This window comes from Rhinoderma darwinii, chromosome 6 (assembly GCF_050947455.1).
Source record: "Rhinoderma darwinii isolate aRhiDar2 chromosome 6, aRhiDar2.hap1, whole genome shotgun sequence".
Classification (NCBI taxonomy): domain Eukaryota; kingdom Metazoa; phylum Chordata; class Amphibia; order Anura; family Rhinodermatidae; genus Rhinoderma; species Rhinoderma darwinii.
In genome coordinates this window covers 41220919-41365097 of record NC_134692.1, presented here as the reverse complement: position 1 = coordinate 41365097, position 144179 = coordinate 41220919, and the positions used below count along the sequence as shown (strand labels likewise).

The window sequence follows — 144179 nt, the reverse complement described above, 5'->3', positions numbered from 1 at the left end:
ACAAGCCCTTCATTTCAATGTACTCTACTGTATCCATATACCATGCAAACAAAAACATTTGTACTGTCTGTAATATATTTCCTCTTGCTCTGAGTGTTTCTCAAAAAAATCTTTATTAAATAAAAAAAATTTTTAAATAAATGTTTACTGCAATGCATGCACTCTATAACGTCACAGGTGTTATTGTGGTTTCTATGTGTTGTCATATTTGTATACACTTCCGCTAATATACTGTATATTAGATGCTGTGAGAGGGAGCGACTTGTTGCTCCTTCTTCGGTGACTCAGAATTGCCATCAAACCTGTTCCGTCTCTCCTCCCCCATCTCCTATTCCATTAGTATTATAAAAGTAGCAAGTTTCCTATTGAAGCAGACAGAACCTCTGGATTCCTGTGAGTGGTATGTATATACATTGCTCTTATACAAACAGGGTGTGAGCAGCAGACTCCTTATCAGTAACTTTCCATGTTTATAGAGCGAGAAAGAAGACCAAATTTTTACTTTCTGAAAATGTAATGTGGTATGTTCAAGTCTGCAGAAAATCTTGCTACGTTATATTGTGTATCTTTCCTATTTTAAAAAATTGATATTACATTATTTTTTTCAAATCTTCAAGCTATATAGTATACATACTAAAGATGGCTATACCCTAGACATTTTTTTTCGTCCCCTTTCTGAATGACACGTCAGTCACTGTTGGTCTGTGAATGTTGTCCTTCTGTAGGACAACGCCTTAAGTTTAATGATAAAGTGTGAGATCACTCTCTGTCTTGCTCTGTGACCTGGGACTGGGCTACGTTTGATAATGACATGATGCGATAGATCTGAATATGCCCTATTGCGCACATCTGTCATTTGGAATAACGACTTTCCAAGTATGCCAACGTCTGCACCCGACACGATCCCAACATTTTAACACAGCAGATCAACACTTCCACAGATATCTGCCTATGGTTGGCGTCTGTCTCTCCGACAGTGGGCAGAAAGTGGTTTCAATTCAGTTGTTTGAAATCTCTAGTGATTTAGAGATAAATATATACACACACATATATATACAGTATAAAGATGGATAGAAATACACTTTATTTATTTTACTAATGGGAGGTGTAGTGGTTTGTGAATAGTTTGATTTTGTCCTTAAATATCGGAGTTTCAAAATGACTTCCAGAATTTTCTGTGATATCACCAGCGCTCACATGACGCATTTCTTTGTACATGTTATGTACCTTGGCAGCTTGTAATCTCTGCTAGATATGAAACTCTGCCCATGTGAATGATGTAAAATAGAAAGGATACGGGCAATGCTGAAACGTAATTGCAGACAGAAATTGTATTGACTAATGTGCATAGTTTGTTGAGCTAGTGAGAGATGGAATAATTGTCAACCAAATATTCATTTATCAGATCAGCGACATGGCGCCCATAGCCTCCTATGGGCTCATACTGTACCTCATTGTCCCTCTGCTTTTATTCAGAGGCACAGAGGTTTTTCCTGTGGTGGCATGCTTTATTAAGGAAAAACTATGCCTCTAGGAAATGCTGCATAGAGTTTTTTTACACGTTTTTTGAGGCAGAAACCGCGTTGGAAAACACGTTAAAAAACGGACGAAAATGGCTTGTGAAAAACCGTCTCGCGGGAAAAAGAAGCGACATGCCCTATCTTTGGGCGTTAACATCTCTGACCTCTCATTGACAACAATGAGAGGCAGAGTAAGCGTATTTTGCAGCGTTTTTTGCCCACGGCGCTCAATGGCCGCGGGCGAAAGACAGTGCGAAAATTTTCATGGCGTGCAAGCAGAGCAAAATCTGCCTCAAAATTCCAAACTGAATTTTGAGGCAGATTTTCCACCTGCAAAAAACTCTGTGTGAACCCAGCCTTGCACCCTCATCCAAATTGGTATTTTAACTGAGCAGGGGAAACAAAAAGATTGAATAGGAAAATCCATTTGGAAACAGCACTGTTTTGCCAAGGGTCTACCAAACCTCATAGATTATTGTCTGATCCTGCAAAAATTGTCAAGATCTGTCAACAAAAATCTGATGTATGTGTCTTGGTGCGCTTGTCTTATTTTCACTCTAGTAGTCTATGACACCCTTATTGTTGACATGGTATGTAAAGCCCATCCCTGTACTCCGTCTATTGACGTTACAGCGGTGGGGGTTTTATTACACTTCACGCTAAAGGAATGACGCAGGGATACATGGTGCTATGGGTGGGTTTGTGCACAAATATACTGCATTCCAAAAGTGCGGATTACATAGAGAATAAACCTGTTTGGGCAGTTATCGTCAAACTCAAGAAGACAAAGAACCCTCCAAGGTAAATACTCTGCTGGTTTATTCAGAATATGGGCAGGTCAATGGTACATGAAATAGTCAGCAATAAAATCAGCGTGCAACGTCCAGCACAAATGTGTTGCCGAATTTCTTTCCCCAGAAACCTCAGATTTCCCCAGTTACCGTCAACATATTTTCTTCATTTCTGAATATTTGGCCAATGTCAACAAACAGTCTCCATCATAATGCAAGTCCAATCACTATAAACTATATAACTTAATAGTTCTTATAAGGCAGTCCTGGAGTCCTTGTTTACTTGATATCTGATGTAGATGTAATACGTGGCATACGCTGTATATTCATTTTTTTTGCCCTTACAGAAGACACACCCATAGGCAGAGGGTTAACTTGAAGCTCTTTGGTCCAATTTGGAAATCTGTAACCGGATGCATCATTTAAATTACAAGCCTTCCTATATAGGGCAAAGGCCCCTTTCAGGGTCCCATACGGGCTGGCGTGTGACCTGCAACCTCTGCCCCCATATGTTGGAAAATCACGTGAGGTTGTCTCACCAGTAATAATCTCGTCTTGTACAATATTTGTACGTATTTAGGATTAATATTTCGGTTATGGGCTGTAAAACCGTATGAAGTTGTTATGTAAATATGGCATCCTGTCGTGTAGCCCTAATTGTAACTTTGGACAGCTGTCCAACATCCGATGCAATAGTTTTATTCATATATTTTCTTTTCATTTTAAGTAAAAGAAATCTGAGCTGCTAAGTAGATTGCTAGTTTCCCTTAAATTAACGTCACATTTAAGGTTGATATATAGCGTAAAGTATATGTTTATAGGTGTCACACCCTTGACTGTACTCTATTTATTATGTAACAAAAGTCTAATTATACTACTGCGACAGGCCGCGTGATTGTGATTTGCAGAACAGTGTAAAGCCATCTCCACATAATTCCCAGTTTCTGACTATTTATAGAAAAAAAAATCCTAAAGCCAACATTCCGTTTTGCCGTCTGAATTATCAGCATTTTATTCGTAGCTTTTTAGAATACTATTGTTAAAAAGGTGGTGTGCTAAGGTAATATAGCCCAAATATAGCCCAAAAAAATGATGTATTTTCTCCCATTGCCAGCCATAAATACAGGTCAAATATGGACAAGAATAAGGCTGTGTATTTTTTCTATAGACTGTTCAATATAGATAACAATAAATCGTGCTGCCTGAATAGTTTCATTGACACTAGCTCCATATGCTGAACCTTATAAGTAACGTGTGTATGGAAGTATTACCTACTCTGTGGTTGTACAGAACCGAACTTACATCATCATAGGGTTCTTTGGTGATCTAAATTTGGTTTAGTAAAACCATGGGCCGGTCCAGATATTATGAGTGTATGACTGTTTAAAACTGGCCTAATATGAACATGACATATGGCTGTGGTGTACCTCCCTCTACACGACCATATGCGCCAATGGGACTGATGGGACAACCTATTTTTGAAGAATCGGGGTCGGTCTATCAGCAGCTTCCCTCATTCCTGTGCTTCTGTGGCAACAGTAACAGGAGAAGAGCTGCCGACTGACATAGCTCTCGTCCTGAAACACTGCCATCAAATCCTTTTCAGAAAGACTGTGGAAGTGACAAAAGGCACCCAAACCATATTTGTCCCAGTGCCTAGATGTCAAATTGATAGGGCATTCATATAAAGAATTAATTGATCATTTAAGAGGCCACTAAAGGTATGGTCACACACTGTGGATGGCTAAGATTGTGCCAGACATCTGTATGATATCTGGCATCAAAAATGGGGGGGGACCCCACGTCATTTAAAAAAAAAAATTGAACAAATGTCGTGCGGTCCCCCCGTTTTCATAACCAGCCAGATACAACACAGCAGCAGTAGCCTAGCATTAGCAGGGTGGCAAGGGCCACTGTTTTTGGCCTTTCCCAGCCTAATAGTACCAGCCTGCGGCCGGCCCAGTACCTCACCATCACTACAGATGATCGGGTACTGGATTGTACCCGGATCTTCCCGATAACCCTGGTGGCGTTGGGTACCGGGATAATAATGGGGGTCAGTGTTAGCCTTTTCACCGGCTAATATTAAGCCCCGCCTTAGTAATGGACTTTGTCAATCAGCCAGCGGCCATTACTAAGGAGGTAGTAATAAAGTTTAAAAAAATACAAGGACATTGTCAAAATTTTTTATTTAAATAAAAAACCCACACACAATCCTCGTTAACCATTTTATTGAGAATAAAAAAGCCGTAATCGAAGTAGTCCTTGAATCTGACGTCGTCCAACAACCGAACCTGTAAAAAAACACAAATACACCCAAAAAATTAGTAATACATAAAAAAGCAAAGCAATTATTATACTTACCTTTCCTGGGTCCAGCGCTGGAGCCACAATGTCAGCGAGCTGAGCCCTATACCTAATCCCATCATGTGTGATGCTGTCTGCTGAGCCAATGCATCTAATCTTATCCACAGCTATAGGGTCGTAGTGATCTAGATATGCTGCCATATATATATATATATATATATATATATATATATATATACACACATATATATATACATACATACATACATGAACACACATTTTTTTGGTTGGGTGAACATATGTTAGTACAGGAATACTTACTGCTGGGGCCCTGTATTTAAGTCTAGCATGTGTGATACTGTCTGCTGGGCCATGTGTCTAAGCCTATCATGTATGAATGTATGATACTGTCTGCTGGGCCATGTATCTAAGCCTATCCTGTGTGATACTGTCGGCTGGGGCCATGTATCTAAATCTATCATGTTTGGTACTGTTTGCTGAGACAAGGCGAGTATGTGGGACTACCTACAGGAGACTACATGGCACTGTCTACAAGAGGGATGTATGGCAGGGGGACTGTGTGTGTAACCATACAGGGGGGTTGTGATTCTATATACAGGGGGCATTGTGTGGGGAACTCTCCACAGGTGTCTTTGATTAGAGCCCCGAGATATAACTTTGCTTGGGGCCCCAGAAATGCCAAATTTGCCCCTGAGGTTTAGTACAAGGATTACTTACAGTGGGGGCCCTGTATCTAATGTTAGATTCACAAGAGCGTGACAGATTTACATGGGGTAAAAAACGTGAGGAAATCTGGTAGTGTGCGTTGCATTTTTGCATCAGTGTGCTTTGCGTGTGGCATGTGTTTTTCACGCACTTGCAAGCACTTTTTTTTTTCAGTGTAATTGATGCGTGAAACACAGACAGCACATGGATGTCGTCATGAAAACGCACCAATATAGCACATGCAGTGAGTTTCACGCAACAGACACTCACGCAAGTATGAATAGCCCCATTAATATCAATAGGGCCGTATGCTGTGCGTTGTTTCAATGCACAGCACACAGACGAGATACACAGACGAGATTCATGCTTGTCTGAATGAGCCCTAAGCCTATCATGTGTGATACTATCTGCTGGGGCCATGTAACTCGGCCTATCATGTATGATACAGTCTGCTGAGACAATGCATCCAATTCTATCCAGCGGGGGGGGGGGGGCTAAATATATGTCCCGGAGCTTGTACCCCTGATCTTTTAAGACCCTAGCAGCAGCCCTGGTTCCCCTCTCTTGTTAATTTACACAAGGTCGTCTAAGGGGCATTCTGCATGGTTTGCTAGGTTATAAAGAGGGCCAGTATAGATATCTTGGGGTCTTACAAGATTAATAAAAGTGTAACAGTTGCGCTCTACCAGTTCCAGGAGAGGAAAAAGTGTATAGCCAATTGTATAGCCAATTGCCCCCTCATGGCCTCCAGCATTAGATGACTGTCTGAAATACGATTCCACAGTCTATAATACGACTCCACACCATTGAGATCCTTTGTCCTTTACAATAACTATATTAGCTAAAGAAAGAAACAAACTGGCTTCGTTCAGATCTGCGTCCAACTTGGATTCTCTCATGCAGTCTGGACGTTGTTGCACTATGTTAGGCTTCGTTCACATCTGCATCAGAGCTCCGTTCTGACGTTCCATCAGAGCTTCCCATCAGAACGGAACCTTGACTGAAACAAACGGAAACCACCGTCGTTTTGACAGAATCAATAGTATAGTCGACGGAACCGTTACACAACGGAGAGAAACGGAAACCATTTGCACCAGATCCGTCACCATTGAAATCAATGGTGATGGAAACGGAAACCTATGGTTTCCGTTTGTTTAAGTCAGGGCTCTGAACACTCAACCTGCTTCTCCTCAATTGCAGCAACAGAGGCTTTAGACCCCTGCCATACATTTACAATGGTGCTGTTCGAAAACGTCCATCACTTTTAGCTTATCATGACTACTAGCCAAGCTTCTGGATGGCCCTGGTTTGAGATCCAGAGCAAATCTTGTTTCTCTGTCTGCAACTTATCAGGGCCAAGGGGAGAGTATTTGGGTCTGTTCAGTTTTTTCATTGTTGCTTGTGATTTTCTTGTGAATGCATGTGTCTGATCAAACGCCTGGTTACACCCTGAATCACCTTGACTACTTGCACTCTTTGAACTGGACTTCGGCTTTGTCTTTGGATTTACCCTCTGCTCACTGATTTGGATATTCTGCTCACAGCTGGTTTCGAACTATGCAACTCCTAGTATTCTCCTATTTTTGCGATTTGGACTTTTAGTCTCTCCTGGTTTGAACTCTGCTTGTTGATCACCCCTCTGGATTTCTGGTTATACATTCTGGTATTGCCTGCAAGTACATCTCCTGTCCAACACCTTATTCTGTAAAAGCAACCTGGGTTCTATGCTGCCAAATCCAACCTGCGGTGGGCTCTGGTGAAGACCATAGAGTAGCCTTTGACTCTGCTGACAAGAGTGGTGACGGACGTGAGGTAGCTGATTTACTTGTACGCTTGATCCAGACAGTCTCCAACTGCCTTTGGGGAATTGCTCACATAGCAATTCCATAAACTTTATCTGGGGAATTGCTCAATTAGTCATGCCTTGACAGGTGCAGGCTTAAAGCCCAGCATGGCACACCAAAATAATTACTGCATATGGTCGCTAATTGTTTAAGCTCTGTTTTGTTTTAGTATTATTTTTTTTAATCTATATTTTTTTCTAAAGTTGCCCCATATTGTAGAAACAAATACACTTGTTATACGAAAAGTAAATACATGGATTTAAAATAAGGCTCTGTATTATGACTCTGTACTTTAAGATTCATGCATGTGAAAAATGTGCGCGAATCTGGTCCGTGTGTGTTGCGTTATGCATCAGTGTGCTTTGCGAGTGGCATGCGTTATTCACACACTCGCAAAGCACATCTTTTTTATTTTATTTTCAATCGAATTGATGCACAAATCACTTACCGCACAAGAATGTTCATCCGTGTGCGGTGCGTGGTTTTCACGCACCCATTGAATTTAATGGGCACGTAGGTGCATGAAAACGCACCAATACAGGACATGCAGTGAGTTTCACGCAGCAGACTCTCGCTGCGTGAAAACTCACACATGTGTAAACGGCCCCATTGAAAGCCATAGGCCCGTGTGCTGCGCGTTGCTTGCGCACAGACGAGATTCACAGACGAGATTCACGCTCGTCTAAATGAGCCCTAAGTCTATCATGTGTGATACTGTCTGCTGGGGGTGTAGCTATAGGAGCCTTAGTCTTATAGATATGCTAGCTCCGATATGTATGTAAAAATGAATTTATTTCTCGGGGGGGGGGTTAAATATATGTCTCGGAGCTTGCCATGCGCAGCACATGGAAGTTATTCACGTTCGTGTGAATGGGCCCTTAAATGGGGCATGCTGCATGTTCCAAAATATTCACTGCATATAGAAATCCCTATGTAAGGATAGCATCACACCTGAATGGGACACTCAGAAATCTATGTACATGCTGTGTAAACAACTCCATTCAGATGTATGGAACAGACATTTCTGACATTTCTGCAACAAATCTGCCGTATGTACACCCTATAAATGCAGTCTGAATAGATCCATAATTAGCATTAGCTCTGTATTTGGGACCTTTTTAGTCTTAAATTTAATATGGATACTGAGTACAGTCATGTGAATTATGCCATATGGTATTTATTTTGTGTATCTTCGCAAGTAGGATGTATCTTTTACCACAATATAAACATATTAGTAATGGAATAGAAATAGTCTCCTGACCAATTTAACTAATAGACAAAAATAGAGATAGAGACCTCCAGCTCACCTTATATGTATATATGACTCAGGTCATCCTGCACGGATCCTCGTGTCGGCACACGATAAATGGACAACAATGAAAGGAAGGAGGGTTGGATCCAGCGTGGATTGTAGAATAAAATGGAACGAAGTTCCAAGTTTAATGGACGAAAAGTATTTGATTAAAAATCAGGACTTAGGTAGAGAGTGTGAAATCCTGGTAGTGTGAGGAAAAAATATCGCATGACTAAGGACGCGTGCAGCGTCTGAAACGCGTAGGCTTTTTCACCGATATTTTTTCCTCACACTACCAGGATTTCACACTCTCTACCTAAGTCCTGATTTTTAATCAAATACTTTTCGTCCATTAAACTTGGAACTTCGTTCCATTTTATTCTACAATCCACGCTGGATCCAACCCTCCTTCCTTTCAATTTAACTAATGTTGAAGAATACTTTAACCTAACAAATGTATTATAATGTGACAATACAACTGGAAAGTATTAACAGTTTTCACTGCAATTCTATTAGAGATTAACTTATTTTTAATTAACTTATCACATTTATTTCTTACTAGATACAACACAATGTGGAACCCAAACCAAGGTAATTAATGCAATCTTAGAAATCTTAAACCTGTTAGTAATATCAGTGCATTTATTTTAATAATTGGTAATCAAATTCAGCCATGAAACTCAATTAGGCTTATATATACTGTATGTCCAGATCTACCCTATCTCATACACATTATTTATCTTTTACTGGAATAAGGTTCATATGTTTCGATGGCATTCTTAAAATTAAAATTCTGTATTTCAGGGACACCCTATGGGCAGCCTGGATACCCGACATCCGGTTATCCTCCTCAACAAGGACCTTATCCAGGCCAATGCCCACCAGGCACTAACCCATACCCAGGACATCCTGCGCCTACTTACCCAGGGTATCCCGGGCCTACTTACCCACCTCCCCCAGGTGGGTACCCTGGTGGGTGCGTCCCTCCTCCAGGACACCATGGACCCCATGGCCATCAAGGACATGGTGCACCTGGCTGCCCTCCCCAACCACATGGAGGACATCATAAGAAACACAAAAAGCATGGGAAGGAACATGGACATGGTCACGGTCATGGACATGGGCACGGACACGGCAAGGTAATGATCATCATGTTTTAGATGTTCATATAAAAGCAGAGGGGCACATTTAACAAATGAATTTATTAGGAAAATGGCATAACATGCATTACAAATATCAAGCATACTTATGAGTGGGGCTAATAAACTCACTATAGCTGCGCCATATTTATTATCAACTTGTGCCATAATTGAGTGCAAAATACTGCTGTACATGTAGAACTGCTATAATGTAATGTATGGAAAAGCAGTGTGTCTAGAATGTTGCACCAAATGTATCATGTAGCGCACACTATTTTGGTAAATATTGCATAATTTGCACCAAATTAAAAGACCTCTCCTCCCTTTATAAAGTAGTGTTAATATGAATAAATATACCCCATAGTTTAACTGCAGGTTTATCGACCTTTCCAAGAGCTCCTATTATGCATTCATACTTTACTCATGATAGTATCTCTCGTATATAAAGTAGAGCGGATTCTGGTGGTTTGTATATAGTTACAGTATATATATTACAAAGAATCGAATGTGGTGTTTAATAAGGCACCCATAGTCTATGGGGTTTATACTGTACCTCCGTATGTCTCCATTCAGCACTGTATTATAGAAAAATTCTTTGTTATATTCCATCGTTCTCCTCATGCAATAACATATTAAGCATTAGCAAACACCCCCTTTTTTCCTATTACAGCATGGATCTTCTAGCAGTTCTGACTCAGACTGAATGGCTTCAGTATGAAGATTTTGAATCTGATCCATCAAATTCCCTACCAATATGTTACATACAACATGATGATAACAACTGGAGAAGAAAAATATAATGGAATTCACCAACACTCATCTCAAAACCATGTCATATTTCCTATATATCTAGAGTAAATATATGATCTTCCTATAGAAGTGTTTCTTCACACAACCTTTTATTATATCGATAAAGCTCACTATTTTTACATGCAACCAATGTAATTACTTGACGTGTATTTGGGGAATAAAGCCTATCATCTTTATTTGGCCTAGTATTCCATTGAATAAAGTAATTCTTTACAGGATGCTATTTATAGTTTTACTATGACTATGACTTTTTTCAGCCAGTGCCACAGGAAAGTTTTGGGGAGCCCATGAACCATCAAGTGGGTTATCCTGCAACTAGAAATTGCAGCAACACGCAACAGTAATACGTATCCACACAATATCTCCATAATATCTTGCCACCATACTGCAACACATGGAGTTCCTACAGATTTGTAGTAAGGAGCTGCATGGCCACCCTGTGCCTCTATTCAAGTTCCAGCCATGCCATGTGCTTGTGGCCTTAGGCAAATGGTGGGTTCCTTTGCAAGGTTTCCCCTTTTGGTATGTGATGTTATTCCTCATACACACCCATGGATCGCTTCACAGAAATTATCTATGTGTCCTGAAGTTAAAACATTTTTGTGCCTATCATTTCTCACCTGAATGCATCATTACAGTACTAGATTGAGCTTGGAAACGGAAAATTTCTAAGGGCGTATTGTGAGCAGCACTGTGCCAATAGGGAGTGGGAGATATGATTTGCTTTCATATGTTTTACATTTAAAACACTCTGGAGCTGCAGTGCTCCAGACTAAATAAAATACCTAGAAACAATTGGCTCCTGAACTGAAAAATGTAGAAAACAAATAACATTTTGAGTGGCAAATGTAAAACTTAAATAATATATATTATAATAGAAAAGATCTACTTTGTGCAGAACCTAGTTCAGTACATAAATCCAGCACCAGAACCAAGATCATAACTTTAATAGAGTACCAGAATCAAACTAATAACATAAATCCAGCATCAGAACCAATCTCAGTACATATATACAGCACCAGAACAAAGCTCAATACATATATACAGCACCAGAACATAGCCAAGTATATAAAAACAGCACCAGAACCAAGACCAGTACATAAATACAACACCAGAACCAAGCTCAGTGCATAATAACAGCACCAGAACAAAGCTCAGTTCATAAATACAATACCAGTACCAAGCTCAGTACATAGATACAGCACCAGAATCAAACTTAGCACATATATACAGCACCAGAACCAAGCTCAGTACATATATACAGCTCCAGAACCAAGCTCAGTACATAAAGACAACACCGGGGTAATGACTGGTTTGAGGTATGAGGACACACTGGGCCACTCAGTCATAACAGAGCAGTTGCTGATCAACAAAGTCTATAGCAATTAGCGAGGTGAAAAGTACCTGGATAGTTAGAGGTGGGTTTGCGCCAGACAATCAGAGGAAGCAGGCTAGTGCAGGACAATGGAACTTGGCTAGAACACCGGATAGGTGTAGTGAAGTCGTCACGAGCACTGGACTTCGCTAGGACACCGGACAGGAATCGTGCAGTCGTCTCGGACACTGGACTTGGCTAGTACACTGGACAGGAGTAGTGCAGTGGTCACGAACACTCGACTTGGCTAGGTCACCGGACAGGAGTACTGCAGTCGTCACGGACACTGGACTTGGCTAGGACACTGGACAGGAGTAATGCAGTCATCACGGACACTGGACTTGGCTAGGACACTGGATAGGAGTAGTGCAGTTGTCTCGGACACTTGACTTGGCACGAGAACAGGGTTCAGGACACGGGAGGCAGCTAGGAACCATTTGCAAGACAAACACTGGGAAGACACAACATTGCTCAGGCACTGGGGCAGAGGGCAGGTCAAACTATATAGCCCAGGGTGTACAGGGATAGGCTGGGGAAAGTTTTAGTGGTGTACGCTGGCCCTTTAAGAGACCACCAGAGTGCACACCCTATGGGAGCTAGGAGCAGGAAGCAGAAAGCGCCAGCGTCGCCGGGGAGGAGGGAGACGCGGCAGTGAGTATAGCTAAGCTGACGGCCACCGGGGAGGGGAGAAGCCGGTGTTCAACGGCCGTTGACACTACAACCAGAACCAAGCTCAGTGTATATATACAGCACCAGAACAAAGCTCAGTACATATATACAGTACCAAAACCAAACTAATAACATAAATTCAGCAATAGAACCAAGCTCAGTACATACATAAAGCACCAGAACCATACTCCCGTTCCTGCTACCTGTATCCTGTATCAAATGCTACCTTGTTCCTGTGCCTTAAAAGAGTTGGAGTTGTGTTGTGTTTCACGACGCCTGGTGTCTGCTGCCAAGGTCCCATCTGAGCCTAGCCATCGCTACTGTCTGTACTAGCACAGGTACCCATGCTCGGACTATAGACTTTAGTTTGTACACTGCTTGGCCAGCTGCTATCCCGCTATGGCAGTACGGCCCAATGGGTCCACATACCCATAGATCGTGATACTCAGCACATAAATATAACATCAGAACCAAGCTGAGTACATATAAACAGCACCATAGCAAAGCTCAGTACATATATACAGTACAAAAACTAAACTAATAACATAAGTTCAGCACCAGAACCAAGCTCAGTACGTAAAGTATCATACAGTACCAGAACGAAGCTCACTACTTATATACCGTACTAGAACCAAGCTCAGTACATATATGCATCCCCAAAATCAAGCTTAGTATATATACAGCCCCAGAACAAAGCTCAGTACATAAATATATCCCCAGAATCAAGCCCAGTACATATATACAGTAACAGAACCAAGCTTAGTACATATATACAGTACCAGAACAAAGCACAGTACATAAATACAGCACCAGAACAAAGCTAAATACATAAATACAGCAAAAGGACCAAGCACAGTACATAAATACAGCACCAGAACAAAGCTCAATACATAAATACAGCATCAGGACCACGCTCAGTACATAAAATACAGGAACAGGATCAAGCTCAGTACATAAATACAGCACCAGAACAAACCTCAGTACATATATAGAGTATCATACAGTACCAGAACAAAGCTCAGTAAATATATACATCCCCAGAATCAAGCTCAGTACATATATACAGTACCAGAACCAAGATCAGTACATATATACAACACCAGAACTAAACTAATAACATAAATTCAGCACCAGAACCAAGCTCAGTACATATATAGAATATCATACAGTACCAAAACAAAGCTCAGTACATATATACCATAATAAAGCTCAGTACATATATACAGCACCAGAACAAAGCTCAATACATATATACAGCACCAGAACAAAGCTCAGTACATATATACAGCACCAGAATCAAGTTACGTACATAAATACAGCAAAAGAACCAAGCTCAGTACATATATATAGCACCAGAACAAAGCATAATACATATGTACAGCACCAGCATAAAAACAGCTCAATATCATTAGCAATGTGTAAAAAAAAGTCCAGAAAAAAACCTTGTACCCTATTGGTCGCTGCAAATTTCATGTCTATATTCCAACTCATAAAATGTTATAGCCTTTAAAATAACACGTTCTAGAAAATAAAATTCTGGTTCTGAAAACCTAGGCTGTATCCACACGTTGTGGTCAATTTGCGTTTTTATTGTCGTTATTTTCTGAAAAGTCTTTAAGCCGGGTTCCCAAGTAACATAAATGCCGCAGAATTTCCACAACGGAATTCTGTGCAAATATCCCGCAGCTTATACAGTAGCAGCAAAGTGGATGAGATTTAGAAAATCGCATGCCCACGCTGTGGAAAATAAATGCAGCGTAAACGTTAATAAATTGACCTGCGGTGCAGAATTTAATTCCGCAGCATGTCAATTTATGCTGCATTCTTGTTGATTTTCTGTTGCGGGTTTTTCCCATTGAATTCAATGGGGTTGCAAAACCCGCAACAGAAAGCCAAGTGTTGTAACTTTTGCGGCAAATTCGCAGCAACTATGGAAAGTAAAAAAAAAATCATACTTAGCCAGAAAGCCCTCCTTCTTCCTGCAGTCTGGCCTCCTGGGATGACGTTTCATCCCATGTGACCGTTGCAGCCAATCACAGGCTGCAGTCTCACATGGCCTGCAACGTCATCGTAGGAGGCCGGACTACGTGCAGAGAAGATCAAGGGTGGTGCGGAATGTACTGCGGGTTCCAGGCCGGATACACTGCGCAGTTTTTATGCAGCGTATCCGACCCGTGGGAACCCGGTCTAATACCCAGGGTGGAGTTTGGGAGTGTCTGTCTCATCCAATTTCTTCATACTCTTTTAGGGTCTGTTTATACGCAGCGATGAAATCATAACTTTTTGCTGCAATTTTCGCAGCACAAACCACTATATGACTGTGATGTGTGAATAGATCCTAAGATCCCAGACCCAAATTCCATAAATAAAACTCAGTGACAAAAAGTGCCTTAGTGATATACATCTGCCATCTACCAATTTACCTCTTGTCTGCTCGCACACCATTATATAATTTTAAGTATAACCACTTACAGAATAATACAGTAGCAGCACAGTAGCAGCACAGTGGATGTGATCGAACACATCTCATCCACACACTGCGTAAATACTTAGCGGAAAAAATGCTCCGAAATTAACATGTGCAGAATTTTATTCCGCAGAATGTCAATTGGATTTGCGCAAACGCTGCTTATTTGTTGAATTCAATGGGGAGGTAAAACCAGGAACAAATAGAAGTTGTTGCGTTTTTTTAGCCAGGTTCGCAGCGATTCCACCGCAAAAACCGCAACTCAGAAAAAAAAGAAATCTTATATTTACCCAGAAGTCTGTGTTTTTTCCTCCAGGCCGGCCTCCTGGGATGACATTTCATCCCATGTGACAGCTGCAGCCAATCACAGGCTGCAGCGTTCTCCTGGGATGAAACATCATCCCAGGAGGCCGGTCTGCTAGCAGGCCGGCTAAATGCTGCAGTTTTCCGCAGCGGACATTCTGGGTGAAAAACTGTACCACAATTTGGTGCGGTTTTTCACCCGCAATTCCCTGCGGCCACCGTGGCAGATACGCGGTGTAACTAAGTTTTTTTTTCCCCAAGAGTGAGAGTGAACGTATTTCCTCTGTTGTGGTATGTGTATATGGTGCTGAAATTAAATATATACAAGCTCTACTGCTTTAGGCTACCTTCACATGCCAGTATTCTCGTCAGTATTTTGAATAAGAATGTGTAAGCCAAACCCAGAAGTGGGTCCAACACACCGAAGCGTTCCAAAACTTTCGATTAAACTTTTTGATGTTTTAGGGTGCGTTCACATATAACAGTTGTATCAGCATCAGTTTTTTTTGCCTCTCAAGTGATTACAACTGATGCAAAAACCGATGCAAAAATGTATCAGTTGCCATCAGGCTTTTTCACAATTTTTACCACAAAACCTTTAGTTGTCATCAGTTGTCGTTAGTTGTCATCAGTTTTTAACATCAGTTTTTACCGCAATGGTCCACCAAAAAGTTAGTCTAGGCTCTGAAAATGTGCCAATTTTATTAGAGTGGTGCATAGTTTGTGATGGATTGGATACATGATAGATTAGATACTTGTTGTGTACCATGTCAGGGCTCTCCTTCTCTGCTACGGCTTCGACTACACTGAAGTCTGACACACACATTGTAATATCACATGTCATATTCAGTGCAGCTCCAAGGCCGGCACCAAGAGAGAGAGAGCCCAGAAGGCAGCTGCTGTCCACTGACCTCAGATCACATCCTCGAAGCAGCTTGGTGAGCCTGCAAAGATGCCACACACTAGCCCTAACTTCAGGGAGTAGCTAGTTTTTGGCTCCTTTACAGCTACCCAGTCCCAGCCCGCATCTCATAACCAGCCCATACCACGCAGGGATTGCTGTGGTCTCTATTCATACAACAGGGTTCGGGTGTCGGTCGTTAAAAACGGCCGTCTAGGTCCATTTTTGTAGATAATGCTAGTGTGCTCTGTATATAGTGCCACCCCCTGTAGATAATGATACAGTGCCCTCTGTATATAGTGCCACACCCCACCTGTAGATAATGCCGCAGGGCCCTCCTTAGATAGTGCCACCCCCTCTATATAGTGCCACACCCCCCTGTAGATAATGCCAGTGTCCTCTGTATATAGTGCCACACCCCCTGTAGATAATGCCGCAGTGCCCTCTGTATATAGTGCCACCCCCTGTAGATAATGCCACAGCATCCTCTGTATATAGTGCCTCCCACCGTAGATAATGCCAGAGTGCCCTCTGTAGATAATGTCACAGCCCCCCTGTAGATAGTGCCACAAAGCGCCCATTGTAGATAGCACCACACAGCGCCCCTGTAGATTGCGCCACACAGCGCCCCCCCTGTAGATGGCGCTACCCCCACTGTATATAGTGCTACCCCCTTCCCCTGCAGACAATGCCGCAGTGTCCTCTGTATACAATGCCACAGTACCCACTGTAGATGTCACACAGCCCCCTGTAGATAGCGCCACACAGCGCCTACCGTAGATGGCGCCGCACAGTGCACCCTGTAGATAGCGCCACCCCCACTGTATATAGCACTACCCCCCTTCCCCTGTAGATAGCACCACTGAAGCTCCCTCTAGCAGAGGAGTCCCCAGACAGAGCATTTCAGATGCTGTGTCCAGGGATTCCCTCCAGGAGGAGCCCCTGTTGCCACAGTCCATATATGGACAGTGACGTCAGGGGTTACTCCCGGATCGGAATCCCCGGCCACAGCATTGCCGACGGTGTAGTTGGGGATTCCCTCAAGGAGGACCACCTGACACCACTGTCCATATATGGACAGTGACGTCAGTGGCTACTCCTTGAACGGAATCCCCGTTGCCGACTCTGGCCGGGGATTCCGCTCCAGGAGACAGTAACCTCAGGGGTTTCCTCTATGAGCAGAATCCCCTGCCAGATCATCGACAATGGTGATTCCGCTCAATCATTAGCCACTGACGTCACTGTCCATATATGGACAGTGACGACAAGGGCTTCCCCGAGCACAGCGCTTAAAGTAGCGCTGTGCCCGGGGAGTCCTCGGCGAGTGGAGAAGCTCCCTCTGCTCCTTCGCAATGAAGTAATTCTGAAGCAGGGACCTTCCCACCGTGTGCTTCTATAGGGTTGATGCGGCAGCACCCGCCGTTCATCCGGTCACAGTTAAAATAGATAGGACACGGCGCCGGACCTCCCAGGGAGCCGGACCCAAAAACGCTGCAGGTAACGTTTTTGGATCTGGCTACTGCACAGGTCCCGCGCCGTACGGAACCACAACTGATGTCCCCTGAGCCAGGACAGATCCCATAGAAAGCCATGGGATTCGTTCTAGCATCAGTTTCCCTCTGGCTGTTCTGCAACACGCCGGAGGGAAACTGACAGGAGCAATGGACATATGTGAACGGCCCCTAAGTTCCACTCCTGGTTTTTGCTCACAAATACTGAACCAAAATACTGCCCTTTGAATGTGGTCTATAGATATGGAATTTTTAGTCCCATAAGAGGACCCAATACTATTTTCAAAATGAAGCTCATTCTCTCACCACTCTCCCCAATTATTGTGTAATCTCTTATTAGAGCCGTACATACTAATAAAAGCCTCCTTGATGTTAAATCTTTGAAATTTATATTTTTTACACATAATGTCAACATGTGTTTTTAGCTTGTTACTGTAGGCATGGTTAGTATATAGCTAACAGTAAATACAGGTTGCTTATTATGCTCTAGTGTAATAAATAGGAATCTTTCTGGTCATCTTCATAGATTGCAAAAAGTTGGCACTTTGTGGAATTACTGTATGTGTACACAATTTCTAGCCAAGAACAAACAATGTAATACATGTAATGGAAATGTGCTGTATGCTTCTTATCACCACCCTTAATAGTTCCCTCCCTGCTTTCTTATTTTCCTTTAAATATCAGTACAGTTGATCAAGTGAACTCAAAGAAACTCCAGCTATAGCCAGAACAGGTGAGTACATACAAACTCTGCATGACTATGACAAATAGTTTCTAATCTTACTCTTCCACGCAGTGAAGGTTTAAAACCAAGCGAACTTGTGATCCGAGCATTACTGTATTATCCTATGGATATGTCATAAATGTCCCTTGTGGGAAAACCCCTTTAACTTCATATTGCTATATGAATATTTTTATTCGATCATTTATCATCGTAAGGTCAGCCTATGCTTTAAAGGAGATCTTTAATTATGTAATTTAGTTTCTTTTAGAAAAGCTCAAATAAACTAGAGAAATTGAACATATGTATTAAAGGGTGCCACGCCATGCTTTTGAACTTCCATACCCCTTTAGCCTGCTGTAAAATGTCATAACCCAGTGTTGTTCATAATCATCAGATGTTGGACGACTACTATATATTATTGTAAAACCTTAGCTCAGTACCGTCTGTTGTATACATAAATAATTATTAATTTAAAAAAACCACTACATAATTAATAGTATTTTACTCTATTTTTAAGACTGCACAATGTGGAATCCAAGTCAAGGTCAGTGATTTTTATACATTATTATTATTATTATTACATTTATTATTGCTACTTTTTTTTTCCATTATTTTGTAAGATTGTGTCAGTAGCAGTTAATAGCTGCCCATAAACAGATAATGTCGAGGATTTGTCGACAGCCTAATGTGTATAAGGGCTTTCCAAAATTTTAACCTGCCCAATCCCTTGTTCTGCCAGGAGATAAAAAAGTGTAAGGGTATGTGCACACACAAAATCAAAAACGTCTGAAAATAAAGAGCTGTTTTTAAGGGAAAACAGCTCCTGATTTTCAGAAGTTTTTTAAGCAACTTGCGTTTTTACGGCCGTTTTTGGAGCAGTTTTTCTATAGAATCAATGAAAAACGGCTAAACAAAAATGGCTGAAGAATTGACATGCACTTCATTTTCGTGGGAGTTCTTTTACGCAGCCGTTTTTTAAAACGGCCATGTAAAAAAATGCCCCGTTGGAACAGAACGCTGTATTTCCCATTGAAATCAATGGGCAGATGTTTGGAGGCGTTCTGCTTCCGATTTTTCGGCCGTTTTTCATCCGTTTATGGCCCGAAAATCGGTCGAAAATAAGCCATGTGAACAAACCCTTAGAGATGACTGGCAGCAGCTTGTTTTCCTCTCCCTAAGGCCTTATTCACACGAACGTTGATTACGGAAATCAGATAGAAACAAAAGAAACAGGTGCCTACATGTTTTTAATAGTAATTTTGTTTGGCAGAAAATATGCCATGTAATAAGTAATTGTAGATTAAAACTATTTTCTTACACCACCAATTACCAAAATTGTAATGACCATAAGATGGCAAGAAAATAATCAGTAGTCTCTTTCTGGAGTCACAAGTTGTCACTGACGTTTTAGCTCTGCATGACTGTATACATACCGTAACCCATTTTATGATATGTGGACATTTGCTTGCTTATTACACTGCAGTTCTTATGTATTGTTACAGGAATGGCCAATGGACAGCCATCATCTGCACCTCCACCATATGATCTGGTCCTATCTACATCGTCCCATGGTCAGCCTCCATCTGTTCCTCCACCATACAGTGAGTCAGCACCTGGATTATCACCATATGGTCCGAACCATTCTGCACCTACACCATATATTCACATGCCAGATGCCCTTCCAGGCCAAGGGTACAATGTAACAGTGGAGTCCAATTCTGGGTCTTATTCCTCAAGAGCAAATTCCTATCCTTCAGCAAATGAGTGCCAAACCACGCAGGCAAATCTAGAATCGCGTGAAAGTCGAGATTCGCGTAGGCATCATGGACTTGCTGGACTTCTGCATAAGCAACATCCACCTCATGGACACCACAAACGTCATGAACATCATCATGATCCTCACAGACACCATGAACATCATCATGATCCTCAAAGACACCATGGGCTCATAGGGCTAATTAGACACCATAAGCATCATGAAGCACCTGACAAGTGACATAATAAATGGAATTAAAAAAAATGTTGACTATAAAAATGTGTGTGATCAAACCTACAAAATTCTGATAAACAATTCATCTTTCGGCCCTGTTCACACGGAGTATTTTGCCAGCTGAAAAATCTGCCGGCAGAACACTTGCCGCGTTTTTTGCAGCGTTTTTGCCCGTGGCCATTGAGCGGCGTGTGCAAAAACCACCGCAAAAAACGCAACTTTGCCTCGCATTGATGTCAAAGGGAGGTCAGAGATGGAAACGCTCGAAAAAACGGGCATGTTGCTTATCTTTGCTACGAGCGTGTCTTACCGCTCGCGGAAAAAAAACGCCTCTCCCTCCCATTGAAATTAATGGGAGGCGATTTCTGCATCATAAACAGCGCCAAAATACTCTGTGTGAACTAGACCTTATAGTACAATATTATGACGTGCCACATTCAGCAAGCCGGTAGAAAAGTTGATATATTCAGAGATCTAATACTTTACAATTATGTTGAAAAATGATGTTGAATATTTCTGTAGTACTTGCTTGGATATAGAATGTGGTATAGATTTGTATAAATTTCAAAATAATTCTGCAGTGGTATCTAAATAGAGTGTAAATATGGCATGATGCAAAATATATTGTTACAGTTTGGCTAAAGGGCAAGATTTACTTTAGACCAATTTGGTTGTATAAACATCAAGAATGCGTTTTTTATTATATAATTCGGTATGTAATGTTCAAATAAACTGTTATATTAAAAAATAATTATTTGTTATAGTATGTTTGTCCGCAAAGATAGTACATAAATGCCAGAAGGTGTCTTAAACCCTTCCTGGCATCCGCTGTATATGTACAGCAGATTTCGGAAGGGGAAGTATTGACCGGGTTCGGGAGCTAAGCCTGTTCCATATGCAGCGGGCGTCAACTGTTTATTACAGCTGACACCCTGATCTAACAGCCGAGTTCAGAGATAATTCTGATCCTGGTCGTTTAACCACTAAGGCCTAATTCACACGACCGTGTTCGGTCCGTGATATACGGTCCTCATGTCGGCAGTATTTCCCGGACCGAACACAGTGCAGGGAGGAACTCTACTACCATCATAGTTATGTACGATGCCAGAAGTCCATGCCTCGCTGCGGAAAAACTGGCCCGTACTGTAAATCATGTTTTCAGCACGGGACAGTAGTTCCGCAGGGAGTCAGGGACACCTAGCGTCATACATAACTATGGTGCTAGGAGCCCGGCTCTCTGCAGTGTGTTCAGTCCGGGAAATGCTGCCGACATGCGGACCGTACAGTATATCATGGACCGAACATGGTAGTGTGAATTAGCACTTAGATGGTAAGACAGAGGTCTGGGTCCACTTCTGTCACCCCTTCCCCCCTGTGATCTCAGAGCTTAATAAGGAGACCATTAAAAACACAATACACTGCAATAAATAAGCATCGCAGTGAATTGTACAAGCAATCAAACCATCGCATGTTTACGTCTCCTAGTGGTGCTGAAATTTTTTTACAAATAAGTTTAAGAAAGTTTTCAACAAATTGTTTTTGCTTGGTAGAAGTAGTAAAAAATAGAAAACTATATAAATTTGTTATCACCGTAATTGGATTGACCCCCAGAATAAAGTTACAGCAACATGTTATTTTCACCGCATGATAATCGAAAAACCCAAAAAACAATGAAGGGATTGCTGTTTCCACCACACAAAATAATATGTAAAATCTTTGAGTACATTATATGGTACAACAAATGGTGCTACTAGAAAAATACAACTCGTTAAGCAGAAAAAAAAAAAAACTAGCCCTCATACGGCTATGTTGATTAAATGTTTTTTAAGAGTTATAGATCTCAGAAGACGGGGAGGAAAAACGAAATAAAAATAAAATAAAAATGGGTGCGATGGAAAGGGGTTAATGGGATTATTACTGTGGACAACCCACTTTTATTAACGAGTTTCCTTGCGATTAGTTGATTGCAGGGACGGGTGGGTCCCATTATATATGATCAGCTGTTATTGAGGAGCCACAAAGTGTCTTATGATTTTAATATAAGCACGGAATAAAAAAATTACATGGCACCTATTGAAATTGGCACCAGTCTTTTGTGTGAGAGTGTTCCATACCTCCCCAGGTTCCTGTGTAGTAACTGCCCAGGTTCGATAGTAACTCTAGCAGAACTTAAGGGGGTTCTCCACCTTGGACAGTCCTTACTTGTTATAAATGTTCCTTGACAATAAGCTGATCACAAAGTGTCCCCCTGCTGAGACCTCCAGCGATCAGCTGTAATCTGTGGGGAAACGTGGCACTAAGTGTTAAATTCCCCACAGTGCCACCACAGGAGAAATTAAGCATTACACAGTGCCCTTTCATATCAATGGGTTGTCTGTGTAATGCAGGACAGGACAGGTCCCCCAGAGCAAGAGACACTTTTTGTAACCGCTCTTTTCTCTGGCCAAGAGATAAAGATTCCGAACAGGGGACCCCCTCTATTAAGTCAGGGTTTTCTAAGCTGGACAACCCCTTTAATCCTAATTGAATATTAGACAACATGAGCCATAGTTATTATGTTGTATCATAGTTTCATAGTTTGCAAGACTAAAAAAAGACACATGTCCATCCAGTTTAGGCTGTTATTGTTCAATGTTGAAAAGCCCCATGAGTCAAAAGCTAATTTTCCTCATCTTAGGAAAAAATTCCTTCCCGACTCCAATATGGCAATCAGAATACATCCCTCAACAACCTATCTGCAGTAATCTAGCAACCACAACTTGTAATATGATTACACTCAAGAAAGGCTTCAAGGCCTATTTTGGACTCTTTAAGTGAACTCACCTAGTTTTACTGCTCTTACAGTAAAGAATTTCCTTCTATATTCGTGTAGAAACATTCTTTCCACTAGACGAAGAGGATGTCCCCTTTTTATAGTTACAGTCCTGGGTATAAATGGATCATGAAAGAGTCTCTGTTTTGATCTTTGATATATTTATTCATAGTTATTAGGTCACCCCTCAGTTGTCTTTTTTTCTGAACGAAATAACCCTATTTTTGATAATCGTTCTGGGAACTGTAGTCCACCCATTCCATGTATTACTTTAGTTGCCTGCCTTTGAACCTGCTCTAACTCTACTATGTCTTTCTTTCTTGTGCACTGATGCCCAAAACTATACACAATATTCCATAAGAGGTCTTACTAGAGATCAATAAAGTGGTAGAACTATGTTCTTGTCATGTGCATCAATGTCCCTTTTGATGCACCCCATGATCTTATTTGCATTGGCAGCAGCTGCCTGACACTGGTTTGCTACAGTTAAGTTTACTGTCAACTAAAATTCTTTTCTTTTCCATGTAAATTTTACCCAGTATTTTCCAATTTATTTTGTAATGGTGACATGTATTTCCCCTTTCCAAGTGTATAACCTTACATTAATCATTGTTAAACCACATTTGCCACTTCTCTGACAAAGTCTTCAACTTCTCCACATCCATTTGTAATAGAATACTGTCCTTCTCTGTGGTAATTATTTTACACAGTTTAGTATCATCTGCAAAAAATTTAAATGCGGTGCAATGCTTCTACAGGTCATTAATAAATATAATAAACAGCATAGGGCCCAATATTGACCATTGTGGTACCCCACTAGTCATGGTGACCCATTCTGAGTATGTACTGTTAATAACCACCCTCTGTTTTCTATCACATAGCCAGTTACATACCCACTAACACACATTTTACCCCAGTCCCAGCATTCTCATTTTATGTACCAACCTTTTATGTGGAACAGTATCAAATGCTTTGGAAAAATCAAGATATACAGTATGACGACCAATGACTCCCGCAGATCCATTCTAGAGCTCACCAGCTCATAGTAGCTGATCAGATTAGTTTGACAGGACTGATCCTTCATGAATCCATGCTGATATGAACTTATACTTTTATTCTCATTGAGATACTCCAGGACAGCATCTCTTACACCTCTTGTACACGACCGAGATTGGGCCGTGAAAAACAGTCCGAGTGTTGGCTGCATTTCCCGGCTCGACTGCGGTACAGGTGAATGGGACTCCTGGCATCATAGACATTTATGATGATAGGAGTCCCTACCTCCCCATAGAACTGCTGTTCCATACTGTATCATTTAGTTCAGCAATGACTCTTATCATCATAAATGTCTATGATGCCAGGAGTCCCGTTCACCTGTACTGTGGTCGAGCCGGGAAATGCGGCCCGAACTCGGTCGTGTGCAACTGAACTTAGAAAACCTTCAAACATTTTACCCACAATAAAGGTAAAACTTACAGGCCTATAGGCCTTCTGTGGTCACTTTTTTTACCCTTTTTTTTTAATACTGACACAATATTTGCTATGCACCAGTCCTGTAAAACAGACCCTGTCATTATAGAATCCTTAACCCCTTGACGCATTATCACAAGATAAGCGTCTTAGGGAAGTATGGAGCGCGCTCACAGGCTGAGTGCGCTCCATACGCTGCGGGCTTCAGCGATGTTCCTGGCCGTTTAACCCCTCAAATGCTGCGGTCAGTCGCGTCCGCAGCATCTGAAGCATTGAAAAGAAGGGGGCGGACCCCTCCGACAGCTCATCGGCGCCCCCACACCGCGATGCCATTGGTTGTTATGGCATCCCAGGGGACTAATGAAGGCCCCCAGGTCTGCATGGCTTAACAGAAGCCAGTGAAAATTACGATATACTGCAAAACATTAGTATTGCAGTATATTGTACCAGCGATCGTTAGGCGGACTAATAAAATGTGTAAAAAAAAACTTGAATAAAGTTATTAGTAGTGAAAAAAAATATATATATTAAAAGTTAAAAAAATAACCTTTTCTCATTTTTCCTCTAAAACAATGTAAAAAATAAAAAAATAAAAAATTGGTATCCCTGCATCCGGAAAAGTCTGAACTATTACAATATACCATTATTTAACTCGCACGGTGAGCATTGTAAAATATACAAATTTAAAGCCCCAAGTTTGCAAAAATTGCAGACACAGCCGTGTTCTCGAGAGATCACGCTGTGACGTCACTCACTTCCTGCCCCAGGTCCTGCATCGTGTCGGACGAGCGAGGACACATCGGCACCAGAGGCTACAGTTGATTCTGCAGGTAAGTAGCTACATCGACTTACCTGCAAACGCTGATGCTGCTGCAGAATCATCTGTAGCCTCTGGTGCCGATGTGTCCTCGCTCGTCTGACACGATGCAGGACCTGTGAGTGACGTCACAGCGTGATCTCTGGAGAACACGCTGTGTGTCTGCACTGCCAGAAGCTGGGCGTTCTGAAGAGAAGTGGATGATACTTCTATACACAACGCCCAGCTAGTAAAAGAAGTAAAAACGCCCCGATGTACGCACATAATACACGCCCAGTTGTACTTTTACTTTAAACACGCCCAGTTGGACTTTAGAAAGCCTCATTTACATAAATATAAAAATGGTCATAACTTGGCCAAAAATGCTCGTTTTTAAAAAAAACACAAAAACGTTTGTTAGGGATCTGCCAGGTACTTCATCTAGGTATACTCCTGGGATTAATCAATCCACACCTGAGGCCAGACCTGTTCGACTGACACCATCTCCCACCAACCAGGGTGGCAGGCTCAGGAGTGGGAGAGCCTATCGCGGCCTGGTCTGTCGGAGTTAGCTCCGCCCCCTGTCCTTTATTACCTGCCCTGTGCTCTCCCTCAGTGCTTGTAATTCTTTTGGATTCCTGGCCCCACTGCTGCTTGCTCCAGCCTGCTTCTGCCGTGCTTCTGCCTTGCTGCAGTTCTGCTTGACCTGCTTTGCTTTGCCCCTGGCTTGCTTCTGTCTCCTTGCCCGCTTGGGTGTACTCACTTCGTCCTGGTCCTGACTGTCCGTTCGCCGCTCCGTTTCCTCGTGGCGTTCCGTGGCTACTGCCCCTTCCCTTGCATGTTCCCTGTTTGTTTTCCTGTGCACTTAGACAGCGTAGGGACCGCCGCCCAGTTGTACCTCGTCGCCTAGGGCGGGTCGTTGCAAGTAGGCAGGGACAGGGCGGTGGGTAGATTAGGGCTCACTTTCCCTTCACCTCCTTCCGGCCATTACATAATTACAAGCCCTTACCTAGTCTACCATTTCTCCTACGCTGACGCTATCATGGACCCCCTTGAGACCCTGGCCCAGCAGATGCAGGGCCTCTCCCTACAGGTCCAGGCCCTGGCCCAAAGGGTCAATCAGGGTGACGCTGCTTTAGTAGTACCCCTCACCTCACCTCTAGAACCCGACCTCAAGTTACCTGACCGGTTCTCAGGGGACCGTAAGACGTTTCTCTCCTTCCGGGAGAGTTGCAGACTGTATTTCCGCCTAAAGCCCCACTCCTCAGGTTCCGAGAACCAGCGGGTGGGTATCATCATATCCCGACTCCAGGAAGGGCCCCAAGAGTGGGCCTTCTCCTTGGCTCCTGACGCCCCTGAACTTTCCTCTGTTGATCGTTTTTTCTTTGCCCTCGGACTCATTTACGACGAGACTGACAGGACTGCCTTAGCCGAGAGTCAGCTGGTGACCTTACGTCAGGGTAGGAGACCGGTTGAGGAATACTGTTCTGATTTTAGGAAGTGGTGCGTAGCTTCTCAGTGGAACGATCCGGCCCTAAGGTGCCAGTTTAGGTTAGGATTATCTGACGCCCTGAAGGATCTGCTGGTTAGCTACCCCTCGTCTGACTCCCTTGACCAGGTTATGGCCCTAGCAGTACGACTTGACCGACGTCTCAGGGAACGTCAGCTAGAACGCTTCAGTGTGCTCCCCTCTGACTTTTCTGCGATCCCCCCCGAGGTCCCGTCTCCTCGCCCCTCCACGGAGGACTCAGAGGTACCTATGCAACTCGGGGCCTCCATGTCCCCTCGACAACATAGGGAGTTTCGCAGAATGAATGGTCTCTGCTTCTACTGTGGGGAAGACAAGCATCTACTGAACACCTGTCCCAGGCGCAAGAATAAGAAGCCGGAAAACTTCCGCGCCTAAGTGATCATCGGGGAGGTCAATTGGGCGCACAGGTATTTCCCGTTAATGTGAAACGCAATAAAATTTTGCTTCCCTTTCAGGTCTCGTTTGCTGGCCGGGCTGCCACGGGCAGTGCTTTCGTGGATTCAGGGTCATCTGCTAATATCATGTCTGCGGAATTTGCTATGTCTCTAAAGATGCCTTGTATTGATTTACCTTATCCTATCCCTGTAGTAGGAATCGACTCAACTCCCCTTGCTAATGGTTATTTTACTCAGCATACTCCTGTTTTTGAACTCCTTGTTGGCTCCATGCATTTGGAGCAGTGCTCTGTACTGGTGATGCAGGGATTGTCGTCTGATCTGGTTTTAGGCCTTCCCTGGTTGCAGTTGCATAATCCCACGTTTGATTGGAATACTGGGGATCTCACCAAATGGGGTAATGAATGTCTTATGTCATGTCTTTCTGTTAACTCTATTTCTCCCCGGGAGGAGGTAAACACGCTTCCTGAGTTTGTTCAGGACTTCGCCGATGTGTTTTCTAAGGAGGCCTCTGAGGTGTTGCCCCCCCATAGAGATTACGATTGCGCTATCGATTTGGTGCCTGGTGCCAAGCTTCCTAAGGGTAGGATATTTAATCTTTCATGTCCTGAACGTGAAGCCATGAGGGTGTATATCCAAGAATGCCTGGCCAAGGGTTTCATTCGCCCCTCGACTTCTCCTGTAGGTGCTGGCTTCTTCTTCGTGGGGAAGAAGGATGGTGGTCTTAGGCCGTGCATTGATTATCGTAACCTGAATAAGGTCACCGTAAGGAACCAGTACCCACTTCCTTTGATTCCGGATCTTTTTAATCAGGTTCAGGGAGCCCAATGGTTTTCTAAGTTCGATCTACGGGGGGCATATAACCTTATCCGCATCAAATAGGGGGATGAGTGGAAAACTGCGTTCAACACACCCGAGGGTCATTTCGAATACCTGGTCATGCCCTTTGGGTTGTGTAATGCCCCTGCTGTCTTCCAGAATTTTATTAATGAAATCCTGAGAGAGTACCTGGGTAATTTTCTTGTTGTGTACCTTGATGACATACTGGTGTTTTCCAAGGACTGGTCCTCCCACGTGGAGCATGTCAGGAAGGTGCTCCAGGTCCTTCGGGAGAATAATCTGTTTGCTAAGACTGAAAAATGTGTCTTTGGGGTACAGGAGATACCATTTTTAGGGCAAATCCTCACTCCTCATGAATTCCGCATGGACCCTGCCAAGGTTCAGGCTGTGGCGGAATGGGTCCAACCTGCCTCCCTTAAGGCGTTACAGTGTTTTTTAGGGTTCGCCAACTATTACAGGAGATTTATTGCCAACTTCTCGGTCGTCGCTAAGCCTCTTACGGACCTTACCCGCAAGGGTGCTGATGTCCTCCATTGGCCCCCTGAGGCCGTCCAGGCCTTTGAGACCCTCAAGAAGTGCTTTATCTCGGCCCCCGTGCTGATTCAGCCCAACCAAGAGGAGCCATTTATTGTGGAGGTTGACGCTTCCGAGGTGGGAGTGGGGGCCGTCTTGTCCCAGGGTACCAGCTCCCTCACCCATCTCCGCCCCTGTGCTTACTTCTCTAGGAAGTTTTCGCCCACGGAAAGTAACTATGATATTGGCAACCGCGAACTTCTAGCCATTAAATGGGCTTTTGAGGAGTGGCGGCACTTCCTGGAGGGGGCCAGACACCAGGTAACGGTCCTTACGGATCACAAGAATCTGGTTTTCCTAGAATCGGCCCGGAGGCTTAATCCTAGACAAGCTCGGTGGGCACTATTCTTTACCAGATTTAATTTCTTGGTTACCTATAGGGCTGGGTCCAAGAATATTAAGGCTGATGCTCTGTCACGTAGTTTCATGGCCAATCCTCCTTCTGAGAAGGATCCTGCTTGTATTTTACCCCCTGGTATAATCGTCTCTGCCACGGATTCTGATTTAGCTTCTGATATCGCGGCTGATCAGGGTGCAGCTCCCGGGAACGTCCCTGGGGACAAACTGTTTGTTCCCCTGCAATACCGGCTGAGGGTACTCAGGGAAAACCATGACTCCGCTCTATCTGGTCATCCTGGCATCTTGGGCACCAAACACCTCATTACCAGAAACTATTGGTGGCCTGGGTTGCCTAAAGACGTTAGGGCTTACGTCGCCGCTTGTGAGGTTTGCGCTAGGTCCAAAACCCCTAGGTCCCGACCTGCGGGCCTACTACGTTCCTTGCCCATTCCCCAGAGACCTTGGACCCATATCTCCATGGATTTTATCACCGATTTGCCTCCATCTCAGGGCAAGTCGGTGGTGTGGGTGGTAGTCGACCGCTTCAGCAAGATGTGCCACTTTGTGCCCCTTAAGAAGCTACCTAACGCCAAGACGTTAGCTTCTTTGTTTGTGAAACACATCCTGCATCTCCATGGGGCCCCAGTCAATATCGTTTCTGACAGAGGGGTACAATTTGTTTCCTTATTTTGGAGAGCTTTTTGTAAAAAGTTGGAGATTGATCTGTCCTTCTCCTCCGCCTTCCATCCCGAAACTAATGGCCAAACGGAAAGGACCAACCAATCCATGGAACAATATTTAAGGTGTTTCATCTCTGACTGTCAATTCGATTGGGTCTCATTCCTTCCCCTTGCTGAATTTTCCTTGAATAACCGGGTCAGTAACTCGTCAGGGGTCTCCCCGTTTTTCTGTAATTTCGGGTTTAACCCAAGATTCTCCTCCGTCTCCCCTGGTTGTTCCAATAATCCTGAGGTAGAGGATGTTCATCGGGAACTGTGCACTGTCTGGGCCCAGGTTCAGAAGAACCTAGAGGCGTCCCAGAGCGCACAAAAGATTCAGGCGGATAGTAGACGTTCTGCTAACCCCCGGTTTGTCGTCGGGGATTTGGTCTGGTTGTCGTCCAGGAACTTGCGCCTTAAGGTCCCGTCCAGGAAGTTTGCTCCCCGATTTATTGGACCTTATAAGATCATTGAAGTCCTCAACCCTGTATCCTTCCGTCTGGAGCTCCCCCCATCATTTCGCATACATGACGTCTTCCATGCCTCCCTCCTTTAACGCTGCTCCCCGTCCTGGTCCCCCTCGAGGATACCTCCTGTTCCCGTTCTCACCCCTGAGGGGGTGGAATTCGAGGTGGCCAAGATTATGGACAGTAGGATGGTCCAGGGCTCCCTCCAGTACCTGGTCCATTGGAGAGGATACGGGCCAGAGGAGAGGACTTGGGTACCTGCCCGTGATGTTCACGCTGGGGTATTGATCAGGAGGTTCCACCTTCTCTTCCCCACTAAACCGGGTCCCCTTAGTAAGGGTCCGGTGGCCCCTCATAAAAGGGGGAGTACTGTTAGGGATCTGCCAGGTACTTCATCTAGGTATACTCCTGGGATTAATCAATCCACACCTGAGGCCAGACCTGTTCGACTGACACCATCTCCCACCAACCAGGGTGGCAGGCTCAGGAGTGGGAGAGCCTATCGCGGCCTGGTCTGTCGGAGTTAGCTCCGCCCCCTGTCCTTTATTACCTGCCCTGTTCTCTCCCTCAGTGCTTGTAATTCTTTTGGATTCCTGGCCCCACTGCTGCTTGCTCCAGCCTGCTTCTGCCGTGCTTCTGCCTTGCTGCAGTTCTGCTTGACCTGCTTTGCTTTGCCCCTGGCTTGCTTCTGTCTCCTTGCCCGCTTGGGTGTACTCACTTCGTCCGGGTCCTGACTGTCCGTTCGCCGCTCCGTTTCCTCGTGGCGTTCCGTGGCTACTGCCCCTTCCCTTGCATGTTCCCTGTTTGTTTTCCTGTGCACTTAGACAGCGTAGGGACCGCCGCCCAGTTGTACCTCGTCGCCTAGGGCGGGTCGTTGCAAGTAGGCAGGGACAGGGCGGTGTGTAGATTAGGGCTCACTTTCCCTTCACCTCCTTCCGGCCATTACAACGTTACTGTAATCTACATTGCAGCGCCGATCTGCTGCAATAGGAGATAGGGGTTGCAAAATCTGGTGACAGAGCCTCTTTAAAGCCGGTAAAACATAAAACAAAAAACAATGTAGGAATCACATTTATTTCCAATTTCATCCTACAAATAATTTTTTTCAGTTTCCCAGTACATTATATGGTATTCTAAATGGTACCATTAGAAACTAGAACTCCTCCCGCAAAAAATAAGCCCTCACACCACTTTATTGCCGAAAAAAATTAAAAAGTGGAACTTGAGAAGTGAAAACCAAAAACTAAAAAATGACAACATTTGCTTATATGATGCTACAAGACAGACAACCGTCTGATGAAGACGTCAATTCAAGGTTAAAACATGTAGACAGCTGGTCTGAGAAAAGCAGCCAAATCGTTACATGATAACAAAGAAATAATCATCAAGATGTCAGATAAAGGCGGCAATGTCACGGTTCTGAATAAACATGACTACAAATCCTCTATTCTGACCATGTTATCAGATGAAACAACCTATAAGAATCTAGACAAAAATCCAGTGGATAACATCAAAACTAATATGAAAAAACTACTTACCGATGGCCTACAACAAGGTTTCATCACTCAAAAACAGCTGGATTTTATATACATTGATCAACCTATCACCCCAATTATTCACGCACTTCCAAAAACACACAAAGAAATTTTTCCTCCTCCGATGAGACCCATCGTCTCAGGCATTGGATCCATATTGGAGAGACTATCAGAATGGCTGGACACATTGCTGCAACCTTTAGTACAAAGAACACCTGGCTTTCTAAGTGACACCAAACATGTCCTAAATTCACTACGCAATCTACGGTGGCAAGAAAATTACACATGGCTCACCTGTGACGTAGTCTCACTGTATACCTCAATCCCCCACCAAATAGCCTACACTGCCTTGGAAGAACACTTACATACACACAGTAGTTATGATAAAAAATTCCAAATTTATATACTGGAAGTTCTGGTGTTTCTAATGACTAACAACTACTTCTTATTTGATAAAAAATATTATCTTCAACTAAGGGGTGTATCCATGGGGGCTAAGTTTTCCCCCTCAGTGGCGAATTTGGTCATGTCGTGGTGGGAGCAGTCCCACATTTTTTCCACCAATAACATATATGGCCACTGCATTGAATGGTACGGTAGATACATTGATGACATTTTACTTATATGGAAAGGAGATATCAACATCATCCCAATGTTTGTTGAGAGTCTAAACCACAATGAATGCAACCTTAAATTTACTCACAACTATAACATCACTGAGATTATCTTTCTAGATTTAAAATTAAGTGGCAAAGTGGGTCAGATCATATCTACCGAAACACATCGCAAACCAACAGCATCAAACAACATACTCCATGCCAAAAGTAACCACTCCAAACAAACCATTCGAGCCATACCGGTAGGGGAGATGCACCGAGCAAAGCGTAATTGCAGTTCACACAATCGTTTCATATTTGAAGAAGAGCAGATAAAATCAAGACTTTCCAAAAGAGGTTATCCACAGTGGACATTAAATAGAGCAAGTGATATTATGTCCAAAAAACCCAGAACACAACTTCTTGAGTACCAAAAGAAAACCATCACCAAGCAAAACACCAAAGGTCAGCCTACATTAATCCTGCAACAGAGCAATCAATTCTCTCAAATCAAAAACCTAGTGAATCGATACTTACCAATTCTCATGGAGGATGACAGTTTGCGTGCCATCTTGGCAGGGGGAATTAGGATAGTAGCCCGCAAAGCACCGTCCCTAGGCAGCGTCCTATCTCCGTCCTATTTCAGTTCACACGACAAAACAAATACCACATGGTTAGAAACCAAAGGCTTCTACAGGTGCGGCCAACACCCCTGCAAAGTTTGCTCTTACGCACACCCCACCAAGAATTTCAGTAACTCTACACAAACAGACACTTTCATCATTCAAAACTACATAAATTGTAACACGGAATCTGTTGTCTATATTATTGAGTGTACAGAGTGCCTTTTAAAATATGTGGGCTGCACTAATCGAAAATTAAAAACCAGAATATTGGAACATCTGAGTTATGTCAGAAATCCAAACATTGTGAACATCTCCAACGCGTCAAAACACTTTATACACAAACATAACAGGACAACCAAAACCTTCTGTTGTTATGCTATCGAGAAAATCCATATGCCGAAAAGAGGGGGCGACATAAAAAATAAAACTCACCTAAGAAAAGCCTTTTGGATCTATAGGCTAAAAACAAGATTTCCAGATGGTCTAAATTTGAAAAAGGAACTTATGTTCCAATATTAAGTCGATAAGTGAGGGCATCAACATGTCATTACCCCACTTTATATAGTTCCAATATACTATCACATGATCCAATGCAACAATATTGATATCTTGTCCCCACAAGAATTTCTCCATATAGTCATGTTTTTAAACGATCACTCCTTGTGGTGCATGCATAACATATGCTGATTGACATGCATCACTCTTTCACAATTGTATTTTATCTCTATTTCACCTTCCTTACCTGTGCACTTATGATCCGATTATCCTAACTAGTGTAATTTGAACTACAAACGCGCAAGATGTCCCAATCCAGCCACTTCTTGTTATTTCAATGTTACAACAATTATGATCCGAACGGTAACTAGCCATGCCCACAATCATAGATACATCAACACTGACATTTCCTAGTAAGCAATATCTAAATATAAGTTCTATTAACCATAGAAGAATTAAAACGCTTACCCATGATATGTAGTAGAAATAGGACGACATCTGCCCGTTCAGATTGCACATCGCTGATTCGTCCAACATGTTTGCGTTCCACATGGTCATGTGATCTGAAACGCACATGTGACCACGCATCACAATCTACCCTACAAGCGTCCTAATTAATTCAGTACTATACTCCACAAGACAAAACTTATAACATAGTTTAACTAAGTAATATTAAATTGCTTCACATGGCATGTTGCCTAATAAGAGATGAGATCTTACGAGATATCAAAGCGGGCGTTTCACACACCGGCATCATCTCACTTCCGGGTTGCGTTCCATGTGACGCCAAGACGTGAAACGCAATCAGGACTCAGCTGTTATCCCGGACATGGTATAAATTGGCCAGAGCGCCACTTTTCAAAATACACTACAGCCAAGACTAAGGACGTTGCATCGTCCGAAACGCGTAGGCCTATAGGATCATTCCTTCCTTCTACTCACACACCGGGACCATACCACATATGGACCTTTTAATACTACTCAATTAAACTTGGAAAATTTTTTTCTATTTTACCTCTACCAAAGCGCTGGATCTAACCTCTTCTGCTACTTGTGTTAAAACATGTAGCATCATATGACTAAGGAAGTTTAATTTCTTCTCTTTTTTCTTCTTGTTTTTCTCTACAAATTTTCTTAGCATAGCATAAGGAAGCTACTTTACTTTCTCCAGCAGGGTGCAGTATTGCTCAGCTAGTTTTGTGATATGTCTATGCAAATAAATACACATACCATTAGTGTTGCCTGATTTATTACAAAAATAGTTTAGCAACCTGATTTATTTGTTTTTTAATCTACAGGACCTGAACATGAGAAATGCACTGACTGATTTTGAGAGATTAAGTGATTTAGATTGTGTAGTTGTGTTTATTGTATTACAACTGAATAGTAGTTTATTTGGACATCCACACAGTATCATATGTCAATGGTATTGTAAACCTTTTATTAACTCCCTTCCCACCCCGCATTTATACGCCATGGGTGAGAGGCCCTTAAAGTGAGCCACCATACATGTACGACACTCACATAGCGCTAGCTGTAACATACAATTGACACCCTGCTGTGGTGGCCAAAATTGGAGCTAGCTTCAATCCCGGCTATTCAAACATACCTCCCAACTTTCAATGATCGCAGGGGCGTAGCTAGGGGGGGGGGGGGGGGCAGGCGGGGCATGTGCCCCGGCGCAACTTAGAGGGGGGCGCCAGCGCCACCTCCTCCTGCACTGTAATTGTACCTGTGTCTATAGAAGCATGAATGGCCGACAAAGATATCCTGCCCAGCCAATCAGCACCTTTCATAGACGCTTCGTTCAACCCCCAGGAGACCTGCGCAGAAGAGAGCAGGTCTCCATTGCTGCCGGCCGGCGTGGGAACGGGATTAAGGTGAGTTGGAATAGTTTTTTGTTTTTTTTATTGTAATAGAAAAGTGTGTGGCTGTATCTACAGGGGGGGGCTTTATCTACAAGGGGGACTTTATCTACACGGGGGGAGGGGGGGCTTTATCTACAAGGGGGACTTTATCTATGGGGGGAACTTTATCTACGGGGGGACACTTTATCTACGGGTGGGGGGGCTTTATCTACACGGGGGGGGGGGGGCTTTATCTACAAGGGGGACTTTATGGGGGGACTTTACCTACGCGGGGGCTTTATCTACATGGGGGGCTTTATCTACGGGGGGTGTCTATCTACAGGGGGGCTATATACAGGTTTGGGCAATCTATGGAGCACTATATACAGGGGTGGGCTATATCTACAGGGGGCTATATACAGGGGTGGGCTATCTGTGGAGCACTATATACAGGGGTGGACTATATGTGGAGCACTATATAGAGGGGTGGGCTATATCTACAGGGGGGCTATATACAGGGGTGGGCTTTCTGTGGAGCACTATATAGGGAGCTTTTTGTGGGATACTATATACAGGGGTGGGCTATATCTACAGGGGGGCTATAAAGAAGGGGTGGGCGATCTACGCGGGGGCTTTATCTACATGGGGGGCTTTATCTACGGGGAGTGTCTATCTACAGGGGGGCTATATACAGGTTTGGGCAATCTATGGAGCAGTATATACAGGGGTGGGCTATATCTACAGGGGGGCTATAAACAGGAGTGGACTATATGTGGAGCACTATATACATGGGTGGACTATATATGGAGCACTATATAGAGGGGTGGGCTATATCTACAGGGGGGGCTATATACAGGGTTGGGCAATCTATGGAGCACTATATACAGGGGTGGGCTATATCTACAGGGGGCTATATACAGGGGTGACCTATATGTGGAGCACTATATACAGGGGTGGACTATATCTACAGGGGGCAATATACAGGTGTGGGCTATCTGTTGAGCACTATATACAGGGGTGGACTATATGTGGAGCACTATATACAGGGGTGGGCTATATCTACAGGGGGGCTATATACAGGGTTGGGCGATCTATGGAGCACTATATACAGGAGTGGGCTATATCTACAGGGTGCTATATACAGGGGTGGACTATGTGGAGCACTATATACAGGGGTGGACTATATGTGGAGCACTATATACAGGGGTGGACTATATCTACAGGGGTGGACTATATGTGGAGCACTATATAGAGGGGTGGGCTATCTGTGGAGCACTATATACAGGGGTGGGCTATATCTACAGGGGGGCTATATACAGGGGTGGGCTATCTGTGGAGCACTATATACAGGGGTGGGCTATATCTACAGGGGGGCTATATACAGGGGTGGGCTATCTGTGGAGCACTGTATACAGGGGTGGGCTATATCTACAGGGGGCTATATACAGGGCTGGGCTATACGTGGAACACTATATACAGGGCTGGGCTATATCTACAGGGGGCTATATACAGGGATGGGCTATCTGTAGAGCACTATAGGGGGAGCTATTTGTGGGACACTATATACCTCTTTAGTGCCCCCTCACAGTAATAATGCCCCTAATGCCATCTACACAGTATCATGCCCCCTCAGTGCACCCACACAGTATAATACCACCAAAGTACCCCTCACACAGTATCATGTCCCCATAGTGCCCACACACTGTATCATGCCCCCGAAGTGCATCCTCACAGTGTCATGTCCTGTAGTGCCACCCACAGTATCATGCCCTCATAGTACCCCCACACAGTATCATGACTCCCTAGTGCCCCCACACGGGATCAAGCCCCCAGTAGTGCCCCCACACAGCATCATGCCCCAGTAGTGCCCCCACACAGTATAATGCCCCCATAGTGCCCCACACACAGAGCATAATGCCCCATAGTGCTCCCACACAGTATCATGCCCCCATAGTGCCCCCCACACAGTATCATGCTCCCACAGTGCCCCCACACTGTATCATTCCTCCATACTGCCCCCACACAATATTGCCAGTTGCACACGACCGATGTGCCACTCGTTTTCAACGGCATCCGAGTGGCACTCGCTCGTTTTCACATACCCATTCACTTTAGCGGGTGAATCAGGTCCATGAAAACTGACCCGATTCTCCGATCCGAGTAAAGATAAGACATGTCCTATCTTTCCTTGGATCACTAACAAGACCCGGCCAATGAACACTGTCGTGTGCATGAGGCATAAGTCTGATTGGTAAGGTTACATCCACTGGGGCTCCACGGATCACAAAAATTGGTGTCAGGGAAGCAGTTTATTGAGAAAAAAAACCTAAATATTGAAACAAATTTATAGTCAACAGGGGTGCCTTGTCCTTGGTTCTAAGCAGAGAAGTGGCTGCGGTCTCCTGTACACGTGTGCTTAGTCAATTCTCTACTGGAAACTGGAGACTGGGCACTATGGTTGCCACCTTTTCCAATCAAAAGAATTTTAGAAGTTCATAATTGCAAGTTTCGTATCCAACCACAAGAGGTTTTAATGCCAAGGATGTTTATTTAAATTGCAGTGCTTTGTAGCTGCACGTAGCCAGAATGTAGAGCACATCAGGTTTTTATAAACACAGTCTAGTGTAAACACTGCCACCAGTCAGTCCACAGTCTAGTGTAAACACTGCCACCAGTCAGTCCACAGTCTAGTGTACACACTGCCACCAGTCAGTCCACAGTCTAGTGTAAACACTTCCACCAGTCAGTCCACGTCTAGTGTAAACACTTCCACCAGTCAGTCCACGTCTAGTGTAAACACTGCCACTAGTCAGTCCACAGTCTAGTGTAAACACTGCCACCAGTCAGTCCACAGTCTAGTGTAATCACTGTAACCAGTCCATCCACAGTCTAGTGTAAACACTGCCACCAGTCAGTCCACAGTCTAGTGTAAACACTACCATCAGTCAGTCCACAGTCTAGTGTAAACACTGCCACCAGTCAGTCCACAGTCTAGTGTAAACACTTCCACCAGTCAGTCCACGTCTAGTGTAAACACTACCACCAGTCAGTCCACAGTCTATTGTAAACACTGCCACCATTCAGTCCACAGTCTAGTGTAAACACTGCCACCAGTCAGTCCACAGTTTAGTGTAAATGCTACAGCCGGTCAGTCCCCAGTTTAGTATAAATGCTCTGGCTGGTCAGTTCAAAGTCTAGTGTAAATGCTGCGGTCACAATGTGGTCGAAACTGGTTTTTGAAACTGAGAGCAGCTCAAAGCAGTTTGGTGGTTTATGGCCACGTGGTATTGCAACTAATACCCGCAATACTGTGCGGCCATTAACTACCAAACTGCTTTTAGCTGCTTTCAATTTTAAAGTTTTGTTCGCTGCATCTGAAAACAGCGTTAGGGTATATTCAGGAGGTGTATTAAGAGATGGAGTAGTTATGTTGTGGATTATTGCAGCAACCAGTGGCGGATTAAGTGTACCCTGGGCCCTGGGCTGTTGACACAACTTGGGCCCCCTCCTTCCCCCCTCAACGGCATCCGAGTGGCACTCGCTCGTTTTCACATACCCATTCACTTTAGCGGGTGAATCAGGTCCATGAAAACTGACCCGATTCTCCGATCCGAGTAAAGATAAGACATGTCCCATCTTTCCTTGGATCACTAACAAGACCCGGCCAATGAACACTGTTGTGTGCATGAGGCATAAGTCTGATTGGTAAGGTTACATCCACTGGGGCTCCACGGATCACAAAAATTGGTGTCAGGGAAGCAGTTTATTGAGAAAAAAAACCTAAATATTGAAACAAATTTATAGTCAACAGGGGTGCCTTGTCCTTGGTTCTAAGCAGAGAAGTGGCTGCGGTCTCCTGTACACGTGTGCTTAGTCAATTCTCTACTGGAAACTGGAGACTGGGCACTATGGTTGCCACCTTTTCCAATCAAAAGAATTTTAGAAGTTCATAATTGCAAGTTTCGTATCCAACCACAAGAGGTTTTAAGGCCAAGGATGTTTATTTACATTGCAGTGCTTTGTAGCTGCACGTAGCCAGAATGTAGAGCACATCAGGTTTTTATAAACACAGTCTAGTGTAAACACTGCCACCAGTCAGTCCACAGTCTAGTGTAAACACTGCCACCAGTCAGTCCACAGTCTAGTGTACACACTGCCACCAGTCAGTCCACAGTCTAGTGTAAACACTTCCACCAGTCAGTCCACGTCTAGTGTAAACACTTCCACCAGTCAGTCCACGTCTAGTGTAAACACTGCCACTAGTCAGTCCACAGTCTAGTGTAAACACTGCCACCAGTCAGTCCACAGTCTAGTGTAATCACTGTAACCAGTCCATCCACAGTCTAGTGTAAACACTGCCACCAGTCAGTCCACAGTCTAGTGTAAACACTGCCACCAGTCAGTCCACAGTCTAGTGTAAACACTTCCACCAGTCAGTCCACGTCTAGTGTAAACACTACCACCAGTCAGTCCACAGTCTATTGTAAACACTGCCACCATTCAGTCCACAGTCTAGTGTAAACACTGCCACCAGTCAGTCCACAGTTTAGTGTAAATGCTACAGCCGGTCAGTCCCCAGTTTAGTATAAATGCTCTGGCTGGTCAGTTCAAAGTCTAGTGTAAATGCTGCGGTCACAATGTGGTCGAAACTGGTTTTTGAAACTGAGAGCAGCTCAAAGCAGTTTGGTGGTTTATGGCCACGTGGTATTGCAACTAATACCCGCAATACTGTGCGGCCATTAACTACCAAACTGCTTTTAGCTGCTTTCAATTTTAAAGTTTTGTTCGCTGCATCTGAAAACAGCGTTAGGGTATATTCAGGAGGTGTATTAAGAGATGGAGTGGTTATGTTGTGGATTATTGCAGCAACCAGTGGCGGATTAAGTGTACCCTGGGCCCTGGGCTGTTGACACAACTTGGGCCCCCTCCTTCCCCCCTCACAGGCAATCCAACCCCCCCCCCAACCTGCTGACACTGTACCAGTCAGTGCCACTGACCTGACGGATACAGGTTTTTGCACTAGATACAGCTGCTCTGTATTCAGGATATAAAGCAGCTGTATCTCAAAAAGTAAAAATCATTTTTAATAAAAAGTATTTAGAAAGTTGCACCAGACACTGATACACTGTTTTATTAAAGAAAAAGTAATACATAATAACAATAATAATTAAAAAAAATGAACACCTCTCTTTAAAGTGTAACTAAACTTTTACAATTTTTTTGACATGTCATACTGATATGACAAGAATTACTGAGAATTTTTAATTGGATGGGGGTCCGAGCACTGAGAACCCCACCGATCGCTAAAGTGAAGCGGCAGAAGCGCATGATTGAATGCTGCGCCACTGATCGGCATTCCTAGGAGTGGTGTACTTCCGTACACCGCTTGCTCGGCTTTCCGAGAAAAGCAGATCAGAAAGGAAGCGGCACAGCAGTCATCTGAGCGCTTCTGCTACTTTGTTTTAGCGATCCATGGGGGTCTCAGTGCTCGGACCCCACCGATCAAAACTTCTGACATTTCACTATGACCTGTCAGAAGTTTTTTTTAGAACTTTAGTTTCACTTTAAAGGGGTTTTCCCGTGAGGGAAATTTATGACATATCCTGTGTATCCTGTCAGATAGATGTGAGTGCCACCTCTGGGACCCGAACCTATCTCTAGAACCGGGTCCCCTAAACCCTGTTCTACCTCTTTCTGCTATCGCTGCCTCCTGGCCACTTCCTGACTTCATGGACTTTCCGTAACTTTTATTCAGTTCTTTGGGACTTACGGAAACAGCGTAGCTCAGCAAGCTACGCTGTTTCCGTAACTCACGACCATGTAATCAGGATGGGGCCGGGAGGCAGCGAGAGCAGAAACAGGTAGTAAGGGGATTAGGTGGCCACGTTCTAGAGATAGGTGCGGATCCCAGAAGTGGGGCCTACATCTAGCTGACATTTATGACAAATTATGTGGTCCTGTGGATATGTCATAAATTTCTCTCATGGGAAAACTGAGGGCTGTATGGGGGGATTATATTGCAAGGGGAGGTGAGGTTGTCTGACTGCTGGGTGCTCTATAGGGAGGTCTGAGTGCCTGATTCTGACATCTCTGTGGGGGGGGGGGGTAGCCCCCCCCCATAGAGCCCGTCGCTCAGACCCCCCTATACAGCCCCCAGAAGTTAGTCGCTCAGACCCCCCAGCAGTCAGACAATTTAACTTACCCTTGTAATATATTCGTAACTAGTGAGGGCTTTATGGGAAGGGATTATACTAAATGGGGGGGGGGGGGGGGCGGTCTAACCATCTAAGTGACTCCAGAGGACTCCATGAAGGGGGGAATAACCCCCCATCCCATCCCTCATAGAGCCCTCAGTATTTCAGTATTTATTATACAGCAGGGGGGGTTGAGCGTGTAACTGACTGCTGAGTGTCTATGGGGGGAAATTATTGTCCCCCCATAGATTCCTCTGCAGTGAGTTACACGCTCAACCCCCCTGCTGTATAATAAATACTGAAATACTGAGGGCGCTATGGGGGGATTATTCCCCCCTTCATAGAGTCGTCTGCAGTGACTTAGATGGAAATCTCACACCCCCCCTTGCTGTATAATCTATCCCCCTTTAGCCTCTGCCGATTGTTGCTTGTGGCAGGCTGGCAGGAGACGAACATGAAGACTTACCTTCTTCCTCGTCGCTCGACCACCGCCCTTCTTGTCCGTTCCTCACTGGCAGCGTCAAAGAGGGGCGTGTTCTACCATGACTAGCAGATGCACGTCTGCTAGTCCTATCCAGCTATTGCTATCCATCCCCCTCCTCCTCATCAGCACTGCGCTGGCGGCTCCATTCTGTTGCAGTCCGCCCACTTGCCCCTCCCTCTCTCCCTCCCTCCCTCTCAACGGCCATTAGCGGCGTTACCATGCCGTGAGTCTTTAAGTGATTTTTAAAACGATGTGCGGTTCGGGCTGCCATGGGCCCCCTCGGAGCCTTGGGCCCCGGGCGGCCGCCCGAACCGCCCATATGATAATCCGCCACTGGCAGCAACTACCGCAAAATCATGGCAAAACACCTCGGCTCTGTGAAATCGCAGGATTTTGATGCGATTTTGTGGTAATTGTGGCAACAAAAGCAATGACTGCTAAATCTGAAATAACCCTTAATAGCAGCGTTTACAGGATTGCCCCCTGTCTCCATATTGCATAAACAACTCTGAAGGCATGGTAAAACTAAAACAGCTGCCTGCCTGCAAGACAGACAGTTTAACTCACAGAGATGTCAGCACTACCTACTAGTCGGTCTTTTTCTTTCCTGGCTGCCCGCTCCTTACTGACTGACTCCCGTCTCCCACCAGTGGAATGGAAGGAGGAGTTAAGTCCAGTTGACCCGCTCCTGCCAAAATGAGGGGAGGATGACATTTAAAAAGTTGTGTGAAAGTACAGTAACTTTTTAACCTTAGCTACTTTACTCCCATATCTAAGTATAATATCTAACAGGTAGTAAGGAGCAGAAATGTTCGGTTTGCACAATATTTTTGGATGTGGTCATGAAATTAAATGGCATTATAAGGTATTGCAAAAATTTCTAGGCTCCATGCTCATAAAAAAAACAACTTACGGAGATTAAGGGTGAGTTCACACAGAGTTTTTTCTACACTTTTTTTTCTTACGCGGAAACCGAGCCAAAAAACGGCCGAAAATGCTTCCCATTGATTTCAATAGGAGGCAGAGGTGTTTTTTTTCCCGGGAAAAGGAAGGGACATGCCCTATCTTCAGGCGTTTACGCCTCTGACCTCCCATTGACATCAATGGGAGGCAGAGAAAGCGTATTTCACAGCGTTTTTGGCCATCGGCGCTCATTGGCCTCGGGCAAAAAACGACGTGCAGGCAGAGCAAAATCTGCCTCAAAATTCCAAACGGAATTTTGAAACAGATTTTCTGCCTGCAAAAAACTCTGTGTGAACCCAGCCTTAGAGGTTGGTCGCAAGCAGAATAGTAGCAAATAAAATACTATTAGTATAAAAAACAATGCTCCATCTATTCAGCCCTGGACTGATAGTGGGGGTCCTAGACCTCTAGGAACTCCCCCAATCATGAGAATGGAGGGGCCGCAACACTGATTTAGCGCTGTGTCTCCTTCACGGTTTTCCCTGCACAGCGGAGCCCCGGCTACCTGCTATGCAGGAGAAACTTAGAAGGGAAAGCAGCCCTTCATTCTCAGGATCAGTGGGAGTCTTAGAGGTTGGACCCCCACCGATTAAAGAGTGATGGCATATCCTAGCGATATCCCGTCACTTTATAAAATGGGAATAACCCATTAATTGTGTGTTCCAGGGGCACTGCTTGGGTCTTAAAAGACATGGGGCACAAAACTATAAGAGACTTGGATACACCTGCTCAGCAGTAAACTGACCCTGGATTAGGGATGCACGATGCATCGAAACGTCGATACTGTTTCGATACGGTTCGATACCGTTGTTTCATGTATTTCGATACTGAGCTGGACGGCCACCCAGCTCAGTATAGTAACACATGAATGTATGAGAGCGGGGCTGCGGCTGTCATTGCCGCGCTCCTGAGTCCTGACAACAAGTGCGCGCCATCAGGTTGATGCGATGCGGCCAGCGGTGCACTATTGAGCTGCGGCACTGAAGACAGAACATGGCGGACACACTGCAAAACACCCCCATGTTCTGTCCTCAGTGCCTGAACCGCCGCTCATTACTGCAGCGCCGGCCGCATCACCTCATGCTGACCGCGAGCGCACTTCCTGTCAGGAACGGGGCAATGGCTGTATTAAACAGCCGCAGCCCCGCTCTATAACGCCGGAGATCAGTGAAACCTCTCATCTCCGCCGCTATTCCCCTGAATTCTGCGATCAAAGCTGACTGCAGCATTCATACGAAAATGAGAAGGGGCAATGCCCCTGGATCGCGTCACAGTGAACTCCTGTGACGCGATTGAGGGACATACCATATATGGGCAGACAGCCCAGGGTCCATTGAAGGACCCCAGGGCTGTCTTACTATATTTCCTGAAGTTAGGGCATAGTGAGGTATGTCCTAACAACTGCCTGTGTACTATCCGTACACAGTCTAATGTTTCTGGCATTTAGATATATACCAGTACATTAAAGTTTAAAAATAAAGTAAAAACAAAGTAATATTAAATAAAAAGAAAAATACACACACACTATTTTTACAATAAACATTAAAATAAGTCTCAATACATAAAATATACACATAATCTGTGTTTTGCGTGGCCGTAATAACCTGCACAACAATTTTTTGCGTCATTTAGGATGTGTACGCTGTAAAAAAATAAAATAAAAACGGCTTTCTTTCACTTATTGTGAGGCACGAGGTGTGATGAATTTAACTTCCATGTGCCTCACATTAATAGTAATTAACCCCATCATGTACCCCACACATTAACCCATTATGAATGAGAAACATGATGGGATTAATTACTATTAATATGAGGCACATTCAAAATTCAATAACACGTCGCGCCTCACATCAGAAAATGTAAGAATTTTTTTTTATTACTATTTGCAAAGTATCGTTTTGGTATCGAAATCGCAATACTAAACGAAGTATTGGTATCGGAGTCCAAATTCTGGTATCGTGACATCCCTACCCTGGATAATACTTTATAATGAAAATCAGTTCTGTGAGCATGGAACCTGTATCCAAAAAAGAGATTTGCGCTTAAATTATTTGCCCTTTCATAAAAACGAATTTATGTATGATAGTATACCTCTGAATAATACAGCCATACAGTTATTATGTTATATGACTAAACAAGGTCCAAATAATACCTCCACACCATAACCACACTTTGCCATCACATAATTAAAAACCACTATACAAAGACCAATACTACCATCAAGCATTGACCACATATTGATACATCGCAGTTCTACACAGGCACTTTGCAGACCATATAAGTGAATACAGTATGGTAAAATCCATTGACTTACAGGTGACGTCTTCACTGATTGGAGTAATTTACTTTTCCTTTTCTTCTCCATCCAACCCAGACGAGTTCTCCCAACCATAACACATCTCTGCAGAGTTTGCTGCCCAGACATCTTTGGCTCATCGATTTCCAGTACCCTCCCCATCCATTTCTCACTCTCTGCACAAACTTTTTATCCTGCCATCCCCTTTAACAGTAACATCCTGCTGCTTTCCCCATTACTCAGCCTGCTGCTGCTACAGGTGTTAGCATTTCTGTACCTGCTGTGTTGTAAAGTGCCCCCCTCCAGGAATATTAGTGTCATAAATATAACCCCAAAAATAGTTGTGCCGAACAGATGGTGCCCCAGATGGTAATAATTCCCCACACAGTAATGTGCCTGTATTTGTGCCCTATACAGTACAGTAATAGTGCCCCTTCACAGTAATAATGTTCCCTTACTACCTCTACACAGTAATAGTGTCCCGTTACTGATCTTATACTGTTATAATGCCCCCTTACTGCCCATACATGGTAATAATGCCCCATTAGTGCCCACTACTTAGTTAAAGTGCCCCATTCTTAGTAAAAGTGCCCCCTTTTGGTAAACTTGTTTTATTGAACAAAAAGTTACAGTATACAAAGGGCATTATACAAAGTACAATATAGAGACAAGCATGCCCACATGTGCATACAAAATGTCAATAAACAGTACATATATAAAGTACCAGTATGCGTCATGTGGTTTATTGCTGTAGTTAAGGAGTGAGAAGAGTATTGTGTTAAAGGTGATGAACACTATACACCTATATTTTTGTAAATTTAGAAGGACATCCTCTATTTTTATAGACAATATTCCCATAAGTAATTCTGGAGTTAACCAAGGCTTTCCATTGGGTAAGCGCTAGGGGTCTATCCCCTATTTATCTAAGAGCAATAGCCTTGTGGGCCAAAAATAGACTCTCACAGAGAAAAATTGTAATGTGATGGGAATATTGGTCCTCATCCATTAATCCAAAGAAACAGAAAGAGGGATGAGTTTATATGGGAGATTCAATTAAATCTATTAAAAAGGTAATAAACTCTTCCCAGAAAGACCTTATAAAAAAAGTTGCAGATTATCAAAATAGACATAAACTAAAGTAAACACATTATGCGATGTCCAAAAGTGGGAATCGTTAAAGGACATAAAATGTGAAAACATATTATTTTCTTATAAAGGATAGTCATTAACAACATAGCGAAAATTAGCCATTTCTTTGACTGATGTTTAGACCTGTATTGACAGTCTGTGGATAGGTAATAGCACACAATGAAATAGGTGAGACTTCTCTAAGACTGGCCGTAGCACAGTGATATTTAAATAGAAGGCTAAGTTTAAAAGTGCCCCCTTAGTGTCCCTTCATAGTAAAAGTCCCCTTTAGTGCCGCCACACAGTAATAGTGCCCCCTGATTAAGCCCCAACACAATAAGAGTGCCCTTTTAGTGCCACTGTCCTTTTAGTGCTATGTCTCCCCACATAGAAAACTATCTGTTAACAATACTCCTATGATTATAACTCATTCTCTTCCTATATCTGATTTTGACTCTCTTACCTTGTAGACTCCTTCGCTGTAATTCATTTTAATGTTTGTATACTGGTGCTGAATTGCGCATCTTCCTTTCTCTTTTTTTGGGAGGGAATGTTAACACTGGTCAAAATGATGGGACTCAATTTGTTTACAAATTATGGCAAAAACACTTGTTATCTAAGGTCTGAAATTGCATTTAATTTAGTATTATACAGTATTTGATGTAAATTGTGATTTTTGGGACATTAACCCTCTTTTACTTGGCCATTTATGCCAGTTAGCAAAGTTTTGGGTAATGTTACGGATGCAACACACACCACTAAAAAGAATCTTAAAGGGTTTTTTGAGATTAGAAAAAAGGGTCTGCTCTTTTACCACAAACACTGCCACTATTGCCCATGGACTGTGTTTGGTATTGCAGCTCAGCCTCATTCATTTGAAAGCGATTGAGATGCAATACCAGACAGACCTTGGACAATCGTGGTGCTGTTTCTGGAAAAATAGCGGACTTTTTTCTCTCTCATTTCAGACAACCCCTTTAAACTGAAATATCTGATCCTCACTGCCTTATATCATCTAGAGATGACAGCAGATGTAAGTGACAACAAATGCTTCAACATGTGATCAATACAGGTCATCAGTCTATGAAAGATAACAAGTTTTGCCAGTTTTTGCCTGTTGTTTACTTACTTCCTCTTTCAGCTATAACAAGGTTCTTTGTTGTGTGCGAAGAGGATAGGAACTGTATATTTAATATGACAACGCCTCTCCTTATTTTATATGGCTATTAAGATGCACATTTCAAGGGAGTTCCATAAGCAAAATATTATGTTGCTATGGTAGAATTTAAAACTGCCAAGTCATAGACACAAAGGCACATACTACTGTACGTTTACATCACAATATAGAAAATAAAAAATAAGCAGACAATAAATATACAGAAACAATATAGACCTACAACTTGCATTACATTGAAATCCAATATACAATTTGATGCATGGGAATGTTACAGATATTAAGACAGGCACAGGGTGAAAACATAAAGACATAACCCATGATCGTAATAACTATATGTCCTTGATAAAAATTATTTATATTACAAAATGGTATTTTCTGCTCTTATCAGTTACTCTCTATTGTAACAGTGACTACATTAAAGCGGATCTGTCACCATACTATGCCTGCAGCACATTATGGGGACAATTCTGCTGTACTATTAGCCCCAACTGCACAAAAAAATATTGTGCCTTTTGGCTTTTAGGACCTAATGAAGAATACAGTGTACTCATAGTTATGAATCCGCTACATTCATGAGAGTAGCGCTCCTTCTCCTCTCCGCACCCGCTCCCGCAGATATACGGCAGCCGTCACTGGGCTTGTCAGGGGGATGTATCCTTACACATTCTGACACGGTCCAAGCTTCACTTCAGAGGGATTCTACATTTTTATTAATTTGTACCCATATTATGGATCATGCAAATTTATGTATGCTAGAAAGCTACAAATTACTTGCATGGAAGTCTAGAGTCTGAGGCTGTACTGTGCTGTGTTTATTGTCAAGTCCATATCTTCATAACTGCATATTAGGATGCATTGTAAACAGGCAATTCAACCATAGAAGGACCAGCCAGATAAATGGCTGTATAATAGATTTGTAGGTCTTTTAGGGTATGTTCACACGCAGTGTTTAAACGCCTCTAAATATGCCTTGAAAAAATGGTAGCTAAACATCAATGTCGTTTAGTTCAGACGGGGCGTTCTTTTACGCCGCTGTTTTAAAAAATGTCGCGTATAAAGATGTTCCCCCGTAAAAAGAAGGAGCATGTCACTTCTTGAGCCGTTTTTGGAGCTGTTTTTTATTGTGTCAATGGAAAAACAGCTCCAAATAACACCTCAAAAAATGTTTTCGGCTTGAAAAAAGCTCCGTCATTTTCAGCCATTTTTTATTTTGCGTGTTGACGTCCCCTCACAATTATTTTGCCATCGTGTTTGAAATTCAGTTTATGTGCCACAAGGTGCCAGCACGAAGTAGCATTTCTTTTAGCTTATAGTAAGATAGTACCTAATCATTTTTAATATATGTCAACAACATTGCAAAGCCATATATTTGTGGGAGTGTGCCATAAAACTTACATATAAAAGCCATCAGAGATGCTGGTTAAGGCTTCTTTTATTGATGTTGTCAGTAGACATTTTTTAATCTATTTAGTAATTACAGTACAGTCGCTTAATTTATAAATTGCAATAAAGTTTATCCATATTTCATTTTCGGAGAGCCATCGATTATCTAAATAATTGTAGCTGGTGAAGAAACTAAAAACAGTAGTCACTCAAAGTATCATGAGCAGCCAGAATTCCGAGTAGTAGCAGCTTGTAGTCATCCACTGACAATGTAATGTATCTAGGACAGACTAAGGGTATGTTCACACGGGTTATTTTTGCCTCCAAACATCTGCCCATAGGTTGCAATGGGAAAAACTGCGATTTGTTACGACGGGCCGTTTTTTTACGCAGCCATTTCGAAAAAGAAGTTCATGTCACTTCTTGAGCTGTTTTTCATAGACTCCATAGAAAAACAGCTCCAAAAACGGCCGTAAAAAATGCAGCGAAAAACGTGAGTTGCTCAAAAAACGTCTGAATATCAGGAGCTGTTTCCCTTTGAAAACAGCTCTGTATTTTCAGACGTTCTTGACTCAGCGTGTGAACATACCCTTAGGCCGGGTTCACACTGAGTTTTTTTGCAGGCGGAAAATCTGCCTCAAAATTCCGTTTGGAAGTTTGAGGCAGATTTTCCTCTGCTTGCACGCCGATTTTCGCTGCGTTTTTCGCCTGCGGCCATTGAGCGCCGCGGGCATAAAACGCAGCGAAATACGCTTTCTCTGCCTCCCATTGATGTCAATGGGAGGTCAGAGGTGCAATCGCGCGAAGATAGGGCATGTCCCTCCTTTCTCCCGCGAATTTTTTTTACCGCACGAAGGAGAAAACCTCCCCCGCCTCCCATTGAAATCAATGGGAGGCATTTTCGGCCATTTTTTGGCGAGTTTTGCGGAGCGGTTTGCGCATCAAAAAACTTGTAAAAAAACTCAGTGTGAACATACCCTAACAGTCCCACAATGACGTCAAACAATCATCAGCCATGTTGGGTTTCAACATGCCCAAGTATGCATGTTTATGGGAAGCCCTAAGGCTAGGTTCACACGAGCACATTAACGTCCGTAATGGACGGACGTATTTCGGCCGGAAGTCCCGGACCGAACTCAGTGCAGGGAGCCAGGCTCCTAGCATCATAGTTATGTACGATGCTAGGAGTCCCTGCCTCTCCGTTGAACTACTGTCCCGTACTTAAAACATGATTACAGTACGGGACAGTTATCCTGCAGAGAGGCAGGGACTCCTAGCATCGTACATAACTATGATGCTAGGAGCCCGGCTCCCTGCACTGAGTTCGGTCCGGGATTAGCGGCCGAAATACGTCCGTCCATTACGGACGTTAATGTGCCCGTGTGAACCCAGCCTAATGATCGAGCAATTTTTTTAGTTTTTCCATCATCGCATTCAAAGAGCTATAACTTTTTTATTTTTTGTCGACATAGCTGTAAGAGGGCTACTTTTTTTCGGGGATGAGTTGCATTTTGTAATGGCACCATTTTGGGGAACAATTAATTTCTGGATTAACTTTTATTAACCTTTTTTTTAGAGGGAATGGAAAAATACAGCAATTCCGGCATTGTTTTATGCGTTTTAAATTTACGCCGTTCACCAAGTGATGTAAGTAAAATGCTACATTTTTTCTATGTGTCGATACAATTACGGTAACACCAAATATGTGTAGGTCTTTTATGTTTTACTACAAAATTATAAAAACACTTTTGAACTAAAATTTTTGCATCATCGCATTTCAAGACACAACTTTTGCATTTTTCCATCGCTGTAGATATATGAGGGCTTGTTTTTTTGCGGGACAAGGTGTCGTTTTCATTAGTACTATTTTGGGTACTGGGACTTATTGATTAACTGTTATTATTATTTTTGGGGGGGCAATGGAAAAAATTCTGCCATTGTTTTTTTAATTTGTCTTTTTTACGGCGTTCACCTTGCGGCTTAAATGACATGTTAACTCTATTGTTTGAGTCATTACTAATGCGCAAAACCATTATGTGTGTATTTTTTATTATTTTTTTACACTCTTACTAATAAAAAATATTTTTTTTACTGTTCACATTTTTTTTTCAATATTTTTATTTTACATAATTTTGTTTTTATTGTCTTACTAGGGCATTTTACTATGCAATCTTTTGATCGCTTATACTGTATAATGCATTGGTATACTTACTAATATGGTGCTGTTGTTTAGAGAGGGGCAAATTTTCCCCCTAAGGGCATGCCCACACGTGGCGGATTTCCTCCGCAACTGTCCGCATCAATGCCGCACAGAATCTGCGTTGCAGATTCTGCGGCGGATCTGCCCAAAATGTGCAGTAATTTGATGCCGACTAGCTGCTGCGGACTGCGGTAAAAGTGCTTCCCTTCTCTCTATGGCTGGGTTCACACGTGGCGGAATTTCACTTAAATTCGGCTGCGGACACTCCGCAGCGTTAATCCGCAGCGGAGCCGTTTGTCCATTGACTTACACTTTAATTTAGCAGTGTTCGTTTAGACGAGGCGTAAAATTCCGCTGCAGAGCATAGGCTGCGGAGCGGAATTTGGTGTCCGCAGCATGCTCTGTCTGTTGCGGAGCAGTGGCGGACTCATGGCGGAATTTCTCCATTGACTTCAATGGAGATTCTAATTTCCGCAATGAAGTCCGCAGCTGTCATGCACATGTTATGTGTGCTGCGGATCCGTCTTGCTTTTTTAACTTGACATTTCTTCATTCTGGCTGGACCTATGTATTTCTAGGTCTACAGCCAGACTGAGGAAGTCAATGGGGCTCCCGTAATGACGGGAGCGTTGCTAGGAGACGTCTGTAAATAGTCACTGTCCAGGGTGCTGAAAGAGTTAAGCGATCGGCAGTAACTGTTTCTGCAGCCGGGACAGTGACTACCGATCCCAATAGACATGTATCTGTAAAAAAAAATGAAGTTCATACTTACCGAGAACTCCCTGCTTCTGTCTCCAGTCCGGCCTCCCAGGATGACGTTTCAGTCTAAGTGACGGCTGCAGTCAATCACAGGCTAATAACAGGCTGCAGCGGTCACATGGACTGCCGCGTCATCCAGGGAGATCGGGCTGGATGCCGAAGGAGGGACGCGTCACCAAGACAACGGGCGGTAAGTATGAATTTCTTTGACTTTCACAAGGGAAAGTGCTGTCCCTTCTCTCTATCCTGCACTGATAGGGAGAAGGGAAGTACTTTTACCGCAGTCCGCAGCAGCTAGTCCGCATCAATTTACTGCACATTTTGTGCAGATCCGCAGCAGAATCTGCAACGCACATTCTGTGCGGCATTGATGCGGACAGTTGCGGAGGAAATCCGCCACGTGTGGTCATGCCCTATCAGTGCAGGATAGAGAGAAGGGACAGCACTTTCCCTAGTGAAAGTAAAAGAATTTCATACTTACCGGCCATTGTCTTGGTGACGCGTCCCTCTTTCGGCATCCAGCACGACCTCCCTGGATGACGCGGCAGTCCATGTGACCGCTGCAGCCTGTGATTGGCTGCAGCCGTCACTTAGACTGAAACGTCATCCTGGGAAGCCGGACTGGAGACAGAAGCAGGGAGTTCTCGGTAAGTATGAACTTCTATTTTTTTTACAGGTTGCTGTATATTGGGATCGGTAGTCACTGTCCAGGGTGCAGAAACAGTTACTGCCGATCGCTTAACTCTTTCAGCACCCTGGACAGTGACTATTTACTGACGTCTCCTAGCAAAGCTCCCGTAATTACGGGAGCCCCATTGACTTCCTCAGTCTGGCTGTAGACCTAGAAATACATAGGTCATGTCAAAAAAGCAAGACGCATCCGCAGCACACATAACATGTGCATGACAGCTGCGGACTTCATTGCGGAAATTAGAATCTCCATTGAAGTCAATGGAGAAATTCCGCCATGAGTCCGCAACCAGTCTGCCACAACTCCGCAACATCCATTGCATGCTGTGGACACCAAATTCCGCACCGCAGCCTATGCTCCGCAGCGGAATTTTCAGCCTCGTCTAAACGAACCCTACTAAATAGAAGTGGAAGTCAATGGAGAAACGGCTCCGCTGCGGATTAACGTTGCGGAGTGTCCGCAGCGGGATTCAAGAGCAATTCCGCCACGTGTGGCCTTGCCCTTAATCTGCCCCAGTTGCAGCAAATAAATGTTATTCTTTATATAATGTAAGTTATACAGTTTTCCTACATCCTTCCTGTATTAATTACAATTGAAATAATATTCAAGATCTTTACTTGTTGTCACTCAATAGAAACCTTCATCATTTACTTCCAGTGGATAAAAATCTGTCCTGATCATGTGATACACGTAACGTATTTCTCTACTCTGGATTTGATTTCACCCTTTGCAAAATTGCAAAACCCAAATTCATAATCCACTCGTAAAAAACCCATAATGCATATGATATTTAAAAACAACCAAATATATCTGGTATTTTACAGTGCCGCTCCATTGTCATACAGGCAGAATATGTATTGCAGTATATGAAAAATACACATTTATTACACTTACTTAGAGCTTTACTTTGCTTGATTTTCTCATATATAAATGTTTTATTTATATTATTAGATATATTTTTTTTACTTATAGTTACATTTGACATAGGCATAGATAGGGTTTGTTAGGATGAGCACAGGGATCCTAGTTCTATACTGTGAAATACCCACCTCTCTCACCCACGCCCTTGTCTGGCACTTTTTCATTGTACTTTTGTGTATGTTTTGTCACTTTACTTGTTTGTTCCCCTATTAAAAGGTAACTTTTTACATTTAAAAATAAAGGTCAGGTTTTAGTTCATTGATATATTACATCTGAAAACTGTATAACATTTTATTATTATTGCACTATGGCCATGGAATCGTGACAACAACGTTTATCTTTCTTCTAGTAAAATGTCGTCATTTGCAGGGAGTGTTTTGTCTCATGATGTGGAAAGGAGGGGGCTGTTGACTATACAGCAGAAATCTCTGTAAGGCTGCATTTAAAATTATGTACTTTATCCCTGTTCCCTCCCTGTACCCCTTATTTTCCTATAAATGAAACAGTTCTCTTCAAACACTCATACGATCCGGACTATTCTTAGTTAAACTTCTGTTCCAGTTAGAGGTAAGAGTACACAGTGTTTTACTACACGTTTGAATCTTTTATATTATTTTTTATATTTCTATCTATCTCATATCTATCTATCTATCTATCTATCTATCTATCTATCTATCTATCTATCTATCTATCTATCTATCTATCTATCTATCTATCTATCTATCTATCTATCTATCTATCTATCTATCTATCTATCTATCTATCTATCTATCTATCTTACTACTGTTGTAGCTCAGTGCTAGAGATAGGCACTAACTGTCCGACCATGTTCTGCTGTGTTCTGTACTGTGGGTACTCTCAGGGCAGGAGAGAGGTGAAGAGAGTTGGAGAGATGGTCAATTTGTCAATGATTGCTTAAAGTATATTTTCTATACTGGTTGATTCCATAAGGAGGTCAGTGCTGAGGTATAGAGCAGTCTCCTATAGTAGTGCATACAAGCCTGTTGTGGACTTGTCAGTGATATCATCATTTCACCATTTATTGCAGTTATTGATTTCATAAATGATTTGTGTATAATGTTTTCATGTGTTATTAATATTTCTTTCTTGTCAAAGGTTCTCCATCATGCACCATCCACACCATGGTATGTTTTATATCTCTCTCAATTCTCTCTGTAGATATATAAATATATTAATGTTGGTGATGGTGACACATAGGCCCCCGTCCCCCTAATGCTTACTTTTTTTTTTCCTTATATACATATTGCAAATTTTATCTTACCAATGAAGAGCAATTCTTATCATCAAAAGTACTTGCTACTGGCTCCCTACAGACAAGGGCAGAATCTTTTCTATTTTTTAATTCACTTGCTGCTGATGGCAAGGTTAAGTTTTAATTGTCGAATTGGGAATAAAAATTGGGCTATGTGTCACCAGCTTAACATAACTGCATTTTGGAATTTTGTTGCCACCTAAATCCTATTTCAAATTAAATTTTCTATTACCTGCCTTTAAAAATGTAAAATCAATTCTATTTGTCACATAAACATTCCTGCTTCTATAAACCCATTACAGGAACTCTGCCATTACTTACATCTGTCAAGGAAGTAGAATACCTTGTCACATAGTTTACATACTAAGAATTCATATAACATTTCTAGAGACACGCCCGTGTGATTCAATGATAATCAAGTAAAAAATTATTTAAATTTTCTGACATATAGACTACTTATAAAATATATGTAATTATAAATCTACCATATATTGAGTTTGAATAAACTGGACTCTTATGAGTTTCCATCCTTGTAATTTGTTTATAATAAAATGAAGCAAGCAGTGATACTTACTATTATGTTAGGGGTTGTATTGATCCAAATGCTACCAAGACTGGGCATAATTTCGCCTGTGTCTGTCTAAGGGGTGAAATGCAATCCCTCTGGCTTTCCTTCTCTATTATTAGATAGTTCCTCTAGTAGGTAGTGAAATTTTGATAATACCCATGTATCAGGAAATTGCTGTGCGATATCAATGTAATTTCACTAATGGAAAATCTAAAAAAAATCTTGAGCGGATTGAAGTGCTCTAAGAAGCTTGTTGATTCTTCATATTAGAGAGTTCCCAAATGGAAAACAAGTAAAAGCGATCGCACCTTTCTTAACATTGTGCACAAACCTTAATAATATTGACCAAAATGTTTTCATGCATGATTCAAAGAAACTAGCAAGTATACATACAGCGCTGGGACATTAAAACAGTCATTAATGCTCTTTACTAGACCCAATTTGGTACCATGGGTTTTATAAAAAGGGTTTTCCCATTTCATAAAGTGATTGCACATTGCTAAGATATGCCATTGCTTTGTGATTGGTGGGGGTCCATCTGCCTGGTACCCCAGCAATCCTGAGAATGAAGGTGCTGCAAGGTTACTTTAGCGCTGCCTCCCCTTCACTGTTTTTGTTGCACAGCGTTGCTCCCGGCCACTCACTATGCATGGAACTGCAGCACAACTCTATTCAAGTAAATGGGGCTGTGCTGCAGTCCTCTGCTCAGTCGGTGGCTGGGAGAACTCCTTTGCAGGTAAAACTTTGAAGGGGACACATCACTAATACAGCGCCACAGCCCCTTAATTCACAGAATCAGTGCGGGTCCCAGCAGTCGACCCCCACAGATAAAAAAGAGATTGCATACCTTAGCAATATGTAATCACTTTGTGAAATGGGAAAACCTTTTAGGCTCTCCTCCCCTCAAAACATACCCCCCTAACACCTCTTGCACATGACCGAGTTCGTGTTATGAAAAACGGACGGATTTCCCGTCCCGACCGAGGTACACGTGAACAGGACTTCTGCCATCATAGACATATGATGCTAGGAGTCTCTGCCTCCTCATGGAACTGCTGTTTCGTACTGAGCAAAATGATACAGTATGGAACAGCAGTTCCGAAGGGAGTCGGAGACTCCTAGCATCATAAATGTCTATGATGGCCAACACTCGGACCGTTTTTCACGGCCTAATCTCGGTTGTGAGCAAGAGCTGTAAATTAGCCCTTACTATCACAAACACTTAAAGGGGTTGTCCACTTTTTATATTTTTTATGAATTTATTTATAGAATAGAAAATCATACATAATTCTAATATACATGTATTCAAAATTCTGCTCACATACTTTTCATATATATATATGGAATTCGAACACATATTAGTCCATAGTAATGCATCCATAGGATATCTGAATGGACTAAAGATGGCATCAGTCATGTGACCCACAGGGATATAACAGGCGAATAATAGGTTATGAGGAGCAGAAATCATAAAGTATTTCTACCTACAGCAACATCTCATCATCATGTCTGTCAGGGTCTGTGTAGGAGCAGCTCTTCCTGTCTCCTCGTGTTTGTTGTGTGTTGTGTTTTTTTTATATTTAAAGAGGCTCTGTCACCACATTATAAGTGTCCTATCTCATACATAAGGAGATGGGCGCTATAATGTAGGGGACAGCAGTGCTTTTTATTTAAAAAAACCGATCTATTTTCACCATGTTATTAGCGATTTTAGCTTTATGCTAATGAGTTTCTCAATGGACAACTGGGCGTGTTTTACTATTGACCAAGTGGGCGTTGTACAGAGGAGTGTGTGACGCTGACCAATCAGTGACTAATCAGCGTCATACACTTCTCTCCATTAATTTAGTCAGCGCATAGGGATCCTTTTAGATCACTATGTGCTGTCTTATACTAACACATTAACGATACTGAAGTGTTTAGACAGTCAATAGACATTCCACGGGATGTCTATTCACAATCCCGACACTTCGTTAATGTTTCTGTGGTAGTTACAGCAGAGCAAGCGTAATCTCGCGAGATCACGCTGTAAACGACAGGTTACAACGAGATTACGCTTGCTCTGTATCGTTAATGTGTTAGTATAAGACAGCACATACTGATCTAAAAGGATCCCTATGCGCTGACTAAATTAATGGAAGTGTATGATGCTGATTGGTCACTGATTGGTCAGCGTCATACACTCCTCTGTACAACGCCCACTTGGTCAATAGTAAAACACGGCCAGTTGTCCATTGAGAAACTCATTAGCATAAAGCTAAAATCGCTAATAACATGGTGAAAATAGATCGTTTTTTTTTTAAATAAAAAGCACTTCTGTCACCTTATGTAGGAGTTAGGCCACTTATAATGTGGTGACAGAGCCTCTTTAACTTTACTAACAACTTGACAACATCTCCTAGAGACAGGCAGACCTTTTTTAAATCATCAAGAGAAATTAACCCATTCAGGAGTGAGCCATTTTTTTTTTTTTTCATTTTAGTTTTTCACTCCCCACCTTCGAAGAGCCATAACTTTTTTATTTTTCCATTAATAGATTGGTGTGAGGGGTTATTTTTTGCAATTGGAGTTGTAGTTTCTATTGGCACCATTTAAAGTACCATACAATGTACTGGGAAACTGTTTTTTTTTTTATTTGCGGGCTGAAATTGCAAAATACTGTGACACCTCCAATGTTTTTTGGATTTCGTTTTTACGGCTTTCACATTGCTGTAAAAGCAACAATTTAACTTTACTCTGTGGCTCAATACGATTACAGTGATACCAAATTTATATCTTTTTTTTATTTTACTACTTTTACAAAGAAAAAAATATTTGTTTTGTGTCACCACATTCTGAGAGCCATAACATTTTTATTATTTCGACGATTGAGCGGTATGAGGGCTTATTTTTTGTGGGACGAGCTGTTGTTTTTATTGGTACCATTTTTTGGTACATACAACTTTTTGATCACTTTTTATAAAATTTCTCATTTCTAAGTTGACCAAGAAACAGAGATTCTGGCATTTTTTATTTTTTCATTTTTACGGCGTTCACCGTGTGAATTAAATAATGGTACATTGTAATACTTCAAACTTTTACGGACGCAGTAATACCAATTTTGTTAACTTTTTTTATTTTTTACATTACTTTATAGGAAAAATGTTAAAAGTTTTTTTTTACATTTAGTATATCTATCTATCTATCTATCTATCTATCTATCTATCTATCTATCTATCTATCTATCTATCTATCTATCTATCTATCTATCTATCTATCTATCTATCTATCTATCTATGTATATATATATATATATATATATATATATATATATATATATCTATTGCTGTTCCTGGCTGTTAGACCCAGGTGTCAGCTGTAAAACAAAGCTAACACCCGCAGCGTATGGAGAAAGCTCAGCGTGTGAGCGCACTCTATACATCACCCCCTGCTCCAGGACGTAATGGCACGTGGGGATGCGTGGAGTGGTTATATACACATACAGTAAATAAGTAGTTAATTATTATTCCATTATTAGTATTATTCCCTTAGCCCATGGTTGTGTACTTTATATTGCCCCAACATGTGTATGTCATGTATTGCAAACTAAATGTTAGGTGTCACATGATGTGTGTGTGTGTGGGATGAGGGTGGTCACATAACTGATGCCATGTTTAGTTATATTCAGTTAGCCTGTGGATACATTACACAGGACTAATCTGCGGGCTATACCATTCTACTGTGACAGGGATCTCATGCACTATAAGAAATGTATGTGAGCAAAATTTCCAATACATGTATATTAGAAAACTGTATAATTTCCTATTCTAAAAATAAATATAATATTTAATAAAAACTGGACCACCCCTTCAATAGGGGGAATGGTGAGCAGTTAGCGGTCTCATTCTGATTTACTCTCAGACAGATATACTGGTAGGACCTGCTTGAGATCCTGTTCCGCTGTGGGCAACAGCACGTGCTTTTTACCCCAGCAACTGTCTTTTTCTACCTTTACAGGTTACATTTATTTGCCGTCATGTTGGGGCACTACAGCTGTAGGGGCTTAAACTAGGTGCTCGAATGTTCTTTCCCTCCCCCCACTATCCCAGGGAGACATGTTCCAGTTTAACAAGGGAAGAAAAATCGGAACGTCCTGATTAATCCACCCATTTTAATTTGATGCCTATAATGTTTTATACAATGCTTTCCCCTCGGTGGAATTAATTCCATTTTAAATGTGTTACTTTTCCAATACTTACTTTCTCTAAAGAAAAAAGTACAGGTTCTCCTCAGTGATAAATTATGTACGGCACTATATCTTAATGTTGAAATATAACTGACAATATTTTATTTCAGGGCCACCTCCCTGTGCTCCCCCATGTCACCCACACCCAGATCCCCACCACCACCCCAGTCATTGTCCACCCCATCATGGGGGTCATTCACATCCGCCTCCTGGACCACATCATGTACCTCATCATGACCCCCACCATCCTCAAGGCCACCATGGACCGCATGGCCACCATGGACCGCATGGCCACCATGAACCACAAGGCCACCATGGACATCATGGGAAACATTAGCAGGATGTTATTATATGGTAAGACTGCTCTAGTGATATCTAATTTATAGCACACAATAATGAATCAGTTGGTTAGTTAGTTTTAAAGTAAGATAGCAAAGTCATCTTTCTTCTAATAAAGGCCTGTTCACAGACACGTTGCCCTTCCTTTGAGGGATTCCGTTGGAGGTTTCCGTCGGGTTAACCCCTCAACGAAAAGGCAACCGGAAACCTCAGCTTTCGTTTCTCTCACCGTTGAACTCAATGCTGACAGAAACCTAGCTAATGGTTTCCGTCTGTCAATGTTGTGACAGGGTTCCGTTGTTTCGGATGGAATCAATAGCGCAGTCGACTGCACTATTGATTCTGTCAAAACAACGGAACCCTGTCACAACAGTGACAGACGGAAACCATTAGCTAGGTCTCCGTCACCATTGACTTCAATGGTGATGGAAACGGAAGCTGAGGTTTCCGTTTGCCTTTCCACTGAGGGGTTAACCCGACGGAAACTTCAGACGGAACCCCTCAGCGGAAACGAACGCTGATGTGAACAGGCCCTTACATTAAATAAAACCTGCATTCTTATTACACTTATATAATTAATTTTTAATAATAATAATAATAATAATAATAAAATGATATTTATTTGTTTGATTAATAGCTGTGATGTTGAATGGCTGGCTAAACGTGAATAAAATATTCCTTGTGAACTTTTTGGGAGAGTGCCACTAGTGCAAAGAGAAACACTGGTGTGGCCCATAATGACTTCTCGAACATCAAACAGGACCCGATGAAGAAAATAATCTTAGATATGTCTACATTGACTGTTTAATAATGACAAGTAAGGGGGTTTTCAGCAGAAATAGGGAAGATTCACTGGCACATTGGACCAAGGTCTCCCGGTCGTAACAGGGGAGACATTTGTATTGAGAAGTTTTGTGATGCTTTTTATTTCTATTTAGTCCATAGCTACTAGAGGTTGTGAAGGTTTTAAGACCACAAGCCTTTACACGGTCAAATATATCTCTTAGGACAATGTCTTTCAGTCCTCTAAAACAATAACCTAGTGAAGACCTTAAAGAGTTGGGGACAATTACCCAATAGATCTTTGGGGATACCAAAAAGCAATCGAAGAAGCAATTTAATTTTAAATATAGAAAAGAAGAAAACATGGAACAAATGAATGTAAAATGATGAATCAATATTCATGATTATGACCACACACAAATCTCATTACGTATAAACCGTATTTCAATGTTTCTACAGATTTGTCAAGTTGCCTTACGATCTATGGAGCTGCCTATACGATTGTATGAATCATCAGCACATCACCTAGTATTAATTTGATTGTAATTAATTCTAATGAATTCTTTGCATTCTTGGAAAGTAATTACATATGTAAATATTTAGCTTTAGACACCCTCCAGTAAAAACAGATTATGATTTAGAGTTTGTAACATTGTTTATACAATGTTTGTGATTGCCATAGTCTCCGGAAGAAAAATAATTCACTTTATTACAGAAATTCTGTATGGTTCGTTGTAGCGGAGGTTGTTTTTATGCTTCAGTCTGAGCGGGTTTACATCTGTATGGACTTTGCATGTTTTCCATGTAGTTTTAAGTACTCCAGTTTCCTCCTACACTCTAGCTCTCAAAGCAAAATATACCTAGTATACAAAGTACTTGATCTGTAAGCTAATGTTATAAGTATTTCACACATTTGTGAGTTGTAAAGTTGCAACAAACTTTCAGCCACAAAAAGAATATGTAAAACTTGTAGCCAATCACTATAGAAATATGGCGAATATGTGTGCACATCAATCCCAAAAACTACTTTCGACCTTGCTAGCAAAACTGGGGTGCATATATTAAAACTGCTGCTATCATGGCATGTGTGAATAGCTTTAGGCCAGGATGACACAGGAGTGGCTACGAAAGAATGGAGATGAATCCGTTTTTATTATACCATTCATTCCTTTCGGATGCACCTCTGGCTTTGGCTCCAAAAACTGCTACAAAAACTAAATCAAAACGGTGTGTGTAATCCTGGCCAAAGCAAAATAAGATTGTTACACATCAATTATTTGTTTTTTTTTTTGTTTATAGGTCTGTCCCTTGGAGTAGCAGCTTAATATTTATGGAACGCTGAACAGGACCATTAAGATTACTTCAGTCCAGTTTATACCAATCTGACTCCTAAAATGATTTCCATTTGCCTTTTGTCTTTGTAGACAGTAATAAAAGTTAAACTTATGTTACTAAAAGACTCTAGTTTTTTTTTCACTGAACCAGTTATATATTGTCACATAATCTGTCCAAATTGATATCACTTTTTCTATATTTATCTACCCGTCTGAATTCAGAAGGCGCAAACATAATTATAGAAATTAGGCTCTTTATCAGGATCATTGCTTGTGCGGTGCATACACATAAGATAGCGGTCTAGAACACATAGGGGCTATCCCCCATATAATATACTGTAGACATGCACATTCAGCTCAGCCAATCATGCATGTTTCTTTTATTAGAGAGAGGATAAACTGTTGCCAGATATCTCTGATGCCGTGTCAAACTGGGGTTTGTTGACCCACTAGAGGAAATCAATCCCCCCAATTTGTTACAGAACATGTGCATGGCCAGTTTTAATTGCATTATAAAATGAATCATTGCACACGCACGACATATCATAAATAAGGTCTAATAAGTTACAACCCTTATACAAGGGCCAATAATCTGGCAAACGTTAGTTAGCAGCACATCTCCTTGTGTAAACATGGAGATGTGCTGCCGACATAATGGGAATGTATGGGGACGAATGAACATAGTAACAATCATTTGTCCCCATACATTACCAATTATACCTCCTTCTCGTCTCGTTGATTTTCATGGCACATATCCCCAACCTTAAATAGAATTCTGGACCTAGTTATTAAATTAAACTATAGGTACACTATCCTGCCCGAGACCACCACTAATCCCTGCACCATCCTAAACCATATAATAGTATAATTGCAATACATTGGTAAGTGTTAACCACTAGAGCACCATAGACCACCAGGGATATTAGATATTAACCCATAACCACCATGTAAAATGTATGTCAATATTAACCCCTTCTTTACCTTAGACTTCCTAAGATATTAGATATTAACTGATAAACCACTCGAGACCACTAGGAGTATAACAGGAATACTATCACTAACCCCAAAACCACCCCATGTAAGTGTATGATGTAAGTTATGTAGAAAGCTGGCAAAGTCCACATCATTGGGGGAACTTTGTGGTCTCCGTAGTGACCACTTGAAAAACCCCACCTGTAAAAATCCAGCGTTTACCCTGGTTACCTCTCCCCATTAGTGGCCATGACACTCCTCCCTCCAGCCACATCTTGTTGCTATGCAACCAAACGTACTACATCTTGCTTCGGTGATATCCTATGAGTCTCTGCCATGGATCCCTTAGGCTGTGTTCACACATTCTGGATCCTGACTTATATTTTACAAAGAATCTGTGGCATAAATCTGTGCCAACGGATCAGCATGAGGTTTATCCCCATTGTAACTCAAATGGGCTGATCCGTGCGGAATCCACGAGAATAATGAAATACTCATTATTTTTTTATGCAGCATGGACAAAAATCCAGAGCATGTTAATGGAGTATAAGATACCCCATTCACTTGAACTGTATGCAGAATGTTAGCAGATTTGATGAAGATTTAGGTGCAGAACAAGTCATTCAAGGCATGATTCTACTGTTTTGTCATTAAATAAAGTAGTTACTGTAATGCAAACCAATTCTAGTTCGGTACACAGATAAGCAGCAACGGGTTGTAGCATGACGCAAAGACATAGACAGGAAATAATCCAAGTTTGGTAGATAAGCGGCAACAGGTTGTAGCGTAAGGCAGAGACGTGGTCAGGAAACAACCCAAATTGGTACACAAATATGCAACAACAGTTTGTAGTTAAGGCAGAAATAAACGAGACTATAGGCAGGAAGATCAATAGTCTGGCAATCATGAAGAGCTTATAGTAAGTCAAAAGGGTAAAACCAATTAGGCAATCAAGCCAAAGAGTCCAGAGAGGAAAAAAATCAAAAGAAACTAGACAACAGATTCATCAGTGGAGCTATCCAGCACCACCAGTTAGCTCAGTGGGAATAGCTAATTGGTAAATAAATATACACATTTTTTTTTACTAAATATAAACATAAAAAAATTAAAAAATAAAAAATAAATAAATAATATATATATATATATAAAATATATAGTATATACGATGATCACCCATAACATTAAATCCACCTGCTTAATAATATTGTATTAGTCCCCCTCATGCCGCCAAAGTCACTCTGACCCATCGAGGCAAGGACTCCATAAGGGCTCTGAATTTGTGCTTTGGTATCTGGCACTAAGACGTTAGAAGCATATCCTTTTTTTTTTTTTATAATTGTATGTTTTTATTTTCATTTACAACAACATAAAAATACAAAATAGCAACAAATACAGACTTGCAAGTACAGCATGTTTGAACAAAAGAAACAGCAAAAAAAAATCAAAAAAATTACACATTGTATTGATCATTTTTGCATAAGTCAACACATTATTCCCACAATGTAATACAAGAACTCTATGGGCGGACTGTCCATTATCTGTTTATGTATCATAAAAACATTGATGAGGTTACTGTCCGCTCAGGATATGCAATAAGAAATATGAAGCTTAGCTGTTATGTCGTTTCACATCTGCATCCATCGCCTACACAAGGTAAGAAATGATTCCAATAATAATAACATGACAATAGACAGGTACACTAGGGTAGGGATAAGGTAAGGATAGAACTTAGGAGATATCATATTCTCTATATTAGACTCAGATGTACTTTGAGAGCAATAATCCCCCTCATGGCGGTCTAGAGGAGTCGTACATGTCCCAAAGCCTCCACACACTTGTAAAGCGATCTACGCAATTATTCAATGAGGCCGTCAATGACTCCATTCTCTTAACCTCTCTGATTCTGTTATAAAGGGCATCCAGCATAGGAGGCGTATTTCGTTTCAAAATTGGCCGCAATAAGACATTTCGCCGCTGTTAGGATATGTAGAAGTAATCGAGACTGGACCTTCCCCCAACCCTTCGGTGGCACATTTAAAAGATAGGTCAACGCTTGCTTCGAAGGTCTAACCCCAAAGACCCCTTGAATGAGGTTTTCCACTTCCCCCCAGAAGGGTCTTACCAGCCTGCAATCCCAAAAGATATGAGGAAGTGACCCCACGTCGCTGTGGCATCTCCAACACCTATCCGATACCAACGGGAAGATGCGATGGAGGAATTCCGGTGTATGATACCAATGCATCAAAATTTTGTATTGGTTCTCTTTATAAGCCGCACATAGAGATGACTTCGCTGCCTGGGACCAGATGATTTGCCACAGCGACACGGGGAGCTCCCTGCCCAGGTATGCCTCCCACTTGGCCACATAACCATGTCTGGTCGCCTCTTGGAGGGGCGAGTCAGCAAGAATAGCATATATCTCCGATATTAATCCTCTAGTTGAGACAGTTGTTTTACAGAGCCTTTCAAAGGCTGTGGGTTTAGAAAAACCCTGTCCTACTCGCATAGAGTTAGCAAAGTGTGTGATTTGCATATAACTATAGTAGGAGTTTTTTGGCAAGTTATATTTAGTTTGCAACGTCGAGAACGGTAAGATTGTTCGTTGACAGGGGTCTACTATATCAGCAAAGTAAAATAAACCGGCTCTCGACCATGGCTGGGACATTTTTGTCGTAAGGCTCACCGGCAAGGAAGGGTTATATAGCAAGGGTGTCATTAGAGATTTTGAGGAAGATAGTGCATATTTCGTCGTCGATATCCTCCAAATATTCTTAGTGAATGTCATTGTGTGTAAGAGGGGGGTCACTAAAGTGTCCGCCGTTCCAGACCACAACAATGCATTTGGGTGTGTAGGTGCAATCCATAATTTCTCAATCTCAGTCCATTTATTATATGCCCTTAGGGAGGTCCAGCATGGGATCCTTCTCAAATGTACCGCTAGGTAGTACCGATATACGTCTGGAACAGCTAATCCACCCGCCGTAGTAGACGTGAGCATGACTGAGCTTGGGATTCTATGTCGTTTACCCGCCCAAATGTATTTCATAAGAGTCGTTTGAAATCTGCACATGTCTTTTCGTGGTATAGGGACCGGGAGGGTTTCCAGAAGGTATAAATACTTTGGTAGGATAGTCATTTTAACCGCCGATATTCTGCCAAAAAAAGACAAGGGCAGAACAGACCATCTGGATATGAGTTTGTTTATGTCTTGAAAGAAGGGGACATAATTATGCTTGTACAGGGAGGCATATGTACTAGAAATCTGAGTGCCTAAGTATTTTATTGTATCTGTCTTCCAAGTATATTTAAAGGAAGATTGCAGGGTCGCTATAAGTGTTGGGGTCAGATTGATCGGTAAGGCTTCTGTTTTAGAATTATTAATTTTATAACCCGAATGTCGACTATATTCCTTTAGAACCGCGTGTAGGTTGGGCAGGGATATTTGTGGATTGCGTAGAGTCAGGAGGACATCATCGGCGAAGAGGGATATTTAAAATTCCCTATCTCTTACCATGATACCCTGGATATCCGGATTTTTCCTGATATAGGAAGCCAATGGCTCTACGCAAAGTACAATAAGGAGGGGAGAGAGCGGGCACCCCTGACAGGTACCATTGAAGATAGAAAGGGTTTGAGATGTAGCATGTGGCAATTTTACCGTTGCATTCGGGGAGGAGTATAGAGCTCGTATCGCTTGAAGGAAAGGGCCAGAAATGCCAATTGTCTCTAGGGTGGCGAAGAGGAAGGACCAGTCTAATCGGTCAAATGCTTTCTCTGCATCCAGGCTCAAAAGTAGGCCCGATGTTTCTGTTTTATTGATAACATCTATCAAATCTATAGTTCTTCTAGTATTATCTCCCGCCTGTCTATGCATGACAAATCCCACTTGATCCTTTTGGATCAGCCCGGGTAGAAGGGAGCCCAGTCTATTGGCTAAAATCTTGGTAAATATTTTTAAATCTGCATTCAGCAGCGATATCGGTCTATAGTTAGAACAATCAGAATGATCCTTCCCCGGTTTAGGAATGACCGTAATAAAAGAATGAAGCATTGAGGGAGGTATCTGCTCCCCCATCAGGAAAGAATTAAAAAGGTCTATCATGTGTGGAGTTAGGGAGTCCTGAAAGATTTTGTAATAAAGATAAGAGAAACCATCAGGCCCCGGTGATTTACCATTAGAGAGCTCCTTGATCGTATCTTGTAATTCCTCTAACAGGATGGGTGCATTGAGTATGTTAATGTCCGATGTTGTGAGAGTGGGGAGAGAGCAGGATTTTAGATACTCCAAGAGACACTGGGTTCGGGCTGTGGGGTCGGTAGGGAGTTGAGACGGTAGAGAATATAGCTTTGTATAATATTGGTGGAATAGATCGGCCTGTTGCTTAGGGTCAAAGAGGAACTGAACTTGTGAGTCTTTAAGCGCCGATGGGGTTGAATTTAATTGGTTTTTACGTAATTGCGCTGCCAATAGTGAGTGTGCCTTATTTCCCCGCTCGTAATACTTCTGCTTAGTATATAATAATAACCGTTCCACCTTAGCTATGGAGAGATCTTTCAGTTTTCCCCGCGCCTCAATAATGCGACGGAGAGTGGATGTAGAGGGTGACATAGCCATTCTACGCTCCAGGGAATTGAGAGTCGCTGTCAAGTCTATCTGTTGTTGTTTCGTGTCTCGCTTAAAGCGTGAAGAAATAGAGATACAGTGCCCCCGAAGAACTGCTTTATGGGCTTCCCATATTGTAGATAACATAGGGACTGAGTTTTTGTTAAGGGTAAAATATGAGTCAATATGGCTCTTAAGAGCTTCTCGATGTATCGGGTATTTAAGCAGCCTTTCATTTAGTCTCCAGTGGCATTTTCTTGTAGTCCGTAAATCTGAGCGGAGGTCAAGCATAATCGGGGCATGGTCCGACCATGTGATAAGGCCAATATCCGCCGAGGATGTAGAGCGGAAGCTCGGGACGTTACCCAGAAAGAGATCTATCCGTGTATGAGTATTGTGTGGATGGGAATAGAAAGTGTATTGTTTAGCCGAAGGGTTAGCAACCCTCCACAAGTCATATAGATTATATTTACGGATCAGTCGACGAAAGGCTAGGGTATGTCTGCGTAGGTCTGCTGATGGTGTGGGCGCAGTGAGGGACTGTCTGTCCCTTATGTCGGATACCGGGAGGTTGAAGTCTCCACCTATAATGAGAGTGTTAGACGGAAGGCGTGCAAGTTTGGCGAACACTTTCTCTAGGAAGGGGATCTGTAGGGTATTTGGTGCATATATATTACATAGCGTGAGAGGAACTCCTCTCATTGTCCCCACCAGGATAACATACCGCCCCATTGGATCCATAATGGACTTACTAACTTGTAGGGGGCAATCTTTAGCAACCAGAATCGCAACTCCCGCTTTTTTCTTATTTTGTGTCGCTGTGTATACCATTGGAAAGTGGGGTCGGGCAAATTTAAAGGTGCCCGATCTGTTATGGTGCGTTTCCTGGAAAAAAGCAATATCCGCTTTCAAGTTTTTTAATTCTTTGAGCGCTAATCTCCGTTTGACATTAGAGTTCAGGCCCTTAACATTTAGCGAAACTATGCGCGCCATGACAGATCAAGAGTCCGCTGATCAAACATAGATATAAACCCCCATAAGGGGCCCAACCTGCATCCATGCTGGGATGGTAAGAGACCGTAGTTCCTCCTCATCTCTCCTGAGCCATGTTCTCGAAGATATCTCCTATTAGGTGACCAACTACCAAGGCAAGAAGGGGAAGGGAAGGGGAGACACAGACATAAAAACATGTAAAGTAATAGCAATACACATATATAGCAACGGTGTGTTATCAAGTCATACAGTTGACTATGAATGGAAAGTGCTTTCCATATGGAGACATAATAATTCAAACGATTGTTATGCATAAAGAACAGTGAAAACACTAGGTGCATATAATGCCCTAGGAAAATGAGTCGTCTCCGTAGGGAATAAGTGTCCCTAGAAGTCGATACAGCCGGGGCCCATCCTAGCATCCTCTGCTCTAGGGTCAGCCAAATCTGGTGATTCGGTCTGGGATCCCCCCACCACCACCCTTATGGGTGTAATACAATTGTTGAAAAGAAAAAAAAGAAAGAAAGAAAATTAACGCATAACATATGCATAAAGAAAACATTCAATGCGGCTTGTGCACTAGATAGTGCATATACGAGTAGTAGCCTCCCGCAATAGATTTGTTTATCTTCGGATTGGAGACCTGCGACCTCTGTCGATAATAGGGTCTCCCTGTGAGGCGGGTTTCTTTTTTTGCAGGACTTTATGCCAGATGGGTGGAGGAGGTGGAGGGGGTAAAACCAGGTCCCAACTAGGCAATTTCGGTATAGAAATATCCAGTATGGCACAGAAAGCTTGTACATCCATAGGTGACCTTAGGACTGCAGAGCGTCCATCTCTTCTAGCTGTAAGACTGAAAGGGAAGCCCCAGCGGTACAGGATGTTAGCATCCCTCAGGATGGAGAGCAGCGGGCGCAGTTGGCGCCGCTTATGCAGGGTTATCCAGGATAAATCAGGTAGAAATTGAATCGTAGCATTTCCATATTCAATGGTCCGTTGGGCTCTGGCCTTGGCCATTATGGGTTCCTTCAGCTCAAAGTCCGTAACACAGCAGATGATATCTCGTGGCAGGGTGCTGGCCCCTTTAGGTCGTAGAGCTCTGTGAGCTCTGTCTAGTTTAATAGGATGATCCATGGCTGCTCCTATAACTTTGTTAAAAATGGTCGTCAGGATCTGCTTCACGTTTTCGTCTTGCTTCACGTTACCTCCGCTATAAGTCCTCTCTGGTAGGAAGCTGACATAGGAGGGAATGCCAGTCTGCTCTTTTAGGTGCAGGGGACTCGGAGTCTGAGGAAGAGAGCTCTGCCTGTAGGTCCAGGCTTCGGTCACACGAGGATGACCGTGCCAAGATGGAGGGAGCTTCCAACCCCGCATCACATGTCTCCTTTCTCCGGTCTCTAAGACGTTTCGAGGAGGGGGGGGGATCTCATCCCTCAGAGGTCTCGGAGCCTTGGGCAGGAGCGGGAAATTCTCTAATGTGAGAGGTAAGTCACCAACCTGTGAGCCTTTGTGCTTTGGGGTGGCACTCATCAAAAAAACATGTTGTCTCTCTGGGTGCGGTAATGAGGCATCTAAAGTTGCCGGGTTATCATCCACGCAGCTGTCCTCCCTCCCCCGGTCGTATCTTTGGTCGGCGGTTACCGAGCTAGGTAGCTCCGGTATCAGGGACTGTACCTGATCGGCAAACGGATCCCCCTCCAGGGCTTCCGACGGGCACCAGGAAGCCTGCGATGCTGTTTCTGAGGAAGGTGCCAGTAATGGCGCTTGCTCCGCCTGAGTGTCTGCACGGAGAAATGCCTCCAGAGTCCCGGGAGTCGGCCCTCCAGAGGGTGCCAGCTTATTCTCGGGCTTCTTGGGCCCACGTTTCACCATCTTGCGGATATATCAGGAGGCTAATTCCAAAATTAACCGCTGTTGATAGGGTGGTTAGTGGAGGAGCTCTGAGCCGCGCGTCCTACTCCATCGACATCCGGTCACGCCCTCAGAAGCATATCCTTTAAGTCTTGAAAGGTGCAAGGTGGAGCCTCCATGGATCGTACTTGTTTTTCTAGCACAGCACATGGATGCTCGATTGGATTGAGATCTTGGGAATTTGGAGGCCAAGTCAACACCTTGAACTCTTTAATGTTTTCCTCAAATTATTCCTGAATAATTTTTTGAAGTGTGTCAGGGCGCATTATCCTGCTGAAAGAGGCCATCGGCATTAGGAAATACCATTGTCGTGAAGGGGTATACTTAAGGTAGGTAGTACATGTCAATGGAACAGCTAAATGAATTGCTGGACCCAAGGTTTGCCAGTAGAACATTGGCCAGATTTGCCTTCTTCCCATAGTGCCTCCTTGTGCCATACATTCCTCAAGTAAGGAACGCACACGCACCCGGCCGTCCACATGATGAAAAAGAAAACGTGATTGATCAGACCAGACCACCTTTTTCCATTTCTCCATGGTTCGGTTCTGATTCTCACGTGCCCATTGTAGGTACTTTTGACAGTGTACAGGGGTCAGCATGGGCACTCTGACCGGTCTGCAGCTACTTAGCCCTAAACCCAGCAAGCTGTGATGCACTGTGTGTTCTGACACCTTTCTATCATAGCCAGCCGTAACTTTTTTTTAGCAATTTGTGCTACAGTAACTCTTTTGTGGGAATGGACCAGAAGAGCTAACGTTTCATCTCCCCTTCATCAATGAGCCTTGGGCACGCATGTCCCCGTTGCTGGCTCACTGGTTGTCCTCCATTGGACCACTTTTGTTTAGTAGGTACTAACCTCTGCATCCCGGGAACACCGTACAAGGCCTGCTATTTTGGAGATGTTCTGACCCAGTTGCTAACTATCAAAATTTGGTTCTTGTGAAAGATCCTTACACTTGCCCATTTTCTTGCTTCCAACACATAAACTTCAACAGCTGACAAGTGCCATGGTAACAAGAAAATAAATGCTCTTCACTTTACCTGTCAGTGGCTTTTATTGTTACCTTTTTGGTGACAGGAGTAAGCCTCTTGCAAGGCACTTCAAGGAGTTCCATGATAGCAATTGGAGACTCTTGAAAGTTAAGGGCATTGACCGGATTTATGCTGGCAACCGCGCGGGGGGGGGGGGGGGGGGGATATTGGGAAGAATTTAATGAGAAAGGAAATTAAATGGATTGTTACTTTGGACACCATGTCCCCTAGGGGTCTGAACGAATCACAAAGTTTTGCATCTTTTTTGTAATTACTATGTGTAAGACTAATGCTGCTTTTAATTTTGCTGTTAGTGTTGATATAATGGATTCCTATCGAGAGTGATACAGAGAAAAGAAACCGGTATATATGGATTAGTGCCGATGATCATATAAGCTGGAAGATGCGAAGATATGAATATAATACATGGCTGTATCTGTATGAATTATATGTGTATGGTTTTATATATGTATGAGTGGTTATATCAAATCATATATTTATATGTATGTAAGGTATGTAGAATGTGTAAATATGTATGCATACCATTTAATAATAAATTTTGTTACGGAAGTTTTAATGTGTATTTACACGAATTGGATATTTATTTATTGATTTATTGATATTTATTGTGTATAAATTTATGGGTATATTTATATTATAATTTTTTTAGTGGATTCTGATACATATATATATAATTAATGGTTATCAATGTGGGGGATATGTATGTAAAAATGTGTTTGTTACTATATTATTAATTTAATCCTAAATATGATTCATTTTATTGTAAATATATTATATATTTATACATTTATGTGTATGTAATGTAGTGTTATTTAATTTCACTTTATTTTTGGATCCATGCTGCTCATCCTGGTCGGTACCCGTGATTTATTGTTATGGGTTTTTGTTTGGGATCAGCATCTATGAATCCAATTACCTACTACTGTGCACTTTATATTTATAATTGTCATATATAATTAAGGGTCTGGTCCGTTTTTTGGTCCTCTTAAATTATTTTCTCATGGGTGGGTTTTAATACACATGATATTTTATGTTGGATCCTGTATGTTACGTTTAATCACATTTAGTCATTAGGTGTATGATACATTACAAGTAATGAATTTCTTAGAACTAAAACATAATGATGATATTTGTGGTCAGTCATGTATACTTATTTATATAATTACTTGTTGAGTAATCTAACTCTGGATTTAATGTTACGCATATTAATGATACTTTCGAAATATTCCGGTTTATTTTCATGTACATATGTATTATTGATAGTTTTTGACAGTTCCAGGGATCGGAATGGTTTAGGACACTTTCCCCTAATGACAGTATGCTTCCTGCTTCACCTGTTGGGTACTTGATGGGTGCGCATGCGGGTCGTGTGATCTCTCATGCGTCGGACCGAAAGTTGTCTCTAGGTCTGAGAACGAGTCCTGGTTTCCAGGTACGAACTTCCGGCCGTGACGCGGATGGTCTGACGCGTGGAGATGGGCGTGACCTGTCATGCGCCGCTTCACATCACCTCATTTGGAGGTGTACTTAAGAGGGGAATCATTAGGCATCCCTCTCTCCTGACGAAGGAAGTGAAACGCGCGTCGAGGTGGTCCTTGGATCGGAGTGTGTTTCTTTACTATGTCCACTTCAGGTAAATGATGATCTATTCAGACTTCTATAGACTTTGATGTACTTTTATTATACACAAAAAGGCTCAGGCAAGCAATTACGATAATAGGCTAGGAGCTAAATAGGTAAAGCATCCTCCTTAATGTAAAGAATAGGCAACTCCCATATATAGAATATAAACAGAAGAACGAAAAAAGGGGAGCTAAGATAGCCAAAGATCATTTAAATAGATATCTTTATTAACATATAAATACAAATATTAAAAAGTTTGCAACAGGACATGAAGACACTGTAATAACCACTACAACACGATAGAACAGATTCAACATAATGATCCAGGGTAAGTCTAACACTGGTATAAGTATGTGGCAGAAGAGATATGGCATGGAGCTAACAGGTTACTAAAATCCGTAGAGCCCTAGTGCTGAGCACAATGGGTGGGTGACACAGGAAAAGAACCAATGTTACCGACAAGTAAGAGTATATAGCAAGAAATGCCCACTCATCTAAACTTAGAAGAGCTTACCCATAGTGTCGGGACCAGGAGAATCGATCAAGCGTGTTGGTGAACCCCGACGCGCGTTTCGCCGTATGCTTCCCCCAGAGGAAGCATACGGCGAAACGCGCGTCGGGGTTCACCAACACGCTTGATCGATTCTCCTGGTCCCGACACTATGGGTAAGCTCTTCTAAGTTTAGATGAGTGGGCATTTCTTGCTATATACTCTTACTTGTCGGTAACATTGGTTCTTTTCCTGTGTCACCCACCCATTGTGCTCAGCACTAGGGCTCTACGGATTTTAGTAACCTGTTAGCTCCATGCCATATCTCTTCTGCCACATACTTATACCAGTGTTAGACTTACCCTGGATCATTATGTTGAGTCTGTTCTATCGTGTTGTAGTGGTTATTACAGTGTCTTCATGTCCTGTTGCAAACTTTTTAATATTTGTATTTATATGTTAATAAAGATATCTATTTAAATGATCTTTGGCTATCTTAGCTCCCCTTTTTTCGTTCTTCTGTTTATATTTGATGTACTTTTGCATTAATATTGAGTCATATCTTGCCGTCCTAGTTGATCATTCTAGATATTGGATCTTCTGGCTATTCTACTGATATGTCTTATGCTGTTATCTTGTTATAACATATGGTCATTTCCGTGGGACTTGATGCACATTCCCATCCGGGGTGTTTTTAGTTTTTTGTATTTTAAATGTATGTTTTTTGTGGGTAACTTCTCCAGTATGGGATAATAAAGATTTACATATTTTATTTTTTGTTTACTTGGTGTTATTATTTTTTACATCAGGCATATTTTTGGATTTCTGATAATCATTGTCATACCTGATTGTTTGATATATGCTCTAAGTACAATTTCTGTTGATAAGCTTTTATTGTTATGACTGAACATGTGTGTGTGTGTGTGTGTGTGTGTGTATATATATACAGTGAAGGAAATAAATATTTGATCCCTTGCTGATTTTGTAAGTTTGCCCACTGTCAAAGACATGAACAGTCTAGAATTTTTTAGGCAAGGTTAATTTTACCAGTGAGAGATAGATTATATTAAAAAAAATACAGAAAATCACATAGTCAAAATTATATATATTTATTTGCATTGTGCACAGAGAAATAAGTATTTGATCCCCTACCAACCATTAAGAGTTCAGCCTCCTCCAGACCAGTTACACGCTCCAAATCAACTTGGTGCCTGCATTAAAGACAGCTGTCTTACATGGTCACCTGTATAAAAGACTCCTGTCCACAGACTCCATTAATCAGCCTGACTGTAACCTCTACAACATGGGCAAGACCAAAGAGCTTTCTAAGGATGTCAGGGACAAGATCATAGACCTGCACAAGGCTGGAATGGGCTACAAAACCATAAGTAAGACGCTGGGTGAGAAGGAGACAACTGTTGGTGCAATAGTAAGAAAATGGAAGACATACAAAATGACTGTCAATCGACATCGATCTGGGGCTCCATGCAAAATCTCACCTCGTGGGGTATCCTTGATCCTGAGGAAGGTGAGAGCTCAGCCGAAAACTACACGGGGGGAACTTGTTAATGATCTCAAGGCAGCTGGGACCACAGTCACCAAGAAAACCATTGGTAACACATTACGCCGTAATGGATTAAAATCCTACAGTGCCCTCAAGGTCCCCCTGCTCAAGAAGGCACATGTACAGGCCCGTCTGAAGTTTGCAGATGAACATCTGGATGATTCTGAGAGTGATTGGGAGAAGGTGCTGTGGTCAGATGAGACTAAAATTGAGCTCTTTGGCATTAACTCAACTTGCCGTGTTTGGAGGAAGAGAAATGCTGCCTATGACCCAAAGACCACCATCCCCACTGTCAAGCACGGAGGTGGAAACATTATGTTTTGGGGCTGTTTCTCTGCTAAGGGCACAGGACTACTTCACCGCATCAATGGGAGAATGTATGGAGCCATGTACCGTCAAATCCTGAGTGACAACCTCCTTCCTTCCACCAGGACATTAAAAATGGTTTGTGGCTGGGTCTTCCAGCACGACAATGACCCGAAACATACAGCCAAGGCAACAAAGGAGTGGCTCAAAAAGAAGCACATTAAGGTCATGGAGTGGCCTAGCCAGTCTCCAGACCTTAAAGGGGTTGTCCCAAGTTGATAAATGGAGCTATAAAGCTCCCCCATGTAAAAATAAGAAGAATTCTAATTACCTGTCCGTCGTCCAGCGATGTCGTTTTCTTGATATCGTTGATTGAAGTTGCGGTCGGTCCCTCTTTGTATCCTTCTCGTTGCCTAGGTTCCCGGCCACCGCTATTTACCTTTAGCGGTGGCCGCGCATGCGTAATGACATCCTCTGCGTCCGGAGCAGAGGATGTCATTTACTCATGAACACGCATCTCGGCGCATGCGCAGGAGATGCAAGGAGATGAAGTGGAAGGCACCCGTCGCGAGAAGTCTGCGCTCCGCTAAAGGTAAGTGTGTGTGTGTGTGTGTCTGTGTTTGTGTATATGTGTTTGTGTATATGTGTGTGTGTTTATGTGTGAGTGTATATATGGGTGTGTTTGTGTATATATGTGTGTGTGTTTGTGTATATATGTGTGTGTGTGTTTGTGTATATATGGGTGTGTTTGTATACATATGTTTGTGTGTATATGTGTATATGTTTGTGTGTATATGTGTGTGTGCTTTTTTGGTGTGTTTATGTGTGTGTGTTTGTGTATATATGGGTGTGTTTGTGTATATGTGTGTGTGTATATATGGGTGTGTGTGTATATATGGGTGTGTGTGTATATATGGGTGTGTTTGTGTATATGTTTGTGTATATATGGGTTTGTTTGTGTACATGTGTTTGTGTATATGTTTGTGTGTATATGTGTGTTTGTGTATATGTTTGTGTGTGTTTGTGTGTTTATGTGTGAGTGTTTGTGTATATGTGGGTGTGTTTGTGCATATGTTTGTGTGTTTTTGTATATATGTGTGTGTGTATATGTGTGTGTTTGTGTATATATGGGTTTGTTTGTGCATATGTGTATAGGTATGTGTGTATATGTTTGTGTGTATATGTTTGTGTGTGTTTTTGTATATGTGTGTGTTTGTGTATATATGTGTGTGTGTGTTTGTGTATATATGTGTGTGTGTGTGTGTGTGTTTGTGTATATATGGGTGTGTTTGTGTATATATGGGTGTTTTGTGTATATGTTTGTGTATATATGGGTGTGTATGTGTTTGTGTATATGTTTGTGTGTATATGTGTGTGTATATGTGTGTATGTGTTTGTGTGTTTATGTGTGTGTTTGTGTAATATATGGGTGTGTGTTTATATGTGTTTGTGTATATGTTTGTGTGTGTGTAGGTGAGTATAAGTATCGGTATTGTTCACATTGCTAACTTTTTTTTATGTTGTTGCAGATTTTGATGTACCAATTGGACTACATCTTCAATTCGTTGGACTACTGCGTAGATCTACGTTTTTTGCTAATTTTAATAAAATGGTTAACGAGGGTTTTGTTGGGGATTTCTTATTTCAATAAAAAAAAATTGTCTTTGTGTTTTTTTTTCAAACTTTATTAGTGCCTAGATAATGGTAGTTGGCTGATTGACAGCATCCATTATTAAGGCGGTACTTAGTGTTAGCCGGTGCAGAGGCTAGCACTAACCACCCATTATTACCCCGGTACCCACCACCACCAGGGGTGCCGGGAAGAGCTTGGTACGATCCAGTACCCGACCATCTGTTGTGATGGTCGGGTACTGGGGCGGCCGTAGGCTGGTATTATGAGGCTGGGAAGGGCCAAAAACAGTGGACCTTCCCACCCTTGTAATGCTAGGCTGCTGCTGCTGTGTTGTATCGGGCTGGTTATAAAAATGTGGGTGACCCCCATGTCGTTTTTTTTTTTAAATTTAACAATAGACGTTGGGTCCCCCACATTTTTAATAACCAGCCATATACAAGGCCGCAGCAGCCTGGCATTACACGGGTGGGAGGGGCCACTGGTTTAGTACATTCCTAGGCTAATAACACTGTGTTGTTTGTGGCTGGTTATGATAAATTGGGTGGAACCCCATGTCTTTTTAATAAAAAGAATAAATAAATAATTAAAAAAAATGACGTGGGGTCCCCCCCATTTTTATAACCAGCCCGATACAACATAGCAGCAGCAGCCTAGCATTACAAGGGTGGGAAGGTCCACTGTTTTTGGCCCTTCCCAGTCTCATAATACCAGCCTGCGGCCGCCCCAGAGCCCGACCATCACAATAGATGGTCGGGTACTGGATCGTACCCAGCTCTTCCCGGCACCCCTGGTGGTGGTGGGTACCGGGGTAATAATGGTGTTTAGTGTTAGCCTCTGTACCGGCTAACACTAAGCCTCCCCTTAGTAATGGACCTTGTCACTCAGACAGTGGCCATTACTAAAGTGATAGTAATAAAACTTGAAAAGAAAAGACAAAGATATAGATAAAATATTTTATTGAAATAAAGCACCCCCAACACAACCCTCATTAACCATTTTATTGATGAAAAAAAAAGCGTCATCTAAGTAGTCCTCGAAACCGACGTAGTCCAAACACCAAACCTGTAAAAAATCAAAAATATATTTAAAAAAAATGAAATAAAACATGTCGTAGGCTTAGTTTCACTTTCATGTGTGATACTGACTGTTATACCATGTATAGAAGCCTGCGGCAAAGTTGGCTTAGATACAGGGCGCCAGCAGACAGTATCATACATGGCCATACAGACATATATACAAACAAACATACATACATACATGCAAACATACATACATGAAAACATACATACAAACATACATACATGCAAACATACATACATGCAAACATACATACATGCAAACATACATACATGCAAACATACATACATGCAAACATACATGCACATATACACATACATGCACATATACACATACAAACATGACAACATACATACAAGCAAACATACATACATACAAGCAAACAAACATACATACAAGCAAACATACATACAAGCAAACATACATACAAGCAAGCAAACATACATACAGGCAAGCAAACAAACATGCAAACATACATAAATGCAAACATACATGCATACATACATGCAAACATACATACATGAAAACATACATGCACATGAAAACATACATGCACATGAAAACATACATGCACATATACACATACAAACATGCAAACATACATACATACATACAAGCAAACATACATACAAGCAAACATACATACATGCAAACATACATACATGCAAACATACATACATGCAAACATACATACATGCAAACATACATACATGCAAACATACATACATGCAAACATACATAAATGCAAACATACATGCATACATACAAACATACATGCACATATACACATACATGCACATATACACATACAAACATGACAACATACATACATGAAAACATACATACAAACATACATACATGCAAACATACCTACATGAAAACACATACATGAAAACATACACACATACAAACATGACAACATACATACATGAAAACATACATACATGCAAACATAAATACACATATACACATACAAACATGACAACATACATACATGAAAACACATACATGAAAACATACACACATACAAACATGACAACATACCTACAATAAAACATACATACATGAAAACATACATACATGCAAACATACACATACAAACATGACAACATACATACATGAAAACATACATACAAGCAAACATACATACATGCAAACATACATACAAACATACATGAAAACATACATGCACATATACACATACAAACATGACAACATACATACAAGAAAACATACATACATGCATACATACATACATATATACATGACAACATACATACAAAAATAAACTCACCTAAGACGTTCCCACGAACGTTCTCCCATTCACAATAACAGAGCGATGGGCGCAGATGACGTAATCACGTGGGCCTGATATGATTACGTCATCTGCGCCACAACGCATTGTTACTATGAATGCGAGCGGCGCCAAGAAGAAGGAAGATGGCAAGTGACGGGACCGTTCAGAGCGTCGTTAGAACGCCTTAGGTGATTATTATTTTATTTTATATATTTTTAGTTGTTCGCCGGGTGCTGATGCAGCACCGATGCGGCGGGTACAAAAATGTAGTGACAGGGTGGGGGAGGGAAAAGTGGCTTGCCGAAACGGGGTGAATGTAATGTAGTGTAGTGTAGTGTACTGTACAGTACATTCACGGTAAGTTCGTCTCAATCGGGCTTACCATGCCCGCTTGAGACGAACATTCTCCCGATGTTGCTAGAACTACAGTATCTAGCAACATCGGGAGCGCGCACACTGCAGAGCGGAGCGGCTTGATTGACATCGAGCCGCCCACGCCCCTTTTTATAAAAGATAACCAGCACTTGCTGAGTTATCAAGTGTAAAAAAAAGGCACTTAGGAAATGAATTTTAATTTTTTTTTAACACCAAATGTTTTAAAATTCATTTCCTGCTTAGAATGTATAAAAACAAACATTTGAGTCAACTTGGGACAACCCCTTTAATCCCATCGAAAACTTATGGAGGGAGCTGAAGATCCGAGTTGCCAAGCGACAGCCTCGAAATCTTAATGATTTACAGATGATCTGCAAAGAGGAGTGGGCAAAAATTCCATCTAACATGTGTGCAAACCTCATCATCAACTACAAAAAACGACTCACTGCTGTGCTTGCCAACAAGGGTTTTGCCACCAAGTATTAAGTCTTGTTTGCCAAAGGGATCAAATACTTATTTCTCTGCGCACAATGCAAATAAATCTATATAATTTTGACAATGTGATTTTCTGGTTTTTTTAAAATATAATCTATCTCTCACTGGTAAATTAACCTAGCCTAAAAATTCTAGACTGTTCATGTCTTTGACAGTGGGCAAACTTACAAAATCAGCAAGGGATCAATTAATTATTTCCTTCGCTGTATATATATATATATATATATATATATATATATATATATATATATATATGTGTGTATATATATATATATATATATATATACACACACACTATCTGGCTATTTAGTAAATGCGATGAACGCACTCACCATGTAGGGTTAGTATACATTTTGCGGTGTGCACATTTAATAACCCACTGTCTGGGTAATAGTAGATTCATACATATCCAAATGAGAACAGCACTCCATACTTATTGATGCAAGTTTCAATTTTATTTAGGTTTCACAAAAATCCAAAGCATTTTGCTTATACTGTAGCATAGGAATGTTTCGGACCAATTAGGCTGGGTTCACACGAGCATGTTACGTCCGTAAGGGACGGAACGTATTTCGGCCGCAAGTCCCGGGCCGAACACACTGAAGGGAGCCGGGCTCCTAGCATCATAGTTATGTACGATGCTAGGAGTTCCTGCCTCTCCGTGGAACTACTGTCCCGTACTGAAAACATGATTACAGTACGGGATAGTAGTTCCAAGGACGGACGTAACATGCTCTTGTGAACCCAGCCTTATAGTCCCTTATTAAGAGTTAGGGAGCTCTGAAATTAATTTAAAATGGAACCCTATACTACACACACACACACACACACACACACACACACACACACACACACACACACACACACACACACACAATCTGGCAACAGATATGTAAACACCTGAACATCACTCCTATCTTCTTGTATGTCTCATTCTAAAACTTTCCACAAGAATTTGGTGTGTCTGTGGGAATTTGTGCCCATTCAGCCAAATGAACATTTGTAAGGTCAGGCACTGATGTTGGATGAGAAGTTCTTTCCCAAATCAACTTTCCAATTAATTCCACATTTGATGGGGTGGAGATCAGGGCTCTTTGCAGTCCACTCGAGGTCCTCCACACCAAATTTGTCACACCATGTCTTTATGGACGTTGCTTTCTGCATCGGGGTACAATTATGCTGGAAAAGGAAAGGGTCTTCTCCAAACTGTTACCACAAAGTTGGAAGCATACAATTGTCCAAAATGTCTGTATGATGTAGCGTTAACATTATCCTGCACTAGAAATAAGGGGCCTACCCAAACCCTGAAAACCATCCCCAGACCAGGGATATGTTCGTTTGTGTCAGGATCCGCCACGGAAAAACCACCATGTGAACTAGCCCTAGTAGGTATTATTCTCCTGACACCCATGAAATCCAGAATGATCAATGACACTGACAGAAACTTGAAGTGCGATTCATCACTCCAGAGAACATGTTCCACTTCAGAATCCAGTGATGGCGTGTTTTATACCATATACCCTTGGCATGGCTCATTGTGATCTTAGGCTTGTGTACAGTTGCTTGACCATGGAAACTCATTTCATGAAGGTCCAGACACACAGTTCTAGATGCCTCTAGATGTCACTTCTAGAGGCAGCAAGGAACTCTGTAGTGAGTAATGTAACAGAGAATAGCTTGTTTTCATGCGCCACACACTTCAGCCCCACTGACTGAGTGATTTTGCATGGTCTATCTCTTCGTGGCTGAGCTGTTGTTACTCATAGACGCTTCCACTTCCCAATAACAGCACTTACAGTTGAACTGGGCAGATCTAGCAGATCAGAAATGTCAAAAACTGACTTGTGGCAAAAGTGGCACCCAAAATCTGTGCTAAGTTTAAAGTCACTGAGCTCTTCAGTACGACCCATACTACTAACAATGTTTGTCTATGGAGATTGCATGGCTGTGTGCTTGATTTTAGACATGACTGTCTCCCGGCAGGTGATCAGATGGCTTTTTATGTCAAACCATTCTAATATTTATACTTATATATGCTACTGCCAGAGGTGTCTTGTAGCCACTTATCCCCTATTGAAAGAAAATGCATTTGGCACAGCCAAGCACGCAGATTTAATGGAAAATTTGAGACGATAGCGGTCATGTGAACAATCGTCCAGCCCACAACTATTTTCTTATGTCTATGGCTAGCTTACTACAGCAGAAAGCGGCAAATAAAATAAGTTTTCCATTGTGCTTACGCATGGATCAAACAGTTGTCTTTAGCCACGTGAAGCATGTAATTTTCACTTAGATGTTTAGCAGAGAATGTATTATTAAATTTTTTCTGTGTCAGGAAACATAATAGCAATGGTGTGCAAAACGTTTTATTCTTACCTAGGGGATCTGAATTATGTGGGCGTTGATCCCTTCTAATAAAAACACAGCTGACTCAGGACTCAGGAATTATCTTGAAATTTGATTTATTTATTATTGGGACGCATATCATTAAAGTAATTAAATGTTCATGTTTAATTCATTTTTTATATAACTATCTATTTTATGTGTATGATGAAAATGGGATTTGAGGCCTATTATTATAAGAAAAATGCACTAACTTCTGCGTTTTGGTTTTGGTTGTGTTTCAACTGCAGTGTTTTGGTTATGATTTTAAGAGGTTAGGATTTGATTTTGGTTTTAGATTCTGACTTCATGCTTAAGAAAAACTTACTTAAAGAAGCACTCCCACAAAACTTTTTGTATTTGTGAGTTATCCACTCCATTCTGGTTCTCAGCTGTGTCAAGTGACCAGCAATAGAAGTCTACAACTGCCACATCGTCTCATGTGTGGACAGGAAGTCAGTTTCTCTATTCATTACTATCACAGCCACAATGTGAGTCTAAGGCTTCATGCCTACTTTAGTTATTTTCTTCAGGGTGCTATCCGTTTTTTTAACTGATAGCACCTTGACACATAACATTTCTATGGGGCCGTGCACACTTCCATTGTTTTGACGGTTCCGTTCGTTCGGTCAAAAGTAGTGCATCCGTGTGCCATCCGTTTTTCACGGATCCGTTGCTAATCAACGGCAGGGCGTGCCAAAGTTCCCTGCATTCAACAAATGAGATGGAATTTAATGGACCGTTTACAACGGAAGACAAACGGAAGCACAGCATCCGTTTAAAACGGGACTACGGAACGGACACAGAGTGACAACAGAAACCACACGGATGTCACAATGGACACACGGATCCGTTTTAAACGGACGTGAAAACGGTGAAGGATGTGGGCCTAAGGCCTTATAGGAAGGAATGGAGAAACGGACATCCTGTCCACACATGAGACGCTGTGGCAGTTTGAGAGTCCTATTGTTGGTCACATGACACAGAGGACCAGAAGGGCGTGGATAACTCACAAATACATCCGCCGGTAAAAAGATTACATTCACCACAATTTACATAATGTGCCTTTCTAATGGGCCAGAGAATAAAAGTTTTTGTGGTAGTGCTTCTTTAATATATAAAAAAAAGTGAAATAATTGATTTTTCTATTTTTTATTGTGCTCATAATTTTCGGTGGTTTCGATCTAACAAGGGCAAACATTTCTTTGTAAAAGGCAGAAGATGGGGCTGTCCTTGGAACCTTCCATCTATCCTTGTGGGATTTTAAGAAATAGGACATTATTTTACAAAACACCTCAAGCAAAAGTTTTATAGTAGTTGTGTTTGACTTCCAACGCTGCCATATAGTGCCTAAATAATACATCAGATAGAGCCAAAGTATTACCACTTTAGAGTGCATAATACCAGAATACAGAGGCAAAATAACACCTTCATACAATACACAAATTATATTGTCATAATGCCAAAATAATGCTGCCCTACATGGCCTAAATAACCCTGCCCCATATTAGCCAAATTATGTCATACAGTAACCCACATAATACTGCCATATACTGCTCCAATAATACTGCAATACACAACAAAAATAAAGGCACCAAATTTAACTAACTGTGATTTATGGTAGTGATGTTTTCTTGAAATAACAAAATATAAAGGGCTTTATAAGTTTTTGAAAATACTTATTTGAATGTCAAACTAATCTGATCACTCCTAGGTATCAGAAAGGTACTCCTAAACCATTTCTTCTTGAAAATGTACCTATTCTACTTTTTACTACAGAATAGTATTATTTAGTTGATTTACATATTAGATTTTTTTTTTTAAATGTCATAAAAGTTTTATATTAAACTAAATACTGGCCCCAGATAACATTGTTTTTTACTTTAAAGTTTTTTGATGGGCATATAAAATAAAAAAAATAAAAAGGAGTATGTGTCTTTCAATTATTTAAATTCTAACATTTTTCAGTTCAGAAAAGCAGAGAAAAATTTGGCCGGCTGTGCAATGGGAAAACATGTTAATAGATGCATCTACCATAAAGAATACATGCAAACATTATTTACATGAAAAATATGCAAGAGCTGAACCATTATCATAACTATTATGGCAGCAACAACTATATAGCCATACAGTAACTCTGAGGTGTGTTTTGGTAACACACATGCTGCATGGTAATTGGTTATTATACTAATTAAAAAAAATGTCTAAGAGACAGAGAATGTCTTGACAATTAATTTCGGACAGGGAGAAGACTGTTTACTATGAATAAAATGGAATGTGGATAAGAAAATTGGAAATGTAAGTGCCCTGTGTAATTCAACGGTCTCCTCCCTGTCCTACTAACTAAATAAAAGCATCCGTCTTCACTGAGAATAGTATTCACTTTAATTTTTCTTGAAGGTTCCAGGATTCGGTATGTAGCTTACATATGATTTTATGCTTTGTTTTAATTCATTGTATTGTTCTGATATATCAACTTCTTGTATATCTGGTGTTCGCTATTCCAGTATCCTAATATTGATGACCTATATAAAACTAATCTACCTTGTTCTACCTTAGTATGTAATATTGTTGACAGAATAGCCATTTGTAGTTTGAGTCACGTACTTTGATATCTTACAATAAGGCCTTATTCACACGGACATGTCCGTTTTGTGCGCGCAAATAACACTGCGTTTTGCGCGGGTAAAAGGTCCATGTGTCATCAGCATATGATACGTGGTGCTTTTCTGTTTTCATTAATTTCTTTTACTACTGAAGTGCGCATCACGCGCGGCACCCGGAAGTGCTTCCGGGTGCCGAGCTTGATTTGCACGCACCCATTGATTTCAATGAGTGCGTGCTGCGCGAAACACGGCCAAATATAGGAATGTCATGAGTTTCCCGCAGCGGACATACATTGTGTGAAATTCACTGACAGTCTGAACGGCCCCATTCATTAACATAGGTCCGTGTGATGCAAGTGAAAATCAGGCGCGTAGCACGGACGTATGACATGTTCGTGTCACTAAGGCCTAAGGAAGACGTTTGAAGCTGATTCATTATCACTTTGTTTCATTGCTTATACAGTACATTTATATGATTTATATATGATTTATAATACTCTTATATTTTTCCATTTACTACATTAAATCCAACAGTGTACATATAGGCAGCCCTATTGCCCTATTCCAGCAACATTACCAAGCTAGGGAGGTGGAAATGGCCACCTCTTTATTGAGCCAATATAAACTTACAATTCTATGTTATATATTGTACATTCTCAACAAAGACAAGAAAGACAAGAATATGAAAATAATATATATATGTTTAGATGTGCATTGCATTCATGGGCTTTGGACAAGTATTGATAGTAAACATCCATGTCTTGCTTTTCAACAGACTTCTATGTAAATATTCTACTTACATTGAACTAACATTCTACTTACATTATATATAGCATAATGAAAAAATCTCAAAACCAAATTAACAGAAAATTACTCAATGTCCACAAAAATACTTATAGAGATATTCCTTAGGCCACTTTCACACGGCAGTATATTGGTCAGTATTTTGCATCAGTATTTGGAAGCCAAAACCAGGAATGGGTCCAAAACATGGAAGAGGTACAAATATTTCTATTATACTTTTTCTCTATGTAGGTTCCACTTCTGGTTTTGCCCTCCAAATACTGATATAAAATACTGACCTAAATACTAACCATGTGAAAGTGGCCTTAAATGGTTTCCGTTCAGCTACTTAAAAACATATTTGAAAACATATTCCATTATATGTCTCTCTTTATTTTCAGGATTGATCATCATGTCCCTGTTGAACATTGCGATTGGTAAGTAATAAATTCTATTTCATCACAGCAAGATTTTTAAATGTGGACCCGTCAGTTCTCCTGACATTTTTTTTTAGTAAAAACTTGTATCCCCATGAAATAACAATTCTGGAGTATATTTTCTTAGAACTCTGCATTGTGCTATTTCTCTGTTATACCTTCTGGAAATATTTCCTTTGTGAATAGGGAGGGTTCCTAAATAGTCTGATGCTATAAGCGCTGATTAGACTGTGTTAGACTGTGTAGGGATACACTATATTGCCAAGGGTAACGGTAAAGCCCATGTCTCAATTTATTCTAACATTTCCAGGAGGAATAACAGAGAATCAGGCCAACACAGAATTGTAAGAAAATATGCTTTAATATTATTACTTCATTAAAAATGCAAGGAGAGTTGATAGGTCCTCTATAAAAAAAAAATATATTTTGCCATCATTCCACATGTCCACGAGTCCACAAAAAAATTAAATATTTTGCCATCATTCAACAGTCCACGAGTCCTTTATAAGAATCTGCCCTGTGAGTGATATGCAAGGTTCACACAGGAAAGTTTTGGTGCATTTTTTTTTCAATTTTTTTTTTTCAATGAATCTTCAAAGGAGGAAACATATAAAGGAAAGACTTCTCTTTTTTTTGTATCCACTCCTTGATGTGGCAAAAAAGCGTGTTCCTCAAAGAGAGGATTATAAGAAACCTGACATGTGACTAAACAGCTGCTGCTATTTGCAAATACTATTGCACTAGTGGCACCAAGGATGTCATGCAACTACAAAAACTTGCCAACAGTACCAACACCATATTTAAGTCAATGGGACAGTGGTGCAATACCTTGCACAGCCGCTACAAATGTAACGTTGCGTGCAAAGTATGAACGAGACGGAAACCACGTAAGCAATGTACAGACATACGACCGCCGCAGCCCCTTTAACTCATTAGTGACCGTCCATAGATGTTTTTATGCCGGTCCCTGATGGGCTTTATTCTGATGCTTAGGCCTTTTTATGTCGCTGCATTAAAATAAAGTTACGCTGCTAGGAGCAATAAAAGCTTCCTGCTCTGAGCTACCTCCGGTAGCTGAGGGCTTGGAGCAGACCTGCTCGAGCGGGCGGGATCAAAATCAGCATAGATCCCGCCCGTTTAGCCCTGCAGATGTGGTGGTCAATAGCGACCACCGCATCTAAGTGGTTTTAGAGGGCTCCTTCTCTCACCCTATCGGCACACCCGCGATGTGATTGCAGGGTAATGATGGTTTTTATGGCAGCTGGGGGCTTAACAAAGGCCCCCAGGTCTGCCTCTAGCGAATGCCTGTTAGGCCATGCCTGGGGTATTGTCTAACAGATGCCTGTGAGTTTTACACTGACAGGCAACATACACTGCAATATAGAAGCATTGCAGTGTATTATAAAAGTGATCAAATGATTGCATAGTAAAGTCCCCTAGTGGGACTAAAAAGAAAAAAAGTAAAAAAAAAAAGTTTAATAAAGCTTATAAAAAATAAATAAAAATCCCCAGTAAAAAAAAATGCAAAACCCACTTTTTCCTCTTTATTATGAAAAAACAAAAAAGTTAAAAAGTTACACATATTTAGTATAGCCGTGTCCATAATGACCCCAACTATAAAACAATTACATTATTTAACCCGCACGGTAAACGCCGTAAAAAATAAAATAAAAAACATTGCCAGAATTGCTGTTTTATGTTCATCCTGCATTAAAAAAAAGTAATAAAAAGTGTTTAAAAAAGTGGCATGCACTCCAAAATGGTACCAATAAAAACTGCAAGTCGTCCCACAAAAAAAAACCCTCATACAGCTATGTCAGCAGAAAAATAAAAAAGTTATGGCTCTTAAAATATGGCGACACAAAAACAAATAAGTAAAAAAAATTAATGTTTTTACTGTGTAAAAGTAGTAAAACATAAAAAAAACAATATAAATTTGGTATTGCCGCAATTGTAACGACCCACTGAATAAAGTTATTATGTTATTTATGCCATACGTTAAACAACGTAAATTTAAGATGCAAACAAGATGGCAAAATTGATTTTTTTTTCTATCCCCCCCAAAAAAGTTAATAAAATTTAATAAATACGTTATATGTACCCAAACTGGTGCTAAAGTTTACCTCTAGATATGCAAGAAAAACGCAGGACTTTAAAAAAAAACAACATAATTTCACAAAATTTTATTATTACAGTGTTTTGGTGCTAAACAGCAGCACGGAGTAGCCGTGGTCCATTCTGCAGGCTTCTCATAACTACAGTAGGAGACGTTGTAAATACACAAAGTGTGTTTTACTTGAGAAAATCTGCTATATTTCAGCTATTTTACACCTAAGTTATACAGTACCAGTTTTTATACAAATGCGCTAAACCAATGAACATAATACACTAGAAATGTATTTGTGAAATAGAAAGACCTAGAAATTAAACCAATGTGCCATATAAATAATTGAAACTTATCATGCATCATCCATTTCTGAGTTTTGGTACCTGATTTAATTCCATTTTTTTTCAGGAGGTTTTACGGGAAGATCAAGATTCTACCCTCTCTATGGTGGATATGGCGGAATAGGCGGATATAACAGATATGGTGCTGGTTATGGGTTTGGGTATAATCCCGGCTATGGTGGCGGTTTCAATCGACCATTCTATGGCGCACGCTATGGATCATACTGGAATAATGGATATCGTGGCTCTTATGGCGGCAATCGCGGAGGTTATGGTCATGGTCACAATGGTCATGGCAATGGCTGGAACTATGGACACTAGAATAGACAAAGATTGGTAAATATAAGTTTAAATAGATATTAGTATTATTTAAATCGACATGAATCATACCCCAGATACCAGGCAAACGATGGAAAAATAGTATGACCTCATAAATCAATTTATACATGCCTTATGCCCAAGTTTGACATTATGGTGTTCTCTTTTTTTTCTTAAACCATCACTTATGAGGTCATCTGTGCTGTGCTACAATGTCAGTAGTTTCAGGTCTTAGTTGTATGATAAGAACTAGAAGCTAAAGGGGGTTTTTAACAGGATAATTATCTGGCAGATGAGCGTTAATATAGCGCTCGTTGCCGATAATTGCCTGTGTAAAAAGGGCAGTAATCAGCAAATGAACAAGCAAACGCTCGATTATCTGCTGGTCATATCGTTTTAAAAAAGTAAAAGATTATTGTTGTCGGCAGCACATCTCCCTGTGTAAACACAGGACATAGGATTGAAAGAGGGATTAGAGGAGAAATTACTGATCTTCTGGAACACATATAAAATAACTATTTATAGATTTAACAGTTTTCGTTGCTATATTAATCAGAAAAAGAAGAATACAAAATCAAAGAAAAGGAGATTAAGGGAAGAAAGAATTGCGCTGATTTTTTTTTCTTTGTATTTTCTGTTTAGTTCACCGAGCATGTGAAGCCTTGCGTTTTGTGCTCTAGTACCTAGTATGTAAAGTACATGAGTGTGTTTTGACCATTTTTTTTGTTTACTTTGATTTAGAAGAAACCTGGGTAATCAAGAGGAAAATTATTCGGAACCACGTTTCACTTATGGAAATATATGAAACAATGAACACACGTGTATATTTACTGAATTCTATGACTATCATCAGAGCTCTTATTACACAATAAACATGATTTCTCTGTGCCTCATGCCTTACAATCTTTTATTTCACTACATAATTGTACTACAAAACTGAAAAAGCTTAATAAACGATAGGCTATAACATTGAAATCACCTGCCTAATATTGTGTAGCTCCCCCTCCGTGCCGCTAAAACAGCTCTGACCCATCAAAGCATGGACTCCACAAGACCTCTGATGTCTTGTACTATCTGGCACCAAGATGTTAGCAGCAGATCTTTTAAGTCCTGCAAGTTGCGCACTGGGGCCTCCATGGATCGGACTCTTTTTTTCCCCAGCACATCCCACAAATGCTAGATCGGATTGAGACGTGGGGAATTTGGAGGCCAAGTCAATACCTTTTGTCGCATTTCTCAAACCATTATTGAACAGTTTTTGCAGTGTGGCAGGGCGCATTATCCTGCGGAAGGGCCACTGCCATTAGGTAATACAGTTGTCATGAAGGGGTGTACTTTGTCTTTAACATTGTTGTGGTATGAGTTAAAATAACATCAACATGAATGCCAGGATTCAAGGATTCCCAGCAGAATATTGCCCAGAGCTTCACACGGCCTCCACCTCCTTGCCTTATTTCCATAGTATCCTAGTACCATCTCTTTCCCAGGTATGCAACGCACACGTACCTAGCCAACCACATGATGCAAAAGAAAACATATTTTATCACATCAGGCCACTTTTTCCATTGCTCCATAATCCAATTCTGATGCTCATATGTCCATTGTAGGCACTTTCAGCAGTGGATAGAGGTCAGCATGGGCATTCTGACTAGTTTGCGGCTATGCAGTCCCAAACGCAACAAGCTGTGATGCACTCTGTTCTGAAACCTTTCCGTCATAGCCAGCATTAACTTTTTAATCTATTTGAGCCAGAATCGGACACAGACTGCAGAGGGCCCATAACCTAACCACGCCCACGTGCATATAAAACTATACAAATCTATATTGAATATTTTATTACTAGTTTAGAACACAAGTAACAAACATAAATAATGCAAATAATTTCCATATTTAAAAGTAGCTGCCGTGCTCAGCTGCTTCCGTAACTGCCATTCACTTCTATGGGAGTTACCGAAACGACAGCTCAGCGCAGCTTGCTGTTTTCGTAACTCCCAACCATCTAATCAGGAAGTGTTCGGGAAGCAGCAGGAGCCGAGAAAGGCAGAACAGGGTTTAGGGGGCCCAGTTCTAGAGATAGGCGCAGGTCCCAGAGATGGACCTGCGGATATGCCATAAATGCTAAAGAAGGGCAAACCCCTTTAACTGTCCACTGAGCTTCACTCCACTCCTAACATTTTCTACAGACAGGGCAGCAACCACATCCTCCTAGTTCTTTTTATTTTCAGTCAGACGCCTTCACGACGCTCAGCACGCACACCGCACAGTAAAAGCACTGGCAGGCTCAGGGGGCGAAGTAAGAAGAACACTAACACTGATTGGTTGAGAGGCTCAGCCAACTAGTATTAGGCTCACTTTCAGCAGCGCCGCTATCCCGGATCAATAACTGGTCCGAAGATAGCGATGCTAGGTGCAGAACGCTCTATCTGGTGGTCTTAGTCACCTAGTGAGCGTCACTGTCAGATGTTGCACTGCATGTGACAGTGACGCGGGTTATTAGGTGACGAAGACCACCAGACAGAGCAAGCCTCGCCAGGCCCCTCCCCTCCTAATACATTTTCTAAGTAATAGATGATTGGCGCGGTCGCGGGGCATACGGAGGGGACCCCCTCCTACCCTGTGGACATTCGGCAACTCACAGATCGGGCCCCCTTCCTTCACATATGTTATTGATGGCATTAATAACATATGTGAAGGAAGGGGGCCCGATCTGTGAGTTGCTAAAAGTGCACCGGGAGGGAAAGGAGCCCCCCTCCGTCTACCCCACGGCCGCGCCGATCTTTATGCCTATTTATGCGCACAGCGTTTAGGACAGCTGAGCGGGCCCTCATACCCTCCGGGCTCCTGTGCAGCCAAAGCTGCTGTACTGGCGATATTTCCGCCCCTGATTTCAGCTATAGTGCAATTGGACTAGATGGATTCTCCTTTATGCATCAATGACCCTTGGGCGCCCATGACCCTGTTACCGTTCCACCGGTTGCCCTTCCTTGGACCATTTTTGGTAGGTACTAACCACTGCATGCTAGAAACACAACCGCTACATGGTGAACAATGTCACACGTTGTAACAGCAAAGTATATTGCTATGTGCTGAAAATACGGAGCTGTTTTCAAGGGAAAACCGCTCCTGATTTTCAGACATTTTTTAATCAAGCTAGCATTTTTCGCAGCGGTTTTTACAGCGGTTTTTGGAGCTGTTTTTTTATTGAGTCAATGAAAAACGGCTCCAAAAACAGCTCAAGAAATGACATGCATATTCTTTTTACGGGGCGTCTTTTTACTCGCCGTTTTTTGAAAATGAGGTGTAGAAAAATGCCCTGTCGGAACAGAACGCCGTATTTCCCAGCCATATTTTTCAGCCGTTTTTCGGGACGATTACAGAACTGAAAATAGCCCGTGTGAACATACCATAAAAGTGCAGAAACTATAATGGGGCAGATTTGCGTCTGCCCCTAGAATGTGTTGAAAAATGCGCCACAGCCCGATTTGGCACATTTCATTGTAGAACAGATATTCGCACCTCTCTAGACTGTAAAAAAAAAACAAAAATCATAAGAGGGACGGGGCTTAACAGAGAGGTGGTGTGGCTTAAAATGTGCCAAGTTGCGCCAAAATGCACTAAACATCTGGCACAATATTCTATTGCAACTTAAGCCAAATCAGAAGCGGTACCAGTAGGAAAAAAGTGTCTAGCATCAAATTTATCATACAGCATGCACCACTGTGATAAATTTGGCGTATATTCTGACTGCCTGGTCTAAGTTTACACTGTCTGAAACTCATAAATCTGCCCCAGTGTGTGGAAGGAGGCCGAACTCTGTGTCAGGAAAAATAATAACAATGGTATGGTAAGCATTTTATTATCATCCAGGGGACCTGAATTATTTGGATTGAGATTCCCGCTAATGAAGACACAGCTGACTCAAGACCCAGGCATCATTTTAAAACTCTTTTCATTTTCTTAATGGAACGCATATGATTATGGTAATTAAATAAACATGTTTAATGCATATTTGACATGAAAGCCTATTAAATTTATGATAAATGGGATTTTAACATTATTATTAGAGAAGCACGTTTTTGTTTTGGTTGTAATTATTTTGCAGTGTTTTTAACTCTGATTCTCAGCCTGAATTTCTGATTTTGTTTTGATGTCATGCAGATGTTTATGTATATGACACAATTTTCAGTGATATTGATTGGAAAAAGGCCAATATTTATATGTAAAATACAGAATATGGGGCTGTCCTTGTTTTGTCATTTAAGAAATAGGACATGCATTTACAAACCACTTCAAGCTGAAGTTTTGTGCTGGATGTGTTTGCTTTACAATTCTGCCATATAATGCCTAAATAATAGGTAGCTAAGGAAGGGATTGGACCAATCCCAAAATGTGTTGTATTGATTTTACTTATTTTAAACGTTCTAAGTCTTTGTTCACATTTGCGTCGTAGGCTCTATTATATGGAGGCTGCGCTATTTTGTACGGCAAAATGACAGACAACATGACGAAAACCCAACAGAATCCATTAAAGTCAATGGATTCCGTCGTGCACCGTTGATGTCCATCATGCAACGGATACGGCGCTTCTGGTATTTTCTTTGTTCTGCTCCTATGACGGAGCAGATTAACGGAAACACCAAACACAGATATAAAGAAAGCATTATTCAACCAGTCAAAGTTAATGTGTGACGGCGCCATTTGATTTCCCCTTTTTTATTTTTTATTTGTTTGAAAAGTTTGCTAAATAATGCCATTAGACAGAGACCAAATACTACCACCCTAGCCCTCATGCAAACATCCGTTGGCCGTCGTACGGCTGCTAATGATAAATCCGTGAAACATGTACAGCACACGGAGTGGCGTAGCTAGGTTCTCCAGCACCCGGGGCATAGATTTAGTTTTTGGCGCCCCCCCAACCTCTTTCCCGACATCTCCTTCCCCCTCGCCATGTTTGTTTTCTCTACCAATCAATGACGTGTCATTTCTTTTCCACATTTTTTTTATGTAACTCGAGCATAAAAACATTTTTACATTTTACAAGCAATATATTTCTATACACAACACCAGAACCAAGCTCATTACATATATACAGCACCAGAACAAAGGTCATTACATATATACAGCACCAGAACAAGCTCATTACATAAATACAGCATCAGAACCAAGCTCAGTACATAAATACAGCTCCAGTACCAAGCTCTGTACATATATACAGCACCAGAACAAAGCTCATTACATATATACAGCACCAGAATACAGCTCATTACATATATACAGTACCAGAACCAAGCTCAGTACATAAATACAGCTCCAGAACAAAGATCATTACATATAGACAGCACCGGAACAAAGCTCAGTACATAAATATAGCTCCAGAACCAAGTTCAGTACATAAATACAGCCCCAGAACCAAGCTCAGTACATATATATATATATAGTACCAGAACAAAGCTCAGTATATATATATATATATATATACACACAACACCAGCACAAATAAAGCTCAATTTAGTGCAACCCCTGCCTTATAGTTTTGCACTAAATTGTTTCCAGCTCCCAGCATGGCCCGAACAATGGTAATTATATGCTGGGAGTTGCTGTTTCACAAAAAAATTAAAAATCTTATCATAATCATACCACCTATCATCTCGCTGCAGATCTTACTGTGACTACAGTAATGATTAGAGGCAGAATAAACATTTAGATTAAGTGATATACCGGTGACGTCTCAGATTCTAGTTATTTTTCTCCATCCGGTCCAGACCTCTATGATGACTTCTCCCAGTCACAGCCCATTTCTGCAGTGTGCCGCTCAGATGTCTTCAGCTTCTCACTTTCAAACATTTCTACACCTATAAACAAAGATAAAGTTCTCATTATACCACACACTATGCCACTACATATAATAGTGCCATACACTGCACCTCTAATTATAATAGCACCATGCACTGTGTCCCACACACACACACACACACACACACACACACACCCCGTACCCCCTGTAGATAGTGCCTGCAATAGGGCCCCCTGTAGATAGTGCCACCCATAGAGCCCCTTGTAAATAGTGCCCCTCATATAGCCCACCCTTGTATATAGTGTCCCACATATAGCTCCCCCTATAGTGCTCCACAGATAGCCCACCCCTGTATATAGCCCCCCTGTAGATATAGCCCACCCCTGTATATAGTGCTCCACATATAGCCCACCCCTGTATATAGTGCTCCATAGATAGCCCACCCCTGTATATAGCCCCCCTGTAGATACAGCCCACACCTGTATATAGTGCTCCACATATAGCCCACCCCTGTATATAGTGCTCCACATATAGCCCACCCTGTATATAGCCCCCTGTAGATAAAGCCCCCTCGTAGATAAAGCCCCCTCCCCCGTAGATAAAGCCCCACCCTCGTAGATAAAGCCCCCCCTATACATAAAGACACCCCGTAGATAATGGCACACACTTTTTTATTAGGATAAAAAAACAAACTATACAAACTCACCTTAATCCCGTTCCCGCGCCGTCCGGCGGCAATGGAGACCTGCTCTCTTCTGCGCAGGTCTCCTGGGGTTGAACTACGCAAATAGCACGATGACGTGGTCGCGCCACTTGCATCTATGAAAGGCGCTGATTGGCAGGGCAGAATGACTTTCCCTGTCAATTAGCGCCTTTCAACGACACAAGCGGTGCAAAGTATCGCTCCGCTTCACTTGTAGAAAGGCGCTGAATGGCCAGGCACGGAATGTAGCCGGCCATTCATTGCTTCTAATTGTACCTGTGTCCTATAGACGCAGGTACAATTATAGTGCAGGAGGGGGTGGATGCGGCTGGTTTCAACGGACCAAATGAATGAAATGCCAGAGACTGTTCCGTCAAAAACGGACAGGAGTAGGACCTGTTCTATTTTTGTCGGAACGGCCACACGGTACCATTAAAGCAACGGAATTGTGCATGGCCCCATAGAAATGAATGTGTTAAAAGAATGGATAGCACACTGAAGAAAGTAACTGCAGTGGGCAATTGGCCTTAGAGTGCATAAAATCGGGACATAAAATAACACCTTCATACATCGCTCAAATATTATTGTCATGGTGCCAAAATAATTCTGCTGTACATTGCCCAAATAATACTTTAACAATATCAAATAATACTCTTAGACAGGAACCCACATAATACTATCATACACTGTTCAAATAATACTGCAATATGTAAAAATAAAACAACCAGGTTTAAAGGGGTTCTCCACTACTGGACAACTGATGACATATCCAGCTGATAGGTCATCAGTATATCATCGATACGGGTTCGACACCCGAACCCCGCGCCGATCAGCTGCTCCGGTGGCCTGCAATGTAAGGAGTCGGAAGCAGTTGATTCTATTCCAGAACCGGAGCTATCTGCTTCCGGCATCGATGTCTGGTGCCCGGAGGCAGCCGGATCGGCTCAACGGTGCGGGGTCCGGGTGTCAGACCTCCACAGATCATGTATTGATGACCTATCCGGGGGATAGGTCATTAGTTGTCCAGTTGTGTCCGGTAGTGGACAACCCGTTTAACTAACTGAGATTTATAGTATTTCTATTTTCTTGAAAAAAAATATAAAGGGACATATAAAAATACTTACTTGAATGTCAAACCATGCAAAAAGCTAACAAGTAGGTATAGATCAGCAGCACAGGACAATTTTTCAGAAGGGTGCACGTCTCCTGGGTCACAGTCCAAAGTGGCCCCTCAGTCAAGGTAGAAAAGAAATGGAGACAGCACTACCAAATATTCAACAGTGAAGATCCTTTATTCCACGGTGCAACGTTTCAGCTCAACACGAGCCTTTCTCAAGCATAATAATGTGACACAAAAGGCGCATATATATGCAATACAAAATCACAGAAACCAATTACATATACATAGTGAGATTGTGTGGTAGTGATACGACAAATATACAAAATTTCATATCGATAAGATCCCCTATGGAAATGGTGATACATATATAGAGAGATAAATTTAAAACATTATACATATATAGTGTAAATAGTGCATATACTATAATAAGGCCAATCAATCAGATGGGCTACATGTGTATAATAACTTGTGACAATGTTAAAGAACAGGTCTATAAAATAAAGTTTAAAAGCATCTTACCCTCGCTGGATCGGCTGATAACATTGTGCACTCTCTTACTACGTAGATCTGAGCATTATGTAATCCTATCACCTGTGGGTATGAGTCATCGCATGGAACGTCATTGGACGCATGCGCATGATCCACCAGAGGCACTAATCGCCATATTGAAAGAGGGTCATACACCCTCACATGTTTTCCATGGATGACGGCAGATCCTATCTGTATCAGCTGTGAGTCACGGGACATATCGTCAATTCGCGTCTGCGCAATGCTAACAGATGATCCTCGTCGCCATTTTAGAGAAGGGCAATAACACTCCATATATTACAAGTCCATCCCATCCACTCTCCAATATAGTTGGCCAAATACATAGTGATATAGACTGCATATAATACCTCTGTAGTATAAATAAAGACTAGAGGTAGATATAATATCTCAAATCCATAATCCTCATACCTCATATCAAGAGATAGAGATGAGGATTTTGAACACATACAAATGTACATAATACTCATAGTGTATAGATGCAGAGATTCACATATCGCCAAAGAGATATTGTAGAGGGAAAACATGGACAAAGATATATGAATTTTTTTTTACAAAAATAGGATACATATAGTCAAACATAGGAGTAGTGCATATACATATCTTCAACCGATCCTTGAGGCAAATCTTGAGAGTAATATCTAAAATAGAGAGAAAAATATACATGAGATAGTTTAGAGGGCATTGATAATATATATCAGACCTAAACATTTATAAATGACATATAGAATATTGTTATAATAAAGAGATGGTCAAATTATATCTTATTCTCCCAACACACAGAGGAGGGGGAGGAACATGGGGGAGATGGTAGATCCACGGGCAGATGTTCATATCAGAGTATAACACTGGGCTATCTAGAGAAACTTGGAGAGATCTTGAAATCTATATTAAGACCATTAGGGGATAAAGTGTCTAACTTAAAAATCCATTCTAACTCTAGCCTTTTCAATTTGGAGATCCTGTCACCACCGCGTCTATGGCGCGGTACATGGTCCACGATGTATAACTTAAAGTCATTCTCCCCATGGTTTTTTTCTACGAAATGTTTAGGTAAAGGTAAATTTTCTTGGTGCGAATGGTAGACTTATGGTTATTTATACGTTTCCTGCAATCTAAGGTGGTTTCGCCTACATACAATAGTTTGCAAGGACATTGAATAATATATATTACATGGTCCGATTTACATGTAAGATGATGTTTAATTTTGTAGGTAGAACCTTTAGTGGGATGGAAAAAAACCTCGCCCTTGACCATATTCTTGCAATTGTTACATCCTAAACACGGGAAGCAACCAAATTTTTTGGGGGCTAGCAAAGACTGATGACTCTTAGTCATAGAGCCCACATCTGCATGTACTAGACGATCTCTCAAATTTTTGGTCCTACGATAGGCCATACGTGGTGGGACTTCAAATTCCGGAATTTTACCAAAAGAGCTCCTAAGTATCCCCCATTCTTTTCTAATGATGTTAGCGATTTCATTGCTCTTATGGGAATATGTGGACACCAATGTCAGTCTAGCAGAGGGCGATTGTTTCCGATTTTTCAGAAGGTCATGTCTCGCAATCCCCTCCACTTTGGATCTCTTATTGTCCAATAAGTTTTTAGGATATCCCCGATTTCTGAATTTCATAGACATATCCCTCAACCTCACGTCAAGGGTTGGAGGATCCTGTACAATCCTCTTCACCCTCAACATCTGGCTATAGGGGAGAGAAGCGATCATGGGATGGGGATGACAGCTTTCAAACCTCAGTAAATTGTTACGGTCTGTGGGTTTACTATACAGGTCCGTGATAAGTCTATGCCCCTGGATAGAAACTCTGGTGTCAAGAAAATTTAAAGATGTTGTTGAAGAGTCCATAGTGAATTTGATATCATCATCTATGTTGTTCAAAAAACTGAAGAAACACTCCAACTCCACTTGGGAGCCTGTCCAAATGACGAAGACGTCGTCTATGTATCTCCACCACCTCAAAACCTTAGTGAAGTGGGGAGAGACATAGACGGCGCCTTCCTCCAAGGCTGCCATGAATATATTTGCGTATGTGGGAGCCAAGTTGGATCCCATGGCCGTACCCCTCCTCTGTGCATAAAAGGAGTCACCAAATAAAAAGTAATTTTCTGTAAGGACAATTTCCAAAAGACACATGAGGAAGTTAATACATTCATGGGTGTAATTTGACTGCTGTAACGCTTCAGATATAGTATGAAGGCCTCTCGTATGGTTAATTGACATATAGAGATTGCACACATCAAATGATACAAGTGTGCAGTCCCCCATCAACTGAACCTCACTTAATTTAGTCAAAAAGTCAGTAGTGTCCTGTATATAGGATTTAGCATTAATGGCAAAGTCACGTAACATTTTATCTAGAAAGATGGCTATCGGTGAAAAAATGGAACCAAAGCCAGATATAATTGGTCTACCCGGGGGATCTATCAACGACTTATGGATTTTTGGAAGACAGTACAGCACAGGAACCACCGGATGCCGCACTGTCATATATTCCAACAGGTCCCCATCAATGATGCCCGCATTGTGGGCCTCAACCAATATTGTATCAATGATATTTTTGATTCTAAATTTAGGATCACCGGGAAGTGGCTCATAAACATTCATATCAGGTAATTGTCTAGCTAATTCAGCCAAATAGCTAACAGTGCATCCCTTAATAAAATCTAAAAAAAGATTTTAGATTTTAATTAGGAATCCTCTGTTAGTTCTTTACACCACAGCAACATCAATGCTGTTTTTCTCTATGAAGATATTCTAGATATATAATGACATATTCATGATGACTAAACACGTTTTAGGATAGACTATTTGTTAGCAGATTTTTCTGGCTGTAGTGATAACAAAATATACTGTATATTTGATGAATATATATTTGATTTCTTGCCAGAAATACTGGCCTCAGGTTATTCTGTACACTATATGAGTCAGACAATCAACTGTGTACAGTGCATGACATGGAATAATTTGACTGACATACCTTGTTATATTTAGTCTGACATATTTTGTCAATTTCCTTATTGTCTGTCGTTTAACTCATGCAGTGATTTTGTTAATATCTTTATAAACTGTCATGTACAACTAAGATGGTAGGACATTGCTTTGAATATTATAGTTTGTCTTTAACAGACTGTCTGAAGAAGGTCATATGTTGACCGAAGTGTATGTATGTATTAAATTATGATGTTAATTAAGCCACACAGTGAACGCCTTAAAAAAATTAAAAGCAATGCCACTTTTGCTGTTTTTTTGGTTCCTGCCGCCTCCCAAACACAGAATAAAAAGTGATAAAAAAGTTGGATATACCCCAAAATGTTACCAATGAAAACATGTTATTGGTCTTTGAATGTTGCAATACAAAAAATTTTTTTTTAAAGTGTTGTTATTGTCTAAAAGTAGTAAAACATAAGAAAATCAATATAAATTTGGTAAGGCCATAATCCTACCTATGCATAGAATATAGTCAGCATGTCATTTATACCGCACGGTAAATACTGTTAAAACAAAACCCAAAAAACAATGGCTGAATTGCTGTCCCTCCTTAACATTATGTTTATAAAAGTTATACCATTCGTTATATGTACCTAAAGATGGTGATATAAAAAAATACCACACCACAAAAACAAGCTGTAAGATGTTTATGTTGACCAGAAAAAAATAATGTTATGGGTCTTGATTTGCGTGGCGACACAAAAGCCTTATTTTTCTTAAGGCTGGATTCACACACAGCGTGTTGCTGCATTTCTTTTTTTTAATGGCAATTAATGGTTTTAATGTTTTTTGAAGTTTTTGAGACAATTTGGTAGTGAGTGTCAATTTTTTCCAAACGCAGCATGCTCTGGGTATGGCGTGTTTTCAGGCATTTTTCTTATAGGTTTCTTTATAGGACTTCCAAAACTATAGAAAAAAAGCATGTCCATAATTACACCGAATAAAAAATGCTGCCAAAAACGCCACTAAAAACGCATGTTACATTTTAATAATTCAGGTGTTTTTAGAATCATTTTTTGATGCAGTCAAAATTATAAGAAAAATTTGGTGCGTGAAGGGGGCCTAAAAAAAGTGTTTATTGAACAAAAGTAGTACAAGATAGAAAAAACTATCGCCGTATTTCTATATACCTGCGGAATAAAGTTAACATGTCATTAATACCGCACGATAAACGCTGTAAAAACAAAACTCAAAAACAAAGGGCTGAATTGCTTTTTTTCTGCCCCCCAATTTTATATTTTTTTTTTTTATTAAAGTTATACACTACAGTGGTCCCTCAAATTACAATGGCTGTTAGGTTACCATATTTTCAACATATAATGGTCTTTTCTGGGCTATTGTAACTTGAAAGCACATTCAATATATAATGCCACAGACAGTCCGTCTCTGCGGAGCGTCTAATTGGCTGGAAGATCCAGCCAATCAGCACAGCCAGGCATTTTTCTAGTAATACAACTGTATTACTGAAGTTCATGCACTGATTGGCTGTCTAGTAGCGCCTCTCTATAGTACAGTATGGTGCACCATGCTTTGTACTGTTCTTTACGTGTATTATTACAAGTTGTTCTTTTAGGTACCAGGTGAGGGCGGCCCCATTTTATTATTTCGGTATACTGTGTACTGTACTGGACTTTGTAGAAGCTCCTGTCCTCATCATAGAAAGCGATTTACAGCTTCCACTAGCTATTTCAGATTTGTATATGTAAGAACTTGCTTTATCTGTATTAGTTATCTGCTTATTCCTTTTCTTCTTATTTTTTGGAAGACATTTTGGGGGCTTTGGAACCAATTACTAGTTTTCTGTAGAGTTACGGTCTGAAGTTACAATATTTGTAACTTACAATGATTGAAACAATTAATATTGTAACTTGAGGGACAGCTTTACACTATACATACCCCAAATTAGTGCTATTAAAAAATACAACTTGTCCCGCAAAAAAGCCCTCATGCAGCTATGCTAAATAAAAACTAAAATAGTTATGCCTCTTGGAATGAATGATGAAAAAAACAAAGAAAATTGATGCGTCCTCAAGGCCAAAACTGTCTGCGTACTTAAGGGGTTAGAATATAATAAAATAAAAAACAAGATTAACCTAATGTGGTGTGTTGTCCACGGAGGGCCAAAAGCCCTCAATCAAAGGCACACATATTGAACTTTGCTGGCAGGAGAAAATTCCTTTGTGCATCAGTCAATTGGTCTTGTTTTAACACAATAGAGTAGACCCGTGGCTCTACTTGATACTAGTTTGATTACCCTTTGCTATTCTATCCACCTTGGGCCGTACCAGCCACTGTAGTAATAGTTTACTGGTATCCTTGATGACACGCTAGGTTAGATTAATATTGTTTATTTTTTTATTATATTTTCATCTTTATTAGGGTCTATTCTGTAATCATTTATAAGTTGGCTGTAACTTGCAGAATATGTGGTTGTGAATCTATTATTATTTTTTTTTATTATTATGGATCTTTGACCCCTAACCTGGTTGTAATTTAACTATTGTGTATATTATAACACCATGTGTTTTTACTGTTTTTATCACCTGATTCACGTGTTTCAAAACCTGGATTTACTTTAAAAATATCCCTCCCTTGGAGTCTTCACCTCGCGGCAGCCTGTCCTATAGCCTCTCCTTTCCTTCGGGATCCTGGAACTGCCGTTTTTTGTCTATTGGATGTGCATACATGACATGGGAATGACAGCAGCAGCTGTGTGACCTGACCCTTTCGAGTTGTGCACAACTGGGAGGTGAGCAGTTACTGTAAGGGCATGACCACACGTGGCGGATTTCCTCCGCAACTGTCCGCATCAATGCCGCACAGAATCTGCGTTGCAGATTCTGCTGCGGATCTGCACAAAATGTGCAGTAAATTGATGCGGACTAGCTGCTGCGGACTGCGGTAAAAGTACTTCCCTTCTCCCTATCAGTGCAGGATAGAGAGAAGGGACAGCACTTTCCCTTGTGAAAGTCAAAGAAATTCATACTTACCGCCCGTTGTCTTGGTGACGCGTCCCTCCTTCGGCATCCAGCCCGACCTCCCTGGATGACGCGGCAGTCCATGTGACCGCTGCAGCCTGTTATTAGACTGTGATTGGCTGCAGCCGTCACTTAGACTGAAACGTCATCCTGGGAGGCCGGACTGGAGACAGAAGCAGGGAGTTCTCGGTAAGTATGAACTTCATTTTTTTTTACAGATAGATGTATATTGGGATCGGTAGTCACTGTCCCGGGTGCAGAAACAGTTACTGCCGATCGCTTAACTCTTTCAGCACCCTGGACAGTGACTATTTACTGACGTCTCCTAGCAACGCTCCCGTCATTACGGGAGCCCCATTGACTTCCTCAGTCTGGCTGTAGACCTAGAAATACATAGGTCCAGCCAGAATGAAGAAATGTCAAGTTAAAAAAGCAAGACGCATCCGCAGCACACATAACATGTGCATGACAGCTGCGGACTTCATTGCGGAAATTAGAATCTCCATTGAAGTCAATGGAGAAATTCCGCCATGAGTCCGCCACTGCTCCGCAACAGACAGAGCATGCTGCGGACACCAAATTCCGCTCCGCAGCCTATGCTCCGCAGCGGAATTTTACGCATCGTCTAAACGAACACTGCTAAATTAAAGTGTAAGTCAATGGACAAACGGCTCCGCTGCGGATTAACGCTGCGGAGTGTCCGCAGCGGAATTTAAGTGAAATTCCGCCACGTGTGAACCCAGCCTAAGTGTCCTTAATACTTGCCTTCACTGATACGTTTTCGTCCTATGGTGCCTTTTCCTTTTTTAGTTATCCCTTTTAAAGACATATTTGACCACACTTTATAAAGGTTTACTTTCCTGCCTGTTATCCAGGATTGCATTTTTCTTCTCAAATGAACTTGAAATTTGTTATCAATAAACCCGTTAGTGACCGCTAATACGCCTTTTCACGTCAGTCACTAACAGGCTTTATTCTGATGCATAAGCCTTTTTACGGCGCTGCATCAGGATAAATAAACAGAGCAGGGAGCGGTCAAATCTCCCTGCTCTCAGCTGCCAGATGTAGCTGAGGGCTGGGGGTGTCCCTGCTCGAACGTGTGAGATCGATATAAGTATCGATCTCACCCGTTTAACCCTTCAGATGCGGTGCTCAATAGCTTGCACTGCATCTGAGTGGTTTCGGAGAGAGGGAGGGAGCTCCCTCTCATCCCACTGACACCCGGCGATAAGATCGCCGAGTGTCTGTGTCTCCGATGGCAGCCGGGGGCCTAATAAATGCCCCCAGGTCTGCCTGTAATGAATGCCTGCTAGATCATGCCGCAGGCATGACCTAGCAGATGCCTGTCCGTTTTAAACGGACAGGCATAATACACTGCAATACAGAAGTATTGCAGTGTATTATAATAGCGATTGCAGAATCGCATATTATAGTCCCCTAGTGGGACTAGTAAAAAAGTTTAAAAAAAAGTTTAATAAGGTTAATAAAAAAAAAAATGTGAAAAGAAAAATGAAAAACCCACTTTTTCCCTTTACAAACTGCTTTACTATTAAAAAACCAAAATAAAGTAAAAAAGTTACGCATATTTGGTATCGCCGCGTCCGTAACGACCCCGACTATAAATCCATTGCATTATTTAACCCGCACGGTGAACACCGTAAACAATTAAATAAAAACTATGGAAAAATTGCTGTTTTCTGTGAATCCTGACAAAAAAAATAAGTGATAAAAAGTGATCAAAAAGTCGCATCTACTCCAAAATGGTACCAATAAAAACTACAAGTCGTCCCGGAAAAAAAAAAGCCCTCACACAACTGCATCGGCGGAACAATAAAAAAGTTATGGCTCTTCAAATATGGAGACACAAAAACAAATAATTTTGAAAAAAAGCGTTTTTACTGTGTAAAAGTAGTAAAACATACAAAAACTATACAAATTTGGTATCGTTGCAATCGTAACAACCCGCTGAATAAAGTTATTGTGTTATTTATACCACACGGTAGACAGCGTAGATTTAGGACGTGAAAAAGTGTGGCGAAATTTCAGGTTTTTTTCTATTCCCCCCCAAAAAAAGTTAATCAATAAATAATATGTACCTCAAAATGGTGCTATTAAAAAATACAACTTGTCCCGCAAAAAACAAGACTTTATACAGCTATGTCGACGCAAAAATAAAAAAGTTATAGCTCTTGTAATGCGACGATGGAAAAACGTAAAAAATGGCTTGGTCATTAAGGTTTAAAATAGGCTGGTCATTAAGGGGTTAAACCATGGTAAATATTGGTCCAATTGATTAAATATACAGTATGGAAATGTTAAACCTTATACAATGAGAGAAATATTGCAAACAGTTGTGCCCTTGGGTAATAACAGCACCATGTACACAATAGAAAAACGTGTCATTAGATGCATCTATCATACAGAACACATACAAAAATGATTTACATAAAAATTCTGAAATATGCAAGCGATGAATATGATCATTACGGCAGCTACAACTATGTAGCCGTACAGTAACTCTAAGGTGTGTTTTGGTAATATCACAATGATGTCAACCTGCTGCATGGTAATATTGTTATTGTACGGATTAAAGAAATGTCTCAGAGACAGAGAATGTCTCAACAATTCATTTCGAGCAGCGAGAAGACTGTCTCCTCCCTGTCCTTCTAACGAAATAAAAGTATCCGTCTTCACTGAGAATAGTATTCACTTCAATTTCTCTTGAAGGTTCCAGGATTCGGTATGTAGCTTACATATGATTTTATGCTTTGTTTTCATTCATTGTATTGTTCTGATATATCAACGTCTTGTATATCTGGTGTACGATATTCTAGGGGGATGCGAGGGGGGCTAGGTAGATATTACAATGGATATAACCTATAGAAAACCATTGAAAATATATTGTTCTAGCATGTTCTATTGTTAACAGGATAGCCATTTGTGCCTTTTATTTGATTTGTGTTTTTATACTTTCTGTAACCTATCTCTATGGTATAAAAGTTAAACAATTGTGGAGTTCACAAGTAATAGTAAATTGAGGGCCCCCTTATGCTTCAACTACCGGTATTGTTATGTTTTTCTGCATTTTTTTGCGCTACCAAAGAACACAAAAACAAACATAAATATCCCATGTGTGAACATACCATAAGAAGTAGAAAGGCAGCTGTATGTTGAAAAGTCTGTAATTTAACTATTTTACGGCTTGAAAATGTGGGTGCTGTAGTTTTTGAGATAGCAAGAAGGACTTAATTAACTTTTATTATGGGTTAAAGGGGTTGTCCCAGAATCGCCAATTATCACCTATCCATAGGATAAATAATAAGTGTCTGAATACTTGGGGCCCCATTGCTGATCGTTAGAACAGGGGCCCGACCCTCACTGCAACCCCTCAATGAATAGGAGCTTGAATGGAGTGGGGGTCGACTATGCGCCCGCAAGTCCATTCAATATCTATGGTACAGATGGAAACGGCCAAGCCCTGCACTTGGCTGCTTCTGTCAGCGCCATAGACATTAAATGAAGCGGTGGGCGCATGATCGACTGCAGCTCCACTCAAAGTCCTCCTCACTGCAAAGTCCTCCTGTTCACACGATCATTGTGGGTCCCAGCAAATAGGTGATAATTGTTGATTCTGGGAAAATCACATTAAATGCAGAAAAAGTAATTGTGCCATTTACGCCATTTATTTTATAACCACAAATAATATCACTGTATTGTACGGGTTGTTATGGTTATGGGGATACCAAATATACTCTATTATTTACTGTTTTATGATCTTTATTCAAATAAATGTATTCAAATATATATATTGTTTGTAAGGGTATGTTCACACGAGGGCGTCCGTTACGGCTGAAATTACGGGGATGTTTCAGCCTGAAAACATCCCCGTAATTTCAGTCGTACCGGCATGTGCAGGCGCTTGAACGCCGCGTCAATTACGGCCGTAATTAGCGCTGCTATTCATTGGAGTCAATGAATAACGGCTCTATTTACGGCCAAAGAAGTGACAGGTCACTTCTTTGACGCGGGCGTCTATTTACGCGCCGTCTTTTGACAGCGCCGCGTAAATATACGCCTCGTGTGAACAGACAAACGTCTGCCCATTGCTTTCAATGGGCAGATGTTTGTCAGCGCTATTGAGGCGCTATTTTCGGGCGTAATTCGGGGCAAAAACGCCCGATTTACGTCCGTAAATAGGCCGTGTGAACATACCCTTACTGTTATTTTTACTTTAAAAATTTGACTTTTACAATTCACCTTTTTTTCTACTTATAATGTAATGATATATCTATATATACCAGTACATTAGGCCTGTGAAGAAGAATATTGAGGTTTTTAGGCAGAGAAAGTCATGATATGCATGCTCCCCAGCCCTCCAGTCACTGATTGACACATTTCTTCCTATGCACAGTAAGGGTATGTTCACACAGGGTGGATACGCTGCGTATCCGCCCTGTGTGCCGCAGGGAATTCCAGCCAAAAAAACGCTCCAAATTTTGGTGCAGTTCTCTGGCCGGAATGTCCGCTGCGGTACACTGCACAAAAAAAAGGATACTTACCATGGTGACGTGATTGGCTAAAGCGGTCGCACAGGATGAAACGTCATCCTAGGAGGCAGGCCTGGACGAAGAAACAGACTTCTGGGTAAGTGTAAGTTGCGTTTTCTGTGGCGGAATCGTGGAATGTGTCGCAATATATGCAACATCTGCTATTTGTTTTGGGTTTTACCTCCCATTGAATTCAATGGGGAAATCCTGCAACAAATAAGCAGCGTTTACGCAAATAGAATTGACATGCTGAGCATTAAAAAACCGCAGCGGAGGTCAATTTCTGAGCGTTTTTTTTCGATCAGTATTCACGTAACGTGTGGATGAGATGTGTTTAAATATCATCCACTTTGCTGCTACTGTATTATGCTGCGGATTACAATGTTTAAATAAAGAAGCATCCCTGTGCTTGGTCAGAGTTACATGGATGGCCCTTCCCGCAACATCCTGTGTAGGAGAAGCAACACAACACGTCAGGACAGAGCAGTGTCCTGTGTAGCAGCGTCAGACTGGCAGTCCATGGGCCCACCAGAGGAGCCGATTCTGAGGGCCCACCTTCCATCTATACAGAACATGTAAATGTCCACTTTTCATTTTATCATAGTCCTTGTTGTCATCATTGTACACATAGGATATATCATCAATAAGGTCTAATAGTTACTTTTTGAATCATCCCAGAAGAAATGGACCCAAGTGGCAAGTTAGTCTCTCAAAAGAGCTCCAAATGGGGTTGTCTTCTGCTGGACCTTTAAGTGCCATTATTGTGTTAGAGCCTGGGCCCACCGGAGAATCCTCTGGTTCTCTGGTGGGCCAGTCCGAACCTGCTGTGTAGGTTTTCCGACTGTCCTGTGTAAGAGAAATTACACAGGATATAATGCAGAGTGGAGAGCAGCAGTGAACCCCCCTCCTCCAATGGGTCAAGGAATCTGCCGTACCTTGCTGTGTGCTAACGCCAGCCCTGGGTGAATTCACACGTGGAAGATTTGTTGGAAAAATTTCTGCAACTGTCGCATTCAATTGAAGGGACTTGCTGAAATTCATGCACATTCTGCAGAAACAACCCCATTAAGATGTATGCAATGGATTATTAAGCCGCAGGAATTTCTGCCATGAGTCACACATGTTGATATCATACAATATGTGAGGAGCTTGAAGCAGATTCATAGTTTTTTTGTTTATTTGCTTGTGTATGTTATTATTCATAGTATCTATTGTAAATGTATATGTTTAGTAATACACTTACTATCGTTGGGTTTGATAAATTGTACCAGCAACAGCAGGGGAACCCATTTAGATTTTTGTTATGCAGATCCTTATGCTTCTGCTGGTATCCCTCACATAACAGAAGTATGGAGAGCAAAATTATAGATCTTTATTGGTTCATTGCATTCATGGGCTTTGGAAAAGTATTGATTATAAAAGTTCTGTCGTCATGTCCTTCTACAAACTTCAAAAAGTTGATGGCAAATAAATTTTTATTTTTTACCTCTGGTACATTAGACGTGTACTTACAAAGCTATATAGTCTCCTTTCCCTGTAATGTACACATAGTAAGGGAATTAGTAAAAATAAAGGGAATAAACTGTATATAGTTTACACGATCAAGCCCAAAAAATTATGAATACACGGTTTAAATGTGTAGATTCAACCTATAATGAGTGGCAAAATGCATAAAATAAACCTGCTCTTGGATGATCTTTGCTGGAGAGATGCTTGGGAGAGAAGGGCTCATATCTCCACATATGGTGGGACTGTCCTTTAATCAAGTCTTTTTGGCTAGAGATATTAAATAGTATATGCCAAATAACTGAGTGGAATGCACCCCACTCCCCAGCAGTGATATTACTTTGGGCTCCAGCTGACTCTTTTAAACCGCCCGGTAAAAATCTTTCCACCCACATACTGAGAGCAGCCAAACTCTTGATACCTTTCAAATGGAGATCCACAAATGGAGGAATTAGTTAGTTGGGCAGATAGAAGACACAATGTGTTCGCTGCCACTTGGTCAGTCTGGTGGGAACATAGAGGCTCCTTGTGTTAATTGTGGACTGTGTTAACTGTGGATTGCTAACTATTTCATATGTATTACGAGTTCCCAAAGGATTTTCACCCCTCATCTCCCCTCCCTTAACCCTTATTAACCTCCCATCCCCTCACCTCCTCACCTAACGGGTAATATGTGATTAATCTACTTCTGGAACTGTGTGTATATAGTTCTTTGTTTTCTGTTGTAATATTCACTCCTTGAATGCCTTCATGATAAGATTCCATGTGCAGTGACTGTACTATTTAATGCATAACATACGTATATGCCTTTCATGCTTGTATTTGCTATTCTACACAAATAACCTGTTTTATTTTGTATGTTAAAAATATTCAATAAAAAGAGAATTTAAAAAAAATAAAAATTAATGAGTGGCAAAATGAAATGATCTCATAAGAAAACTACAGCAAAGTGCCATTAATCTGGAACCATGTGGTCCAAAAAAACTGATATAAAATGAATAAATAAAATAATACTCCTTAAAAATTATAATTATAGATACTTGAAAACATATTCCATTATATGTCTCTCTTTATTTTCAGGATTGATCATCATGTCCCTGTTGAACATTGCGATTGGTAAGTGATAAATTATATTTCATCACAAGAAGATTTTTTAAGGTGGACCCGTCAGTTCTCCTGACATTTGTTTTTCAGTAAAAACTTGTATCCCCATGAAATAACAATTCTGGAGCATATTTTCTTAGAACTCTGCATTGTGCTATTTTTCTGTTATTCCTTCTGGAAATGCTTCCCTTGTCAATAGGGAGTGTCCAGGAGGAATAACTGAGGAACAGCACAACAAGAAACGATGATCCAGAATTATAACTTCATGGGGAATGTAAGTATTTACTAAAATATACGTCAGGAAAGCTGATCGGTCTCCTCTATAATTAAATATTTTTCTGCCATAACACCACGTTGTCCTGCGAGCGGTATGCATGGTTCACACAGGAAAGTATGTTTGTTTTTTGTTTTTTTTATAAACTCTTGATAACAGAATCTTCAACCGAAGAAACATAAAGTACAGACATACTTCTCTTTTTTTTTTTTATATCCCCCTCCTTGTTGTGGTTAAAAAAGACCTGTCATAAATGGAATAGTGTGAACCTAGCTGAACCATAGTTTATATCAGTGATCCCTCATCAGTTAACACTAGGCTCCATTATCATTGTCATCATCAACTTAAGGTGTACCTCTAGTTATAGAAAAAAACCCTGATTATAGTGCAGGACTACAGTATATTATCATTGTGTGTTATTACAGCGTTTTGTTGCTGTTTTGAGACCACGGTCCATTCTGCAGGCTGCTCCTAATGCTGCAGTAGCAGACACTTTAACTACATAAAGTGTGTTTTGACATGAGGAAATCATCTATATTTCAAAGATTTTAGACCTAAGTTATACAGTAACTGCTTTCATACCAACTAATGAACAGAATATACTAGAAATGTTTTTCTGAATGTAAAAGAAATAAAAAAATACTGAAATTAAACCAATGTGCCATATAAATCACTTAAACTCTTTTTGCTACATGATCATCATCCATTTCTGAGTTTTGTACCTGATTTAATTCTGTTTTCTTTCAGGAGGTCTTTTGGGAGGATATGGCGGATATTACAGATATGGCCCTGGTTATGGGCTTGGCTATAACAGTGGCTATGGTGGTGGTTTCAATCGGCCATTCTATGGCTCACGCTATGGATCAAACTGGAACCATGGGTATGGTGGCTCTTATGGTCATCATAATGGTTATCACGGTGGACATCGCTATAACGGTGGTCATGGCCATCATGGTGGTCACGGACATCACGGTGGTAACTGGCACCATGGACACTAGAAAGAACAAAGGGTAACTATAAGTTTACATAGGCAAAAAGTGTATGACCTCATAAACCAACTTATACATGCCTTATGCACAACTTTGACATGATGGTGTTCTCTTTTTTCTTAAAACATCACTGTTGAGGTCATCTGTGCAGTGGCAGAAGTTTCTGGGCTTGGTTGTAAGATAAGATCTGGGGCTGTTGAATATATTGTTTCCAGTATGGGCAGTGAAGTGACTGTGCCAAAAATTAGATCTTTTTACATGGTCTTTACCTTAAACTCAATTAGCATATTTAGGTCTGAAGTTTGACAAACATTCAATTTTTATTATACAGTAGAATACCAGTAACCTTTGTTTTCTTTGTAAAGGGGGTTTCCGGGACTTTGATATTGATGGCCTTTCCTTAGGATAGACCATCAATATCAGATCGGTGCTGGTCCGACTCCTGGCACCCCCACAGATCACCTGACTGAAGGGCCTGTGGCGCTTGACCCCTTCATTGTTTATCAGCCTCAGTACTGTACATTTAGTAGTGTCTGTCGCTCAGCTCCTTTTACTTGAATGGGACAGAACTACAGAGAGCTTCAGTATCATATACAGCAGCTACAAAATGTATGATGCTGTGTCTGGTAAACAATAAAGAGGATGCGGCGCTGACTGGAGCCCCTTCAGTCAGCTGACTGGTGGCGGTGCTGCGAGTCAGACCCCCAACGATCTAATATTGCTGACTTATCCTAGGGATAGGCCATCAGTATCAAAGTCCTGGAAAATCCTTTTAAGGGTGAGGTGTGTATTAATTCCTAAGATACATTCACACGTGCAGGTTCTGAAGTGTTTTTTTTTTTTTGTTTTTTTTTTTTAAATGAATGAAAATACAATTTTTACAATGCACAAAATGCAGTATGACTCACTACTAGAAACTTTTACCAAGGGGATCTATAATATGAGCAGGGAGTAGGCTAAACAAGCCAGCCCGTTCAAACAACATTTAATTAAGATAAAAAAAATTTGTTCAGCCTAAATATATATATATATATATATTTTGTTTTCATGAGTGCGTATTGACCCTTTTTGTTTCCTTTGATTTAGAAGAAACCTGGGCAATCATGAAGAAAACTATTCGGATTCACTTTTGACTTATGCAAAAATATGTAGCAATCAAAACATGTGTATGTTTACCAAATTCTATGGATAACATAAAAACTCTTTACACAATAAATATAATTCCTCACTACCTCATGTCTTGAAATCCCTTATTTCACTACATAATTGTACAGCAAAATGAATGTTAATAAACATTGTGGGGGAAATTTACTAAGGCTGGAGTTTCATACGCCAGTCTTGATCAGAAGCCCACTGAAGTAGGATGCGCTAAATTTATTAAGAAAAGCACTCCTCTCAATAAATTTGTTGCATTTTGGACTGTCCAAGCGCCACAATCTGCTACGAGCTGGCGTAGATTTCTGCTATAATTTACGCCAATTTCTGGTAAATTTGTTGGGATGGTTTTGATAAATGAGGGCCTATGAGCAGTGGCGGTCTTTACCACTATGCACACCACACAATTGCGTGGGGTTAGAGGTCAAGGGGCCCCTGAGGGTATGTTCACACGGCAGCCTCCGTTACGGCTGAAATTACGGTGCTGTTTTCAGGAGAAAACAGCTCCGTAATTTCAGACGTAATGGCATGTGCAGGCGTTTTTCGCTGCGTCCATTACGGACGTAATGTAGCTGTTTTTCCATGGAGTCAATGGAAAACGGTTCCATTTACGTCTGAAGAAGTGACAGGCACTTCTTTGACGCGGGCATCCTTTTTACGCGCCGCCTTTTTACGTCCGTAAATAGGGTGTGTGAACCCAGCCTAATAGACACCCTGGCAGCGCCATAACTTTCAGCAGTATCTGCGCCCTCAGGATGCAGATTCAGTTGTAGGCCAGCAGTGGCTTTGCTAGCAATGGGCATTCCCGGATCTTTGGCCTTGTGCCCCAGATGACTGCTACATTCAATTGTATCTGCGTCCTTAGCATACAGATACAATTGAGTACTATGGTGGAGCAGGAAGCTGTCCGCTCCCTGATCCATCATCCACTAAGCTACATATGTAATTTAAATGAAAAGTGTTTTTGCGTACCATGCATAAGTGGATCAGCACACCTCAATATTTATTGTATGTTAAGGAATACCCTTTATGAGATCCTTTCCCAAACTCTGGACACAAGACAGGGCCCAAATGTGAAATAGCATTCAACCTGTCAAAATTAGGGTGATATTGGAAGGGACACAGTAAGGGTATGTTCACACGCAAACTCAAAAAGTCTGAAAATATGGAGCTTTTTACGGCCGTTTTTGGAGCTGTTTTTTTATACAGTCTATGAAAAACAGCTCCAAAAAGTCCCAAGAAGTGTCCTGCACTTCTTTTTCGCGGCCGTTATTTTATCCGGCTGTTTTTCAAAATGGCCACGTAAGAAAACGGCCTTTCGGAAGAGAACGCAGTTTTTCTCAATGAAATCAGTGGGCAGATGTTTGGAGGCATTCTGCTTCCGATTTTTCAAAAAATAGGCCGTGTGAGCATACCCTTAGGCTACATTCACATGAGCGTATCAGATTCACGCGTGTAAAAAACATGCGTGAGTCTGGTCTGTGTGTTTTGCGTTATGCATCAGTGTGCTTTGCGAGTGGCATGCGTTATTCACGCACTCGTAAAGCACGTTTTTTTTAATTATATTCAATTGATGCGCAAATCACGCACCGCACACGGATGTGCATCCGTGGTATTCACGCAATCATTGACTTCAATGGCCGCGTAGGTGCGTGAAAACGCATCAATATAGGGCATGCAGTGAGTTTCACGCAGCGGACTCTCGCTACGTGAAAACTCACGCATGTGTGAACGCCCCCATTGAAATCAATGGGTCCGTGTGCTGCGCGTGATTTCCATGCGTAGCACATGGACGTTATTCACGTTCGTGTGAATGGGCCCTAAGGGCTCATGCACACTTCAGTAAAATTCTGCAGTGTGCTATCCGTTTTTTTTACGGATAGCACATTGACCCATTCATTTTTATGGAGCCATGCACACATCTCTTTTATTTGCGGATCCATGTGTCCATTCCGCAAATTATAGAACAGGTCCTATTCCTGTCCGTTTTTGTGCATGAGATGGCAAGAAACTGCTGTGCATATACGTTTGTTTGCTCCTCTTTTAAATCAACGAACTCAGAAGAAAAAAAACAATAAAGAAATATTTTTCCCTGCAACTCATGATGTTTACTTTTATTCCTAAAGGGAAAATAAAATCAGAAAAATTTGTGGTCTATATATGTGGGAGGCAGCCGGATGGAGTGGCTTGCAGTTGACCTGCTGCGCCTTTGAGGAGGTTCCTCATTGTCACTGGAGAAAGATGACAAGAGGATTTGGAATTCCTTATCACTGGATATGCCTCCTCTGCGGAATATAGGCGTCAAGATATAATAACATATATAATAAATACGTTTTTTCTTTTTTTAAAGAAAAATAAACCTAACTAAACTAAACGTTAACGAACCCTACACTAAATTAAGCATAAACCTAAACTAAACAAACACTAGACTTAGGGCCTGTTCACATCAGCGTTTCCCTTCCGTTGAGGGGTTCCGTCAGAGGTTTCCATCGGGTTAACCCCTCAACGGAAAGGCAAACTGAAACCTTAGCTTCCCTTTCCCTCACCATTGATCTCAATGCTGATGGAAACATTGCTAATGGTTTCCGTTTGTCACGGTTGTGTCAGGGTTCCGTTGTTCTGGATGGAATCGATAGCGCAGTCGCAGTGTATATACCAGAACATCATATGAGCCGTATAAATGCAACCACTTTAAAGCAACTCTAAGGCCTTATTTACACGAACGTGTGCGTTTTGCGAGCGTAAAAAAACGCAGCGTTTTGCGCGCGTTGCAGTTCCGTGTGTCATCAGTGTTTGGTGCGCATCTGCGTTATTTTTGCGCGTATGCCATCCTTATGTCACGTGGTTTTGACGTATAGAAAATGAAATGAAGGAGGTGGTTTTCTTTTTCCCTTAATTTCTTGAGCAACTGTTGCGCGAATCACGCACAGCACACGGATGTGCGTCCGTGTGATGTCCGTGATTTTCACGCACCCATTGACTTCAATGGGTGCGTGATGCGCAAAAAACGCTCAAGTATAGGACATGCAGTGAGTTTCACGCAGTGGACACATGGATTTGCTGCGTAAAAGCACTCAGCGTATCTGTCCTGGTCCCTGCAGGGAATTCCGGCCGAAAAACCGTACCAAATTGTGGTACAGTTGCCGGAATATCCAGCACTGAAAAAATAAAAAAAAGGCTATACTTACCATCCCGATGCGTCCCTCTTACATCCTGACGTTCTGCTGCCCTTTGATAAAGTTTCATTCCATCTGACCGCTGCACTCTGTGATTGGTCACATTAAATGAAACGCAAGAATTCTGGGTAAGTATAAAAAAAATTTTCTACTGAATTGAACATCTGCTATTTGTTGTGGGTTTTACCTCCCTATTAAATACAATGGGGAAAACCTGCAACAAAAAAGCAGCGGTTACGCAAATAAAATTGACATGCTGCGGATTAAAAAACTGCACCACAGGCCAATTTCTGAGTGGTTTTTCCACTTATCATTTACCCAGCGTCTAGATGAGATTTGTTCAAATCTCATCCACTCTGCTGCTACTGTATTATGCTGCAGATTTAGCAGTATTTATGCTATGTGTGAACTTACCCAAAGAGTGATTTATGGCTCACTGCAAAATAAAGTCTAGGTCTAGCCCCAGCCTAACTCAATGAATCCCTGAACTTGCAGCAGCTGAGGCTCTTAAGTCACTGAGTGAAGGGGCCGTTACCCTGTGGCTATAAAGCTCTTCCTATGGGCACTCTGGTTTGTGTGGAGGAAGCTGTGGACTGGTGAGTAGTAGTGGCACAGAGATCCCAGTAATGGTTTTGTTTTTTAAAATCTTATTCTATATAGCTTGTCACTCATTCAATGGGAGAGTCTGATTTGCAAAAATGGACCATCATTGGACATGCAGTGAGTTTCTAGCAACAGACATACGCTCTGTGGAAAAAAAAATAATTGGAATGGCCCCATTGAATTTCATGAGTCTGTTAAAATGGACTGCACATGGATGGGACATGTTTGTGAATAAGGCCTAATGTCCCTTACATGGAATCTGCCATCTGACTTGGCACCATTGTGTACTATAAATATGGATGTAGCCATTTTTATCTTGACCACTTGCTTCAGTGTGATATTGCACAACAAAAGCCATTGAAAAAGCCAAGATAAAGATGGCTACATCTGTACCTGGCACCAAGGGCTGTGTATATTGTAAGTAATGTTAGTACCTCGTGCCTGTTGGGTGTCTGTCTGTCTTGGTCTATCAGAAGTGCTGGCTCAATTATAGGGCAAGGAACTGCTGCCATGTGAGAATCATTGGTGCTTGTTCGGGTGTTCACATTTTGTTGTCTATGTATGCTTTGTTTTACAAAATTGTGGCAAAAACCCTCTGTCAAAATCACGCCAAAAAGTGCAATGTGTGAATATACTTTTTAGAGGTGGAGTGTATTTGCATTTCGTGATTGCAACTTATTTTTTAAAGGTGTAATGTGAATGCTTAAGTGCTGTAATGGGTTCTAAAACTTTAATATAACTTCAAGATGTGAATTAGAATATTTATGTTCTGAAGCTGCAAACCTGTACTTGGGCCTCATGCACATGACCATAGCCATGTGTACGACCGTGATAGTTGAGTCGGCTGGGGGTGGAGTCTCATCCGCAAGCCGCCTGCAAATTGAGGGCTGTGCACATGGCTGCGGCCATTCCTTGCTATGAGCCTGGACCGCAGAACACGGCTGTAATAAGACTTGCCCGTTCTTTCTGGGCTCCTGGGCCATGCACCGACTGTGGAAACAACGGTCGTGTGCATGGCCCCATAGGAATGAATGGGGCTGCAATTCTCCTGTGGATTTTCGGGGGAATTGTGGCTGCGAAAGCACGTTCGTGTGCATGGGGCCTAAGTCCTGCTCTCAGCTGAAGTAGATACAATGCTCTCAGATAAATAACCCTTCAGACTGATACACTGCAGCAAAAAATCTGACTTTTTTTAGCTGAGAGCATTATCTAGACTGATACAATTGTATTCCCTTTTCAGCTGGGAACGGGACCAGGTATGTAGTGTAGGAAAAAAAAAAACCCAGTCTAAGTAGAGATTTTGAAACCGTATATTAGAAAATTGGAGAACTTTTAGTTCAGTGATGAAGCTTTATTTATAGAAATCCCATTTAGGACCCAGTCTTGTATTTTTATGGAGCTTTCTAGAGGGTGGTGCTCTACGTACTGACATGGCTTTATTAGTGTCATATAGAGCTGGCCGTTCCCAGTGTCAGGGTTTATATTGTATTACAGCCCTGCTGAGTGATTACAATGCAGCCCCCCTAATTCTGTTGTACCCCTTTATGCAGCTCGAAATACTGGAGATCAGCAGGACTCTGTTATTAAGGATTGTGATTTTCTAGTAGATGGGATGAAGACCACATTGGAGGTGAAGTGTGGCAAAAAATCCAGTGCTGGATCCCGAAAACTGCAGCATGCGATACAGAAATCCAAAAATAATTATAAGCGGCACCTGGTTAGAGTCCTGGTCCAGGTAAGACTGCGCAATGTCTTGTGACTGGATGTGCTTACAATGGTCCCAGAAGGGTGTTGGGGGAGGTATAGTTGTATCGTTTCTGTACTACTGTAAATCTTGGGGTCAAAAACCACAGGATGGAGAAGAAACTAACGGGGGGGGGGGGGGGGGGTGAATCTGTGCCAGGCTGTTCTGTATGTGGCAAGGTCTAAATGACTATTGCACCACTCAATAACTTTTCTACTGCATTAGGAGGTTTGTACTTGGAAGCTTGCTACTTCCTTTCTCCACTAAGAATTTTAGTCTCGTATGTCACCTGTTCCAGATACATTTGGCCTTTGATGTGGGTTCTCGCCTCTTATGCAGATGGCTACTTGCTAGGGCCTTGGCTGGGGGAAGGGGTGACTTTGGGGTGGTGCAGGTATATAAAGGCTTATAGGCAGTGGGGGGGGGGGGAATGTCCAGTTGTATAGGTGACTCTGAATTCTTTGTCTGGAGTCTCTTTAATTCTGACATATGGAGTATGAATTGTTGGGATGGTAGAATCATGCAGTGGGGTTTGTAGCCTGGTATAACTGCTGTAACCAATACCTCTTTTGTCCTAGGCACAGCAGACTACAAGCCAGCAGCTTTGGGCCCTTGATATGTTGACCAGACAAGGAGTCCGTGGTGATGGTTTCACTCTGATAGCTGCAGAAGCCGCACGACTCTCCCATTACAAATCCAGAAGAGCCATTGCCAGTCCTGAGATCTGCTCTGCACTGAGGACTGAACCCTGCCAGGAGGAGAGCGCTGATGAGACCGGTCAAACATAAAACCTGATTACCGCAGGAGGAGCGGAATCAGTAGCCTCTGTTTTATTTTATATGGAAATAAATATATTTTTTTTAATATAGCTGGCGTGTATGAACCTCTTTCTATACTCTGTTCTCAGGGAGATTAGTTTATAGCTCTGGGCGCTCTTGTCTACACTTGGTCAATGTAGGAATTCAGATGTAGCAGAGATGGGCATTCAACACCACTGGATGCATTCAATATTTGTTTTTATGAAGAAAAAAAAAAAAGCCACCATTGTGCTCTGAAGTTTATTTTAAGCTGTGCAGTAGAACAAGTTGTTTATGTACTACAGGTTGTTACAATTGAGGTGGTACATAATATGTAGAGTTCCTGCTGCTGATGTGGATACAGGGGCAGTATCTGTGCGATCCCAATGATGGATATATTAGAGTGGGAACTAGCACCTGTTTATGACTAATATCTGTCATTAAGTGGTAAAATGTATATCCTAGGTTTACAAACTGGATTCACCTGCGCAATGCTTGCTTACAACTTTTTTTCTATGATCACTCAATGTGGTATGGTCTATAGAACCAAGTGCGGTACATCAAAGCAGTGCCAACACAAATACAGCTCAGTACAGAGATCATTTGCAAATTTTATGGACACTGAACCGCTTGGGGAAAGTGTCAGGGACTGCAATGGTTAAAAAATTGGAGTGAACATATTCAAATAATGCCCAGGACTAGGATTGGTGTACGAGGGGTGTGGTAAAGGTGATATAAGAGTCTTGGGGCAGAACGCCCTCTTACCTTCAAGCTGCAGCGTGAGGAACACCCTCCCTCCCCTTGTGGTTTTCAGGTTTTTCTGTGGTTATGTTCTTGTTCTGGTGTGTTTTCTGGTTTCTTTTGTAGATGTCAGTTGGCGGAAGTTACGGCTACGAAGGCGGATATAGAACCCTACGTACCTGATGGAGTACAGGGAGCTTTGGCATTTCAGGAAAATTAGAATAAGATGTCTATGCCGATTTTTGTATATAATTAATAAAGCTGTGGCCACTTCCACAAAGAAGGTGTTGGTGTTTTTATTATAAATTAAGTGATCGTGTAAGGTTGGTAATGGGTCCTTGCAGTCCAGTTTAACACCTGCCATATACGTTTTTACGGTATATAAATACAGCTCCCAGTATGGCCAGAACAATGGTAAGAATATGCTGTGAGCTGCTGTCTTATTAAATAAGAAAAAAATATACCACCCATCTTGCTGCAGATCATACAGTGACTACAGTACTGATCAGTCACGGAGAGGTTATGTTTAATGACTCATGGGTGATATAGTCTCAGATTGGAGTCCTTTTTCTCTTCGTCCATCTAGTCCAGAGCTCCATGACTGTCTCCTGGCCACGACCAATTTCTGTAGTTTGCCAATCAGATGTCTAAGGAGCTTTAATTTTGCAACATTCCCGATAATTCTCATGGTGCCACATTCTATGCCCCTGAATATAACTGCACCATATGATATTACCCTAAATATAATGGTACAACACCCATGAAATTGTCAAACACTGTAAAAGCATCATTCACAGGGCCCTATGTAGATAATGGCATGCACGATGCCTGCTATACATAGTTCCCCATATAGAGCCCCCTGTAGATGGTGCTACTCACAATGCCCACTGTAGACAGTGCCTTTTATAAAGCTTCTTGTAGATAGGGCCCCTATAGCTAGTGCCCATGTAGAGTCCTGTGTAGATGGTGCCCCCAACAAAGCCCATTGAGAAGTTTTCACCTATTCACCCCCCCACCCCCCCCCCCCATTCTCACTATTCTCCGGCAACGCAAACTTCAATGCCCCTGTAGATAAAAATTACCCATAGAGCCCCCAACACTGCCCACTGAAAAACAAACAAACATGCTCAACCTGTCTCAACCAGTGGAACAACGCAATGATGGCCTAGCACCGACTACATAATTGCTAAAGTGTCGATTGGCCATGCATGGAACTGATCGTTCCAGTACCTCTCCAGCACTAGACTAAATATTTGTATTTGCGTCCTGAGGATGTGGATACAATTGAGTACAGGAGAACTGGGGTGGACTGGTTGGATCCCGCCCCTGCTCAGAGCCCGGCGCCGATGTAAGGGCAAATGTCATTGTTCTACACTCTGCGCAGGGACGTTTACCAGGAAGAGCCAGAAGGGGTGAATGAGGATGTATGAGAGGTAAAGTGCGCAGAGTAGTGTATGACTGGACCACCTGTAGTGCTGTTGCTTCCTGGAGCTGCTGAAGGTTTGTCGTTGACCCCTGTACTTGGGAACCCTGGAGCTTCTGTGTGTGCAGCTGGGTTTTGATTGTGGCCACCATGAGACTGTCGGTGAGCTGTGAAGTGTAGTGAAATAAGTAAGGCGAGGAAGCCTGGAATAGAATTTCTCCAGGAACCAGTGGCTTTAGGCATGAAATAGTCAGGGATATTGTGTGTCCTACGAGTTAACTGGGTTGGGGCCTGTACAAGACTGTCTTCTAAAGTGTGACTAGTGGGATGAAGACAAGTGGTTCTTCCTGCAATCTAAAGAGTTAACAGGTTTTAATGCCATATTCTGTATGCAAACTACTATATTGATATTATGGTCACTCCGATAAGTCCTCATTGGGGGAGAATAGGGTGTCAGTACTTAGTGTGGTATACTTACAAGGTGCTTTGCAGACCCTGTGATCTATTTGCATAGGCATAATTTAGAGGCTGTAAGCCAGCGTGGTGCACTACACAACGCTGTGACTGGCACCCTTAGGGTCTATTTGCTTGTTGCAGTTTGGGGTTGCGTTGGGCTCACGTCTGAGGGCCGCATGCATTTTCTGTCATGGTTTAGTGTGTCTTTCAATGCAGTTGTGATAATAAATGCAAACTATATAACTGGCTAACTCTTGAAATTATCTGTCACTTACTAGGCATGTGTGTAATTTCAGTCTTCCTTTTCCATCATAGGAACAGGAAAACAAAAATAACGCAAGTTATGGATCAGTCACCGCGCCCGACGGACCCCATTGACTTTAATGTGCTATTTAGTCCTGGATTTTTGGCAGGATCTGCAGCAGAGGCTACTAACGGAGACTCCAACAAAGATGTAAACTAGTTAATTGCATGGCCATAATACACTGATTTCAAAATGTAATAATGTTTATTAGTCCACATATGGACCGAAACCCCCTCTAACAAATCCGTACAACGTATAAAAACATTTATTTAAAAAGTCAGGTGTAAAAGCCATCACAGTCCTAATCCTATAATAATCCACTATTAAATCAATAATGTCAAGTCTGGGTCAGGAATCTAAAATACAACCCCCACATGAAACTACACAATAATATGCTGCAAACCCTAAGGGTATGTTCACACGAGGGCGTCCGTTACGGCTGAAATTACGGGGATGTTTCAGCCTGAAAACATCCCTGTAATTTCAGCCGTAACGGCATGTGAAGGCGCTTGAACGCCGCGTCCATTACGGCCGTAATTAGCGCTGCTATTCATTGGAGTCAATGAATAACGGCTCCAATTATGGCCAAAGAAGTGACAGGTCACTTCTTTGACGCGGGTGTCTATTTACGTGCCGTCTTTTGACAGCGGTGCGTAAATTACGCCTCGTGTGAACAGACAAACGTCTGCCCATTGCTTTCAATGGGCAGATGTTTGTCAACGCTATTGAGGCGCTATTTTCAGACGTAATTCAGGGCAAAAACGCCCGAATTACGTCTGTAAATAGGCCGTGTGAACATACCCTAATAGTTCCAGTGAGTATTATATATTATATAAATCCATTACCTGTGAACGATATGATGGCAATTGGATCATACGCCTGAGGGAAACCCCTCAACGCTTGTTTCGCTACCTTCGTCAGGAGTAGAACATACTACTGCTAGTCTGAGCTTTAAATACAGAGTACTGTAAAGAGATATCCAATGGCGCATGGTGCTTCGCACCCTATGACCCATTAAACCCCTTGCGAGACATTTTTGCTACTATTACAGTAATTCCAGGCTGCTCAAAGTCAAGTTGATGCGTATATCAGGGTAATTATGGGGGTGACATCTTTAAAAGCCTTTTACGTGGGGAGATTAAGTGGATTGTGACACTTGACACACTGTCTCCAAAAGGTTTAAATACGTCACAAAGCTTTGCATCTTTCCTATGAATATTGTTTTATGTGATACTAATGAAAAATATTGTTTACTATTTCTTGCTAGTCTCCGGATAATTACTATGCTGTGGAGATTGATACAGTTCGATTTGAAGCCAAAGAATTTCCATTCTGGATGAAATAAAGACCACTTTTTGAATAAGGATATGGACTTTTATGTATTAGTATTATTATTAGTAGTATTTATTCACTCACTATTGCACGTGATAATATATAATTTTGTTGGGGTGGTGTTTGTTTTTTACTATTATATAATTATTTGTACACTAATCAATATATATGTGTAACGTCCGTGGTCACTGACCACGAACTCCTTCCATCCACTCGTCGCCCTTCTCTCCAGAGATGTCTGCACATACGGCCATCCTGTTCCACAGTGACCACCAGGGTGCGCTCGCGAGCTCAGTCCAGACTTAAGAAGCCAAAGCGCACGCAGGTGGGAGATTGAACTGATTGCTCCCAGAGCACCCTGGCTATAAGAAGGGCTGTGCCCCTCCCTGCAATGCCTGAGCGTTGTTTGTCGTATCCAAAGTTTATCCATGCAAATGATCTCCTAGTGGTTTCCAGTTCCCATTGTTCCCCGTACCCATACCTGTATCCCGTGCGATCCTGGTCAAGTGCCGTGCTGAGCGGTAGTCGTGCTGTGCTGTATTCCACGCCTGTCCTGCTACTTCACGCCTGACGTCTACCTGCTGCCTAGTCCCAGCCAAGCCTGCCTTGCTACTGTCCGAGCTGCCACAGGTACACTATACGAACTATAGACTGTGACCTGCGCCCTGTTGGTCAGCTGCCATACCGTCAAGTCGGTATGACCCAGTGGATCCACGAACCCAACGTGACAATATGTATGTACATTTTTTCACATTGTTCTATAAATATATAAATATAGAGATTTTTTTCACTTTTGATCTTAATGGAGTGGGCTTTTCCCTCTTCTCTTCCCCTTCTTCTTGTGTGTGGATGGTGAGTTACCGCCAGTTCCTTGTGTGTTGGGCACTGGCGGTGCTCTCTTTCCCACCCCTTCACCTTATTGATATCCCCATCTGTCAGCTTTTCTGGTTTGTATTGGGAGCTATGATTTATTTACTTTGATTTATAGATATTACTTTATATTTCATATTTTGTATGCTGTGCCGGGGTCGGTGGGGGGGATAGACTGTGACAGTGCTGAGCACTAGCGGTGCTCTTCTCCCCCCGGCTTCGCCTCTTCATTTGTATTCACATATGGTAGATCGAGAGGTAAAGCTATATACAGTTAGGTCCAGAATTATTTGGACAGTGACACAATCTTCATTATTTAGGCTCTGCATGCCACCACATTGGATTTGAAATGAAACAACTGAGATGTAATTGAAGTGAAGACTTTCAGGTTTAAAACGGGTTGAACAAAAATATCCTGTGAAACTCTTAGGAATTGCAACCATTTTTCTACACATCCTCCTCATTTCAGGGGCTCAAAAGTAATTGGACAAATTAACATTACCATAAATAAAATGTAGAGAATCCTTTGCATGCAATGACTGCCTGAAGTCTGGAACCCATAGACATCACCAAACGATGGGTTTCCTCCCTTGTGATGCTTTGCCCGGCCTTTACTGCAGCTTTCTTCAGTTGTTGCTTGTTTGTGGGTCTCTCTGCCTCAAGTTTTGTCTTAAGCAAGTGAAATGCAGCTCGACCGGGTTGAGATCTGGTGATTGACTTGGCCATTGCAGAATATTCCACTTCTTTGCCTTAAAAAACTCCTGGGTTGCTTTCGGAGTATCTTTTGGGTCATTGTCCATCTGTACTGAAAAGCGACGTCCAATCAACCTTGCTGCATTTGGTTGAATCTGAGCAGAAAGTAAATCCCTGAACACTTCAGATGTCATCCGGCTGCTTCTGTCTTCAGTCACATCATCAATAAACAATAGTGACCCAGTGCCTTTGGCAGCCATGCATGCCCATGCCATCACACTGCCTCCACCATGTTTTACAGGATGTGGTGTGCTTTGGATCGTGGGCCGTTCCAAGCCTTCTCCATATTTTCTTTATCCCATCATTCTGGTACAGGTTTATCTTAGTTTCATCTGTCCATAGAATGCTGTTCCAGGACTAGGCTGGCTTCTTTAGATGTTGTTTGGCAAAGTCTAATCTGGCCTTCCTATTTTTGAGGCGGATTAATGGTTTGAACCTTGTGGTGAACCCTCTGTATTTGCTCTCATGAAGTCTTCTCTTTATGGTAGACTTAGATACTGATACACCTACTTCCAGGAGAGTGTTCTTCACTTGGGTAGATGTTGTGAAGGCGTTTTTCTTCACCATGGAAAGGATTCTGCGATCATCCACCACTGTTGTCTTCTGTGGACGTCCAGGCCTTTTGGAGTTCACGAGATCACCAGTGCGCTCTTTTTTTTTTCAAGAATGTACCAAACTGTTAATTTGGCCACTCCTAACATTTGTGCTATCTCTCTGATGGATTTCTTCATTTCTTTCAGTCTAACGATGGTCTGTTTCTCTTGCATTGAGAGCTCCTTTGATCTCATGTTGTGGGTTCACAGCAACAGTTCCAAATGCAAAGGCCACACCTGGAATCAACTCCAGACCTTTTACCTGCTTAATTGATTTTGGTTTAACGAGGTAATAGCCCATTAAATAGCTTTTGAGATAATTGTCCAATTACCTTTGGTTCCTTGAAAAATATATGTATATCATTTTAAACACATATGCATATGGTTCTAATTACGCATAGTAATAATTTTTATAATTTTGGTAATTTAATTTACTGTTCCATCTTTGTTAAAGATTGGGTACAGTTGATTCCTGTTATGGTTTCTCTAAATAACTACTAAATATAGGATGAATATTGGACATGATGGCTCGAGGATGATATCCTTTATTGTTGAAGGGACATTTTTTATATATATTTGTCTTATTTAGTTTACTTACCTGTCTCCTTATACTCATGGCGAATAGTGCGCATGCGCGTCACGTGACCTTCCCTGTGTCGGACCGGAAGTTGTCAAACTACTGGCAGACATTGTTTGTGTGTATGGATACACGTAGCGATGGGCAGCAGTGACGCAGACGGTGTGACGTAGGGTGTGAACGCAATGCGATATACGCCATTGGATATCGCTTTACAGTACTCTGTATTTAAATCTCGCACTAGCAGTAGTATGTTCTCTCCTGACGAAGGTAGTGAAACGTGCGTCGAGGTGTTTCCCTCAGGTGTATGATCCAACTGCCATCATGTCGTCCACAGGTAATTGATTTATATAATGTATAATACTCGCTGGACCTATTAGGGTTTGCAGCATATTATTGTGTCGTTTCATGTGGGGGTCGTATTCTAGATTCCTGACCCTGACTTGACATTATTGATTCAATAGTGGATTATGATTTTTTTTCCAAAATCGATTTTCAAAAGTAGTATAAACTGTACATAATAAACATTGCATAAAGAAATCATCAATATTACTGTTGTCCAGGAACATTCTTTACCCAATATGCTACCTGTTATCAACTTTAAACTTTACAAAATGCAGCCTTTGTAAGCTAGGAACTTTTATACCAATAATAACAAAGTAATCAATTGCCACACTGAATATTAATGAAGTGCAAAGTACCGCTATCAGCACCGCAGTAAATTACATACAATTATATACGCAACAGCAAATACCTAAAAGTAAAAGAAATAAAAGAAAAAATTAAGAAGGGACCAAAAAAATTAAATAAAAAAAAACAACTCTAATATCCCGGGTCTTGTGGAAAACTTTACTCTAGAAAAGAAATTCAGGGTCCCAGGGGGCCCAGCATTTCAAAATGTCCCCTTTTGCCGAAGTCAAGGCTGCATATTGAGACTCCAAACTATAAGCAGTATTCACAGAAGACCATATCTCCTGAAGGGAAGGGGCAGAGGGGCTTTTCCAAGATCTAGCAATTGCACTTCTAGCAGCTAAAATGATATGAGATCCTATAGTTCGGGCATGTAGAGGTAAAAACTGCATAGAAAGAAAACATAACGCCAAATCAGGGGACATAGGTATATTTGTCGACAATGTCAAAAACTGTATGCCAAAGCGGCTGCAAGGCAGGACATTGCCAACATGCATGTAGGTATGTACCTCGAATGCCACATGTGGCATTCGAGGTACATATCAATAGTGGATTATTATATGATTAGAACTGTGATGGCTTTAACACCTGACTGTTTATAACTAAGTGTTTTTTATACATTGGTTGTATGGATTTGTAGGGGGGGTTCGGTCCATATGTGGACTAATAAAGATTATTACATTTTCAAATCATTGTTTATTATATTTTATGTTTTTTTAAAGACATTCTATTGGTTACTTGTATATAATTATTATGTCTCGCTAAATGGATATGTGCTAAAGGAGATATACATAGGTTATAATTAATTGCATGGCCATGTCGACCGCGCTATTGATTCCATCAAAACAACGGAACCCTTTCACAACGGTGACAAACGGAAACCATTAGCAAAGTTTCCCTCACTATTGAGTTCAATGGTGATTCAAACGGAAGCTAAGATTTCCGTTTGCCTTTCCGTTGAGGGGTTCTCCCGACGGAAAGCTCAGACGGAACCCCTCAACGGAAAGCAACGCTGATGTGAACACACCCTAACTCATTTTTAAAAACCAGGTTGCTATAAAACATCCAACAAGTTGTAATTATAAAAGTTGTTATTAAAACAAGTTCAACTTATATAAACATAAGTAGGTTAGGGCATTAATCATTACTACAGTATAACTATGTGTGAACTCAATTAAATGCTATTATATCCATCATTATATCCATCACGCTATATCACACTATCTGTCTGTATGTAATTATCGGCAATTCTTTTTTTATTCTATGTGTTATGGAAATTATATTTGAATTTTTGTTTTTATATTTCATATTTAACAAATTCATCATTTTTGGAAGTATAGTATGCAGAATAGAGCCACTTCTATCAAATAGTACAAGGAGAAATACTTTTGATGCAACGTTTCTAACACTAATACCAACACTTGGATTCCATTTTACATTCTTTACAAAAAAAAAAGTTATCCTGGGTGCTTATATTTCAGTACCAGAAATATGGTGATCAATGTCATCCATTCCTGCTGTTTGATAGGTAGTTACTATCTGCAGTCCAAATCCTCAAACCCATGTTTTACAATGGCTGCAGCGTTAAGAAAGGGCAAGAACATCCCTGAAAGTGTTGCGGTGGATCTAATAAAGCTTAGTGACTTATTTCACTCAGCAGTATGTGAGCAGCTAATGCAAACAATACATTTCCTAAATACTGCCATAGCAGTGTAGGATGAGTAATGCTTGGCTCTAATGTCTCCCTTTGGTCTCAGATCCCATATACGCCTTCAACCATAGATCCTCATGGAGTATCACATGAATGTTGCACTGTATGGTATTCTTTATTCAGGCAATGTATAACACAGGTTATCTGGGCACTCTATGCATTATGTATGTTGCTGCACGGCACTATTTATTTGGATGCTTTATGACAATATGTATCTAGATAGTGTACACTACTTATCTGGGCACTGTATTATCTATATTGGTGCTGCATGGCTCTATTAATCTGGACGCTGTATACACAAGTTATCTGAATGGTGTGTACACTAGTTGGATGCAGTATTCTCTATTTATCTTAACTCTTTGAGATATATATATATATATATATATATATATATATATATATACACATACATACAAATCAAGGGTAGGAGCAGCACTGTGATTCCTTGCCTGTTAAGGCTGGTGCTCAGCTTTCAAACAGGGAGTGACCTCTCCCTGCACAAACGTGTATCCAAAAAAGAGAGATAGAAGCAGCACTCCAAAAAAACTCTGGTTTATTCATCCAGCATCCACTGCAACGTTTCACCTTCACAGAGAAGGTGAAACGTTGCAGTGGATGCTGGATGAATAAACCAGAGTTTTTTTGAGTGCTGCTTCTATCTCTCTTTTTTGGATATATATATGTATATATATATATATATGTATATATATATATATATATATATATATATATATATATATATATATATGTGACAATATTCATCTTGCTGCAGTATGAACTATTTCTTTGAAAAGTTGCATACACTGTTTATCTGGACACTGTATGTCAGTACTTATTTTGATGGTGTGCGCCGCTATTTATCTGATAGTTGTATGCAACTTTTTATCATCATGCTGTGTGACAGTATTTCTTTTTCTTCAGTATACACTATTCATCTGGATGCTGTGTATACTATTTAACATGATGCGGTTTGCCAGTATTTATGTGGATGCTCTATGATATTATGAATGCAGTTTATCTGGATGTCTTTATTTTTGTCACTATCTGAACACTGTATGTTTCAATGTATATGTATGTTGTGTTTAATTGATCTGACTGCTTTATACACTACTTGAAATTATATGACACTTTATCTGGATGCTCTATGCACTTTTTACATTGATGCTGTGTCACTGTTTATCTGATTGGTATATGCATTTATCTGGATGATTTATACACTATTTATTGTGATGCTATGTACTCTATCTTTCTATCTAATAAGAAGAAAATAGGCCACACTCCAAAAATAAGTGAAAAAAGTTTGAACTTTATCAGGGGCATAAATAGGAAAGACTGGGCCCCATAGCTAATTTTTGACTAGGTCTCCCCTCCCCTGGGTGCCACACACAGCCCCCCTTGTAGGGAGTCTCCCCCCCCCCGTAAATAGTACCCCCTGTAGATTGTGCCATACAGCCCTCTTGTAGACAGTGCTATTTAGCCCCCCCCATAGATAGTGTCACTCCTCCTTCTGGCTGATAGTGCCATACAGACCCCCCCCATAGATAGCGCCCCCCCAAAAAAAATTATACTCACCTAGGCCCCGTTCCTGCGATGAACTGAGCTGCTCCACAGCATCCTCAATGCCGACGGGATCCTTGCTTGATCCAATGACCTTATCACACCGGCCTGTGCAGGGATCCTGTTCCTGCACCTGATAGGCTGCAGGCCAAATGTGGCCTGTAGCCTAGTAAATGGCAGAGCAGGGAGATAGTGTTCAATAGTATCTGTGTCCTAAGGACGCAGATACTATTGAATGTGGCATCGCTACCGCTGTAGCAGGCATATCTGCTGCTAGCGGCGGCACTGGGCATGGAGGGGGTGTGCCGTGCCATGTCGGTGGGCGGTACTGGTCCCCCTCATGTTGTGGGCCCTGTAGCAGCTGCGATGGCTGCAACAGCAGTAGTTACGCCACTGGACTTTATTATTGTATACCTAAGGCTTGCAGGCTACAGGCTGTGGACTTTGCACCCATCATTGGCTATTATTATTTGGTGCTGCTCTGATTTCTATCTCCTATCTATCTATTAACAATCTTCATTTACAGTGGCGTAGCTATAGGGGTCGCAGTGGTCGCAACTGCGACCGGGCCCCGTAGCTAGGGGGGCCCGCAGGCCCCCCTCACCACACTAGCGCTGCAATGATTGCTCTACATTGCTGGGTCCCTGTTGTGGTACAAAAGAGACCCAGTAATGTAGCTTAAAGAGGCTCTGTCACCAGATTTTGCAACCCCTATCTCCTATTGCAGCAGATCGGCGCTGCAATTTAGATAACAGTAACGTTTTTGTTTTTTTTAAAACGAGCATTTTTGGCCAAGTTATGACCATTTTTATATTTATGCAAATGAGGCTTTCTAAAGTACAACTGGGCGTGTTTAAAGTTAAAGTACAACTGGGCGTGTATTATGTGCGTACATCGGGGCGTTTTTACTTCTTTTACTAGCTGGGCGTTCTGACGAGAAGTATCATCCACTTCTCTTCAGAACGCCCAGATTCTGGCAGTGCAGACACAGCGTGTTCTCGAGAGATCACGCTGTGTCGTCACTCACTTCCTGCCCCAGGTCCTGCATCGTGTCGGACGAGCGAGGACACATCGGCACCAGAGGCTACAGTTGATTCTGCAGCAGCATCGGCGTTTGCAGGTAAGTCGATGTAGCCTCTGGTGCCGATGTGTCTTCGCTGGTCCGACACGATGCAGGACCTGGGGCAGGAAGTGACGTCACAGCGTGATCTCTCGAGAACACGCTGTGTGTCTGTGCACTGCCAGAAGCTGGGTGTTAACGAAGAGAAGTGGATGATGCTGATTCGTCAGCATCATACACTTCTAGTCACAACGCCCAGCTAGTAAAAGAAGTAAAAACGCCCAGATGTACATACACAATACACGCCCACTTGGACATAACTTTAAACACGCCCACTTGTACTTTAGAAAGCCTCATTTGCATAAATATAAAAATGGTCATAACTTGGCCAAAAATGCTCATTTAAAAAAAAACAAAAAACGTTACTCTTATCTATATTGCAGCGCCGATCTGCTGCAATAGGAGATAGGGGTTGCAAAATCTGGTGACAGAGCCTCTTTAACCCCTTCACAGTGTGTACGTATGTCTGTCATGCTGAGCAGTCACACCTCAGGGCTGACCGTTTAGCATAACAGACAAAGTCTATCTATCTATCTATCTATCTATCTATCTATCTATCTATCTATCTATCTATCTATCTATCTATCTATCTATCTATCTATCTATCTATCTATCTATCTATCCTTCTCTCTCATATCTATCTATCTATCTATCTATCTATCTATCTATCTATCTATCTATCTATCTATCTATCTATCTATCTATCTATCTATCTATCTATCTATCTATCCTTCTCTCTCATATCTATCTATCTATCTATCTATCTATCTATCTATCTATCTATCTATCTATCTATCTATCTATCTATCTATCTATCTATCTATCTATCTCATATCTACACTGGCGTAGCTATAGGGGCCGCAGCAGTCGCAATTGCGACCGGGCCCCGAAGCCAGGGGGGCCCACAGCCCCCCGCACCACATCAATAAAAAGTTACTATAGTAACTCGGGCCGCGGGCCCCTGTTACTATAGTAACAGACTGACCTTACCTTCCTGGTTCCGGATCGCAGCGGAGGTCCTGACGTCAAGCGCTCTGCGCCGCACACAGCATCGAGAGGACAGAACTTCCGCCGCGGCTGAAGAGGAAGGTAAGATTAGTTGCCCTCACTGGCGGGGTCCGACTCCTGGGACCCGCCAATCAGCTGTTTAGAAGGGGCCGCAGCACTCGTACGAGAGCTGCTCCCCTTCATTCCGGTAACACTGTGAATCGGTGTCGGCGATTCACAGTGTGAGCGAGTAGTGAAATGAAGAGGAAGCAGCTCTCGTACGAGTGCTGCGGCCCCTTCAAAACAGCTGATTGGTGGCTCCCGGGGGACGGACCCCGACACATCAGCTATTGATGGCCTATCCTGAGGCCATCAATGTGTAGGGACTGGACAACCCCTTTAAGCCTACGATGTAGCAGGCTTAGAGGGCCCATGAGACAGGATCACAGATTGTGTGATGCTGTCTGCTGGGCCCTGTATCTAAGACAATCACATGGTAGGCTTAGATACATGGCTCATGCGTGATCCTGTCTGCTGGGCCCTGTATATAAGCCTACCACACTGTCGGTTTAGATACAGGGCCCCAGCACACAGTAATCTTATACTGTATAAGATTACTGTCTGCTGGGCCCTGTATCTAAGCCTACCTTGAGGTAGGCTTAGATACAGGGTCCCACAGACAGTATCACACATGGGCCCTGTATCTAAGCCTAACACATGTGTTACTAATCGTTTTTTGTGTGTTTTCTTACAGGTTCGGTCGTTGGACTACGGCGGATTCCAGGACTACTTCGATGACGGCTTTTTCTTTAATATCAATAAAATGGTTAATGAGGGTTGTGTGGGTTTTTTTTTAATTTCAATAAAATATTTTTTCTATGTCTTTGTGTTTTTTTTTTAACTATATTACTACCGCCTTAGTAATGGCCGCCGGCTGATTGACAGCATCCATTGCTAAGGCGGGGCTTAGTGTTAGCCGGTGCAGAGGCTATCACTAACCCCCTTTATTACCCCGGTACCCACCGCCACCAGGGGTGCTGGGAAGAGCCGGGTACCATCCAGTACTTGACCATCTGTAGTGATGGTCGGCTACTGGGGTGGCCGCAGGCTGGTATTATCAGGAGGGGAAAGGCCAGAAATGCCTTCCCCAGCTTAATACTACCAGCCTGCGGCCACCCTGGTGCCTGCCCGTCACTACAGATGGACGGGTACTGATTCGTACCCGGCTCTTCCCAGTACCCTTTGTGGCGGTTGGTACCGGGGTAATAATAGGGGTTAGTGTTGGCCTTTGCACCGGCTAACATTAAGCCCCGCCTTAGTAATGGAGGTTGTCAATCAGCCAGCGGCCATTACTAAGGCGGTGATAATAAAGTTTAAAAAGATACAAGCACATAGAAAAAATATTTTATTGAAATAAAAAAACACAACCCCATTAACCATTTTATTGAGAATAAAAAACGCAGTCATTGAAGTGCTCGTATCCGAAGTCCAACAACCGAACCTGTAAAAAAACACAAACACACAAAAATAATCAGTAACACATAAAGAAGCAAAATTATTATTCTTACCTTTCCTGGGTCCAGCGCTGGAGCTGCAATGTCAGCGAGCTGGGCCCTATATCTAATCCAATCATGTGTGATACTGTCTGCTGAGCCACTGTATCTAATCCTATCATGTGTGATACTGTCTGCTGGGCCCTATATCTAATCCTATCATGTGTGATACTGTCTGCTGAGCCACTGTATCTAATCCAATCATGTGTGATACTGTCTGCTGAGCCACTGTATCTAATCCTATCATGTGTGATACAGTCTGTTGAGCTGTGTATCTAATCCAATCATGTGTGATACTGTCTGCTGAGCCACTGTATCTAATCCTATCATGTGTGATACTGTCTGCTGAGCTCTGTATCTAATCCTATCATGTGTGATACTGTCTGCTGAGCTGTGTATCTAATCCTCTCATGTGCGATACTGTCTGCTGAGCTGTGTATCTAATCCTATCATGTGTGATTCTTCCTTCTGAGCCACTGTATCTACTCCTATCATGTGTGATACTGTCTGCTGAGCCACTGTATCTAATCCTATCATGTGTGATACTGTCTGCTGAGCCACTGTATCTAATCCTATCATGTGTGATACTGTCTGCTCAGCCACTGTATCTAATCCTATCATGTGTGATACTGTCTGCTGAGCCACAGTATCTAATCCTATCATGTGTGCTACTGTCTGCTGGGCCCTATCTCTAATCCTATCATGTGTGATACTGTCTGCTGAGCCACTGTATCTAATCCTATCCATAGTTTATAGGGTCGTAGTGCTATAGATATGCTGTCTCCTATACACACATTTTTTTGGGCAGACACATGTATTAGGGCTATTTCCCCTGACATTTTAAGCCCTTAGTGACACCCCGGCTGCTAGTGCTGCATTGTTGGGTCACTTAGACCCAGCGATGCAGCTGAAAGCTGCGGACCGTCGGCCATGAGAAGTTTGCGGGGGGGGGGGGGGGGGGCCCAATAAGAACTTTTGCATCGGGGCCCATGAGCCTTTAGCTACGCCCCTGTTCATTTATTATTCCTGGTTAAAAGACAAAATATTAGAACTTCTGGAAGAGAATGTCTCCTCTTGTCAGTGTCACCTCCTCCCATTGCATAACCGCCGCTTTAAAAAACAAAAAGTATATTAAGGGAGGAATGCTGTTGACATGCATCTACAGAATATGTGCCATTAATCATTCTGTCTAATTATGTGATGTGTCTGCTATGATAATTTCAGTTAATTGATTTTACAATAAAGGTGCCCTAGCAATAAATACTGTGTTTACAAAACGGTTGCTTAGCCTTGAAATGCACCATGCACGCACAATGAATTCACTGTCTTGTTGCTCACAGTTTATAGATGAAGTGCTTGCATACCAACTTGTATTGGAAAATAAGTCTGTCTTTTTCTCTCACTGTCTTTGGTCATTTTTGCTTGTTGCCTTTGCTGAAATCCTCTCCTGTTTTCGGTAGAACAAAAGAGAATTCCATCAAGAATAGACTAATATGATGCTAGTGCTAGGCTCAATTCACACCATGCTTGTGGTGTACTCTCAGCATATACTATGGGAAAATCTCTCAATATACATGCTGATGTGCCCATAGAATATTATGGGCAAATGCATGCCAAAAGGATGTCTTTCTGTTATACTTTTGGATGGGCTACAGGGCCGGACTGGAACTTTAAATCAGCCCCGGTATTTTTAAGCACACAGGCCCACCGCAGGCCATACGCAGCCGCCAGTGTTGGGCTGGAGTACATGGAACCACTTTTTAGCTATACATGGGGGAGATTTATTAAAACAGGTGTAAATGAAAAGAGGAATAGTTCCTGATAGCTCCAACTCCAACAAATCCACTACTTTTCCACGAGAATAATAAACATGCACATTATTCTACAGGATTTTTTTTTTTTTGCAGATCGGAAAAAAATTCAAATACACTTATTTCCGCTGCATGTGAATGGGGTATAAAATAGCCCATGCACTATTAATGGATGCAGAATGTCAGGGGCCCCCCGGGCTATTGCCTGGGGGACACATGGTCGCACGGCCCCCATAAGTTGTTAATAAAATGTGTTTTTTGCTTGGTATGTTTTTGCTCTCCCCCCTTTCCCTCTTTTCTCCATTTGTTATTTTATATTAGAATGGTACTTACCATCCCGGTGTCCCCCGGGTAAGCTGTGCTGGTGGCACGAGCCGGTTTCCAGATGTTTCTGTCTCTGGGCAGTTTTGAGATGGTCCCAGCTGATTGGACCTAGGTCAGCTGTGCAATTGCATGAGAAGGTTCTGGCAGATTCTATCTCCAGGCAGATTTGGTGAAGGCCAACTGATTGGTCATTGATAAAATCCTAAAGGCGGGAAAATTGGACATAAAAGGAGCAGTTCATCGTGGTCAAGCAGCCAGTTTTGAAGATTGGACCGTCGCCATGGATGTCCTGCTGATGGAGCTGATCAGAAGAGCGGAGTCGGAAGGAGGAGAAGACTGGCTGAGGCAATGCCTAGCAGCAGCGCCGTCGAGGGAGGACGCTGGAAGAAGCGAAGTTACTGTGCTGGAAGACGACATAGAGGAAGCAGTGTCTCCTGCTGGGTCGTCGCTCGAGGTGCCGTCATCAGCTGCAGCCAAGAGGAGGAAGTCTGCAGCAGAGTCATCGCTGAGGGTGGAGCGCAGTTTGGGACGTGCAGTCTTCTCTTCTGCTAACGGAACACCAAAAAATATCATAAACTCAACAAGTTTTAACAATAAGGAATAACATAACTCAGAACTAGCAGCACCTATAAACAAAAAGTCATCAAGATAGTGCAGAACACCTCCATCCGGTGTCCCCCGGGTAAGCTGTGCTGGTGGCACGAGCCGGTTTCCAGATGTTTCTGTCTCTGGGCAGTTTTGAGATGGTCCCAGCTGATTGGACCTAGGTCAGCTATGCAATTGCATGAGCAGGTTCTGGCAGATTCTATCTCCAGGCAGATTTGGTGAAGGCCAGCTGATTGGTCATTGATAAAATCCTAAAGGCGGGAAAATTGGACATAAAAGGAGCAGTTCATCGTGGTCAAGCAGACAGTTTTGAAGATTGGACCGTCGCCCACCCTCCCGCCCTATTGTTTTTAATTCCTTCACGTCACGTTGTTTGTTAGAGGGGTTTGTCACCCAGCTAATGCTGGGCGGACTTGGTTTATATTGGTCAAAATATTTATATTTTATTATTTATTCGATTATTTATGGTTATTCTCTTCTAATTATTTTCTCTTAGCTTACCCTTAATAAACACCGTGGCCATTTTTATCCAAAGAAACTGTTGTCATGTTTTATTTCAGTTAGATTGAGTATTGTGGGGTTTGTGCTACCATGTTACTGGATTTGAAAGGGATTTGGGTGTGGAATCAGAGACTTAGTCCTACTCAAATCCTGATTTCGTGATCATGGCCTAATACTGACGTATAAAGATTGCAAATTATAACAGTATACAATGCTAAAATATCACCATGCTGTAACTAAATAGTATGATTTATATTTTACATTCAGCCATACACACACACACACACACACACACACTCGACACACACTCGCTTGACACATGACGCACAGATGCAAACCACAAGCTGAAAACATGCTGCATTCGTGCCACTCACACCTAGGTCACATGCGCACGCACACCACTCACTCTTATGACTCATGCGCACGCACACCTAAGGACACATGCACACACACCACTTACACCTAAAACACATCCCCCACTCACACCTAGGACGTATGCCGCACATGCATCACTCACACCTAGGACATATGCCCATGCACACCACTCACACCTAGGATATATCCTCCACTCTCGCCACTCATACCTAAAACATATGCCACATGTTGAACACGCAGTACTCATACCTGGTACAGATGCTGCACACACCCCTCACATACTAGACACATGGTAGCACAAACCCCACAATACTCAATCAAAATGAAATAAAACATGACAACAGTTTCTTTGGATAAAAATGGCCACGGTGTTTATTAAGGGTAACCTAAGATAAAATAATTCGAAGAGAATAACCATAAATAATCGAATAAATAATAAAATATAAATATTTTGACCAATAAAAACCAAGTCCGCCCAGCATTAGCTGGGTGACAAACCCCTCTAACAAACAACGTGACGTGAAGGAATTTAAGAACAATAGGGCGGGAGGGTGGGCGACGGTCCAATCTTCAAAAACTGGCTGCTTGACCACGATGAACTGCTCCTTTTATGTCCAATTTTCCCGCCTTTAGGATTTTATCAATGACCAATCAGCTGGCCTTCCACAAAACTGCCTGGAGATAGAATCTGCCAGAACCTGCTCATGCAATTGCACAGCTGACCTAGGTCCAATCAGCTGGGACCAACTCCAAACTGCCCAGAGACAGAAACATCTGGAAACCGGCTCGTGCCACCAGCACAGCTTACCCGGGGGACACCACGATGGTAAGTACCATTCTAATATAAAATAACAAATGGAGAAAAGAGGGAAAGGGGAGAGAAAAACATACCAAGCAAAAAAACATATTTTATTAACAACTTATGGGGGGCCGTGCGACCATGTGTCCCCCAGGCAATAGCCTGGGGGGCCCCTGACATGGTAGCACAAACCCCACAATACTCAATCAAAATGAAATAAAACATGACAACAGTTTCTTTGGATAAAAATGGCCACGGTGTTTATTAAGGGTAACCTAAGATAAAATAATTCGAAGAGAATAACCATAAATAATCGAATAAATAATAAAATATAAATATTTTGACCAATAAAAACCAAGTCCGCCCAGCATTAGCTGGGTGACAAACCCCACAAGCCATGACATTACCAAGACATGGCCCCCCCAAAACACCGCAGCCATTCTTCAATTAAATTCTGCAGGCCCAAATTGAAAATGTCGATACCCACATCAGAAAGATGTATACAATCATTTCTGAACAGCCCGTCTGTGAGGTCTTCAAGGTCACTGTGTCTATAAGAAAGACCACCGAGGACCGACATGTATTTAGACATGGCTCTATTAATCCTTTTACGGATTCGATTCAAAAACTTATAATTTCCAGAGGACCATAGCAGTCTTGGAATAATCTCTGAAAAGGAAATAGTAGCGTCAGGGAAAAGACATTTTATCAAGGCTATATCACTTCTCATTTCCCAAAGTAAGTCCAAAGTCTTTTCTTTACCTAGGTCATTGCCTCCAGCATGGATGATAATTAAATTCGGATCCGGCCAATAAGAACTCAGTGATTTAACTAAAGAAAACACGTTCTTCCATTGCAAACCCCTTACCCCATGCCAAAAAACCGAAAAAACTAGCGGATCCATAGACAAATTTTCTGTATAGGACCTTCTCGCGGCTCTCTTCTGTGCCCAAAATATAAAAGAGTGGCCAAGGATCCAAACAACCAAACGCTTACCTGTGGATATATAATTACACTACTAACAAGTCTGGTCGAACATAAAGTTTAAATCTGTTAGACTCCCACCTTCCAATTCTTTTTATAATCCCTTCATCAATTCCTAACTGTGCAGCTTCCGTAGCTGCACCTATTCTAAACGAATGGGAGGATATTTTTAAATGCTCCAACTTCAGGGACTTCAAACATTTCTTTAAAACAGAGTTAAACTGAAATCTGGACAGCTGATCCCCATTCTGATGAATCAGGAAAGCAACCCCAAGACTCGGCCTGATTGACAACCAATGTTTAACATTAGAAACTGGGCAAAGAACAGAACCCGAAAACTGATTAATTCTAACCAAACGACCTTTTCCTAATTGATCTGTCTTAGATTTTTTTAACAATAACAAAACATGGTCAATTTTGCAACTAACATCCTGAAATGAAAGGCCCGGGACTGAAACTTTACTCTCTGCCACCAGTTCGCTTATTCTCAAGGCTGCAAAGAACATTAACACAAATGCTGTTCTAAACAAACACACTTCAAAATTACTAAAACAAACTAAATGTAACACATTGAATAATTTTAACAACAAATCTAATGAAATAGGCCTTCGTCTTTCCACAACCGGAGCTGACCTATGGTAACCTTTCAAAAGCTGCTTAACTGGGAAGAGCGAAGAAATAGCCGGACAACTGTTTAATTTAAGAAAGAAAGAGATGCCTGCCAGAGACTTAGAAATGGAGGCAAATGACAGCCTCCTACTAATCAGGCTACATACAAATTTTAAAACTAGACCTACCTCATTATGAAAGAAATTACAGTTCTCATTAACACAGAAATTAACCCACTCCTTCCAAGCAGCTGAATAATCAGCCCATGTTCTTGGAGCCAAGGATCTCTGAATATTAACATAGATTAGTCCCAAATCAGATTCCATAAATGAGGAGGACACGGAATTCCACAAAGCTCCGCTTCTGGTGCCATCGTTCTGAACCTCCGCCACTGACAACGAGATAATGAATCTGCTATATCATTCTTTTTTCCTTCTATATAGCTAGCTTTCAACCAGATGTTCAACTTCAGACAACATAAAGTTAAATGTCTTAATATCTTAACTACTAATTCACATTTTGAAGATAATGTGTTAATTGCAAAGACCACACCTTTGTTATCCGTAAACAACAAAATTCTCCTATTCTTAAAATAATGACCCCATACAACTATGGCTACCAAAACCGGAAATAATTCCAATAAGACAATATTTGAAGTAACTTTGCTTACACGCCAAGCACTGGGCCATAACTCAGCCGACCATTGACCATTAAAGAATGCCCCGTAGCCCATACTACCGGCTGCATCCGTAAATAAAGACAAAGAGTCAGACTCCACAAAATTAAACTGCCAGCAACTACGTCCATTAAATTTAGATAAAAATTCTAGCCATACAGCTAAATCTTCTTTTAGCTGAACCGTTAACCTAATATGGGACCTAGGTGACTTAAGACCCCTTGTTGAAAAATACAGTCGCTTTGAAAAAACTCTTCCCATAGGAATAACTCTAGAGGCAAAGCTCAACAACCCTAACAGTGACTGCATATCACGTAATGAACATTTCTTCCTAGCTAACATACTGACTAAAGAAACCCTTAACTTTAACAATTTTTCCTCTGGTAAACTAAATTCCATTCTCTCAGAATCTATTCTAATACCTAAAAATTCTAATGACCTACATGGAAACACAGTCTTCTCTTCAGCTAACGGAACACCAAAAAATTTCATAAACTCGACAAATTTTAACAATAAGGAATAACATAACTCAGAACTAGCATCACCTATAAACAAAAAATCATCAAGATAGTGCAGAACACCTCCATCCGGAATTTGCTTCTGCACTACCCAATGTAAAAAGGATGAAAATGCCTCAAAATAGAAACAAGATAAAGAAAAACCCATTGGTAAACATTTGTCATAAAAATAATCACCTTCAAATTGAAAACCTAGAGAGTTGAAACCTGCAGGGTTAACTGGTAGTAAACGGAAAGCTGATTTGATATCAGCTTTTGCTAAAAAAGCATTTTGACCAAACTGTCTCAATAAAGAGACAGCCTGATCAAACGAAGCATAGTGTACTGTCGCTTTAGACTTGTCAGCATCATCGTTTAATGAAGCCTTAAACGGGTAAGAAAGGTGATGTATTAAACGGAATGAATTCAATTCCTTCTTAGGGACAATTCCTAAAGGTGAAAGTCTAAAGTTTGTAAACGGCGGATGTATAAAAGGACCAGCGATCCTGCCAGTTTCAAGCTCTTTCAGGATTTTCTGATGCACAATATCCTTATGCTGCTGGATGGATTTCAAATTATCCACCCAGCAACAACCAGATCCTTTGAAAGAAGGGATATCAAAACCAAACTTAAAACCGTTAAAAATTAAATTAGCTTTCTCCCTGTCTGGGAACATTTCTAGCCATGGCGCCATTCTTATTAATTTCACTGGCGTCCATGCTTTTGGATAACTGTTCTTTGGAACTAGGGGGTTGAGACTGGTTTGCTCTTTTAAAACAGCGACACATTAGGTGCGAACCCCCACAAAAGGAACATTCATGTTTATACCGACAATTGTTTAACCATTTACACTGAGCTTCATTATAAGCAAAGCAAACTCCTTTCCTCAACGTATTCTGAGAACTAGGCTGCTGCTTGGGCACTGACCTTTGTGGAAGCATTAAACTAAGCCACAAACCAACATCCTTAGTGCCCCATTTTAATGAAGGGTACACTGCCATCTTCTGGCGAAACATTTCATCATAATTGTACCATGCTAAACCACCAAACTGGCGGTAAGCCTCAAGAATGATGTCTACATGCTGAAATAAATTACTAGAATTAATGAAAGACTTTTCCCCTAAAACTGAAGCATAGATACAGAACGCCTGTAGCCAGTTAAAGAAAGACTTAGGAGGAGAACGTTTTTTATCCTCATCTTTATCAGACTTACCATCCTGCTTGACAAGAGTCTCCTTCGCGGATGGTAATAAAGAAAATAAATCTATAAACTCGTTCCTCCAAATACGCTCCTTAATTGCTGGCTGTAAATGAAAACCTAATGGCGAAATATCGCAAGACATCACTTCCTTACAACAAGTTTCCGAAACACCAATTCCTTTCTCTAAAACAGGAATATTACTAAAACCAGCATTCTGTAAATGCTGACTACTATGCTTCCATACATCAGCGGGGGAACTAGCAGGAACAGCCGACTTACTGACCAAATCAGCTAATAATTTTAAAATATCAAACATTACATTAGAATTGAGGGGAGGGGGGATGGGGTGGGACAGATAAGGGGTAGCTGGCATCTCACCACTCTGTTCCACCTGTCCTGGGTCGTGCACCACTTCTGCTACCTCCTGCTGCGTGCCTGTAGATCCTGGGGAAACTTGCTGACAGGAAAGTTGACTCCTGGGACCTCTTCTTCTCCTTGATACTGGCGGGGGTGGGGAATAAGCCACCCTAGTCTTCCGGCTCCTCTTCCTCGGTTGCAGCTCTGAAGAAAAGTCCTGCGCTACCTCTAAAACCAGTGAGGCCGGCGCTTCCGCTGTGTCCTCCACACCATCCTTGGAGCAGGAGGGGGTACCCGACCAACCTGTTGTCTCCCGTTCTCTGACTAAACTTCTGGCCAGCGGGTTAGCCAATTGCGCCGGCACTTGCTGCGCACCTCCGGCACTGTGCGCCACCTTCTTTGATGACACGGTCGGCCGCCTCCTCTCAAGCTCCGGCACCTGGAGCGAACGTCCGGAACTGCGCTCCACCCTCAGTGATGACTCTGCTGCAGACTTCATCCTCTTGGCTGCAGCTGATGACGGCACCTCGAGCGACGACCCAGCAGGAGACACTGCTTCCTCTATGTCGTTTTCCAGCCCAGTAAGTTCGCTTCTTCCCTCGACTTCCCTCGACGGCGCTGCTGCTAGGCAATGCCTCAGCCAGTTTTCTCCTCCTTCCGACTCCGCTCTTCTGATCAGCTCCATCAGCAGGACATCCATGGCGACGGTCCAATCTTCAAAAACTGGCTGCTTGACCACGATGAACTGCTCCTTTTATGTCCAATTTTCCCGCCTTTAGGATTTTATCAATGACCAATCAGCTGGCCTTCCACAAAACTGCCTGGAGATAGAATCTGCCAGAACCTGCTCATGCAATTGCACAGCTGACCTAGGTCCAATCAGCTGGGACCAACTCCAAACTGCCCAGAGACAGAAACATCTGGAAACCGGCTCGTGCCACCAGCACAGCTTACCCGGGGGACACCACGATGGTAAGTACCATTCTAATATAAAATAACAAATGGAGAAAAGAGGGAAAGGGGGAGAGAAAAACATACCAAGCAAAAAACATATTTTATTAACAACTTATGGGGGGCCGTGCGACCATGTGTCCCCCAGGCAATAGCCTGGGGGGCCCCTGACATACCACTCACACACTAGACACATACCACTCACACACTAGACACATACCACAGACTAGACACATACCGCACACACTACTTACACTAGACACATACCGCACACACTACA

At 41.7% G+C, this 144179-nt stretch overlaps 1 protein-coding gene and 2 long non-coding RNA genes across 3 annotated transcripts; 1 reads left to right on the top strand and 2 right to left on the bottom strand.

Annotated features, from left to right (window-relative positions):
- Positions 1-54033: 54033 nt before the first annotated feature.
- Positions 54034-62181, top strand: LOC142656277 (uncharacterized). Its single transcript, XR_012849643.1, has 4 exons — positions 54034-54175; positions 54725-54753; positions 59785-60028; positions 62096-62181. It is a non-coding gene; the product is annotated as an uncharacterized LOC142656277 (long non-coding RNA).
- Positions 62182-88966: 26785 nt separating this feature from the next.
- Positions 88967-136883, bottom strand: LOC142656276 (uncharacterized). Its single transcript, XR_012849642.1, has 3 exons — positions 136353-136883; positions 111800-112071; positions 88967-89495 (listed from the first exon to the last, which is right to left on the bottom strand). It is a non-coding gene; the product is annotated as an uncharacterized LOC142656276 (long non-coding RNA).
- Positions 136884-139016: 2133 nt separating this feature from the next.
- On the bottom strand, positions 139017-144061 carry LOC142656275 (uncharacterized). The gene is made up of 2 exons (XM_075831173.1): positions 142604-144061; positions 139017-139620 (listed from the first exon to the last, which is right to left on the bottom strand). Exons 1-2 carry the CDS (start codon positions 143646-143648, stop codon positions 139028-139030), a joined length of 1638 nt encoding a protein of 545 aa, XP_075687288.1. The 5' UTR covers positions 143649-144061; the 3' UTR covers positions 139017-139027.
- Positions 144062-144179: the final 118 nt, after the last annotated feature.

Bases quoted from the DNA above. Each gene is read 5' to 3' on its own strand.
- LOC142656275 (XM_075831173.1), bottom strand. From the start codon at position 143,648: ATGGATGTCCTGCTGATGGAGCTGATCAGAAGAGCGGAGTCGGAAGGA. The intron at 139,621-142,603 runs GTAAGTCTGATA...ATATATCCACAG, and splicing joins GACTCTTGTCAAGCAGGATG to GTAAGCGTTTGGTTGTTTGG.